At 41.2% G+C, this 131,655-nt stretch overlaps 6 protein-coding genes and 1 long non-coding RNA gene across 9 annotated transcripts; 3 read left to right on the top strand and 4 right to left on the bottom strand.

Annotated features, from left to right (window-relative positions):
- Positions 1-4,481: 4,481 nt before the first annotated feature.
- Positions 4,482-7,770, bottom strand: ccsapa (centriole, cilia and spindle-associated protein a). Its single transcript, XM_047044082.1, has 4 exons — positions 7,657-7,770; positions 6,665-7,062; positions 6,159-6,505; positions 4,482-5,831 (listed from the first exon to the last, which is right to left on the bottom strand). Exons 2-4 carry the CDS (start codon positions 7,023-7,025, stop codon positions 5,652-5,654), a joined length of 888 nt encoding a protein of 295 aa, XP_046900038.1. The 5' UTR covers positions 7,026-7,062; positions 7,657-7,770; the 3' UTR covers positions 4,482-5,651.
- Positions 7,771-8,252: 482 nt separating this feature from the next.
- LOC124483506 (actin, alpha cardiac muscle) lies at positions 8,253-12,779 on the bottom strand. The gene is made up of 7 exons (XM_047043995.1): positions 12,688-12,779; positions 11,858-11,997; positions 9,765-10,089; positions 9,521-9,682; positions 9,212-9,403; positions 8,941-9,122; positions 8,253-8,790 (listed from the first exon to the last, which is right to left on the bottom strand). The coding sequence occupies exons 2-7, from the start codon at positions 11,984-11,986 to the stop codon at positions 8,647-8,649; spliced, it is 1,134 nt and encodes a 377-aa protein (XP_046899951.1). The 5' UTR covers positions 11,987-11,997; positions 12,688-12,779; the 3' UTR covers positions 8,253-8,646.
- Positions 12,780-13,903: 1,124 nt separating this feature from the next.
- Positions 13,904-60,326, bottom strand: nup133 (nucleoporin 133). 3 transcript variants are annotated; one of them, XM_047043992.1, is made up of 27 exons: positions 60,066-60,326; positions 59,076-59,191; positions 58,874-58,977; positions 58,416-58,520; positions 57,572-57,703; positions 56,477-56,647; positions 54,633-54,788; positions 50,912-50,982; positions 50,457-50,474; positions 46,404-46,551; positions 45,923-46,073; positions 45,008-45,165; positions 44,681-44,772; positions 29,146-29,303; positions 25,660-25,754; positions 25,214-25,438; positions 20,719-20,841; positions 20,478-20,577; positions 18,589-18,831; positions 17,473-17,606; positions 17,207-17,365; positions 16,942-17,077; positions 16,701-16,819; positions 16,466-16,546; positions 16,313-16,377; positions 15,055-15,143; positions 13,904-14,888 (listed from the first exon to the last, which is right to left on the bottom strand). In XM_047043992.1, exons 1-27 carry the CDS (start codon positions 60,194-60,196, stop codon positions 14,752-14,754), a joined length of 3,417 nt encoding a protein of 1,138 aa, XP_046899948.1. In that variant the 5' UTR covers positions 60,197-60,326; the 3' UTR covers positions 13,904-14,751. The 3 variants fall into 3 exon arrangements, with proteins under 3 accessions (XP_046899948.1, XP_046899950.1, XP_046899949.1); XM_047043994.1 differs by lacking the exon at positions 60,066-60,326 and adding an exon at positions 59,281-59,427; XM_047043993.1 differs by lacking the exon at positions 50,457-50,474.
- A 34,833-nt stretch (positions 60,327-95,159) lies between these two features.
- On the bottom strand, positions 95,160-97,034 carry LOC124483568. The gene is made up of 5 exons (XM_047044061.1): positions 96,048-97,034; positions 95,871-95,949; positions 95,545-95,656; positions 95,323-95,442; positions 95,160-95,198 (listed from the first exon to the last, which is right to left on the bottom strand). Exon 1 carries the CDS (start codon positions 96,954-96,956, stop codon positions 96,048-96,050), a length of 909 nt encoding a protein of 302 aa, XP_046900017.1. The 5' UTR covers positions 96,957-97,034; the 3' UTR covers positions 95,160-95,198; positions 95,323-95,442; positions 95,545-95,656; positions 95,871-95,949.
- A 2,506-nt stretch (positions 97,035-99,540) lies between these two features.
- Positions 99,541-100,057, top strand: LOC124483569. The gene is made up of 3 exons (XR_006957871.1): positions 99,541-99,641; positions 99,750-99,830; positions 99,967-100,057. It is a non-coding gene; the product is annotated as an uncharacterized LOC124483569 (long non-coding RNA).
- A 10,819-nt stretch (positions 100,058-110,876) lies between these two features.
- On the top strand, positions 110,877-112,513 carry LOC124483360. The gene has a single exon (XM_047043779.1). The coding sequence runs from the start codon at positions 111,346-111,348 to the stop codon at positions 112,501-112,503; it is 1,158 nt and encodes a 385-aa protein (XP_046899735.1). The 5' UTR covers positions 110,877-111,345; the 3' UTR covers positions 112,504-112,513.
- Positions 112,513-113,798, top strand: LOC124483361. The gene has a single exon (XM_047043780.1). It carries the CDS (start codon positions 112,629-112,631, stop codon positions 113,781-113,783), a length of 1,155 nt encoding a protein of 384 aa, XP_046899736.1. The 5' UTR covers positions 112,513-112,628; the 3' UTR covers positions 113,784-113,798.
- The last annotated feature ends 17,857 nt before the right edge of the window (positions 113,799-131,655 follow it).

A 131,655-nucleotide genomic window follows, 5' to 3' on the forward strand; every position in this document is an offset into this window, starting at 1 on the left:
GATTCACTGCCCATCAAAGAATGCTGATGGTGCTCATATCACCTGACTCCCTATTCCTTAGTCCTATCCAGGTTTTTTCTGCATGGAGGTGGAGGGTTTATGAGCATCGGGCTCAAAACCAGAGCTCCCTGCTCCAGACAATGGATGCTGCTTGTGATGATGTCACAGCAGATCAGTGGAGGGGATTGTTGCGGCATGAACAACAATTCTTCCCCTGTTGCATCATAAGGGAGAACATCAGATGTGATGTCAATGAAATCTGTGGTCAGACAGACAGTGAGGACGACAACTAGTGAAACTCCAGCTTTGCTTTACTTTCTTACTGTGTGTGTTTCCTTCTTGCCATGAAATGCACCTTCTGCAACTCTGACTAGGAAGGGGTCAGATGCCTGAAAAGTACCGTGGTTACTCATACTAGTCCCCTCAGTGTACAATAGGAATCATTTGATGCTGGGATATACAGAACAGACAATAGAGGAGGACAGTTCAGGTGCATTTCATGCCATGCTTACTGTAATGCACCCCCTGCTAACTCTGACTAGGAAAGTGTCACTTGCCTGAAACTTACTGTGGTTACTCATACTACTAGTGGAGGTTATATATAATGTTAGTTTTGATGTGCTTATTGTATGAAAGTATATTGTGCTGTACACATTTCCTGTTACAGTAACCATGATGTATGGCAATTACAGTAACAATTTCCATGGCAGTGTAAGTGCAATATGTGATGTGAAACCTTGTAGGCTACTCTTGAATTACTGTAATCTTTTTTATGTTTGATACACATTTACATGTATTCATTTAGCAGACGCTTTTATCCAAAGCGACTTCCAAGAGACAGCTTTACAAAAGTGCATAGGTCAATGATCCTAAACAACGAGAAAGCCCCCAAAACATTGTGGTTAGCCATACATTACAGTATTGTTGCTTGCTTTTCTACAGGTACACTCTTGCACTTTTGAGGTTCATGTTGTTTAGTTGTAACTTGTTTGGCTACATGCTCTTATGGTTCTTCTCTTTGGCAATTACTGTATTTGGGTTTTTCACAATGTATGCTTCATGTTTTGGCTACCCGAAATGTTTGGGGCTATCGCGTTGTTACTGTATGATCAGTGACCTATGCACTCTTGTAAAGCTCTCTTGGAAGTCGCTTTGGATGAAAGCATCTGCTAAATGAATAAATGTAAATGTAGATTGAGACACATTGTATTCTGGAAAGAAAACATCTACTACAGTAACTGTAGCACAGTGCACATAAGGGATATTTCTAAGGTTCACTGCCATACTGACAAAACATCTAAACATTTTGACCTGCAGTGTTTACACAATGCCAAAGGGACTTTTCATTTTGGGGGCACTGACTATTTGTATGAGAAAAGGATTTAGTTTTGAATGATAAGTTGTCTGTTTTAGGAAAGAGATGACCCTTTGCAGGTGTTCCATGGTGTTTTGCTGAACCATCTGGGTTATTTTGGCAAATGTATTTAAAGGTTTGAGAATGTCCTCTTTTTTCTCGAGAGATGAGCCAAAGCAATCGAGAAGGAACTTTTCATTTTGGGGACACTGACTATTTATATGAGAAAATGATTTGGTTTTGAAGCATGAGTTAACTGTTTTGGTTGAGTTATGACCTTTTGAAGGTGATCTATGTAGTTGTGCTGAACCATATAGGCTATTTCGCTAAATGCACGTGGACCTTTGAGAATGTAATTTTTGTTTCAAAAATTGAGCCAAAGCAATGGAGAATAACTGTAAAGGCTATTTCCGTCACGCCTCTTAGCAGAGCTCTTCAACTGCATATTAGCTCTGAGATTAACTGACCAAGTTAAAGACTCCACCTTCCCATGAACGTCTATTCTGGCTTTCAGCAGCTCCATTCAAAGCCACTTCTTCACTTATGAACACCAACTGTTGACACACCAGTTGACACACCAGTCCTTATGTTTTAGTTGTCTTTTAGTTGTCTGATTCTGTCTTGACTCACTCTGACTTCCAAACCCAGACTCCCGTTGTTAAAAAAAAAAAAAACAATCATTTCTCGCCTTTCCTTCTCTTTCTCCCTCCAGCTCTCTTTCTTACCCTTACACACTCTTCTTGAGTAATTTAGCATGGGTCCTCTTTTGGCAAAGGAACACATGTGAGGGGGCTATTTTTACTCAAAAGTTCCTCCACCCTTCTATGCATACTAGTGTTCCTAAGGCACCTATTTTAGCTCACTTGCATGTCAAAATGCCAGGTAGCTTTAGAGATCTAAGATGTGTGGAGGGCAACATTATTAGCAGAAAATACATGCAATGTTGTCAGCACCTGCATATATGGCAAAAACATACTATACACAATATATTTTAAAATTATAAAACACCAACTGCGGTTCATTGGTCAATCCTGCGACACATTTTTCCATCTTGCTGTCCTTCCTCTGAGGGCAGCCAAGAGGTGTGATCAACCATATTGACCAGGTTCCAAGGCGAGGTCAAGTCCAAGTGCTTACCTCATGCCTGGCCAGGGACATTATCACACATTCCTCATGCCTCTATGAAAGGTGGTGTTCTTATGATTGATTTCAGATGAAACCTCACCCTGAGGTCTGTGAATTCATTAAAAACGTTTGAGAAAATCTCCCCAATTTCTACTGGATTTGTACAATTGGGTACATTTTTTTACAATATTGACACACTGACAACATCCTAACCATGGGAGACTTCAACAATCATGTATTGTAGAGGATCCACTTGCCACGGCTTTTTCTGCTTATTGATTCCACAGATCTTTTCACAGGTAGTCTCCAAAGCTACCCATCTTCACTTCCATGCAATAGATATAGTCCTCAAATGGGGAATTGATGCTACAGACCCTTCCCTGATCACCTTCCAAATGGAACTTTGTCAGAATCATGGACATGCTCATTCTCAAAATTAGAATGTAGCCATTTTATAAAATCACAGCCCTGGAATTGGCCAGCATCCTATCAGGAAAATGTTCAACGTCCAAAATTAATCACTGGATGCCAACATTGATAATCTGATTCTGAAAATAGTTCTTCATTCTGTGCATCCATTCTACCACAATGGTACTCACAGGACACCTGCACTGCAGTCCACTTAAACTGGAATGGAAGTTGTGGACCTCAAAGCTAGAGGTATTCCATCTGGCTTGGAAGAAAAGCCTATTGAACTATAAGCATGCCCTCACCAGGGCTAGATCAGCACACCCATCTGATTGTAGCTAACACCCATCCTGAGAATAATCCTATATTCTTATTTGCTACCATTTCTAACCTCCCAGAACATGTTTACTTGGTACTGGCACAGATTTACAGACTCCAGATTTTCTGGAATTCTTCATCCACAAAAAAAGCAATCAGTGACCAATTACAGACTAGCCCTTTATGGACCTGATGAACTAATTATTCATACCAAGATCCATACAAAATGAAGCTGTCTCTCCACTTCAACCCTTTCCCTATTGAAGCATTATTTAAGCAAGTGTGATCTAAAGCCCATCAGCTTCCTTCTTGAGCCCCTAGTGGATGAATGACTTCTGAATTCTCAACCCTGAAAAGACACTAAAGATGCTAAATATTTGGTAGTAATGGTAAATTAAGGAGATAACAGTGGGGGATTAGGCTGTCTTATATAGAGCCCCTTTCCTCTGGAACAGACTTCCTGTTTCAGTCAGGGGGGCAGACATGATTTCTATGAATAAAGCTTAATTAAAAGTATTTCTCTTTAGTCAGTCCTACAACTGAACTGCTGCACTAGATCACATGTAATCATTGGGGATCTCACCCCTATCCACTGATATTGCTTGTAAAAAGGGCTTTACAAATACAATTACATTAGATTTGATTAGATACTCTCTATTGCCCTTGATACTAATATAAGACAGTGCCATTATACACTGTAGACAACGGCTGGTCGATATGTTTAATATTCTTGACCATACTAGGACAGTAACAGGACAAAGTGTATCAAGCAACATTGCTTAATGTAAAATTTATTTTTACTACATTATAAAAAAAACAACGATGGAAATAAACCAACTGCTGATGATCTATTCAAATATAATTTATTCAGCATAATTTGAAAGTGGACAAAATATGTAGTGCTTGGTTTTAAATTCAAATATAGTGATCAAAATTTAAACTTTTTTAGCTGAATCCAAAATGTATACTTATTAAAAAATACTTTTATATATTCTGATACTTTAACTTTAAGTATAGCTTTTGTTTACATTCCAATCAATTACTATATCCCAAACTGTTGTGTTTTTACAGTCTAGGAATATATTTGAGAGGTTTAAGGGAACAAAACGGTTCTTCACTTTACTTCACTCCACTGTCTCTTTACTATCACTCACAGCATAGCCAAAACATTGTTATAATACATGCAGTGGGACTATGCCAGATAGCATAGTAGCAAACCTGATCATGACAGTGATTCAAGTTAATTACATAATTACATCACATTTTGCATGTTTAATTAAGTAGCTTGTGGGAATAGAGCTTTATACCCAAAAGACCTTGAAGATGTTTGATGGGCTGTAAACATTTTAAAATGAATATTATGCACAAAGTGTTCAGAAATACAAATAGTGTGTAAACCGAGAATCACTGACAACTCACAACACAGTACACCACTTTATTAACGTCAGCCCTCATAACTAAAAGAAACGTAGTTTCACTCACAATTCAGAAAACAACTATCAAATAGTCCAATAATGCAAACTCAACCAGGACAGTTATAATGAAGTGAAGGACTTTGGTGAGCAAACATACAGTACTTTATGATTCTGTAACTCTTTCATCAATACCAAAATACATTACATACAGCAAAGTCAAAACAATGGTGAATTTAACAGCTGTTACGATGTTAAAAACAAAATATTTTCTTTGAATGGCTGGCCATTTCATAAATTTCTCTGGTGAATGTGTATGGTTTCATTAATAACACAAAAACAATGCATGTTATACAGTAATTTGCTAAAGAGATTCATGTTAAAACCAATTTGCTGGAACACAATCAAGTATGTGTATGTATAATAAAAGTATGCTACATTTAACTATTCTACTAAAAAGTACAAAAAACTTGCGGTATTGGAATCGATGTTGATGTCGAGAGAAAGATAGATATAGATATATCGTGTAGTATTAGTAATTAATAAATACAGCTGCCTTTGTGAGAGAACCTAAACACCAATTAACTGTAATATAAAGACTCAGAGATAAGATACATTCATGGAGTAACATCTAGTGCCAGTGGAATAAAAATAGAAAAGCTAGTAATTGAATAACAATATCATACATCTTGTTTCAGACAAATTCCACAAGTCAATAAAAAGTATGTGAAGTAGAAAACACAGGAGATACAAGTTATAAATTGAACTAAAATCGGGCGTAGATGCAACTTCAATAAAGTAACAACACATTTAACCATTGTTTAATGATCAGTAGCCTATTGTTAGAAGTGTTGTTACCTCAACCGCTGTTAGCATAAAGTTAAAAGAATAAAAGGACCAAACCCCTTAAAATGTGTATCATTCAACATATGTGTCATTATCCGTCATCCCATTTTTTATAAATGGAATATGAAGAGGAATATGATGTTCAGATTCAGTGACAGACTGTGCCTGATACCTGTGTCCTGGGCACTCTACCTCAATCTGGCAGAGAAGCAACGCATGTACTCGGTCATCCAGCGATCCTCTGCGACCGTCAACTCTGAGCGCTGCATCTTCTCAAGGTCAGCTGACCGTGCCCTCCTGCGATCCAGGTTGGAGCCCTGTTTATCTGACTCCCGTTTGGTCTGGATGCTTGCGTCGGACATGCAGCCCTGGGTGGAAAAAGGTGCCCGGTGGGTCAAAGGAAATGAGATAGGTACTTGCTTTGGTAATGAATACCACTGCTCTATTATTAATAGTTTCAGGAGGGAGTGTTAAAAGGACACACTCTGCTGTAGGTTCTCTTTCAATGTCTCTGGTTCTGATACAAACCAGAGTTTGTTGTGTCTCTTCATTGATCCATAACTTCCTACATGAGGACAACTGTTGTCCTGTATAACCAGCCATCTATAGGTTCCTCTTTAAAGTTAAAAAGTCTGTGAAAGCACTGAAGCTCAATATAATCAAATTTGACATCACATCTACCTAGACACACTAACCTTGTTTGGGGTCTTTCTGACAGAGGCCGTGTGTCTACCTGTCCAGTCGGCCTGACTGAGACATTGCTTGTTCTCCTTGCTGGTGGGAGGCTGGCTTTTTGCCCTGATGGGCTTCCGGACAGGGATCTGCTTGTCATCATGGAGACTGTCTCTGTAACCTGGCTCAGACAGAGGGGTGCGAAGGCGGTGGCAGCGTTTAGGCTGCATCCTCACTGTTTCCTCATCTGAGGATCCCTTGTCTAATGGTCCGTTGTCAGTCTGTGCTTCATCTGACAGACTTTTGCTCAGTAGAATCTCCTTTCCAGGTCCCTCATCTGATTCAGTCAGTCCATTCTCAATGACAGGTTCTATAAATAGAGGATAAAATGCTGTTACATTTAGGATAACAAAGTAAACTTTAATCTGAAAGTACACAGTAGTTTGTTATGACTCCATGTTAAAATTATCTATTGGAAAATGGACACAGTGTCAAAACAGCATAGTGAAAATGTTTAATAGTTGCAAACCTGAATTAGGCAAGTTATCCAAGACATTGGCGTAAGTAGTGTTCAACTCCATCTGATCATTCTCAAAATTAAGTTCCCTTTCAGGAGCGTCCTTTGGTACTGATGACCTTTCGTTTTTCAACTCCAAGGGTGCTGAGGTAACATTTATGGTCGCAACTTTGTTCTTCATATTTGGTGTTGATCTTCCGCTGGAGTCCGAGCCACTATCCCATCCCTTCCACACCCATGGCTTGTGAGCATGCTCCATCACTCGACGAGATAACCTGTATTTTAATGAGTCCTCATAGTATTTGGAAAATATCTCCCATTTCGGATCTCTGAATTTCTTCATGTACTCAGTCCGGATTATTTTGGTCACCATATTTCTTGTTACTGCTACTGAGTTAAATTCTCTTAAACTAGAAGAGATGGAGAGGAATGAAAGATGTGTTTATATCTCTTCAATTGACTATAAGGCATTATTGCCTAAAACCCCACTGTTAAACTGAACTGGAGTATAATCTACAATGAAAAAAACAAATGATATGGTTTCCCCCTCCCCCTTCCACTACTAGACTATGTCATCTGAAAAAACGCCCACTGAGTTAACACCAGCAGCAACAAGCAATATGTCCATAGGCTTCTGTTTTTAAAACAATATCAAGCTTATTATACAGCTGCTATAGACGGAATCCTTTTGCTCAAAAACACTTTATTACAATTAAACAACGGTCATCTAATAAATAATGAATTTCCCTTTACCAAATTTTCAGGCTACGAAAAGCTGTCATATAGGACACAAAATATTTTTTCTGCTGGAGGTTACAACATATTTTCTGTGACCTCCCGAATATTTGTTTATTTTAAGCGTTTTAAACCGCTGTAGGTTTTGACTGGTTGTATACACAAGGCTACTTTGAGGGTTTGTCAATCGTGCACCTGGCTTCTGAGTTTTCGATAGAACAGTTTTTATAACTGCTTACAGCTGTGTAAATAGCCTAATCAATACTCACAAGTAGGATTGTCGAAACCATGGAGCTGCTGATTGCGTCGATGTTTCTTTCACCTGGGCGCAGTAGGCTAAAGCTCCGTATGTAAACACGGTCAGAATTGTTTTGTGCTTATAGGCTTACCCCCCCCCCCCCCCCCCCCCCCCCCCCCCCACACACACACACACACACACGCACACACTCAGACGTCTTCATTGTGGAAAAATACAAATACAGCAGATATTCATATTTTTGGTCTGCAGGAACGAACTGGCACACAACATCCTCTGGGTCCAGTTCTCAACGAATAGCACTTGAATATTGATAGTTACGAGCAGGTGCTGTGTGCATGCTCACAAGAGCTTACTCACCCCTCATTCTGGTGATGCTATTGTGGAGACAGGCTCTATAATCCCTTACTCAAAACATTTAAAAGCACAAGCATCTCATACACCTTATAACATTCAGGCTACTGGGGCTACATATTATCTGGTACTTATAAACAATATGTGTCCTATGAGGTTTCCATTGGCGCATCACAGCACACCAAATGCTCGTTTGGTGGGCAGGCCTACACGGAATTCCATATCAACTAATCCTAGAAAAAATAAGCTACAATATACTTGAAAATGTTTTTTATTTTATTTTCTCTGTTAACTTCTTTTTGGTTTATGGTCTTTTGACTCGTGTACAGGTGTACATATCCGGAGCCCACACCGGGTAACCAGAGAAAACAACGCTGTGGGCACCCTCTGTCCCTCTTGGTTATTCCCAAACAGACTGTGCTCACAAAAATACCACATGGACGTCATCAATAAATAAAATTTATGTACATTTTACATTCACATGTTGGTATTTTCCTCACACGTCGTGATGTTGACGTTATTTTCTCCGTGTACTTTCACTGTGTAACGCGTTGTCACAATGTTATAGTTTTATAAAGTTGTCCGTCGAAAGCAAGGCCATGCACCATTGCTTTGATCCCGATCGAGATGGTGACAGGTTACAGTGCAATTAGAAGCACTTGCGGTGGACAATGCTGGGACCTGCCTCGTCGTACTCCTGCTTGCTGATCCACATCTGCTGGAAGGTGGACAGGGAAGCCAGGATGGAGCCACCGATCCATACAGAGTACTTACGCTCAGGTGGGGCAATGATCTATAAGCAACATAACAATTAGATACAATGATGGTAGTTCATATAGACTACACAATTATTTGCACACCTTAACAAAATTTACAAAATGTATTTTGTATTGACTGCCTTTCTACGTAAAAGTGGGCATATCAGAAATTATATGGAATTCACCTTGATCTTCATGGTGCTGGGGGCCAGGGCTGTGATCTCCTTCTGCATACGGTCAGCAATACCAGGGTACATGGTGGTACCACCAGACAGCACATTGTTGGCGTACAGGTCCTTACGGATGTCAATGTCACACTTCATGATGCTGTTGTAGGCAGTCTCGTGAATACCAGCTGACTCCATACCTGTTTAAATTAACATTGATAAGACATCAAATTAAAAGGTTGTCGAATTGGTTTGGATACTACTGAGGCTAGTGGAATGTAATACGCACCAATGAATGAAGGCTGGAAGAGGGTCTCGGGGCAACGGAAACGCTCGTTACCGATGGTAATGACCTGACCGTCGGGAAGCTCGTAGCTCTTCTCCAGGGAAGAGGAAGAAGCAGCGGTGGCCATCTCATTCTCGAAGTCCAGAGCCACGTAGCACAGCTTCTCCTTAATGTCACGCACGATCTCACGCTCGGCTGCAAGGAGACATTGCCGTCAGTGCGTAAAGGTTATCCATGCGCGCCTTAGTTTTGAGCGACACATAAACCACATTTCGAAACGGAAAATATAGCCTATGTGAAAAGATAGCTCACCAGTTGTGACAAAAGAGTAGCCACGCTCGGTCAGAATCTTCATGAGGTAGTCAGTCAGATCGCGACCAGCCAGATCCAGACGCATGATGGCGTGGGGCAGAGCATAACCCTCATAAATGGGGACGTTGTGGGTCACACCATCACCGGAGTCCAGTACAATACCTGTAAACAAATAAAGGGTCAATCAAGTTTTTAAACTTTAAACTGGTCAAAAACTTAAACTTGTTGCTTGTAATCTATTTACCTGTGGTACGACCGGATGCGTACAGGGAGAGCACAGCCTGGATGGCCACGTACATGGCGGGAACGTTGAAGGTCTCAAACATAATCTGGGTCATCTTCTCACGGTTAGCCTTGGGGTTAAGGGGGGCTTCAGTGAGCAGGGTGGGGTGCTCCTCTGGGGCAACACGCAGCTCGTTGTAGAAGGTGTGGTGCCAGATCTTCTCCATGTCGTCCCAGTTGGTGATGATGCCATGTTCGATGGGGTACTTCAGGGTCAGGATACCCCTCTTGCTCTGAGCTTCGTCTCCAACGTAGGAGTCCTTCTGGCCCATACCCACCATCACACCCTGAAGGATACAAAACAAGAACCATTTAGACATAAGAGTATAGACCTATACGGAACGTCACCAGGGGGGCAACTACCCAGTGTCAGAGGGGTATGCAACAACAATTTTGGTGCCCCCCCCAAAAAAAAATAATAAAAAAATGTGTGCCGGACATCATCATGTATAGGCTTTAAATAATAAAGGTTTATTTGAAAGTATATCAGCCACTGAAGGCCTACCATAATTATAAATAATTATATATGTATATATAGCCTAGGTATATTCAGGGCTCGACAAATTGTGGCAACCAAATAGAGAAAAGTGGTAACCTAATCATCAGCCCTGGTTGCCCCCCTGGCAACCACATTATTGTAGCCCACTTTTTTCATGTACTTTATTTTCATTACAAATAAATCATCATTGATGGCATTCGAGCATATGCTTTGCGGATGTTAAAATTTTCGTTCTGATTTGTTTACTACGTCCCCACTGTCAGACATAGGCTAATTGTTATATTTCCCACATGCATGGTTTTGATACAGAAATGCATTTTTCATTCGCAATGGCAAGATTAGCCTATAGCCTATAAGAAAACATGTCAAATTATTTTGATTAGAACTAATCAGACTTCATCTGTAAGCAACCCCACTTTAGCTCACGTTAGCAAACACTAGCTAGTCAGAGAACAGTCTGTTAACATTAATATTTGGAAGTCTCCAAGTTTGGTAAAATCTGCGCATGATTCCAATGTAAACCAGAGTTATTGCATTACATTTACATTTAGTAATTTAGCAGACGCTCTTATCCAGAGCGACTTACAGTAAGTACAGGGACATTCCCCCCGAGGCAAGTAGGGTGAAGTGCCTTGCCCAAGGACACAACGTCATTTGGCACGGCGGGGAATCGATCCAACAACCTTCTGATTACTAGACTCCCTCACCGCTCAGCCATCTGACTCCCGCATTAGTTCTAGATGTCAAAATTATATTATCAGTGGCGGTTCTAGACACATTTTACTGGGTGGGCCAGTGTTTAATCAGAGGGGCACAAAAAAACGTGAACAAATTATATTTAAACATTAAATAGTTTAATTTTGCTTTACATTAAAATCTTACAAACTACTCTGGCTCTCCCTCTTCCAGCTCTTCAGCTCTCTCAATACCTTGATGTTTCTCTAACTTTTTTATTTACTGGGACAATAAAGGCTGCAATGTCCCTTCCTCGGTTTATGATGACTACTTGAAGAAGTTTTTTATTTTTATCAGTCAGCTCAGGGGGGCCACAGGGGGGGCCAGGGACATTTTTACAGGGGCACTGGCCCCTGAAGGCCCCCGTGTAGAACCGCCCCTGTCTATTATAGATTCTTATGAGATAGGGCTTCTACCCTATCGGTTCTAAAATGTTTTATAACATTGAGGAAATGCAGAAACAGCAGCTGTATATAGAAAATACTACTAATATTTTTTACCATCGCTTTGGCGCCCCCATGGCAGTTTCGTAGCGTCCCTTCTAAACCTTTAATTTAATTTAATTCTAAATTAAAGAAATCTTAATTCAATACGCGCTGCTATTCTGATCAACACTATTAATAATATAAATCAAATATTGAATCATAGGTACACAGAATAATAATTCACCTAATAACTGAGAATAGCCTACCGCAACTAAGTTAAACATAACAACTGAGAATAAGGTAAGCCTGTCTGTTCATGTGAAGTGACTTATTCTGGTAGTGTTGTGAGATGGTGGTTTCTCTGTGTATGTGTCAGGACTAAAGCTCTTCACATACCTGATGACGAGGGCGACCGACAATGGATGGGAAAACAGCCCTAGGGGCGTCATCGCCAGCGAAGCCAGCTTTGACCAGGCCAGAGCCATTGTCGCACACCAAAGCGGTAGTCTCATCGTCGTCACACATCTTGGTAGGTTCTGTGACAAGACAGAAACCAGATTTTTGATGATGAATTACGCAACGAGCCTCGTAACAGCCACAAGAGTATCTTAAATTATGTTAGATGCCCCAGACATAGGCTACAAACAGTAATTAAGTCAAGGGGAGGGTTAGAGTGCCAATAATACCATGCAGAAATCATAGCTCGAAGCTGTTCACGCAATTATTACGACGCTATTTTGGTTGCACGTATTTCTTTATAGTGATGAAAACATTCAACTATATGGAGAACAAAACAATTAAATACACTAACGTTATTTAGACCTACAAAACAAGACTTTATGTCAGCATTGAAGGGCCATACGCCCTAGCCTGTTAGGCTACATATTCTAAAATTTGAAATAATAATTTAACTCTGTAAATTGATCATTTAAAATGATCAAACTTTTTTTAGTTTTTGATATACCACATGCAAAATTAATAATAAATTAATAATTATTCCGCATTGACAGATCAAACTGTTACTGGTTTTGAAAGTAAACTTTAGCAATCGGATGGCTGCCAAGTCCTTCCAATAACCCAGTCAGTTGAATTCTGTTAACGTTATCCAGAGTCCATGATGTGGGCTAAGTAAGTTCCCGGGAGAGCAAGACATCCACTCCTCGTAATGATCAATGCTGCTGCTCCCTCTTAAGCAACAACATGGTCTTGTATTCCACAATTCTTACCTCTTGTTCCTGCCTTAGAAGACGCTCAGTGGAGAACTGGTTCCAGCTGGAGAATGACATCAACCACCGGGAAGCTTATATACTCTGCCACCTTCCCATTTTTTTCCTTTCCTGACAACCATTAGGAATGTCCATGTATTCCGCAGGAATTCTCCCTACCCTTCATCCTTATTTGGTTCTTGGATAGATGCGCAAAGGGCAAGCTGTGTGCGAGCGCTCAAGCGCCGCGCGCCTTTAGTGCGCAGGACTGTCCATAAATGGAGATGTAGTCCCGATTCCAAAACGAAGCTCTCAGCCCGTGTATGGAGAGCCAACGGTTGTAATCCGTCGTACTCCTGCATGGCATTGTGAACACAGGCGCGCCTTGAGGCAGGACTACACACATCCATATTCTATGCTATATCAGAGGAACGCTACCTTTGCTCGTCTGTTTGCCACTGACCAGAACGCAACTTGTCAAGGTAGCCTATTCTAATGCATTGTATTGTATTTCATTTATTATCGAAGTTATAGTTTTTCGGCCGCAAGTGTGATATTCTCTAGAAAATATTGGCGTAAGTGGTCCAATACAATAAGGTTTATATATATATTTAGTTTTTTATCACACAAGCATTTTATCAATTCTTGTGTGAAAAAAAAAACTTCACTGGCAAAAACTAATGGTAAAACCATTAAAAAAATATTTAAAATAATAGCATAATGAACAGCCAAAGCATAAGCATTAATTTACACAAGTTTGCTGAAAACAACATGGGTATTCCATGAAAGGAACTTTAATCTGCATAAAAAGGGTGGGGGGACGGAGAGGTTCTGTCAAATTTGAGGTAGGGGTGTGATTCTTTTAAGAGCTGAGATAATCGGAACTTCCGCAATAGCTGAAGTGGCCATGCTCCAGTTTCTGAAAACAGGGAGTAGGTGAAAGCAGATAGGACCCTCCTGAAACACAGCTGAACAGCTGCAGCCCTGCTACCTCACCCGACTCCCTTTTAGACTATATATTCGTTTAAATAATTGAAATTAAATGTTGGTTCCTGTTTATCCAGCTGTTAACTAATATTTAGTTTGATATATGATGCGGAAGCTATATTATACTTACAAACTGTGTTACCATATGACTCAGAACAGAATAAAATACCTCCATACCATGCACAGCAATAAATACCTCACCTCAACCCAAATATATATTCCACAAGGATGTCTAGAGATAAAAACAGGATTGGGGGTCCAGAGTAGTTTGTTTATTACCAGGATCACAGATTACACATTTAGTTGCAGTTAAGCTTCTACCCAAAGGAATGTATTTCAATATTACTTGAGTTTTATTATATAGTTGAGATCAAGTAACTTCTTGGCACAACTTAAAAACAACCTTTGCACATATTGTTTAGGTATTTCCCATATAGGGACACAGAAAACTGCTATAAAGGCAATGGTAATTTATTGTGGATGTCCCCAATTTAACCTTTCCCTATTTTTAGGTGGCTGTAGACACTGTAGAGGCCATCTGCTCCTACCATCACTGAAAGTGGATCAGCTGCACACTTCTCTCTGGAGGGAGAGACACTCAAGGAGTTTAGGTCCTGCTATTTATAATCAACATCTGCACCACCAATGAGCAGAACCCTACACACTGCCACAAAATAAATCTAATATGGAGACTACCAGCCAGTTGTAGAGTTACTTTATGTGTATGAGTTTGTCTTTCACTTAGTGATAGCCTATCACTTTTACTTTTATTAAAAACCAATGCACTCATGAGTTAACAAGCTGGTATTTTCAGGCATTAGATGGCCAAACTACCCTTTTCTTAAAGCACTTTCACAGGACAATTCAATTTTCTAAAATATTTTCTTTAGGTACCAGTATAGAACAAATAAAATCATGTAATTTTCAATTTGTCCAAGTAATATTGTTTGTAAAATGGTGCAATTGTGTATCCTGTGTTTATCATAAAAAAAGAAAGAAAAAGAATTATAGAAATGCAATTTATTTAGAAAATGCAATCTTGTCAATCAAAGGATGAAAATGTGTGCAACTGTGGAGATGGGTGTCCAGGTAAAGGTGTCAAATCTGTGCTTGCAGGTAATGTTCATAGTTGGCGCGCAGCACAAACTCAAAGTAGGGCTTCGACTTCAGACTTCCCAATTCCTCATATTCTAGCAGATCTTTAACATCAGGTAGGTAAGTCTGTAGAGGAACTCCTAGAAATGATGAAAGAATGTAAGAAGTACGTCTAGGAATGTCACGCACAAGTGTGAACCAAAAATAAACCAGAATTATTTTATATGAAAAACAAAAACATTACGACTCAGTTATTGAATTAAATAAATATTAAATTTTCTATTTAATATAATAGCCAGTACACACCTTCTTGAATGAGTTTGAGGAGGATCTTTACAAATATGCTATCCTTGGCAACCTCCAATGGATCATCATTCCCATCAGAAGATGACCAGCTTTGGTCAACAGAGACAAAAGGCCAATATCATTACAACTATTCAATACAACCACATAACACATCTCAGGCGATGATAAGTTGTTGTTCTACCCCCGATGGTATCTTCGAATGATTGCTGTAGTATATTTGACTTTCATTTGGCTAAATTAGTCTACAAACTACTGTTGGCTAAACTAGAATGGTGGCCCAAAATACTGGCACCCTCTCACTTTAATTAACTCAAACTTTCCCCAAAATAAGTTGAAAATTAACAAAGTATTTGGTCTCCACAATTCTTTACTTCACATAACCTTTGCTTTTGGATTCAGAACTGAATTAATCTGTTTAAATCTGAAAATGAAACAATGCTTCCTATAACCATCGATGAGGTTCCCACACCTGTGCTCTAGTTTACATTTACATTACATTTAGCAGGCGCTCTTATCCAGAACGACTTACAGTAAGTACAGGGACATTCTTCCCAAGGCAAGTAGGGTGAAGTGCCTTGCCCAAGGACACAATGTCATTTTTGCACGGCGGGGAATCGATCCGGCAACCTTCTGATTAGTAGCCCGACTCCGTCACCGCTCAGCCATCTGACTCGTTCTCCCAGATTAGAAGAGTGCCTTCACTTAACTGCTGTTTTCAGATCTCTCCACAAGTTTCCAATGGACTTTAGATCTGTACTCATTGCTGGCCACTTACATTTAGTCATTTAGCAGACACTTTTATTTATGTCCAGTGAGGTTGGCTAGTGGCATGGACCATATACTTCTTGATAACATTACATACAGAGGATACAAGAGGATCAAAGTATCTGGAAAAGGATTTGAGATTGTCCATGCTTCACTACACTATTGTGTCTGACCTGCTCAGATAATGCTCTGGTCTCTATGTTTTGTCCATGCTGCTTTTGTACATACAGTGACACAAAACTGTTAAAGTTGGATTCAGTATAGGCACCCATTTTTCTCAAAACTGTTGAGTAAATCATGTTTTTGAAATATGCATGCAAGGGTGCCAATATATTTTGGTCATGACTGTATATGAGCAACAACCGGAGGTTTCTGCCCAAACCCATGTCTTGCCATTTTAATAGCCTCTCCCCTCTACTCCCATTGTTTGACCATATCTTAACTTCATATAGGCAGTCAACAGACAAAACTTGTGTAGAATGGGGGTTCTTACTTGTCTTTCTTGAGGGCTTTGCAGAGGATCTCACACTTGAGTGCCTCTACGTCCACGGCATCCTCCTGCAAAGCGAGCACAGCCTTTCAGAGACCCCTGAATGTCTCCCGACTGGTTCAACTAAATGTGCTGAGAACTGGAGGAGGGCGGTACCTTGTCTATATACTCGAGCAGATCCAGAGCCTTCTTAAAGTCATACTCATTAGCTTGTCTGTTGTCATCGCAAATGTACAGCTAGTGACAGGGTAGAAAGGTAGGAATGAGGTTGGTCCAAGTAGAAACTGTAGTTTCAGTTGATTGGTTACATTTCGGTAAAGGGATGTGAAATTGCAGGTAAACAAACCAAACTGTGAGCACTAAGCAGGGGGAGAGCGTGAGTGTTTCTTACACTGATCAGGTTGTGAGCGCTGAGCAGAGGCATGGTGTCGGGGTTCTGTTGTTTGTCCTCCAGTAGCTGTTTGGGAAGAGTCTCCTGGTGTAACAGGAACCTCTCTTGCTCTACAATGTCTGGTACACAAACACCTAGACATTTTATATCACCCATGAAATTTGCCTGTTGGTAAAAGGATGCTACAAAAAAGTGAAAGAACATAGGAGTTCTCATTACAAAGTAAGATTTCAGCCTTAACCTTCGATGTGTTTCTGCATGGCTGCCTCAGGCATGTCTGAGGCCAGGGCAGTCAGCTTGCTCAAAGCCATCAAAGTCTTCTTCTTCACAAAGTAGCGGGTCTCCATGCTGGCCTGGCTGTACAGGGTTCTGTGAGCCTGCACAGGTTAAAGGGATTCCCTCAAGAATGCTGTTTGTACATGAAGCAGACTGCAGTCAGACACCAAGCTAGCCGAGTGCGCGAACAGATGTAGGACAGGCAATGAAAAGGTGAGGGTATTTCTTACACTCTGGAAGTCCTGGCCATGGATGTGATGCAGCCAGCTGAGATGTTGGTGGGCCTGCAGGAAGCTGGCTAGCTGCTGGTGCTGGGCGATGGGCTGAGACAACAACTTCCCTCGCTTCCCCTTCTCCATATACCAGCGGAAAAGGAAGTCTGCAAAGTTCTACATGAAAATGATGTGACAACGTACAGTCCACTTCTTCCTGATATACAGGCTGTCAAATGACGAGATTACAGAAAACTGTGTGGTGTGCGAGATGTTTTGAGTACCTGGTCAGCAAACTTGGTCATGTAGTGTTGTAGCCTGGTCTGGTTGTCTGTTAACTCACACATCTGGACCAAGATGTCAAAGTCACAGTACTTCTCAGCCAGTGCTGCCGCCCACTGGTACTGACCCAACTCCACTGGAACGCAACCGTTCATTAACCGTTGGAACATCAGCTGTGTAAGTCTCATAAGTGTAATATCTAAAAGTTACACTACCATGCTAAACTAGGCCTTGTAATGCAAAAGAGCAATAGGCTGATGCCGTAGCAAATGACGATGTACCGTTAAGGTAGGTCTAATCAGTCAAGGTAATAGTTGTTTGCAAAAGGCACAATGTGATTGAACAGACCAACATAAAACACACTGAAAAATGAATGGTTGCTACAAAAGCAGGGTCTTCTGTTGCAGGACAAACCCGTTAAAAGATCCCCACTGACTGGGGAGGCAAAATGGTGGATGGGTGAAAGCACAATGGGCTCCTCAGCTTTTTTGAGTAAAAAGTGTCAGTATCAGGAGATAAGGAGATGGTTGGACGTCATCAGACCAACTGGTTTGTCCCCCCACTGGACATTGTGTCCTCCCATTGGATATTCTGCCCACCCTTGGATGCCCCCTTCCCTTGGACATCATCTGCCCCCCTTCCCCTGACATCGTCTGCCCCCCTTCCCCTGACATTATCCGACCTTGGAGACTCTGTCCCCATTCTCCTGCACGTCAGCAGTTTCTTGGACTGCCCGCCCTGGGTGACAACGAGCGCCCTTGACACTTGATAGGATGACCACATTGTGTACACACATGCTGTAAGATTGCCTATAGCCTACTTGTGCATTGCTTGGTATCATTGTTCCCGTATCAAGTGCGGCATATATTTCACAAACACAAAGCTCCCATTCTGGTGGGGTGCGGATTATAGAAAATGCGGCTTGTTTTCCGAAAAATACAGTACCCCCTGTACACCACTTTGGAAGAAAGCGCTTGCTGAATTAAGATATTATCAGTTTTACAAATTACAATTAACTTTGATATACGACAAACAATGATTATTATATTTGGTATAATTTCAGTGGGAAGTGTTTGAAGAGGCATCGGTGATGTTCCCCTGACGAGGTGTTCACTCACACAGTGGCGAGAGCAGCTGGGAGCGTCGCTGGGTGTACTCCATCTCCAGGGTGTTGTAGCGTTCCTGTAACTCTGGCCGGGCCAGCGAGTTCAGCTGGGCTACAAAGCTGCCCAGGCAGATGTCCAACAGTGCACCCAGTTGCTCGCTCAGGGCACCGCGGAGAGCCGAGTCGGCCTGAGGGTACACCTGGCGCAGAATGAGCTCGTACTGACGAGAGATGACGCCTCGTACGTTGCTGGAGGCTGGGGGAGGATGAAGAAGGGGGGAGAAGAGGGCGTGAGGAAGATGAAGTGTAAAAGGAGGGAACGGAGACAAGGAAGAAACTTCTCGTTTGAACTATTCCCATATTCACTTCAAATGTTTTTAGGAGCGTTTGACAGAAGTAGGGCTGCAACAAACGATTATTTTGATAATCGACTAATCTAATGATTATTAGAACGATTAGTCGACTAATAAATGTTTTCACTGACGAATCAGTAGGCTCTGAATGATAACTCAGCTTTTGCAATTTGTTAAAACATTGAGTTATACTTATTCTAACTAATAAATAAAACCAGGAAATCATCAAATATTTTGATTGCACTTTTAGCCAACTTAGGCCGAATCCCAATACTCCCCCTTACCCCTTCCCCTTAATTTACCCCTTCCCCTTGGCCCACTAAAGTAAGGGGTAAGGGCTACATAGCCCTAGGAGATGGGACACCACTTGGTTACAGGTACGTCATCTAGCACGTATCGATATCTCCAAAGCAAGTAGCGTTATGCACTGATATTAAACGAAATTCGCTGCTAATGGAGTTTACTTAGAACTGTAGACATGCTAGTCAAAGAAATGCGGGACTGTTGTGCAATTCAGAACTGTAACATTAACGTACCAAACTAGCGATTTTTAGAAACGTTTCAATTAGGAAAATGGTTGCAAATATATATGTTCATGACTGTATATAACACAAAACAAGACTGTCATAATTTTTTTATCAATGAATTAAGCCGATAATATAACATTTATCGGACTCTCTGGATGATTTGGTCGCCATTGTTGCCGGTCGCGCAGTTTTTACTTAGCTCTAGGTTTCAAGTAAGCTCCCGATCTTACTTGGTTTTAAGGGGTGTATACCCCTTAGTCTTAACCCTTCCCCTAGCTCCAAAAGAGTATTGGGACACCACTAGCTCTCACGGGAACGCGCAAAACTAAGGGGAAGGGGTAAGGGGAAGGGGTAAGTGGGAGTATTGGGATTCGGCCTTAACAGGCCAATCTCCTTTTGTCCAATTACTCACTGTTTTTCATTGAACATAACCCTGTTGTCTTACAAATGAAGCTCTTAATGCTGCTGCCTAATTTAAGAGATTTGTTTACATTCCTAGCTTTATGTCTGTAATGCATGTCTAACTGCTGTCTGTGGACATGTTGCTACGGTGTTAGTATGCGTGCAATACTGCGTAATGCGTTTTTATCAACTGGTGTCGCTAACTGGCCATCTTGTTTAGTTCCAGCTGGAGCACACTCCCCACCGTTTCCATCTCCTCTCGTGCCGGGATGTTTCCTTTTGAAATGTTCCAGCATACACGTTGTGCTCCCATGGAAAGCACGTTCCGCCTTGCACGCATTACAGATGACAGTATTTTTTGTGACGCGGCTTGTTCTGCTCCGTTTGTTCACTGACATTTTAGCGCTGTTTTAGCATACGGGAGGGCTGCATTAGTCTAGCGCTACAGCGCTGCACTTGTCAAATCACGTTATTGCAGGCACTTAAAATAGGTCTTATGAGATCAAATCTAATTTTTTTTTTTTTATTGTCAACGTTGTCGATAATGTCGACTAATCGTTGCAGCCCTAGACAGAAGGTATCTGTGTGTGAAGATAGTGAGCAGTGCAGTGTGATCCTACCTGTCCATGGAATGTATTCAGGTTCAGCAGGGGCGTTCTCAGGCGCTCTGTAGATGGAAGCCTTGGTCTCCCTGTACTGCCCTGCAGCTTGCAGCATGTCCTTGACAGCAACACATACAGAACACAGTCATGAACACACTAATACAGCTGCACTTTAGAAAAAACTTCCCGAAAGGAGAACACACTATCACGCACGGCTAAAAATCACAGAATCCTACAACAGTTGTTTTGGGAGAGGAACCTTGATGATTGTGTTGACACTAAGCACTACATCGGCCCAGTTTGCATAATCCGTCGGATTCTCTTTCAGGCTCTTCTCCTCTTCTTCCAGGAGACACTCGAAGATTGAGGCAATCTGAGACACCTGTACACAAATGCACGCGATAGCAGTTAAATAGCATGTTTGATTTAGATTTTAGTAAAATATTGGAACAAATTATTTGTAATAAACAATGTCCAATTTGACAAGATCACGAATGCCAAATTGCCACGTGTGAATAAGTGTTTCCAAAATTATACTGCATATGAGGAACACACAACACATCTCGGCTAGTCCCCCACTCATGTAATGAAGGGTTAATGCAACAGGAATCTGGATTTCATGGACGAGGTTTGTTTCATTGTTGTTTCATCACTTCAACACAATTGTAGGTGACAGTGTGTCTGATTGTGTTTTTTAGCTGATGGGCGCTTAACCTGTAGACGGCCCGCCCGCGGGCCTGAAACGCTGCCCCCTCATCCCCCAGTTACTACGCACTAAATGTTAACAAATATATTTTTTAGACTGCTACACATGTTGTACATCACGATTCTTGTGCTTCCATTGAACTAAACCAGTTCAAGATCAAGTCGCAACAGCAAGTACAGTCAAGGTCTTTGTCTGGTGACCAATCCTTCAACAAAACCAGAGAAAAAAGTTGTACTTGCCTACCATTACTTCGGAATGTTCCAGGTATGCAAACAACCCATCAAAACCTCATCTGTTTACATTCCCAAAGGTCAAAAGTATCTAACCATGTCGAGAAGTTGTCCAAACAATGAATTATATCCACGATCTTGTTGATTCACTCTTCCTTCGCCAATATTTTTTTTATTTCAGTCTCTCACGCACTATCGCTCATAGGAGGAGATGTGGTTCGATTGGATAGTCAAATGGCCGCTACACTCTGCCCTTTTGATTGACCCAATAGGAGCTTCCATGCCCCTTTGACAGCCCTCTAAAGCCAACAAGGTCTGTGCATCCTGAAGGGCTGTGCCCACTTAGTCGACTAGTCGATTTTCTGGTCGATATGCTCTTGGTAGACTAAGATTTTTGTAGTCGAGCTGCCGTATGGCAGTGTGAGATCTGATTCCCGCTTGTGTCATCATTGCTGAATTAACGAAATTTTCTACAGAAATTGTAGATTATATTATTTAAGACAAATAAAGCAACTCCAAAAATATATAATTTAAAATAAAAGGTGTTACCGTTTTCCCTTTCGTTAATCTCCGCTTTGTTTGGTATTTTGCACACGGCACCAGCACAATTGGCTGCAGAAATACAAACTCTGCCATAGCCTACTTTGTCGGTGTCATTAGTCAAAATGGCAAAGAAATCTGTGGTATGGCAGCATTTCATTAAAGTACATTTACATACAAGTACCGGGTGACTCGAAAAACTTTGAAAGCAAACTCTGCCAATAACGGTTTATTCTTCATAGTTCGACGATGAATATGATGTAGCCTACCACCTGAAAAACTTTAGTTGGCCTAGCCCTACTTCGCTCATGCTAATGCGCTGGGTTTAAAAATGACTATGCCTATTATAGAAAACACATCCAAATCGAATGACAATATTTTCTCTGGTCAAGACAACAAAATCTTTCTCTGTTGCAACATTCCCCATTCAGCTTCTACGTAAATTCACATGCTGCAAGTTTTCAGGCAATGATAAGCGCGCGCTCTGATGATTTGCATGTTAAACAAACAATATTTTTAATTTGTAGTAGGCATGTTCCAGCGCAAACGTTCCTTGGTGTTATTTTGCAGTTTGCAAAAACCAGTTTCGCCACACACCAGGAAAAAGTTAGTCTAAAGTCAATGGCGCGTTATTCAGATGCTATTTTAAGGGTGCATGCTTGGCCCGTGCGCACTACTGGCGAAGCCAGGCTCCTTTTCCTGCAAGCTACGTTACATTTCTTCCATGTCAATGATTGAAAAGAGTTTCATGAGTCTCTGTATGTGAACTTGATTTGTAACAATTGTGGCAAATTCCGTTATAATAGCAATCCGCAAGTTAACAAGCGCGCCTGCTCTTAAAGGGAATGTGATATGTTGCTCTGATAGGTGTGGTTTGGGCGTAACATGCAACAAACCAATGAGTAATGTAGCTAATTCAAACCAAACCCATTTTAGATTTGCGCCAGGCGCAGAGTCATTTATCCCGCCGGTATAATAGCTACATCGCCGGAGTCCCGCCCAAGTCACTTGCGTTTCACTTTTTGATACTTACGTTTCAGATTGTTAAAATAAGGCCCAAAATGTCATTATCAACGCTATTTTGGTGGCCATCTTCAAAATCTCCACTGACATTTCAGATGGTTTGCTTAATGTTAAACCTAATTCACAAGTTATTTTAGATGTTGAGAAAAGCGCTGTGAAAGTTTGGTTCTTGATTTCCCAACAGATTCTGTGTGTATTTCAGACACGTCACATCCATAACAGAATAATGTCACATCCATAACGCAGGTTTTTCCTCATAAAATTCTGCATAAAAGACTACGTTTTAAAAATTGCTGATTTTATGTTCACCTAAGACTCCATGATCATGTCAATATCAAACTTTCTACATTAGACTTAATGGTTCACAGAGTTACAGAAAAAAGTATAGTCTCCAGAAAATGACTGTAATTTCTTGTCACATCCATAATGCAGGTGTTTTTGTAATAATTTTGTGTCTGAAATTTTTGTTTTGCAAAAAAATTGTTTTCCTCCTATTCTACCCATTGAATACTTTCACAATATGCATGACTAATTTAAAAAATGTAAGATTTTCTTTTTTTACAGAGACATTTTTCTTGTCATTTTGAGTACAAATGTCACATCCCTAACGCTGGAATTGCCCAGTACATTGTAAGAGATACTAAATACCATCAGCATTGGGTTACAACAAGACTGGTGATACAAGTCTTATTATTAGTAGGCTATTAGCGGCTGAATCAGCTATGTCCAGCAGCCATTGAGTCAGTGTGCGAAAATGTTTGTATGTTTTTTTGGGGGGTGAAAAAAAAAACGTTTCAAAGTTCGATTAGTTGATTTTCAGACGTTTTTGTCGAGTTTTGGTTGACCAAAAGAAAATCTTTAGTTGGGGACAGCCCTAGCATCCAATTCTTTTGAAACTTGGTGTACATGCCTCATTTTTCATGAGGAACAAAAAAAGCCTCAAGGACCCCATAAGGTCTACCATGATGGATATTCCTGTACAGTGACATTTTGCGAAAACCTTCAAAATTCTTCTTGTCTTGAACCAAAGGTCCAATTGACTTGAAATCTGATGTGTAAAATTGATGTCTTTCAAAACGTTACTTGGAAAAAATGAATCAAATACAACATGGCTGAAAGGGGTGTATTCGTGTAAATGTCCACATTGCCTCAATATGTTTGTGTCACTAAATCAAATGTCATTTTGAATTATGTTTTTTCAAACCTAATAGGTTTTAAGACAGGAGTGGGGAACCTTTTTCCTGCCATGGGCCATTTGGATATTTATAAAATCATTTTGGGGGCAGTACAGAATTATCAACTTAAAAATGTGCCTGCTATATTTGGTCAAACATTTAATTAACTCACCCCTAATGTTATGGCTGGAATAGCTTCTCTTTGGTGAGATTTGTGATGTTGGCTGGAGGGTGCAGTGAACATTTCTGAGGCGGTATCATGATTATTTATATTGATACAATTTTTTAGACTGCTTATCGATCCGAGTGTTAATCAGGCGTGGAACCAGGCGTTGTAAACATTCGGGGCTTACGACATATTCTGGGTTTGATTTGCTAGAAAGGAATTCCACACTTAATGTGAGCGTGCAGAGCGCAAATTTTTTTGTGCATTGGTACACGACGCTGCACGCCTCCACGGACCTCATCCACATATTAATAGTGCTGCTGCCAACGAATAATGCACCTAATAATATGGTACCTGCAGGGCCATGGCGGACCGGACCAAACGATTTAGCGGGGGCATACGGCCTGGACGTTCCCCACCCCTGCTTTAAGATGACAACCCCCTGAAGTACCGTGCAAAGTTTCATGTTGATATATGAAAATATGATTGAATTACAGCTGTTTGAACTTGCACCAATTCTGAGAATGCAGAATTGACATTTCTTTTTTTGGTAAATTTCCATGGATATCATTCACATAAATACTGCCCCCATTACTGTATTTCTTTGATCTGTCCCCCGACTTTCGATTTTTTTTACCTCCACAGTTTTTATCTAGGCCCATTTTATGTAGGATATATACAAATTTAAATATTATAAATACATTGAGAGATGTGAGTTAGGTGCACCTCTCAAGAACATACTCAGTAACTGTAATGGCCGTCTCCCATCTTTCTAAGCGAGCCAAGGCCTCAGAGCTACTTGTGCTTTCAGAGTTATTCCTTTTTGAGACAGGTGGTCCACCTCAAACTGGGCATGGAGTTTATATACATTTTGTGGATCCCGTTCACACAAACTCGTAGTGAGTTAGGCATACCTCTCTGAAGAACACGTCCGCGGGTGTTAGGCTGGGGGGCATGGTGTTGTGGGCCCTCTGTAGGGCGGCCAAGATGGCCCGGTTGAGCAACTGGGGCTGCTTGGCGTGGTGGTTTTTCAGCACGGCGGCAGCCTGCAGCATCTCCGCGTGCTCGCACAGCAGCAGCCGCGTGGCCATGGGCAAGGAGCGCACGTAGGACTGGCCCAGATGGTCCAGGAGCCCGACCTGAACAGAATGGGGACACAGACACAAAGGGAGGGGAGAGAGAGGAATTGTGAAACTGCCCTTAATGCCAAATATGGTCAGTTGAAAGTGAGTAGTTGTGCATGTGAAATTACTGCACATAAATTGGTCAAATACCGCCAGCGAGAGATTCAGAAATTTGTCTGTGTGAAGCTAAAGTAACAGTGGGAGTATCACTGTGAAACAACAGTGGGCGACCGTACCTGAAGCAAGAAGTCCATGAAGCAGCCATGAGCCTTCATCTTGTCCTCCAGCTGGTGAAGGATGATTAAGGAGGTCAGAGGGAAGCCAGAACTCTCTGGATGGGATGGAATAGAAACACAGACTGAGCTGTTGGGATACTCTACAACAGTGGTTCCCAATCCTGGTCCTCGGGACCTCGTTATCCAGCTCTGCAGAAGCCTGTTTATGACCATTCATTTGAATCAGGTGTGTTGGAGCAGGGAAACATCTAAAACATGCAGGACACAGGGTCCCGAGGATTGGGAACCACTGCTCTACAAAATAGTAAGTACCAGTAGGAGTCATGTCCGGTAGCTCGAGGGAGAGTAAGCTAGCAACTTTAGATACGACTGGGGCAACATTACTAACAGGGAGTTAAAGCGTGAGGGAAGATACGGTTTTGCCTTAGCAGCACAGCAGATTTGTTGCTATCCCTCGGGGGCGCGTTGCCTGCTGGTACCATTATTGGTTGAGGGTCATATTGAGGTTAGAAATCGCTTCTCTCCTCTTTACATTTAGCAGACCCTCTTATCCAGAGCGACTTACAGTAAGTAAAGGGACAGGGCAAGTAGGGTCAAGTGCCTTGCCCAAGGACACATCATTTTTCGCACGGCCGGAATCGAACCAGCAACCTACTGATTACTAGCCTAATTCCCTAACCGCTCAGCCACCCGACTCCTCCCTATGGTTCACCCGGTCGGCCAAGCACTTCGTCTCCTCGGGGGAGTGGCCTCATCAGACGTTAACGAGCGGAGACTCCATCACTTGTGCCATTAGATTAGAGCCACCGGCGATAGTTTACTGCATACCTGGGGCCAGAACTACTGACACAGAAGTTATTCTTAGGGTTCTGGCTAGCACTACGGCTAAGGCCAATGCTAAGGCACAAGGCTGACTCCTTCCACCCTGGACATTCCCTGTTTCAGTCACTCCGCTCTGGCAGAAGGCTGCGGTCCATCAGGACCAAAACCTTACGCCATACAAACAGTTTCTTTCCTTCCGCTGTTGGCCTCCTCAACAAGGCCAAAGCTCACACTGACTGAATGTCTTTAAAAACTATTTACATTTTGCACTACACTCAATTCCTGTAATATTTGTATTTTATATTGTAAATTGGCAACTTATATTTTACTTATTGTATATTTTATATTAATTGTATTCCACTTAGTATTGCTAGTTTATGTATCCTTAGTATAGTTAGACCACATATTTAAATTTAAGATTACTATATGTTTACTGTATGCACCTTCCTGCCAAAGCAAATTCCTTGTCTGTGCAAACTTTCATGGCGAATAAATCCCATTCTGATTCTGATTCTGACATGGTGCACGCAATGATGACAGGTACAGGAATATTGTCATACATGTCGACACCAATGATGTTAGGCTGAGGCAGTCAGAGGTCACAGAGGTTAATATAGCACGGGTATGTGACCTTGCTCAAAGAGTCGGCATCGAGTAATAGTCCACTACCTGTTAGGGGGGCGTGATGCCATCAACAGCAGAATTGTCTCTCTTAACCGCTGTCTGGCTCGCTTTTGCACAGAACAGGGTTTAGGATTTATAGATTACTGGTGTCATTTCAGAGCCAAACCTGGCTTGTTGAAAAGTGACACGCTCCACCTGAGCTGGAGAGGTGCTTTATTTTTTGTTGTCTAGGAACATTTAAGCTATTTTAAAGCAGGCCTGACACTCACTAGAACAAGCCAGGCCACAGTCTCTTACAGAGTCTGATAGGTATGTTGCGGGTTGTTTGGGGCCCGATAGCTTAGCTTGTAATGTAGTCAGTGTGGTTGCTGGTGTGGTTTTTCCTATTGAGGCAGTGTCGGTACTCCGCTCCAATTCCAAAAGATCTCGGCCTTCAATTGTTAGGAATTATACCAATTTAATATGTATTCAGCCTCGCTCGCCCGTTGCCCATAACACTGTTTGCACCTAACAATGTCACTATTTCCTAGGAAATATCTCCTAAGACTAAAGCTCCTAAAAACTCGTACTGGAATATTGGACTCCAAAACATCAGATCCCCATCAACAAAGGCTCTTTTGATTAATGACCTGATGTCTGAATGTAGTCTGGACCTGATTGGACTCACCGAAACCAAGCTAAAACCTGACGAATATACCGCTCTGAGTGAAGCGTCTTCTCCGGATTTGGTGTACTTACACATTCCTCATGCCTCTAAGAAATGTGGCGGTGTTGCTATCTCTCAAAAAATGCCAGGAATCTGTGTGTATGTGTGTGTCTATCTGTGTGAATGGGATTTGAGGGCAGTGAGTTTCCAACGATTATCTCGAGAAACGGGCATTCTGAAAAGTTCTTATTTTGCAGGAGTCTTTTTTTATACTCCAACGGAGTGCAGTGCCGCGATTTACGTTGTTTGGATTAGAACTATGAACCGTGCTGGCTTTGCAGCTAAACAGTATTTTGCATAGGGCGCCAAAAGTTATAATTTTTCATCTGACAATAACTTTTTTTCCACATTAGCATGCTTCCACATGCCTTTTGACTTGTATAGTTGAATTTATGTACACACATTTAATACATATTCATATATGAAATTGCTAACGTCACTGTGTCCAATCCCGACCGGTTTTTAGCTAACATTATGATAAAATGCCACTTCAAAAATGTATACAAATGATTGTATCACGTTTTCAGCCGATTTACTCATTTCACGTTAAGCTTTAACGTCTTACCTTTCGAGCTAAATATTGTAAAAAAAATTAGAGTTAGCTTATCCTTTACTAAAGCCGGTAAAAAGACGCTGGCGCCGGTAAATTAGCCGTGCGCTACCCTTGTCCAAACCCGACCGCACCTTATCCTCGTAGTAAACACTCGTCGCTGCTGTTTTTCCCGGGATATTAACTTGATCCAGGGTCACCAAACTGACCATAATGCTGTCAATATATCCGGGGACAATAAGATATCACGCTTCAACATCTCCAAACTATGTGATAAAATCTCAATTTGACTGTTTACCTGCTGGATATTTTGATGAACTCTTCTCATGTCAGAGTAGAGATCGTCGCCCGAGTGGTCTTTCGGCTTTCTCTCATCAATGTAACTTTCCTAAATTATTTAGACATGTAAACGTCCATATATGTTTATGAAATTTGACACGTTGATTGTTTGGTATGCCTAAAATAATATTACTTACACTTTGCTGGTAATTGCAAAAGAAAATGGTGGCAAAAAGACCGGAAACCCGTTCGGGTTTGGACAATAGTAGTTTACAGCGGTCGGGATTGGACACAGTGACGCTAACTTATAAGAGTAGTGCTTTATACTTAATATTCCACCCCCACTGTATATTCTTTATTCTTCAATCTATGACTCCACCACAATATTTTCCACTAATTCCAATCAATAAATGTATTCCATCTCTGTCCTCCTCAGCCCTCCTTGTTTGAGTTTGTCCCTCTTCTTTTTCCACTCCTCACCTTTTCGCCATCCCTCCGCTCTCACCTTCAGGAACAGACTCTGCCCAGCGGGGGTCCGAGGCGGGGTAGTCCTCCACCAGATCCAGGCTGATGCGGGTCACCAGGGCATCAAGATCCCCATCGCCCTCCTCTTCTGGGGGGAACAGCTTGTCTGTCATAGTCTGGGCCCCAACCACGTCATGCCTGGCAAATACAGCACAACTTAGGAGTCACACAGGTTAACCACGACCATTTGAGCATACTAGACCTACAATGCTTAACACATGTGAAGTCTAGGATTACGTTTGTTTGGAATCCTGAAAAATATATATTCATAAAGTGCTCAAATATTTTTCTTCTTGGTACTAGTGCCCCTTCAATTTTTTTAATGAATTTGTATTAGTGGAAGTATAAATGGGGGGGTATTTTCAGGTTTGATGAATGGATTCAGACTTCTACCATACATGTGTTTAATCGGCCATCTTGCTAATTATTTCACAACCTTCTATTTGGATCATGGAGAAGTTTAAGGATGTTAAGTCAGAGAGAGAATGCCATTTATGGAGGACAAAACTCTCACCTAGTGTGCCTTCAAAAGACAGAAAAAAGAACAAGCCATTAAAAGTAGGGCTGTCAAGCAATTAAATATTTAACTGCGATTAATCGCATTATTTCATATGATTAAACGCGAATAATCGCAAAATTATTCAATCTATTTAATCTGTTAAAATGTACCCCAATAAATGATTTTTGTTATGGAAATAACATTAAAAGGTTGTACTTAACTTCAAATAGGCCTAACTGGATGATAATGTCCATATAACAAGTTCAGATGGAACACAATTTAAATTGTGAGGGAGTTTTATTCATTAATTCTGCTGTATAATAAACATCCACAAAATTAGACTTGTTCTGGAATATGAAATACATTTAAGACATGTTGTCTCATAGCCTACTACGATATCCTGCTCCAATATTCAAATCTCACTCAAACATTCTTCAGATACTTAAGAAACCACAGATTGACCTTAATATTGAACAATACAGTTTCTATGTTGTTGAACCCAGTCAGCTGCTCGCTTCTTTTGCAAGTGTTGTCTGCCATATATTACTGGAGCGAACGCTGCTGCTGCTACCGCTAACGCTGCTGCTGCTGGCTGTGTGCTTTGCTTGCATATGACAGTTTAGGCTGGAAGTACTCCGGTGATAACTAAACTCAGCCTGACAATCAGTACACACAGCTTTAGTTGTCAACCGAGCCGTCACGCAACTTTTTGAAATGGAACTTCCCATCTAAAAGCGCTCTCTCCATCATTCAGCTACCGTCGGCAGTCAAAGTCATGTGACGACAGGTGATTCCCAGGGTCAAAAAGAAACTTGCGTTAACGGCACAAATTTCTTTTGTCACGTATAAGTGAGATTGCGTTAAGCGTTATTAACGCGCTAACTTTGACAGCCCTAATTAAAAGGCATTTTGACTGGACAATTTTATATTTGAGATAAAATTGTTAATTGAAGTTCATCACCTAGTCCTCTTCAGTTCAACTTGTCAACCCACAAGTTTTCTATGGAATTTCAGTCAGGGGACAGTAAGGACCATTGCCAATGATTCTATGGTCAGCAAATAATTTCTGTAAACTTTAGATCATTGTCCGGCTGGAAGACCCATAACCTACTTTCAGCATAAAGGAAACTGTGCTTTAGTAGGGGTATGGTAATGCCTGCTGCTGATAAGACTGTTCTCTTTTAGTGATGGAGGGTCACCTCTCAGCTTCACTTGTCCCAACTCACTTAGCGCCACTCTTTGGCTGTTTTCTTTTGTTTTGGGAGGGGTCTGTTCTATAATGGGGGGTCTGTTCTATATTGACAGCGTTATTGGGTGTGGTTTGCCTTCGGCAAGGGCACAACCATTGTTATCTCACATATATTATTGTGAGAATGCCGTTTAGCCGTTTCCTGTTTCTCTTTATTATTGTTGGAATGCTGCGTCAGCATTCCAGGTATTGTTCTTTGAATCTTTATTCAACTTCATATTCTTCTTCTTCTTCTTCTATTTCTTCTGCGACACCTTTCAGCGCCTTCAAATCTACAGCTATTAAAACCGTTCAGCTATCAAAAAAATTCAGCAGTTTCAAGCTATGACTGCTATGACTTTTCAGCTTTGTACCTCTTATGCTTGAATTAATATAAATCAATATTCAAATTTTTTACATGGTTTTCCAATTGAGTTTTTTTTCAAATCCTCTCAATCCTCTTAAACTTCTTCAACTTTAAAATCCTTCTTCTTCCTCAATCCTTCAGCTACAGGCACCATTTAAACTTTAAATTGTTGACAAAACCCTAAACTATAAATAAATAAAATCTGCTTTTTGATATCTATTCAACTTTTTTTATATCACTGATGTTTCATGACTTTTTCAAACCGTTTCTGAGATTTACATGGGTGTGTACAAGAAAGCCTAGAGTGCAGACTGAAACGCTTAGAGTGGAGGGAAGCTTCGAAATCAGTTTCAAAAAGTATTTCTAGTTTGCCAGCATTGCCACAATTTTCGCTCTTCATGCTTCGTTTTTGGATTAATAGATAGCTAATTTTGTGCTGGTCGTAGACAGTTGTCTGTGGAATCCAACACACTTACACATTTATTCAGAGCCCCACGAAAGCGAGACAAAGTCCAACTCTCGCCCCATGGAGTCCAATGCAAATCTGGTGTCAAATTCGTCAGAAAAGGCAAAAACAACCAGATTTAGAAAATGCCGGTAGTCGTATTTCTGACCGCACAGACATATAAAGGACACCTCTGGTTTCGGCAGAGTCTTGGGTCTCGGAAAATATCCTTATTTTTGGGATTGGACGTACAGTTTTGCGTCTAGGTTAACTAATTTGAGGTGTGGATTCTAGCTACATTTCTCATAATCGAGCTAGCGCGATGGCTCTCCATAACTAAAAACGGTTCGACTTTTTCCACAATCTACCAAATTGACCAAACCAGGTATGTACATTGAGCTTAAAGTGTACATAATCTAGCTAGATCGTTTTTATTTTAGCAAGTCTTACAGAAATCTGCCAAAATTGAGGCGCGACTGTCATAGCTGCCCGTCATAGCTGACCGTCACGAACAGCCAAACCAGGGCTGGAGTAAGTGTTTGCTGCAGCTAGCGTTAATCCTACGAACATACGCTTCGTAACTGGAACGTTTTTACTTTTAATTGACGATATTTAACACAGATGTAAAGTAACTTGTCTTTACTCTAAATATCTTCTCCTTTTTCAATTTGAAGTAGTAGATCTACTTATGTAGGAAATCTTCCATTGCATCCTCTCTCTAGCTTCACGCCTTCGGTTATTATTCAAGCCTACGGTGTTAATACAAACCACTTTGACACACTTGCAAGAAATGATCTGCTGATTAGATGTAGCATGATCTTGTTATTTACGTATAAAAAACTCACCAGGGACAAGACAACATCGGCAACCCTGCACTATTAATTTAAGATGACATCAAAATAATAATTCAGTGTCTGAACAGGACTGGGTGTGCAGGCACGCATGATTAGTTTCTCCTCCGTCTTGAACCTGATACCTAGATTCTAGGTTAGAAATGTTGCCAGTCTGTTGCCAATGATCAACGGTTGCTACGTTTTTCTAGCAAGTTCAAGTCATTCCAGTGTTGTCCTTTTACCTTCAAATTCGTTCAACCCAGACTTCAGCAACTGGTTTTCTGCTCAATTTTCACATTTTCTTTCAGCTCATCTCTCAGAATTTTTCCTTTATGTTTTGTATTTTTCTTATTTTCTTCTGTTTTCTGCCTTCATCTTGCTCCAGGTCCTTTCAAAAATACCTTTCACAGCAGTATCTTCCAACTGCCAGCACTTTGGCATTTTTCTTCTATTTTCTGTACTTTTCCGCCTTCATCTTGCTGCAGGTCCTTTCTAACATACATTTCAGGCCTTTTGAAACTCCAGCAAATAATCTTCTGCTAAATGTTCACATTTTTATGCGTCGTTTCTCTTTCAGATTTTTTTCAATTTTTTCTTCTCTTTTCTGTAGTTTTATGACTTCATCTCGCTGCAGGTCCTGTCTAAACAACATTTCAGGCCTTTTGAAACCTTAGCAAATGACTTTCTACGTCATTTAAAAAATTCTTCTTAATTATTTCTCTTTTTGCATTGTTCTTCTCATTTCTGTAGTTTATGCTTTCGTCCAGCCCCTTACAGAAATACCTTTCGGGCGCTTTGAAGCTTCAGCTTATAAATTTCTACAAAATGTTCACTATTTTCAGCTTTTTTTGCATGGTCAGCGATCCCCATTCAGGTTTTCAGCATTCTCACTGCTGTTTTGCAGGAACAGCTTTTTCTAGTTATTATTATTGTTTATTTTCGCACCCCCAAAGCTCAGTCAATATTTGGACTACATACACAACGTCAATGTCAAAAGGTTAGTCTTGGTCACGATTGCGTTGGTTCTATTGGGATTTATGTCCCGTTGCAAGGTTTAGGTTTTGATTAAGTTTTTATGGTAAAAGTGAAGCTAACAGTGGCTAACTTGCTAGCCACAGTCACTAACGTCACGAAATATCGCATGACTACCTCTAGCAGAACATTACTTTAGCAGCTCGTTAACTTCTGGGAGATAGCTAGGCTAACTGCTTTACTGCAAGGCAGCTGCAGAAAAGCCACAAGCAAAGAGGCCAGGGTGATAACCATTTACTCATTTTACTTTGTGATATGAAACACAATTGTGAAGTTTAATGTACAATTATTGATTTTAACCTAATCAAATGTTATTGTCACAATGCATTGTACCTGCAGAATGGATGTGAATAAAACTCAAAATATACAATCAATAAAAAAACGAATATTCCATAATAGAATGAAACCAAATGAGAACATTTCAGAACTATGCAGAAAATACGAGTTTACAGGTTTTTGGAAAGTTTTACTACGCGTATAAGAATTGAAAACTATCTCCGCCCACACTAGCGTTTTCAAAATGTTTGCCCTTCACACTAACACGGGTACATGACAATCGTTGTCATGGTCACGCCACTCCTACCCCTCCCTCCCGCCACGGTGCCTTGTTTACATACTCCTCTGGCAATACTATTTGGTGTTTTAAAATGTTCCCACCAGCTAGCTGTTCAGCCAGGTCTCACCCAGAATCGCCGCTCCGTTTGGTTTAAACAGTCTTCTCTGCCTTGTCCCCCTATTGTTCAGGCACACCAAGTACAACGCTCGCCTTCTGCGTAGGAGTAACGCGTATCTAGCCTATTAAGTGATAATACTTGTACCTTAAGTACACTAAACTGGTAAATAAATTATAGAGATGGAGCATCATATTTCTTTCACCTTCCATGTTCATCTTGACATTATAGCTATAGAGCAAAAGCTACCCCCAATGCCATGGCAACTGAACGTCATCGTATCTGAAAAGCTCCGGACCCCGTCCACACTACTACGCGAACCCGGCGTTTTCAAAAGTCTCTGGCTAGGGGAGCGTATTCGAAAAGCTCAGTTTTCAGAGAACATTTATATGCGTTTCTAAATTTACTCGGGCTGGTGTGGACGGGGCCTCTGTCCTCTGTAACCGTTTACATCTAGAAACTAAGCTGCGTGGTGCAGGGAACATCTCGTGATCAGACATTAGGTACGTGTATTTCGACTCCATGCAGCGCCTCAGCCGGCTGCAGATTGGAGAAAGAGTTTATCATAGCCCAATTCATAAAATGACAACATTTCCGACTTGACAGAGCCGTCTATAACTCCTCCCCGACTGCAAGTGGCAACTCTCGCTGGTCGTTTCATGCAGCCGATGTCGAACGCACCTATTGGTTTACGGAGCGCTAGATTGGTTTTGGAAAAATAACTTTGATACGGAGCGTTCTAACGGAATGACGCATTTTAAATATCGCTCGATCACGTGAATTTGATCGTGGGAAGCTGAAATCGTGATCGTGATTAAAATTAGATTTATCGTGCAGCCCTATGTACAATATAAGCTGTTATAAGGAAGTAGTTACATCTACTTTAGGAAAAAGTAGTCTACTATTTCACTGAAGCATTAGCATCATGACATTAGCCTCTGTTGCCCGGGCAACACATACTACAGCGGTCTATGATGCATCTGTTTTCAATTGTTAAAATAAACGTTCCTCACAAAAATATTTTCGTTGTAGGATTTATTATGACATTAGATTACAAGTAAACGATTTGTTGGTGAAATTATCTTTACCTGTGGTCTCAAACCAGTGTAGCTCACTGTAATGCTGTACTGTAGCCTAGTGTACTAGCTAAAAAAACATCTTTACAGTTGTTTACAGTAGGTAGGAAGTCAAACGGCGGCACATGTTTGGCACTACCCTTACTTAAATCAAAGTCTTTCAATAGGTGAAACTATCTGACTTGTGACTACTAACCTGAACTCCATTGCCACAGCCTAAACTTTGTCAATCTGTTCATGAAAATAAATCATTTCAGCCTAGAGACCGTACAACGGAAGTAACGTTAAATCGAATTCAACCAACGCAATCGCTACCAAGACATTCTAGTAGTAGTAGTAGCCTACAATTTACTTTTCAGTTAGCAGATTGTACTATTTGAATCACGATTCCATCTGAGATAGCTACTGCTGGTAACATCGTTGTTAATATAAGCTTCAAAGGTGGTTCTTTATTAATGAATGAATGCAATATGAGTAGGCTAAATGCCCGAAAATATCACGAGAAGGGAAAAACTTACAATGACGTTTAAATCATTAACATTTATTCATTTAGCAGATCATAGAGATTAGGTCAATTTTTACACCGGTCTGCCAAATGTACTCGTTTTGATTCAACTGAGGTTGCTGATCACCATTCCCTCTTGCAGGGGAAAGGAGAAGACAACTATTTCGGTCTACTCTTCACTCTTAGTATTTTGAGTTGTAAATGAGCAGAAAAAAAATATGCTTTTAAATCTATGTAATCTTAATAATAAGTAAGCTATGCAATTTGATATAACATATACAGAAATATCAGTTGTAAAATGTAATTTAAATACGGACCCATGCAACCAACGCAAGCAAGCACACCCTACAATTTCCCCAAAAATTGTACCCTCTCTAGTTTAGTGTGTTCTTTCTTTTTGTTTTTTTTTGTTTTTACTTTGCTCCAGTCCTTTTCTATAGAATGTATGAGTGTACTGTCCCACATTGATCTTCTTAATTCATCTCGCTGTCTCATTATTGCACAGCATGAAACTTGGGTATGAGTGATGTCAAAATAATCACTCTTAATGTCAACGGCATTAACCATGTCATCAAACATCAGAAAATACTCTCCTTCCTTAAGAGAAGGGTCAGATAGCCTTTCTTCAGGAAACCCACCTCTCTGATTTAGAACACATACAATTACTTAGAAGCTGGGTGGGGCAGGTGTTTTACTCTTCATATAACTCAAAAAGCAGAGGGGTTGCTGTTCTTTTACATCGCTGCTTGCCTTTCACACTGGACAAAACAATATCTGACAAAGAGGGCTGCTATGTGTTCCTATCTGGCTATTTGTACGGTGAACTTGTTTTTGGCTGTGTGTATGCACCATTCTTATGAAGCTCCCTTTATCCCACAACTACTTTCAGATTTGGCATCATTTTCCTCCCCATACATGCTAAAAGGGCGCAACTTCAACTGCGTGCTTAATCCCTGTGTGGGTATGTCTTCTCCCCGTTCAGCTTCCTCTACCAAAATTTACAAAATGCAAACTTTCCTTAGCGATTTTGTTTTGTATAATGTCTGGAGAGTACTACACCCCCTTGATACGGATTACACATTTTTCTCTAACCCCCATCAAGTTTTTTCTAGAATAGACTACTTTCTCTCTTTACGGACCCTCTTAGACAGAATAGGGGACTGTACAATTGGCATCCAGTCAATATCTGTCACCTCTCTCCTGTTGCTGTAACCATCTCCCCCCCATATAGGGATCCCTCTTGTCGACACCGGCGACTGAATCCTGCATTATTACATAATCAGCGCTTTGTTGATTTTGTTACTATGGAATGTGAGCGTTTTTTTGTTGAGAATAAAACTCCTGACATAAGTCCCTCTATTTTATGGGAATTTGCTAAGGCTTACATACATGGTGCAATTATATCCTATACTTCAGCACAGAAAAAGAAGGCTACAAAGAGGCAATTCAAATTTGAAGAGGCAGTACATGACCTTGAGGCTCAGTTCAAGCTCTCATCAAATACTTACCTGTCAAAACAATTAAAGGCCGCCCGTTCTGCTCTGAACCAGTTACTAACACAAAAGGCAGAATCTCAAATATTCTTTGCCAAGCCCAGACTATTTGAATCAGGCAAACCTGGCCGGTTGGTCGCCCGGCTTGCACATGGTAAAACCGAGTCTAGTCTGATTCCGTCTCTCTTAGACAAACATGGGATTAGACACTTCAAATCAACAGAGGTCAACAAAATAATTAGGTAATTCTATGCAAACTAGGGCTGCAAAAACGAATTGATTATAATCGATTATTAATAGCGTTGGCAACGAATTTCATTATCGATTTGTTGTGTCGTGCGATTATTACACCACTCAATAAGTTGCGGAGATGTTTGAGTATTAAAAAAAGTTTCGTTGAGCGCGGAGCAAAGTGGAGGTAGAGGAAAGACCATCGGAGAGACGTTGTTGGGTAACGTTGTTCTGAAACACATGGCGGAGAAATCAGTATGACCTAAGTCATCCAAGGTGTGGGAGCATTTCACATAAAATACGTAAAGGTGAAAAGGTGTGTTAATTGACAAGGGTGAAGTTAGATTCATATTCGACATTCATCTCACATTCGGAAGACGTTACTTTGCAGCTAGGGACCGGGTGAAAACTACCCATACCATTTAGAAAAATTTTGACTTTTATAATATTTTTATGAATATAAAACCTCAGACAGACACCAGAGTATCTTAACAATGTCTGGTATACTTCCACAGCCTTTACTTTTTCAATTAAGTTTCAAATAAAATGATAGAAAATCACTGATCTTTGAAAATAGCTTAATCCTCGCAAATCTTAAAGGTCACATGACATGAAAACTTCAATTTAGAAGGTTATTTAACATTAATATGAGTTCCCCTAGCCTGCCTTTGGTCCCCCAGTGGCTAGAATTTTTGATAGGTGTAAACTAAGCCCTGGGTGTTTTTCTCCGCCTTGGATAAAATGAAGGCTCAAACGCTCCGTTTGAAAATCTGCTCCCTTTGACTTCACAAGAAGCCTCTGCACATATTTTCGCTGGAAATGCGCCGACACAACCTTTCAAAGTTTTGCATGTCTGCGCCAAACATTTCAGCCACCACTGTTTCCTTAACTTGAGCCAATACAAAGTTGGCCTTGCTGACCGTCTGAAATTAAATTCTGGATCAGTAGCCTACTCCTTGGTCCAGCTACAAACCTCGGACAAGTAAGTCAACTAACACTATCATTTTTTTGCTTGCGATATGGTTACCTAGCTTGCTACCCTTAGAATCTGGCTGTAACATTAACTCTGCAGCCATCAGCTGAGGTACTGTCGCTACTGTAAAGGTAGTCAGCATCAAGTATGTGTGTGAATACACATTCTGTAACGCAGTGTTGTACGCTTCGTTGTTATGTGGATAACGTTCTGCTGTTGGTGTTATGGCGCGCGCGATATCCGCCTTTCCCCACATTGAAATGACTGAGTGTGCAGCTCTGCAAACCAGGGTTATCAGATGAGAATGGGCAAATTCGAGGCATCTTACAGCAACGGGTCTACGAGCCATTGCGATACATCCACTGTAAACATTAGCGCATGGTGCCGCCTCTCCTCCTCATTTAGCATTTAAAGCTACAGACACAGAAACAGCGCGTTCTGAGGAAAGCTCTTTGTGGGACTACTCGTGGTGGCTATCATTCTGCACCAAGGCTGAATTTCGGGAAAGAGACTTCAGATACTTTTTTTTTACAAAACTCAAATAAATTGCTCCTCTCTGAAAATATCATTAAATCCACGCTAATTTTAATAACTTTTTCAAAATTGTGTGCCTGTTTGTGCACATTCTGAAGATGTTTTGCACTGTGAATTTGCACAGTCAGTTCTGTTTTTGAATAAAAGGTTGGAAATTAATGCTTTTTTGTTTTTTTATCATCGATTCATCGATTTATCGAAAAAAGAATCCACAGATTAATCGATTACTAAATCAATCGTTAGTTGCAGCCCTAATGCAAACCTTCACAGCTCAGACTGCACATCCTCTGTATAGGCTCTTAAAGACCTATTAGCCTGATATCAGTTGATAGTAAACTGCTTTCTCAACTTTTAGCAAGGCGCCTGGAAAACCTGCTCCCAATCCTAATAAACCCAAACCAGACGTTTTATACAAGGGCACTTTTCTTCTAATAATGTAAGGAAGCATTTGAATATTGTACAATCTACATCTCAGAAGAAACAGAAGGCTGTAGCTATTTACCTTGATGCTGAAAAGGCCTTCCGACAGAGTCGAATGGTGCGATTTGTTTGACATTATGCAGAGATTTGGGCTGGGGGGAGAATTTTTTTTATGGACCCAAACCATGTATGCGCCCAAAGCTATGGTCATAACCAATAGCCGTCACTCTGAGCCTTTTTCTGAGGCTAGAGGTGTGCGCCAGGGATGCCCACTAATCCTCTTTGCCTTGGCATTGGAACCCTTGGCGGAGATTATCCGGCTACACGTAGAAGTGAAGGGGGTGTGGTTGGGAGACAGGGAGCATAAAATTGCCTTGTATGCTGATGACATCCTCCTTTTTGTGACGTCTCCTAGATGATCTATTCCAGCTATTATGACCATTTTCAGTGAGTTTAGTACCATATCTGGCTACAAGATCAATTTGAACAAATCTGAAGCCATGCCCCTTGGATGCTTGAACAAAACTGAGGTTTCAAATGACTTCCCTTTTACATGGTCAGCCTCTGGTTTTATATATCTGGGAGTTAAGATATCCCCTACCTTGAGGGAGTTGTGGAAATTTTATTTTTCCCCAGTCAATGATGCAGTGAAAGGGGACTTGGAACGTTGGCATAATCTTCCTCTGTCTTTATTTGGGGCGAATTAGTCTTATCAAAATGAATGTGCTTCCTCAACTTCTATACCCTTTGCAGATGCTTCCTCTGTACCTAACTAAAAAGTTCAACCGTGAACTAGAGAAGGCAGTCTCCAAGTTTATCTGGCATGGCAAAAAACCCAGGCAAAGGTTGAACTACTACAGCTACCTACAGATATGGGAGGCCGGTCTTTACCCAACTTGATTTTTTATAATTGGGCCTGCCATGCTCGCCACCTTTGGTCATGGTTACATTCTTTTGTCAAGGGAGAGGTGTGTGTTGATTATTGGGCTAGCTACCCACACTCCCCATGGAGTCTGGTTACTTGTGATGCAAATAATATTAACCCTGAAATAAAGCACAACCCTGTTATTTACAGCAGCATCAGAGTATGGCATGATATATCTAAATATCTAGGGAGGGAAAAGAGGAAATCCCTATTGTCCCCCATTATCCAAAACCCTGACTTCCCTGCAGGCGTCAGCTCATCTGTGTTTTTTGCATGGCGAGATAAGGGAGTTTATGTGCTTGATCATTTATTTAAAGACAATGGGCCTCATTCCTCGAACATTTTCTTACTTTTCTTCAGAATTGTTTCTTACGGGTTTTGGACAAACAACGTAAGAAAGACATCCGCCAAATTAATGAACGCTTGAAAATGTGTTCCTACGCAGCAGAGGTTTTCTGAGCTGTGCTCCCAGGAAGAGTTTTCTTAAGTTGAAAGCGCGTCCTTGTGCTCCTGAATTTGCATACATACACGCCCCGACAGCTCCTTATAAGGGCACGCAACAGCAGTGACGTGTGCAGTCAGAATCGACACAATTAGGAAAGCAACAGGAACGCAAGTTATGTCCAAGCGAAAAGCAACCGGTGCATCATCATACCAGTAAGAGGAGCAGTGGAATTGTTCTCCACTGGATCTAACAGTGTGCACACTAAGCAAGGTTAATTATAATAATTATTTAAATCTGAGTATGTCTGTTGTGGCCAGCCGTTTTATCATTTAACCAATGAATTGTTAATATCTAGACTTGAATTCTTGATATCCAAAATTTAAATTCTTGATATCCAAAATGCAATTCTTGATATCAAGAATTCTAATTTTCGATATCAAGAATTCATTGGTTAAATGATCAAACAGCTTGCCATAGTCTGTAGAGTTGATGTGTACGCAATCACCAACGATTTCTTATAACTTCATTAACACTTCAAACACAGAGAGTTTTCTTAAATGCAATTCCTACACATAAATCCCAGATGAGAATTTTCATGAATGCCAAATGTTTTCCTAAATCCAATTCAGAAGAAATTCCTTCTTAAATTCTTAACTGCGTTCGAGAATGAGGCCCAATGCCCTCATGTCTTTTCAACAACAGGAGTTGTTTGATATTCCCAAGTCACATTTCTTTGGGTATTTATAAATAAGACACTATATATCTTCCCTTGCTAACCTCTCTCCCACTGCCTCTCATCTTGATGATCCAGAAAAATTTCTTCTGAACCGCAGAAGTTTAAAACATTTACATTTCCGCTTTTTATTCTCACCTACTTTCCTTAGACACATATGAGCCAGCCAATATCTCCCGCAAATGGGAAAGCGACTTGGGTACTGAATTTATTGAGGATGATTGGAAGGAGGCAATAGATCTTATTAGATTGGCATCTACCTGTAACAGACTGAGGGAGACTCAGTATAAGATACTTCATAGGCTGCATATCACCCCAGTTATTTTGCATAAAATAGATTGCTCCATCTCAGTACATTTACATTACATTTATTCATTTAGCAGACGCTTTTATCCAAAGCGACTTTCAAGAGAGAGCTTTACAAAGTGCATAGGTGACTGATAATAAGAACAAGATAGCCCCAAAAATATTGTGGGTAACCAAAACATGAAGCAAAGTAAGTGCAAATCAGAAAGGGGGACATATTTTCATTGTTTCTGGGAGAGCAAATGTATAGCTACATTCTGGAAGCTAGTTGCCAAAGTAATCAGTGAAGTCCTTGAGGTTGAGATTAAGAGAGATCCAAGTGTCTTCCTTATTGGTCTCCCCTCTAAAGGTGCTACATCTCCCCTCTCTAAGATACACACTCCTTGACAAGCTCCTCTTAACTGCCCGAAAATGCATCTTACTTCACTGGATTAAAAAGTGCCCACCAAGTATTACATTATGGTACAGAGAGATCTTTAACATTCTCCCACATGAAAAGTTGGTGGCTATTATAAAATGGAAGGAGTGTGTGTTTTTGAAAATCTGGTCCCCTTTCAAAGACTACCTGCCAGACGACCTCAGGTCCTTACTTATGAGAGGTGAATTCTGTACTTTTTGGAGTCAGACCAGACCTCCTTCATAGCCCCGATACATTTCATTATGTACTCTTATTTCCTTACACATTTGTGCATGTAGTGGACTGGAGACAGTACTTTCAAGGTTTTTCCTGCATAGAGAAAATGTTGGCGCGCGCAAAAGCCGTTTTCCCTAGCACCTATGGCAAAACCTGAGCGCCTAAGGCAAAAATAAATGAAGCAATGAAGAAAAGGGTTTTCATCACGAGTGCAATGCATGTCAGCGAATATGTGGGCTACAGCCGAACACTCGTTCTGTTTTGATCAATAGTAATCAAGTTGATAAGCTTGTCTTCTTGTCTGATCAATACGCAATTGTGAGGTGCGCGAATGGACAGAGGGGCCAGTAAACTATCGTTCCGCTGCGAGGGCCAGCCCGACGTGCACGAATACACCTGTACAAATGCAAATTACATTTCCACTCAAAATGTTGACAAATTTGATTAATGATTTCCAACGCAGCCTCCATTGGTATTCTTAACCCGGATTGATAAGTATAGGCACAAAGAAAATAAAAGGAAATTGCAAAACACCTGGGAATAAATACAATGATTAGAAAATATTAGTGGTGGGCATAGTTAATTTTTTTAAATCTAGATTAATCGCACTGTAATCTTGGCGTTAATCTAGATAAAAATGGCTCATTTGAATTCCGCCGAAGACATTCAGAATATGTGTGCTACCCAAATAATGACAAAAAGTCTTTGAGAAAGGGTTTCTCAAAGACCAGCCAGGTGGCGCATTAGACCAGGGGCTCATCTCCTGTTTCCAAACTGCATCACAAACTGCTTGAGAAAGCTGTTCTACTATGATAGTTGGTGATGAAAATAAATTATGTTCAATAAGATGTACTTGTGTTTATTAACTGTTTATTAGATTAGTTAGCTTGGCTGGTAGAGCTGTGCTGACGGGCTTGCCTCGGTTGCACTCAAACATAGGAGTTTAACGACGACTCTTTCCTTAAGCTACATCAGTGCTTGGCCCGGCATCTTCCGCATTAGCTAAGGGATGCTTTGCGTTTAGGTGGTATTTGAGCCTGGAAGAACTCCTACAATAAATTAATTCCACATAGCACAAGGTGCAAACAACCTTAAGTCTTGTCGAGGTTTCCATTGGGAAGCTTCTTAAAAATACATTTTCCCTGAAGCAACCCTGGCGGCTTCATAGCTGCATCCATGTAAGCACGTCACGTTTGATGTGATAATTTCATACACAAGGCATACACACAGAATACTCGTTCTCGCCCCCCACAGTGCAATTTGGTTAGGTATACATCCGCGCAAAAATATCAAGGTGAAAGTCATCATTGCTTGCGTAGTATAGACCCAGCTCCCAACCCAACTTTGAGAATAGATTAACGGCGATTTTTTTTTTAATCGCCCAATAAGAGTCTCTCGTTAACGCGGCATGTTAACGCCGATAACGGCCCACCACTAGAAAATATATTTAAAGTTCTATGTGCTCGCTATAACTTCTATTGGAGCCGTCATCGCAATTAAATGACTCGTGCAGTGCATGTCCGCGAATATGTTTAATAGTATTTTTCAAGTACAGCCGAACTCTCATTCTGTTTTGATTCAATAGTAATTGTGTTGATAGAAAGATTGATTGTGTCTTCTTGTCTGACCATTTCTGACCACTGGTTAGTTTCAGATTCTGTTGATATACATTTAAGTAGTTTGCATATATATGTAAAGAGGTAAACCTTGATAATCTTTGAACCATACATGATAGCACCAGGGCGCTTGGACTATTGTCAATCTTTTAGCCTATCTATTTTAATCTAAAGTGGAAGCAAAAATATTTCCTCAAGCATAGCCTCCATTATTTATGAAATGGTAAAAAAAAGAAACATAGATCACTGCTAATAATTACTGCGTTTTTGTTTTTTTGAGCACCGAAGACCCCATTTTGACCCAGGAAAAACCCTGACTTTGTATACTTTCTTAAATAATCTTGTGGAATTTTGTCGTTTTGTTTTTTTTGTTTACCCTTCTATGTTGTATGTGTTGATTGCTGTCTGTTTTGTGAGTTAAATTATAAAAAAACAAACAATGATTTGTTTCCCCCCCACAGCCTGTTTTTTTTTATTATTTAGGTGCGATTTAATTACGGACGGCACAGTACATTAAAGTGGCACTATTATCTTTGTCATACCACTTACCGACAGAATTGTAGGAAAGCAGCTTTGAGGAGTTTAATTTTGTCCTCTGGAGTAACACACTCCATTCTGGAAGGAGTCTCCATGGCAGTAGTCTAAAAAATATGCAACAGGCCTTTAAATCATTTGTTTTACAAGCTAAAAAAACCTACACAAAGTGCCACATGCCTCCAAATCAGTACTTTTGGAATATTTTGATATATCTAGGCACATTTTCATCTGTGCCATATTGTTTGGTCTGTGCCATAAAGTTTTAACTTGCCTAGGCCCCTTATTTCAATAAGCCTCACACTGGCTCCTCGGGTCCAGCTATGCTTGAACCATGCCTACCTCAGGTGCAGCCCCAGCCAGTGAGGAGCATAGGGAGTCCTCCATGGTCTCTGGCAGGATGGAGGGGCTCTCCCTGGACACAACCGCCACCAGCCCGCTGTTCTGGGAGAAAAACACAGGCAGGTTGGCACAGCAGCCCCCACCTCGAAGGTGGTCTCCTAACAGAGAAAGACATACCGATTTCACAAGTCAAGTTCACAGTGTAGAAGCCAACAGCACAGAGTATACATGGCTTGTAATGAATTGCAGTGAAGCAGTAGCATTATTCATTTAGCACACACTTTTATCCAAAGCGTTGCACAAACTGCATCTAGACTGCCGAAGATCAAGGATCAGGGACCTCCTTTATGTAGTGTGTAAGCCACTTTCTAAGCAAACTTTAGGATTTATGAAAAACTTGACAGGTTGATGAAAACTTTGAGCCTGCGTACGCACATAAACTGGAAAAATGAAAAAATGCAACTCCAATGGCAAAAGGATGAAACTCGAGAAATGCTTTGAAATTGATAGCCTCACTCAGTGCACCAAATATAATACAAAAGAACACACCTTTAAAATAACATCCCAATAACAGTAGTGCATAGCATAGATCAGCACAATTGACGACATATTGTAACAGCAACATCAAACATTTGTGGCCTACATTTTTTTGCATTGTGCAATACAACATACAAACAAGGGACAAATTGGCAGGTCACACGTAGGCTCGAGTTTGTGTGTTGTGTGTTGTCAAAGAGGAAACATCCGTACGCAGGAAAATGTCTAGTGGCGTTGAGTCACTGCATCGGTTGAAGAATGCCATTCTATTTGCCCACAGGTCAAATGTGTTTTTTTTATGGATCAGGAGTACTCCCAGTTAAGACTGACAACATATATGAGCATCTAAGGTGAAAAGGGATCTTTTGTAGCTCTTACCAGGAGAGTTGAAGAGGATTTTCTCCTCAGGCAGACCTCCTCTGCCTGTGCCTGTAGAGCAGGCGAACACCAGCTCATCATTGTAGAGAAAGGCTGCAGTGCTAGAGGCTCTCGGTAACACCAACCTAGTTGTATGGAGAGCATCTTCACTCTGTGGACAGAACGTATCAGCAATCAAAAATTAAACTTTTGGTTAATTTTACAAATATCAACGCAAAAGATCTATTAGTAAATAAAAAAATATATATTTTTAAATCTAATAGTTTGTGCTAGTCTTATTTTAGTTCAGTGAATTAGTTTTTCCTGGACATTTCCAGCTGGCAATTCTTTGGGGCCTTAAAGTAAAAACATCCTCTTTCATTTGCCTGAGGGGACAAACACGGAGTTTGCATTGAGGGCAGTTCATAGTGAGTCATACTTGAAAGTGGCAAGAAACTTTTTATAAACCACACAACAGAATGAAATCTCATTAGGGTCTCACCTGGAACGGTGGGTTGAACTTGGTGACCTCCACTGACAGTTCGTCAGAGATGTTGGTGCCATTATCCAGCAAGGTGACCAGGCAAAAATATGCCTGGCAGGGCACATCAGATGGGTGCCATGCAGCTGCTAACACCACTAGACCATTCCTACCATACAAAGTATCAAGGGGAATTAAACTCCCTCAATTCAGAAGTCACATACACATATTTGGAAAAAGTTTATACATTTGGATTAACCGTCAAACTGCACAGGTTTATGAACATGAAAGTAGGTGTAGGGCTGAAACTAATAATTATTTTAGTAAATCGATTCATCTGTCGATTCTTTTTCCCGATTATTCGATTAATCGGATTTTAAAAAGCATATATTTCCAACCCTTTATTCAAAAACAGAACTGACAGTGCAAATTCACAGTGCAAAAAACAGCGAGTATTTAATGCTATTTTCAGAGATGAGCAATGTATTTGAGTTTTGTTTAAAACTTTATTGAAAATTGAAAGGTTGTGGAAGTAGGCCAGACTATTAGAATAATCTGGTGTACATTTGAGATTTTTTGACACAATTTTGAAAAAAGTTACGATTTGCAAGGATTAAGCTATTTTCAAAGATTAGTGATTTTCTATCAATTTATTTGAAACTTCGTTGAAAAAGTGAAGGCTGTGGAAGTATACCAGACATTGTTAAGATACACTGGTGTCTGTTTGAGGTTTTATAATGATAAGAATATTATAAAAGTCTACATTTTTCAAAATGGCATGGGTAGTTTTCACCCGGTCCCCTAAGTGGCGTGGCGGCCCGCTACGGCTACATTTCTGCCGCCACGGCATCAGAAATAGGGCTGTACAACATTTTTGGCCGTCTATCAGCCGTGATTGTTAGAGTGCAGGTCGGAGAATAGCACGGACACGCGCTTCACAGCGCAGTTGAGATTGCGTGTGTGCGTCCTTGAGAACTGTAAGTCGTATAACTTATGTTGTCAGTTCATTTAAGCCTGTTATTTTATTAGTCTATAGTTCTTGCAAATTTAAATTAAGTTAACTGGTGATTTTTGTTGTTTGTATTCTTTCCGTTAGCAAAATTGCACGTCTGTTGATTCGATAGCGATTGGTGCCGTTGCTCACGTTTGTATTTTAGGTGCATTATTATGCTGAAGTAGTTTTAATTAATAAATAGTGAGTATATTGTTATTATTTTCTACAGAATGCTTAGCCTATCAAGATTAAATGAAGCAGACAGGGGGTAGACCTGACCTGAAAAAAAAATATTATTTTAATTATTTGATTTTGAATTGATGAATCAGATTTTTTTTTAAGCATTCATTTCCAACCCTTTATTCAAAAACAAAACTGACACTGTAAATTCACAGTGAAAAAAATCTTCAGTGTGCACAAACAGGCACACCATATTTTTTTTGTTATTAATATTAGCGTGTATTTAATGCTATTTTCAGAGATGTATTTGATGTTTTGTTTAAAACTTTATTGAAAATTGAAAGGTTGTGGAAGTAGGCCAGACTTTACTAACAACTAAAAAAAAAAAAAAATACCATTTGCAAGGATTAAGCTAATTTCAAAGATCAGTGATTTTCTATCAATTTATTTGAAACTTCATTGAAAAAGTAAAGGCTGTGGACGTATACCAGACATTGTTAAGATTTGTGTTTGAGGTTTTATATTCCAAAAAATATTTAAAAAGTATACATTTTTCAAAATGGTATGGGTAGTTTTCACCTGGTCTCTAACGCGATGCTGCAAAGTAGCGTCTTCCGATTGTGAGACAAATGTCGAATATGAAACTAACAAATGTCAAAATGACAGCAGCGGTGTCTGCCTATCAGAGAGTTAAGGAATTTCCCTCGATTTTATTCAAAAAAGGAGTTAATAGCAAGACGGAGGTCTACGCCAGACTTAGATTGACTTCTGCAGCCTAAGGGACAACATGTTTTCGATAGTTTCAAACAGACTGGTATGAAGAAAAGATTGGCTATGTGGCTGTGCTAACATTTCAGCGGCTGTGGGCTGCTTGTACCGTTTACTGCGTTTACCGTTTTGACATATTAGCCTAACAATAAATGAGGTAATCTGGCTTTCATAGCTCAGTGCCTAGCCTCTTACTGACATCACCGCACGTCACTGCCACCATGTGTTTCAGAACAACGTCACTCAACGTCTCTCCAATGGCCTTTCCTCTACCTCCGCACCATTACTTAAAGCTAACAAACATTGTATTTTTGCTTTAGTAAAATGTAGCCTGTTTCATAATAAACCCCCCTACTAAAAATGGTATGAGTCGTTTTTTTGTTTAGCAATGTAATTTATTGATCTAAGGTTAAGCTAATAATGTCAGAGTAGGCTACATTTAGTTTCTATGCCAGGACCTGTTCGGAAATCGGGATATCGGAAAAGAAAAAAGGAGAGAGCTAGCAAGGGCAGATGACCCCCCCAATAAAAATAATAAATATTTGTTTTCCAGTGAACTCCGAAAGAAACTCCCAGCCAGGCTGCAGAGACGAGCAGCTGTAGCAACATTTTAGGCCGTCTATCAGCCGTGATTGTTAGAGCGCATGTCGGAGAATAGCACAGACGCGCTTCACAGCGCAGTTGAGATTGCGCGTGTGCATCCTTGAGAACTGAAAGTCTTATAACTTATGTTGTCAGTTCATTTAAGCCTGTTATTTTATTAGTCTATAGTTCTTGCAAATTTAAATTAAGTTAACTGGTGATTTTCGTTTGTATTCTTCCCCTGCTAGCGAAATTGCACGTCTGTTGATTCGATAGCGATTGCTGCCCTTACTCACGTTTGTATTTTAAGTGCATTATTATGCTTAAGTAGCCTAGTTTTAATAAATAAATAGTGGATATATTGTTATTTTTTGCTACAGAATGCTTAGCCTATCAAGATCAAATGAAGCAGAGGGGGTAGACCTGACCTGCCCCCACTGCTAAAAAAAATCCTAGGGGAAACACTAAGACCTTTTCAGGCCGTAGCGTACACTGCAAATATCACACGCCGCAGCAAGTTATATGAGCTTATGCTGCTGTATGTGAATATGTAACGCTATGTTTTAAGAAATGTCTTGTCTGTTGTGCCTGTGCTTTTTATGCTTCACTGTGGGAGGGTGGGAAACGTCATATCAATTCCTTTTTATGTCTTGACATGTGAAGAAATTGACAATAAAGCTACTTGAAACTTTTACTGTGCTTCAGACTCTCTGCATAGCCGAGGTTTTTTGCGTCGGGTACATTTTTATACAGTATAGGCGATGCAGAAAACATTGGCAAAGCCGCAGCATGCGTTGCTGTAAGAAAAGTGTTAACCAAATGACCAAATGAATGGTCATTAACAGGCTTCTGCAGAGCTGGATGACGACCCATTCATTTGAATCAGGTGTGTTGGAGCAGGGAACCATCTAAAACATGCAGGACAGGGAGTCCCGAGAACCCGGGTTGGGAACCACTGGCGTAGAAGATCGCTGTGCAGTTCGACCCTCGACACATTTGCGCGAACCATTTCACCAAGGACGGTTTTGAAAACCTGGGACAATGTAAAGCAGGATTTGCTATGAAGCTGTTACTGAAAAGAGGTGAGTTCCGACCTTATGTTCATCACAACCGTAAGCTGTAGTATGATTTTGTTGGTAACTGTTATTAGCAATGCTAAAATATCCTGTATCTAGCACCTGCCTTTCCCTTGCTCTTTCAAATAGATAATCTAGACAGGCATTAGCAATAGGGTAGACTGCTATTCATTTTATGGCAATTTTTTTCGGAAGCTTCCCTTCTAATGCCGACTACAGCTAGTCTAGCTAGAGTCATTTGCTAAAGGTATGTTGATGTGTTTAGAAACGTATTTAGCATTCTACATACAGATACAGGAGACGTTAGCATTGCTAATAGGCTAACTGTAACAAAATCATACTTACAGCTTGCGTTTGTGATGAGCATACGGTTGGAACAGCACCTCAGCACTGTCTTTGGTGAAATGGTTCAAGTAAATGAATAAATGAGTCGAACTTCACAGGGATCTTCTCATAGAAAAACATCATCCATGCCTGTCGAGTGTCTGGTTCCTTGGGAAGATTATGAAAAGTGTCAGCATTCCCAGTACAGCCTGGAACACTGCATTTACGATGGTCCATTTTCAAAAACGGTTTTACTTTGTTGATCGTGTGGAAGTACACAGAGAATCAGCAGCTAAACTAGTGTCTGAGATCCTAGGTCAGAACATCATTTTACAGCTGGAGTTTCAAGTTGTGAGATTTAGATAGGAAAAGAGGTGTCAATGGACTTTGAGGTTCACTGTATGTCTATTTTACCCACCGAACTGTCGTTATTCATCTATGACAAGGTAAAATCGGTTTTGTAATCAATGACCCCTTTAATAAAATAAATACTTGTAAAATTACCCAGACTTTTTGGGGTTATATGGAACTGTCTAACTGTCCTGAATGTACTTGGTTAATGGCAACAACCAGGTAATGGTTCTTAATTTAGAATTAATACTCACTGACTGAGCTGCATGTCCAGGTAAACCACTTTCACACCTTCCTTTATTTCCTCATAGCTGCTCTCAGACCCCTGATAAGCAATAAACAGAAGAATATTTTGAACAGCACACATTTATCGTTTATCGTATAATTTCAAAAGTTAATTTTTCAGAATGTAATCGAGTTACAAGACAATTTTCGAACCCACTTTCTTTGTGAATGTGAGTTTTATATTCTAACTATCGGCATAAGCATAACCACAGAATAAACAGTATCCATAATGTTACTACTCGTAATATTAACGATTCTAGGGATGCACCGATATGGAAATTTTGGCCAATACGATAACCGATAACTTTATATTTGGAAGCCGATAACTGATACATGCCAATAAATAGAAAGCCTGAGTACAAAAACAAAAGGCAAGCCTTAACTGCATAATACATCTAGATCTTTCTTTTACCAAAATGAACAGAACTCTTACATTTTACAATTAATTATACATTCCTGTGGCCTAGGGGTGGGCGATATGGCCAAAATCTTCTATCATGGTATGAGTAATTTTATATCATGGTTACGGTATATATCACAGTATTGTAATTGTTCTGTAAATATGTAAATAAGACGTTATTGGCTATTATTTAAAGGCAAAGACAGTACGAGCGTTGCGATTGGCTGATGCGCAGTCATGCCATCCGCGTGGTGACCTACTCACAGCTCAATACAGATCCGTAATGCCCTACGACGAAAATGCCAAAATGAGCGAGAGCGATCAGTCTGAGTTTTACTATCCATATATAACTTCGGTTTCGGCATATCAACCTTGTTAAAGCTCGGTCAATTCGTTAAAGCCTCAGTTTGATATTGCCCGGAATGACCTCACTCTCAGTTAGTAAGTAGTTAGCCTTCACTAGTCATCCTAGATCAAGAATGCTAGCAACGCCACCAGTGTAATTTCACAACAATAGTTTTACAGCATGAGACATCAAACTTGAACAACAAATCAACTTGGTTACCTGCAGAATGGGTCATCAAATATATAATAAAATTAGCATCGACATGAATGTGGTCCACTTAGACAAAATACACTCCACATCGAAAATTCCGTCAGACCAACGCAAATGTGCTTCAACGTCAAACGAAAATAGTAGGGATGTCCCAGACAAAGATTTTCTTTGGGCGACCAAGACTCGACTAAAACGTTTGAAAATCGACTAATCGAACTTTGAAACGCTTTTTTATATATTTTTTAAGTACTAACATTTTCGCAATCTGACTCAATGGCTGCTGGACATTGCAGATTCAGCCGTTAATAGCATTCGATTTGGATGTGATTCTAATAATGGGCATATTAATTTTTCAACCCAGCGCGTTAGCATGAGCGAAGCAGGGCTAGACCAACTTACGTTTTTCAGGTGGTAGGCTACCTCATATTCAACGTCGAACTATGAAAAATAAACCTTTGTTGGCAGAGTTTGCATTCAACGTTGCATTCGAGTCACCCGGTACTTTGTAAATGTACTTTAATGAAATGCTGCCATACCACAGATTTCTTTGCAATTTTGACTAATAACACCGACAAAGTAGGCTATGGCAAAGTTTATAGTTCTGCAGCCAATTGTGCTTGTGCCGTGTGCAAAATACCAAAACAAAGCGCAGATTAACGAAAGGGAAAACAGTAACACCTTTTCTTTTAAATTATATACTTTTAGAGTTGGTTTATTTGTCTTAAATAATATAATCTACAATTTCTGTTTAACATTTAGTTAATTCAGCAATGACGACACAAGCGGGAATCAGTTCTAACACTGCCATATGGCAGCTCGACTAAAAAAAATCTTAGTCGACCAAGAGCATATCGATCAGTCGACTAAGTGGGGACAGCCCTAGAAAATAGCAAATCAAATAAAAGTTAAACTACAATTCTAAATATCGCAAGAATGCGATTTATATGATGGCTTATATACACAATACAACAACCAGAAAAAAATATATATACTGTGGTTGAAACGGTATAGCCAAATCTCTCCCGGTAGACACATTTCTACCGTCACAAGGTATATAAATAAGTTGTTCAACGGGCGTAAATAATCCATAATTTATGGATTTATACATTTTCTTATCGGACCGATAACTAACTCTAAAAATAAACATTGGCAGCCGATATATCATGCATCCCTAAACGATTCATAGAGAGGCCAATTTCGTATTACATTTAGAACTAGAGAGGGTACAATTTCTGGGAAAATTGCAGGGTGAGCTTGCTTGCGTCAGTTGCAGATGGATCTGTTTATTAACTGTAATTTTTACAACTGATATTTCTGTATATTTTATATAAAAATGCATACTTATTATTTTGGAAGATTGCATACATTTCAAAGCATACATTTGTTGCAGCTCATTTACAATTCTAAACACAAAAAGTGTCGTGTAGAATGAAACGGTTGTCTTCTCGTTTCTCCTGCAAGAGTTCAGTTGAAAAGTCGGATCAAACAAAGATCCGACGTTTGATCCGACAAAGATTCAGTCGGATCAAACAAAGGGCAATCCGGTGTAAAAAATGGTCCTAACCTCTACCCTAAGTTTTTCCCTTATAGTGATATTTTGAAGCATTTAGCCAACTCATATTGCATTCATTCATTCATTAATAAAGAATCCCCTTTGAAACAAACTATTCTAACAATGTTGTCACTGGCAGTATTTCAGATGCAATCGCGATTCAAATCTGCTAACGGAAAATATGCCCCCAAATACGTAAATAAGCTTGACATTTATTTAGGGAAAATGGCTAATTCAAAAGAAGTTTGCTGGAAGCGATCGTTGTCAGTAACAAAGCCAAATGCGACCATTTGGTCTCAGTCTAGAGCCCTGCGTGGAGAAGCTGACCCCGGCAATTGTGCTACGAGCAAGATAGCCTAGCTGCTGTTGCAAGCCAAACTTCACTGAGGGGATTGTTTGAATGCGCCGGAAAAGAAAGAAAGATTTTCCTGACTATTCGTCCGCTAGTCCGTAATTTTACGGATACCCCTTGGCTGTGATTGGTCCGCAATTGGTTCCACACACAAAGACGTCATGTGGCAGGCTTCTCAAACGTTGCTCCACCTGCTTTTCTGGCGGTGAATTGTTTTCAGCACCCAGAGCCTTCGGAGTACTATAAATTCAACGAATCCTTTCCGACACCTTTTGTCTGTCCGTAACGGAGTCGGAGTATTATCTTTTGGCCTTTACTAGCACATCTATGCACGTCGTATCTATGCGTCGCTGTTAACGTGTGCTGACGTTGTGACGTAGGCTAGCACTGAGATCCCCCTTTGTGCATAAAAGGAACTTTTTGCTACAAAAGCGGTGTAACCTCCTAAACCGTGCAACGGAACGTAAATAAAATAAATGGTAGGCTAATTGTAGCTAGCTCAAGTCTTCTCACGGTGTGCTTCAGGTGTTGCCTAGCAACCAATTACTTTTTATAGAAAGCGGGCAACACGGTTCTGCTAAAATGGCTTTAATACCAACACAAAATAACGACAAGTGATTCAAAGAGTCTAGTCTTCGTCTAGTATCCGTATCAGACCGCAGATGACGTCAGACAATAATTATTATTCTCAGACCGCGGACCGGCAATGAGGTCAATACGTGGCTGGCATGACTACCCATTAGTCAATCAGAACGCTCGTACTGTCGTTGCCATATGGTAAATTGTAATATCGCCCAGCCCTAGAATGTTATACTTGTAGTATCACCTACCCAAACGGAATCTGTGATACTCTCTGTAAGGGCAGGATTGGTGTTCCAGCTCAGGACCTGCACCTCAGAGCTCTCCTCCATCTCCCACTTATTCAGTCTGGAGGAAGTGAGGGTGTACAGGACAGCCTTGTCCCCCACCCACAGCACACTGTGGAGCTAAGGAGGAGGAAGGTAGGGTGGGTTAGCTCGCTCTTCATTTGGTTAGGGCCCCCCCGTTTCCCAATCCGTGCAAGCAGGAAATCATTTCAAGGATTGGTGTTTTACAAAAATGTTGCAGTGCAACTTCACACTCATGCAGATGGACGTGTCCCAAACCCAACAAACTCCTCTTACCAACCTCAAATATAGATCTCACCAGATTTCAGGACAACCAGGTCTCCAACAACATTTTATATCTGATTTTAACTGTATCAAAATAAAGTTCCAAGCACAAACCAGGTGTTCAGGTATTTATATAAGGGTCCTATATTATATGTGAGGAAGTAATCTGAGTTTTTTTTGCCAATAAGAGCTAGGCGGAAATTGAACAGATTCAATAAATGTGCTGGTTTGAGAACAGAAGCATATATCTGATCAAGAGCAAATATGTATCATGCATCGTTAAAATGGCACAGGCACCTTTGATTCAACGTTACCTATAACATTTACATGTATTCATTTAGCAGACGCTTTTATCCAAAGCGACTTCCAAGAGAGAGAGCTCTACAAAGTGCATAGGTCACTGATAACAAGATAGCCCCAAAACATTGCGGGTAGCCAAAACATGAAGCACATATTGTGAACAACCAAAAATAAGTGCCAAAAGTAAGAACCACAAGAGCATGTAGTTAAGCAAGTTACAATTAAACAACATGAATCGCTATAAGATCACAATGACTCTTGCTTAGAGACAGTCTATTTTAGTTAATCTTGCTTGTTTTTCTACAAGTACACTTGCACTTACAGATTCATGTTGTTTAAATTGTAACTTGCTTAACTACATGCTCTTATGGTTTTTCCCTTTGGCACTTATTTTTTGGTTGTTCACAATGTGTGCTTGTTTTGGCTACCCGCAATGCTTTGGGGCTATCTTGTTGTTATTATCAGTGACCTATGCACTTTGTAAAGGTCTCTCTTGGAATTCGCTTTGGATAAAAGCGTCTGCTAAATGAATAAATGTAATGTAAACGTAGTAAGTGCCTGTAGAAAAGCAAGCAACAGTAAACTATGAGCAGTCTAATTCAACTGAATGGCAGTGCTGGAGAGACATCCCATATCTTAATCAGATATGGGATGTCATCCTGGTATGGCAACCTCACCGCAAAACTAAAAACTAAACTCGCTCGTCTGGTGCACACGGCCATGAAGCTCATTGGAAAAAGCAGCTACCAGACATTGCAGTCTATTTATGAAAAATCTGTTCTTGGGCAAGCCCAGAGAATAGTAAATGACCCTTCTCACATTGTCCATTCAGAGTATGACCTCCTATCCTCGGGGAGGCGATAGAGTCCCTTACTGCAAGACTTCCATTAAACTTCTTAACAATGCCGCTTGAGGCTGAAGTCTATGTAATAATTTGAATAGTGCCTCTATTACGGTGATCTTTTTGCCTGTATTATTATGAGGTTTATGTATGTATTATGTTATGGGATATGTGCAACATATGTTATGTAACAGTTGATACTGTTATGGCTGAGGATGTATTGTTTGTTGTCATTGTGACTGTCAAGGCATTCAAGACGCACCGCAAAGTCCAAGACAAAATTCCCTGAGCGGGACAATAAAGTTCATTGTATCGTATATTCCAGAAAAATACAACCTGTCAAAGAACCAAAGGTCCAAGGCATATCTGTGACGCTGCTTACTGTATCATTCGTGGGAGGGGCAAGAATGCCAAACAGGCTGGAGACTCTGCGTCCGATCCCAGACAACATCCCATGGCCGGGTTGGAATGCCCTCTGATGGAGCTTTCCTGATGAGTCTGTCCAAAGACGCATCAGCTGTCCTTGGAACGATGAAACTACAAAACTACAACCCTGAGAGAAAGGTCATGTTTTGTCAACCAACTGATACATCTCGTACTCTAGTAGAGTGTGGGGACCCTTGCACTGTGGGGACACAAGTCACGTGGTGTGACTTTGCACACCACAACATTGGCACAACAAATCTACAAGGCAGGTCCTTGATTGCTAATGTGAAAGACTTAGGACGAATCCCAATACTCCCCCTTACCCCTTCCCCTTACTTTTGCGCGTTCCCGTGAGAGCTAGTGGTGTCCCAATACTCTTTTGGAGCTAGGGGAAGGGTTAAGACTAAGGGGTATACACCCCTTAAAACCAAGTAAGATCGGGAGCTTACTTGAAACCTAGAGCTAAGTAAAAACTGCGCGACCGGCAACAATGGCGACCAAATCATCCAGAGAGTCCGATAAATGTTATATTATCGGCTTAATTCATTGATAAAAAAATTATGACAGTCTTGTTTTGTGTTATATACAGTCATGAACATATATATTTGCAACCATTTTCCTAATTGAAACGTTTCTAAAAATCGCTAGTTTGGTACGTTAATGTTACAGTTCTGAATTGCACAACAGTCCCGCATTTCTTTGACTAGCATGTCTACAGTTCTAAGTAAACTCCATTAGCAGCGAATTTCGTTTAATATCAGTGCATAACGCTACTTGCTTTGGAGATATCGATACGTGCTAGATGACGTACCTGTAACCAAGTGGTGTCCCATCTCCTAGGGCTATGTAGCCCTTACCCCTTACTTTAGTGGGCCAAGGGGAAGGGGTAAATTAAGGGGAAGGGGTAAGGGGTAAGGGGGAGTATTGGGATTCGGCCTTAACGATGCTAGGATTTATGAAGTTATGTAGATGGTGTACAGCCAACATTAGATAGTACAGGTATGCTATTTGGTAACACGAATGAAAAAATGGGTCCACAGTACAACCTTACCTTAACAGCAATGACAAAGTTGCTCAGGTTTTCTCCCATGTCCACTACAGTCTCTATGTAGTTTCCCTCATGGGCCAAGCTAGGCCAAAACCTGGCTGTTCCCTCTGGTGCTACTGCCAAGACCATAATGGACTGCAATGCCCAAAATGAAACAACAAACATTACATTAGAGGCAGGTTAGGTTATTTTTGCAAACCTAGCAATTTTGGTTGAGTTTGAAAGTACTCAACACAAAATATCCCAACCCCTCCCTTCAAAGTTCACACATGAACACGCCTCAGTTGCACAGTGCATGCAGGTAGGTAGAGAAGCAAGTATCCCATCCTATAATTGTAATCGGTCCGAATGCCGCTCAATCATTGAATTCAGTACGAAGTACGAACGCACTGATTGGTCATGTTTACAGTCCTGCGACAGCCACATTCATTTTACTGTCAGAGCATTTGATTTATTGATTGCTATCAGGATGTGATGTTTGGTAAATGACAAAAAGTGCTTCTCAAAAAAATGACCTACCCTGCCTTTAAGGTGACTGCAACTTCCATGAATGACATTCACTATTGACTCAGGTAATGTCATGGGGTGTTATTTTCTACACTCTGCCATGCCTTATCATAAGCTTGGGGCTCTGCATTATTCTAGCTACATTTGTTAGCTTCCTAATGTGCACAGCCTATTTTATATAGACAGAAATGTTTTGATGGCAACATGAGTTTGTACTATCCGGTCGGAAATAGCTACTCAATAGATTTATCTGAATTTCCCAACCTATATAAAAAGGTGACTGTCTATTTACAGACATAAGAAAATAGGCATGGGTGAAGAAGCATGGTGAACTACCCACCTGAACTGTTGCTGACTCCAATGGGCAAGGAGATACAATTGCAATAAGATTAACATTGTAGGCGAACTCACTGGTGGGCAACTGGACGTCCTTACACACGGACAACTAAAGTATAACAAAGACAGGCCCCATATTTGTCAACGATTGAACAAAATATGCAAGATTTGTCCAGTTAGTACAGTTTAACACATATGATCTATAGCTGCATTCAAAGTCAGTCAAAGGGGTAGGATTATACGGTTTAATGTTGAGTGTGGTAGTACATCCATAGACTGAAGATGGGGGGGGGGGGGGGTAGAACAGAAGGCTTTGCTATTCTGAACAACACTTCCTCGTTTACTTTGATCTTAATCTTCATCTACTTTGATTCTAATATATACTGTATAATATTTCCTAAAATCTTCATTAAACATTTAAATACAGACCACTACAAGGTGAGCCATAATCACAATGTTTACCTTGGCCACAGCTGTCTGGCAGATCTTCCATATGATCAGTCTCTCTCCACATACCATCCAAGCCCAACCACTTTCATCCACCTTCACTGAAACGTGGTCGTCGGCTAGTGGAACCAATACAACACATAACAACCAGTTACTGTAGCTCACAACTCAAACACATGGCTTCCATGTGTTGCTTCAGCAGTCAAAATGAGCCTACCTTCGGCCATGGTCAGAGCTTCCATGACTTTGACAGGCAAGGAGGAACCGAAAGTTTGGACATCGAAGTGGACCGTCTCTGCAGTTGAATAGGTCTGTACGCGAGTGGGAGTTGACCTACAATGACATAAAAAATCCGTTAAGAAATACATAAAACTGTACAATCTAATGATCTTAACTTAAGACATATTCAAAGGTTAATTTACATAAGGTAGCGTCACTGTGTCCAATTCCGACCGCTGTAAACTACTATTGTCCAAACCCGAACGGTGTTTGGACACCTAGTTTCCGGTCTTTTTGCCACCATTTTCTTTTGCAATCGCTAGCAAAGTGTAAGTAATATTATTTTAGGCATACCAAACAATCTACGTGTCAAATTTCATAAACATATATGGACGTTTACGTGTCTAAATAATTTAGGAAAGTTACATCGATGAGAGAAAGCCAAAAGACCACTCGGGCGACGCTCGGGCGACGCTTTTTACTCTGACATGAGAAGAGTTCAATAAATCATCCAGCAGGTGGTGGTAAACAGTCAAATTCAGATTTTATCACATAGTTTGGAGATGTTGAAGCGTGATACCTTATTTTCCCCGTATATATTGACAGCATTATAGTCAGTTTGGTGACCCTGGATCAAGTTAATATCCTCTAAAAACAGCAGCAGCGAGTGTTTACTACGAGTATAAGTGCGGTCGGGTTTGGACAAGGGTAGCGTACGGCTAATTTACCGGCGCCAAGGTCTTTTTACCAGCTCTAGTAAAGGATAAGCCAACTCTAATTTTGTTTACAATATTTAGCTCGAAAGGTAAGAAGTTACAGCTTAACGTGAAATCAGTAAATCAGCTGAAAACGTGATACGATTATTTTTATCAATATTTGAAGTGGCATTTTATCAGAATCTTAGCTAAAAACTGGTCGGGATTGGACACAGTGACGTTAACTCATGGTATTAAAATACGGATAGATGCGGGGAGAACGATGCACACACCTTGAAGCAAGCGAAGTCCTGCGAGGGGAAAAAAGTAAACCCGTTGGTGTAGTGCTAGCGAGACTCCTTCTGCCAGTAATCCTTGACGATTGCCTACGGGACCCACCAAGGGTGGCACGAGGCGTAAACATGGTATATTGTCTTGTTCTCAAATTTAAAACAGTTGCTAATCGGAGAAAACGCTGCCTCCAGACTACACATATACGGCTATTTCAGCGCGCGAAACAAATCTCCGTCGCATGAAGAATGCGTCATCAACAATCGCAAGCATTGTTCTTTGCGGTTTTTAGGATAGCTGGCAGAGCGGAAAGGTTAATTACCTCCACCTATGGGAGATCCAGTGAAATTAACTTGAAACAGATAACAGTTTAGATGCAGGGCCAGTAAGGCAGATGCGATGAAGAAAGGTAGCAAGGGAAACGTAAGCCCGCTAAACTTTACATTACGTTCTAATTGTGGAGCTGCCACAACAACATCGGTTTTATAACATTGTACAGATTATCATTATGCTATAATACATTAACTATTGATCAAGGGATCACAGTTACGACATTTAAAATTTGGTTAAAAACTTTCTTGTTTAGTCAATTCTACGATTGTTAAAGGTAAGCATGTGTGTATTCAATGTAAATCTGGGGTGTGTTTTTGCCTGTGTGTGTGTATCACATGTAACTTTTAAATTGTAATTATAGCTTATATGTTCACATTGCCCCATTTAGATGTTACATCTAGATGTTACAAATAAAGTAAACCCGTTACTGTATGTTGTTACTGTTATAGTTTCCGTTGCTGTATATTGTTACTGTTATAGTTTCTGCTACTAGTTGGAGACAACGGGTGACGGGTTGTTTCTCATCCTTATTCGTATAAGTATAACATATTTTAGAGTTCTTTCCCGTGGAACAGATTTCATGTTCCAACCGAGGGGGGCTGTCGCTGTCTTGGTGTGTGGGGCTGCATCAAATACCCCTTTTGCTCTGTTAAATTGCTGCACTAGTCCACACTTGTTAGTTCTTGTTTTGTCAATGCTACGATTGTTAAAGGTAAGCATGTTTGTATTTACATTCTATGTAAATCTGGGGTGTGTTTTTGCCTGTGTGTATCACATGTAACTTTTAAATTGTAATTATAACTTATATTTTCACATTACCCCATTTAGATGTTACATCTAGATGTTACAAATAAAGTAAACCTGTTACTGTATATTGTTACTGTTATAGTTTCTGTTACTAGTTGGAGACAACGGGGGACGGGTTGTTTCTCATCCTTATTCGTATAAGTATAACATATTTTAGAGTTCCAACCGAGGGGGGCTGTCGCTGTCTTGGTGTGCGGGGCTGCATCAAATACCCCTTTTTGCTCTGTTAAATTGCTGCACTAGTCCACACTTGACCTGTCAGGGCCGGTCTCAACTCGGACCTTTAGTGTGAGGGTTCCACTCACACTTCTGGAACCACGAGTGGAGGGTGAAACCAAAAGTGAGACGCACTTGGTACTGGAGAGGCTGAAGGTTTTTAATAGGCTCGGCAAAAGGAAAACAAACAAAATCAGCAAAACTTAAGCATCCAGCAAGATAGGCATGAGACAGAGGCTGTGTCTACTACCGCGCACTTTATGAAGTACACTGCAATACAGTGCCCTGCAAAACGGTGCACTTACATATTCAGTGCACTCTGTCGCTGATAAGTGCTGTCTCAAATGGAACACTGCTACGTTAAACACTGGGTGGAAGTGACGGACGCAAATCTGCTCGCCACACCAGCAAAACCTGCCAACATGGATGCGCTTCTCCACTTACGTGGAAAAAGCTGCCAAAGGGCTCCTCCTTTTCCGCTACGTGGCCAAGATGGCGCCCGTTTAGGGCGAGTAGTGTCCATCGTTGTACACTGTTTTTTTGGACCGTTTGCAGTGTGCCATCCTGGTACTTTCAGTGCACTGAATTATTCTGGTTTTGTGAGTGAAGCGCCCTAAGCACTGAAAGTCAGTGCTCGAAGTGCTCGAAGTGCGCGGTAGTAGACACAGCCAGAGTCCCCTAAATACCCCTAACAGAACGAGGCCCAGGTGAACCTGATAACAAAATCAGAGCTGAGCAAGCCGGGCATGAAGACCTCTAGTGGCCAAAACACAAAAAACAAGCAATACACTGACAGGACCCCCCCCCCTCTAGGAACGGCTCCTGACGTTCCTCCCTGGACGACCTGGCATACTGGCAAGAAAGTCCTGAATCAATTGAGGTCAAAAATGTCTCTGGCAGGAACCCAGGAGCGCCCCTCCGGGCCATAGCCTTCCCTGTCCACAGGATACTGAAGTGATCCCCGCACACAACGGGAATCCAGTATGCGGCGGACCGTGTAAACTGGTTGGCCACCAATGATGAGAGGACGAGGTTTGCCTGCTGGAGTAAAAGGGGAAGACAAAACAGGTTTTAGAAGGGAGACATGAAACAGAGGATTAATCTTGAGAGACCTGGGTAGGTGTAAACGGTAAGCAACAGGGTTGACCTTCCTTGCCACCTTGAAAGGCCCAATGAACCGCTGGGAGAGTTTGCGGGACTCCACTCGTAAGGGAAGGTTCTTTATGGAGAGCCAGACTCTCTGTCCGGGACGCAGGATGGGGGCAGGTCTGCATCTACTGTTAGCTTGTCGTTGGTACTGTTGGGAGACTCGAAGAAGCTTGTGTCAAGCTCTTTCCTCCAAGTCAGACGACTGCGTCGGATGAACTGCTGAGCAGAGGGAACCCCGACCTCCACTTCTTGGTCGGGGAACAGCGGAGGAGCATCCCCAAACTGGCATTCGAAGGGGGACATGCCCGTAGGCGAGCAGAGGGTGTTGTGGGCATACTCTGCCCACATAATAAAGGACGACCAGGAGGATGGATTATTGGCAGCCATGCACCTCAGAGTGGTTTCCAGGTCCTGGTTTAACCTCTCTGTTTGGCCATTGGACTCAGGATGGTATCCGGAAGACAGGCTCACCGTTGCCCCCAGAAGTCAGAACCGAGAGGAAAACTGAGGGCCCCGATCAGAAACAATGTCCTGTGGGATGCCAAAAACTTGAAAAACATAGGTGATGACCAATTCCGCTATCTCTTTAGCCGTGGGCAATTTGGGCAAGGGAATGAACCTGACGGCTGTCAAAAACTGTCAACGATGACCAGAATAGCGGTGTTACCCTGGGATGGTGGGAGGCCGATAATGAAGTTCATGGAGAGGTGAGACCAGGGTCTTCGAGGTATGGAGAGAGGATGGAGCAACCCCTGAGGTGAGCAGTGTGAGACCTTTCCCTGGTTGCAGGTCGGACAGGCGTTCACAAAAGCCTTGATATCTTCTTTGATATTTGGCCACCAAAACCGTCTCTGAAGGAATTCAAGGGTGCGAGCAGAGCCCGGATGGCAGGTCAGACGAGAGGAATGGCCCCATTGGAGAACTCGGGAGCGAACGGTTTTAGGACCCCCTGGGTCTGCTTCCTGGGTCTGGGCGTGTCTCACTGTATTTTCGAGTTCCCATCTCACGGGTGCCACAATCTTGGAGCTCGGGAGTATGGATGTGATGTGGTCTTCTCGGTTACTGCTTGCGTGTACTCGGGACAGAGCATCAGGTTTCAGGTTTTTGGAGCCAGGGCGATAGGTTAAGATAAACTGAAACCGGTTGAAGAATAGAGACCAGCATGCCTGATGGGGATCAAGCCGCTTGGCCTGCTGGATATACTCACTTGAAATGGGTGTTCGGCACCCTCAAGACAATGTCTCTACTCTTTGAGTGCCAGTTTAACAATCAGTAACTCACAGTCTCCTACATGGTAATTCCTCTCTGTTGGTGTAAGACACACCGTCTTAGATGAGCTAAGATGGTGTGCTTACCTTAGAAAGGAAAGCACATGGATGAAGTTCGTTGTCCTCCCCCCTCTGGGAAAGAACTGCTCCAACTGCTCTGGTTTGGGGATAGCCAGAATGGGGGCTGTAGTAAAGTGGAGTTTGAGTTTGTTGAAGGCTGACTCCGCTGCTGGACCTCAGCAAAAGGCCGTTTTGTCCCCTTTAGTGAAGCTGATAGGGGAGCCACCACAGAGCCGAAGTTCAAAACGAACTTGCGGTAAAAGTTGGCAAAGCCAAGAAATCGCTGCACCTCCTTCACAGACGAGGGAGTGGGCCAATCCGTGATGGCTTGGACCTTCTGAGGATCCATTCGAACATTGCCGGGCTTAATGATGAATCCGAGGAACTGTACTTGGGTCGCATGTAAGGATGGGTATCGTACATTTTTATCGATATCGATACCATTTTCGAGACTGCTTAACGATTCGAGTCTTTATCGATACCACTATCGATACTTTTCTATTTCTTAAGTAAAACAGATGTAAAATAGAACAAGGGGAACGTGTTGCTCTCAGGAAGAGGCTGGCTAAAAGGAGCATATATAGGCACAATGGATCTTGACTTGCTAGGGGTCTCCAAATCCCCTCGGACTCACTCGCTACCCCTCTGACAGTTACTGCTTTGGATGAAAGACCCCTGGGTCCCGGGAAGGTAACCCTTCTTACCTCTCACCTTCGCCTCTCCATTCACCAACACCAGAAGGAGTTGTGTTTCCACCTGATACAATCTCCAGAGCTCCCTGTGATCCTCGGCCATCCCTGGCTTCTTCGCCATAACCCTCACCTCGACTGGTCCACTGGCGCCGTCTTCAGAGGCCCCCTGACCCTGTTCTCGAGTCTCAAGATCCCCCAGACCTATCTCAAGTCCCCAGTCAGTACCATCAACTCGAGGCAGTCTTCAGTAAAAAGAGAGCCACCTCTTTACCCCCGCATCGCCCCTACAACTGCGCCATTGACCTGTTCCCGGGTACCTGTCCCCCCAGAGGCCATATATTCTCCTTGTCTTCTCCCGAGCGTGCAGCCATGGACACGTACATTGAAGGGGCTCTCGCAGCAGGGATCATTTGGAAGTCTACTTCTAAAGATAAAGGTGAAGCAAAGTGCAAAATGTGTTCTAAAGTAATTTCTTGTAAGGGGGGGAACACAACTGTAATAAACAAGCACCTCAACGTTGTGCATCAGATAAAGATAAAATGCAGTAGGCTACTTCGACTGTCTTCGAGTCACAAAGGTGCCAACTCCAGCTCCCTTTGCAGGACAATCCTCTGGTGAGCGCACCCCAACATCGTAGCAAGTCTCCATTGTTGACAATAATAAGCCAATTCAGGGCTCAACAGTGCAACTATTCCACTCGCATATGCCCCTAAAATTTGATGTGTGCGCAAACTGCAAAAATTACTTACGAGCACAGTGTGTGAGTAAAGTCTAGCCTCCCGCCCCTCGCTGCTGATCATTCATAACCTTGAGCATGGCACTGTGGGATACTTAAGCATCGTTTTAAACAAAAACAGAGACAGAAGAAAATAGGGATAAGATAAGGAAGGTTTGGGTTTGGTTAGCTGGTCATTTAGCTATACTAGGTGCCTTTCGTTGAAACGTGTTCAGCTTTTCATAAAGTCGATGAGCTTGACACAGTCACTTTTTGTTAACCAACCAACCACAATCTAGTTACTCATCCAGGTTGCGGATAGTAAATCTGTAGTGGAGAGATTTAGATCTAGCCAGAGATAAGTCCATAAAGTTCCCGGCTGCTCCTGAATCCACCAAGACCTTGAGTTGATTCTCCTAAGTTCCCCAAGCGAGGGTGACGGGAAGGAAAAAACTGAATCGTAGGGCAGGGCAAAGCAAGTAGTTCCAGTTACAGTCCCTCCATGCATGTAAGGGACCAAGCGTTTGCCGAGAGCCCTGGGCAGGCAGAACGGAAATGTCCAGGCTGTCCACAGTATAGACAACAACGCTCCCTCATGCGGCGGTCACGTTCTGACGAGGAGATCCGGGTGCCACCCATGGGTTCTGGGCCTCCTTGGGCTGGGGGTAACTTCTCACTGGGAACTGACTTGACAGGTGTGACACCCCACTGGCGACCCAGGTTTCTCTCCCTCAGACGATTATCCAGCTGTACCGCCAGGTCGATGAGGGACTCTAGATCATTGGTAGGCTCTCGTGTTGCAAATTCATCTTTGAGTGCCTCGGAGAGGCCGTTCTGGAAGCACACCATGAGAGACTCGTTGTTCCAGCCACTCCCTGCTGCAATGGTGTAAAAATGGATGGCATATTCTGCAGCACTGTGTCTGCCCTGCTGGAGGGACAGCAGTTGTTTGGACGCCTCTCGGCCACTGATGGAATGATCAAAGACCCGTTTGAATTCCTCTTCAAACGCAGAATATCCTGAACAGCAATGGCTCCGGGCATTCCAGACGGCTGTTGCCCAGGAGAGGGCCTTACCAGAAAGGAGAGTGATGATTTAGGCAATCTTGGCCGGGTCTGAAGGGAATGATGATGGCTGTAGCTCAAACGTGAGAGAGCACTGTTTGAGGAATCCGCCACAAGTCCTTGGGTCCCCCGAGAATCGTTGTGGTGGAGGTAGGCGAGGTTCCACAAGGGGAGCTGACTTTTGTGGGTCCGGGAGTGGTACAGCAGCAGCAGTTGCGGCCGAAGCTTGGACAGCAGACAGCCGATAGATCTGGGGGACATAGGTCATGACATCAGACAGCAATTGGGAATGCTTAGCCATCAAGACCTCCTGCTGGGCTAGCGCTACTTCATGACGCCGGACTGAGGCCTCATGCTGGGCCACGGTAGTGAGGAGCTCTTGCGTCTCTGGGTCCATGTTGGCTGGATGTTTCTGTCAGAGCCGGAACTCAACTCGGAGCTTCAGTGCGAGGGTTCCACTCACACTTGTGGAACCACGAGTGGAGGGTGAACCCGAAAGTGAGACGCACTTGGTACTGTAGAGGCTGAAGGTTTTAATAGGCTCTGCAAAAGGAAGACAAACAAAAGTAGCAAAAAACTTAGGACTGGCATAGGCAACCGGCATCAGCAAAACTTAAACTTAAACTCTCATGCCAAGATAGGCATGAGACAGAGTCCCCTAAATACCCCTAACAGAACGAGGCCCAGGTGAACCTAATAACAAAATCAGAGCTCAGCAAGCCGGGCATGAGGACCTCTAGTGGCCAAAAAACTAAAAACAAGCAATACACTGACATGACCGGTGGGGTCATCTCATTCTATTATGACTATAACTGTTAGCTGCTCCTGGCATTCTCTAACCCCTGCTCTCCCCTCTCTGTCAGTGGCGGAACCAGAGTTTTATACATGGGGTGGCCAAGGGGTGACCAAGGCTACTTCAGGGGGTCCATAGTCCAGAGTCTTGGGTCACTGTTTTTATTAACATTTACAGTATAATCTGGGTCTATAAGTGCTGGAACATCATAAATATTTTTGGGGAAAAAAGCTCAAGCACCAGGGACTTATAATAGCATTTCTGTGTTACAGAAATAACACAGTGCATAGTCTATTTACAAAACAAAGTGAATTTACACACCCAAAAAATAGCTATTTGACTTGACAGGTAGCAGAAATCAAGCAGAAATGGAAATATAAATAACTTGGTGCCCAACCAAGCCAAGTCACTCATTTAGTGGCAAAAATCCATTGTTATGTCTACAAAATTATTTTAGATATACTATAAGTTTAGCTAACTTGCAAACCCTTACAAAAAAGAAGTATACTTCAAGTTTATTTTGTAAGTATACTTAGTATAAAAAGTATACTATCATCGTGTTACTTAAAGTATACTAGCAGTGTACTTATTTATATACTATTTTTGTACTAAGTAAACTGAATTGGCCCACCTTTTAGGTCATTTAGTACACTTTAAAGTACACTTATAGTGTATTTCAAGGTTTACTTTTGAATACTGTAAAGTAGCCTGTGTAGTACACTTTCAGTTCACCAAGTATACTTCCTAAAGTACTTCAAAGTATACTTTGGAATACTCTAAAGTAACCTGTGTAGTGCACTTTCAGTTCATGAAGTATACTTCCTAAAGAGCCTCAAAGTATACTTTGCAATACTTTCAAGTGCACTTTCAAGTAATGTAAGTACCTCAAGAAGTAAACTTAATAAATGTAATTTCACTATGACTTACTAATAAATGAAAATGTGACCCTCAGACCAGATCTTGCGTCACATGGCGAGAACGGGGGCCCTCGCAAAGTCACACTGCAGATTCTGAAGGAAGCTACTTACTGCATAGGCATAAATATTTTATGAATCCAGCTATTCTCATGAAACGTAACAGTCATTTAACTCATGGTTACAATGGTAAACCAGCACAACAAAGACAATTACCACGCAACAAAACACTACATTCTAAGCAGAAACATTTAAAAAACGAAATTCATGAAGTTGCATTTGTATTTCGAACGGCAAACTTGTCAGCAATTTTTTACACTATTTACCGCCTTGCATCATGGGAATTGACTAGCCAATGAGCCACACTATCTTCATTATTTGACGTTGTTATTTCGTTCTTCAGTCAGTTTGACAGTATAACCTTCAAATTCTCAAGTAGCTTTTTCTTTTTTTTTTCATTAATACTCCAATTGATAATTATTAGTATAAGAGTATAGGGCTTCAGAATGTTTTGGCAGTAATTAAGGTTAAGATTCAATGTGCAATGCATAATAGATTTTCATAGACATGAATAATTAGAATGAGATGGATCTAAAAAATGTAACCTGTAATGTACTTAAAAATTATTTTGACTGCTTTTGCTGTATAATAATAGAAAACGTACATCTTACTCCAGAAGAAATGTATACCATTTTCTGTTTCTAAGCATACTTAAAAGTATATCAAAAGTGAACTATTTTCTAAGTATACTTCTTAAAAGTATAATAAAAGTGACTTATTTTCAAAGCATACTTAAAAGTACATCAAAAGTGAACAATTTTCTAAGTATACTTCTTAAAAGTATATTAAAAGTGACCTATTTTCTGAGCATACTTCTTAAAAGTATATCAAAAGTGAACTAAAAGTGTACTATCCATATTTTAGTATACTTATAGTATACTTTAATATACTTCTTTTATGTAAGGGAATCCTGAGGATAGCCTACTGGAGCAGACCTTTCTATGTGACAACAGACAAGGGTGTTTTGTCCCTCGGGAGTTGCCGTAGGCTTGATGGTGAATGCATTTGGGAAATCAGTGAGGGCTGTTCAAACAGCGATGTCAAGAAGAGCAGTGGTAAAATACAAGTTATGAAAAGAGACCACGTCCGTGTCTTTTTGTCCACAGGATCATCTACAATTAGATCTGAAACAAACTTACAAAGAGCTCGGTTACACTACCAAAGTTGAATTAGTAATGTTGTTAGCGATGCTAGCATTATTTTGCTAGAGATAGTTAGCCTATAACATTTCACTGGGTCTTGCAGCTGTTCAATTAACTGAAATTATTGTGAAATGTTATGTTCTACTAGCCATTTGCCTACTTTAGCAAGTCACTGTATTACCAAGCCCTGATAGTGTAACTGAGACAACACAGTAGCCTAAATAATTCCTCTTTCAAGCAGTGGCGGCTGGTGCATTTATTACCAGGAGGGGCTACAAGTATATTTAGGGCGAATCCCAATACACCCCCTTACCCCTTCCCCCTTGCCTCGTATCTCGCCTTGCTGGGGGGATCCGGGTGGCATGCCCCCCCGGGGGAAAAAATGCTATCTCAACACCAGAAAGCAGTATTTTGGTGCATTTCTAAATGTATTTACTAATTTGTCAATTGAAGTGATGAAAACGACCTGGTGTATTGCCTTCCCCTGGCATTCGACTGTTGCTGAATTAAAAGACCAATTTTTTGTTTGTAAACATTCGGGATGCGCGCGCAATGTGGCTGCAGAGAACTGGGAAAGGATAGCATTTAAAACGGCAAAAGTACCACATGGATCATACAAATAGTTAGATTTAAAAAGACCAAAAAAGTCGAGGACAGCCTTTGAGAGGAAGCAATTCACCATTGATTTGTCGCATACAAATTTTGATTTGGGTCACGAAAGTCTTGAAATTTGAGACCCGGTGTCACCCGGTACAGACCGCATAGTCGAGCTGCAGCCATGTCTTCACGTCATGTCACAGTTCATAATTTTACAGTTTTACAGTCAATTCTACATCTAAAAAGTCGAGCAGGGCAGCTTTCAAGAGATATTGGAATTCTGCTTTTAGCCAGCTGGTCCGATTATTTTTGTGATTTGTTTAAACTGGCAATCTGAGTGAGACTGTGTTCCCGTTACACTGTTTTTGACTTTAGCCTCAGTCAGACTAGTCGCTCTCTGGCAGTGTACACAATGTTGTACTCCACTCCATTATACACCAGAAACGTCAGGGAGGACTGCCTATCGTAGATCCGAGCCTGCTGAAGATAGCCAGCATCTTGGATTTCTTTAAGCAAGCCTGTTTCATTCATCATTTGCCTGAGGAAGCGACCTCCGTCAGCCAGGCTAGTTTTGCCCGATCACTTGGTCAGGCTATATAAAGGTATCGGGGTCAAGTGACTTTTGTGCATACTTGTCCAAATGACAAGTGCCTTAAAAAGTTAATGTCAAGCCCTGTAATCCAGTGAACAGAGATATATGATGACCTGATCGACACTCCAAGTGTATTATACCCGGTAGAAGTTCGTCTTTTGCAACCGACATGCGAGGTTGAGCCAGCTTGACAGTCGTGTGACGTAAGGTGAAAATTGGTCAGGCCGATCAGGTACAAGCTCCTTCACTTTGAGCTTTCTTGAACATTTCTTTTTTCAAAGGGCGTATTTTTAAGCGACTTGACTGAATTGCAAGTTTCTATCATGACGTTAGCTAACTAGCTAGCTTTATAGCGTTAGAGCTATGGTAGCTACAAGTTCTGTTATGAGAGAACACCATGACAACGTAAATAAACAACTTCTTAAATGTGTTGAGTGATGTGATTGGATGTGACAGACATAACGGGCCCTATCATAATGTATTTGATAAGCCCTCTAGTAAATATTATGCCTTTTTTAATCGCGAAGAGAGCTTGTGGAGCTGTGGAAATATTCTCTATTTTGCTGTCTGTTCTTATTCTTCTGTAACTCACAACAAACGTGTCTCTTCGATTTGAATAATGCACCGCAACGCAGCAAAATAAATGCTTCTTTCAACAAGAGGTCAAATTAGATGTCAATCAGCATCAAATTTCCAGTAGCGAATTACATTTTGGGGTGGCACCTGGGGTGGCCAATCAGATATCAGGGGTGTCCACCCCGGACACCCCTCTGGCTCCGCTACTGCTCTCTGTCTCTGTCAGAAAGTGATGGCATTTCCACCCCATTGCTCCAATTCTTCTGAAACTTGGTGTTCATGCCTCATTTTTCATGAGGAACAAAAAACCTTTAGGACCCATAAGGTCTGCCATGATGGATTTTCCTGTACAGTGATCATTTTGGAAAACCCCAAAATTCCTCTTCTCTTGAACCAATGGTCTAATTGACTTGAAATTGTGTATGGATATGTATCATTGATGTATTTAAAAACTTTACTTGAGACAATTGAATCAAATACAAAATGGCTGAAAGGGGTGTATTTATGTAAATGTCCACATTGCCTGTGTTTTTGAAGGATGGTTCAAACCTAATAGCCTTTAAGGTGACACCCCCCGAATTGCCATGCAAAGTTTCACCCTGATATGTCAAAATATGACTGAATTACAGCTGTTTGAAATTGGACCAAATCTGACAATGCTCGCCATTGAAGAAACTGCTTTTTTAATTATCCAGTTACTGAACTTTATGTAATCCATGTCTGAGAATGGCTCAATTGGCTGAGATGTTGTGCTGGTAGGTAAAGGGTTGTAGGTTCAAAACCAGTCAGAGCCATAGTTTAATTTTTTTTATTCTGACAAAACAGTTACTAGTCTTCCGATCAATCCTCCATAGCAATGCGTGTATATTTGAGCCCATCACAACACTCCGATCATCTGTTTAACGAGACTGTGTAAACCACAGTAGCTAGCTACTTGTAGTTCAGCATGGTAGAGATAACTCTAATGGTTATCTCTAATGAAGTAAATTGATTGTTCAGGTGGATCCCTTGCCTGTTGCACAACATTCATTTTAGTAACCTAAGCCAGGACACATCCCCACTGATGCTAAGCATGATTTGTAATTCCCTTCCATGTCAAGTTATGGCTGTCCAAACATTATTTTTTTTTACTATGAGTAAGTTATTCTTTACAGCAGCAACCCAGTCATCCCGTTGTCCCATTTTTATAGGAAATGTACAAGCAGTTTCAAATTTGGCTGAATCTTACAATGCTTACCACAGGAGGAACAGCTTACTTTTTTACACAGTAACTGAACATGACAATATTCAACACTGAGAGTAGCTCAATGGGCTGGGCTGGTGAATTGTTAAGTATAAGGTCGTATGTTCAAACCCAGTCATAATATTTTGGCCTGTCATAATTTTGATTATCTGTTTAGTTAAACAGGATGACATCATTATGAAATACCATGCACAATTTCATGCAATTTAACAATGAAATGTAAACCGTTTCTTAACCTTTGTCCCAAAGCCGACCAAAGGTAATACTGTGCCCTTTCTATTCACACTCAACAGTTAGTGTGTAGCAGAGAGGATAGAGAGACTGATTTGTAACCTTATGCTCATGAGTTCAAATCCACATTCAGCCTGTTGTTGGCCAAACGTGAAGTAGTTTTGCTCTCTTGTTGTCCAACTCTTGACCTTCTACAATGTACATTTTTATAATATTTTGCGGAGGAACCCGCATCGCTGCTTGCAGCTATATTTCATGTTTTGGTTTTATATTGGCTGGCTTCCCAGAATAGCTGAATTTGCAGAGCTAGCGAGCCCCAATTCCGTTTGGGTGGTATTTGCCATCATCTTTGCTATCGCCAGTTTACTCCAGATCGGCACACAGGTGCTTCAAAGTCCCTAGAGACGATTTAGCTTTTGCAACGAGACCATTTAAGATAATTATGACAATTGGTAGAATATAGTATAGTTCTGTTCAGTATCGCTAACCATGGCAAATGGATAGCAAAGTTTCCATCACAGTTTCCATCACATCATCAGTGTCCCTACCAAAGCTGAGACCAAACCTCATGTTATACTGTAACTTTTCTAGTTGGCGCCGAAAATGGCTGCCTAGGTAAGCTCTCCTGCCAAATGTAATTCCTTGTCTGTGCAAACTTTCATAGCGAATAAACACAAATTCTGATTCTGAAACCTATGCCCTTGGTTTAAAGTTACTAGTGTGAAGTGAATCAATGTCCATTCGAAGCCTTGGTGTTACGTGCGCCTCTTGTTAGAGGGAACGCAACGCCCCGCTGCTAGTGAGCCCACCCGGTAGCCAGAGAACAGGCGTGATGGAGTCGCAGGTGTAAGAACAGACAAGGCCGAGGTACCGTTTAAAAGGGGCTTTATTTTGCCAAACACGGTAGTGGGGGGGAAAGGGCTGGACGGAACCAAAACAATGAAAGTAAAAGAAGTCACACTCCTAACTCAAACGCCAGCCGGCGCGCTAACCAGAAACACAGGGGGTGGTCCGCCCAGGTCTTACCTAGTGTGTTTAACAAGGTTTCGGCTACGGGTGATGTGTGCCCATGGGCCTCTTGCCTAACACTCCCAAGGCGCTTTCCCCTTCCCCCTGGGAACAGAAGAACAATAATTATTATATACACAGAGCAGAATAATCCAATACAACCAAATAGCGCAACCCAACCAAACAGACCACAGTCAACGGGCAGCTCTACCAAGACAAAAAGAGAGACCCCAGAAGCGTTGTGCGGCGGTCTTTATACGCGTGGCTCCAGCTGCAGTCACTGATGAGGGGGGGAGGAGCCAGCGCTTCAATTAGCGAGGGAACCTTGGGGAAACACAAACACACAACCACAAACACAACACTGGGGAACGTAACACTTGGGTAGAGACGGTTGTCTAGTCTGGGTGTGCGCAACCAAATGCTGCGGTAAAGCCTGCCAGAAGGCAACGGGGTAAAGAAGAGACTGAGGGATGGGTGGTAACAGTCTCTTAGGATCCTGCCAGCTTTCCTGAGGCAACTGAGGCGAGCGAGGAAGATTGGACAGTGTTTCCTCTAGGATTTTGTTTTGTAGTGGGGGCAGGTCTGTCCCGCGCACTGCTCCACAGTGCGCGCGCTCCAAATTCTCACAGACTCATCCTGTCCCTTGACACTAGGGTGACCACCTGTCCCGCTTTGCGTTGTGTTGCACATCATTTTTAACCCTTGTTCCGCAGGTCGCATATTAAAAATACTGTGCTATACAGCGAAAAGAGGAACAGGTGGTCAACCTACTGACACACACGCAAGCTTGGCGAGACGCACACACGCCCTTTCTGGAAATAGTGTGCTGACCAAGCCCCACCCTTACCCTCATTTCGCTTCCAATCGCAGCTCGCCGTTATTTTTGGCGCCATTGTTGTTTTCAACTGGAATCACCTGAAAGCCGTGTTGGAGGCAGCCACGTTCGGTAAATCCTATTTTTACACATTTTAAGCTACAATCAATGATTGGGTTTGTGAAAGTACACTACTCTTGAATTATGGTGAAGGTTTGAGCACTTTGAGACCTTTAGATCGTGAGTTTGAAGTGACGGAAAATCGAACTCGAAAAGTAGCTAGCTTTTTCCCTCTGTGTAATTACTGAATCATGTAGCATCTCGGCGAATTCATCAAAAAGGAAGAGGAGGGCAGCTTTTAGGAGAACAAGCAATTCCCCACAGACCTGTCGGCTCAGAATTTTGATTTGGGTCTAGAAAGTCTTTGTAATAAGCCTATGCGCCAGGGAGACCGCATAGGCTTAGGCGGCAGCCATGTTGTGGTCGCGTCATGTTCATAAGTTCACCATTTCACAGTTCGGTCGACACCAAAAATGTCGAGGAGGGCAGCCTTTAGGAGATGTGGGAATTGTGCTTTTAGCCAGATGCTCCGATTATTTTTGTGATTTGTGGAAAACTTGCAAGTGGAGTGAGTCTGCGTCCCGGGGGTTCATTGTTTTGCCTCAGTGACAGGCTCGCTCACTCACTGGCAGTGTGTAAACAATATTGTAGTTCACTCAATTTTACTCGTAAAACGTCAGGGAGGGCTGCTTTTTGTAGACAAGAGTCTGCTGAAGATAGCCAGTATATATGATCTTTCAAAACAAGCCTATTTCATTTGTCATTTTCCTGAGAAGGCGACCTATGTTAGCCAGGCTAGTTTCACTCGGTCAGCGTATTTAAAGGTCTCTGACAGTCAGAATCACTGTTTACAGGCAAAGGTCGAGTTGGTCTTTGGTCAGATGTGTATATTGACCAGTTTATAGCTAAATACTCTTGCCAGAGCCTGGAATCGAGCCAAATGTTTTGAGTGACTTTGCATCGCCGGGTCCCCATCAGTTCAACACATTTGGATTCAAGTTCAAGTAATGCCACTGCATTTCACAGTCAAAACTGTAGTTTATGTCAAGTGTAGATGTAAAAAGCTTCATTTTTCACAACTGACATGGATCGTTTCTTCACTTTTACAGGTCTGGAGGGTCATGCAGAGGCCTGCTCAACAGAGTTCAACAGAGGATGCTGAGAGAAAAACTGATCCCTTGCTGGACTACCCCCCTCTAGCTGGACAGAATCTGAATCAGGACAGCTTCATCCAGCTGGCCTGCCCTGACTGCCCGCCTGCTTGCCCCTGCCTGCAGGCCCTGCTTGCCCCTGCCTGCAGGCCCTGCTTGCCCCTCCAGAGACAGACAGTCACCCCACAGACACAGTAGCTCTGCAGACTGCTTTTTTGAGGACATTGATGAAAAAAGACAAACCAGCTTTTTTTACTTTGATGAAAGTCTAAATGTTTAATCCTTTCCATGTCCCAGCATGCCAAGCTGCTGACTTTTAGTGTCTTAAGTAATTAAACCAGTTCAAGTTATAGACTTTTGACCTGAATCCAATGATTAGTCATCTGAATAAAAACCACTCAAGAGAAGTACTCCTTCTTGGATGATTTGTGCTCCACATCAGTACATCTCACACATTTGCCTTTGTTTCCATGGGATTCATGGAATTGCTAGTTTCTGCTCCACCATTGTGTAATAAAAAATATAATTTAGGACAGCAATTCAATTTTTGTGTTATCCTTTCGCATTACACACATTTAGTCAATGTTCTGAAACTCAACCGATTGTTGTCATTTTACCATACTGTTCATATTGAACAGATATCAGTGCTTGGGAAGATTACTGTATATTTCCACTTTTGATTTGTAATTCCATCGTAAATTTGGTCTTTAATTTCAATTGGAAGTGGTATTAAAAGGTATTAAAAAGTCTTACATTTAACTTGTTTACACCTGTAGACACCCTGTGAAGCCCCCCACCCCCACTCCAGAGACAGTTGGTTACAGAGAGGTGCAGGCATTAAGTTAAACATAGTTATGCCTTAAGAGTAGAGTAAAAAATAGACTAAATGTGTAAATGGATGTTGAGACTCAGTTCTCTGAGTTGGTGCATGTCAGTTTAGGCAAAGGTTGTCTTTTAAACCTCTAGGTTTAAAAAGAATTCAGATTTGATTGGAACTCTCTCTTTTATACATTTATAGTTGGATTTGACATTTAACAGCCATTGAATTCATTAAGCAAGTTGTTTAACTCAAACAACCATAACAGTACATATGGTATACAAAGCTGCAGTCAGATTTGGAGAAATTGTTAGCTTGGATGTTATCTTGCCATATACATGGGGTATTCATGATGATGCGCACGCAGCTTCAAGGCAGAAAGACGCGTTCCATTTCAGGAGACTCCAAGACCTTAGCGCGTCACTAGCATCTCGTCATATCACGCAGTCGGAGCACAGCTAGATCATCAGCGTCAGCGCTCTTGGGTACCCAGCATGCAGCGTAGCATGTCAAAAAACGCCAAGACTTGTGGCAAATAGTTTGGTTACAACAGCTATGCAAGGGTTTCAGTTGTTGCGTTCGTTCAGTTAGATGTTTGTAATATTATTGTTTGTTAGTTAAAATAATCTTGTTGGTCACCCTGAGAGTGCATGTTGTGTGGTTTAATGGGAAGTGAGAGTCGGCTATTGTATGTCAATGTCCGTAAGGAGTTGATCGTGGGCTGTGCCGTAAACCTTTTGCCAATGAGGCTATTCTTGATAGTAACTTACTGGGGTTCTGGAAAGCGGTCTTCAAGCCATCTTTGAGAAATTCTGGAAACAGTGTTGTGACCAATGTTTTTTGACTGTAAGAGGCCATTTTTGGTCGTCATCTAAACCTCATGCATCCGCTACAGCATTTCTGCTTTGGCGTGACTTGTGCTGGGAGGGAGGTAAATGGCATGTATTGGGACAGTGTGCGGGCAGGTGTATTTTTATATAGGGTGAAATGGAATGAGAAATGTAATGCAAAATTTCTGAAATGTGTGTATTTATGTAAATGTACACATTGCCTCAATATATTTGTGTCAATAAATCAAATATCATTTTGACTGATGGTTTTCAAACCTTACTGGGTTCAAGATGACATCACTCTGAAGTACCATCAACCATTTAACCTTGGTATGTCAAAATATGATTGAATTTGAGTAGTTTAAACTTTGGCTGAATCAAACAACTCTTACCACAGAAACAGTCACAACATGACAATATTCAACACTGAGAATAACTCAATGGACAGGGACCTGCAAAGTATAAGATTGTAGGTTTGAATCCAGCCACAGTCTTTTAGCCTGTCTTAAATTGGAATATCTGTTTAGTTAAACAGGATGACATCATTATAAAATACCATGCGCAATTTCACGCAATTCCACTAAAAAGTAGTTTTGCTCTCTTGTTGTCCAACTCTTGACCTTCTACAATGTACATTTTTATAATATTTTGCCATTTTGCGGAGGAACCCGCATCGCTGCTTGCAGCTATATTTTATTTATTATTATTTAACCAGATAAAAAGCCCATTGAGATCAAGACCTCTTTCACAAGGGTGACCTGGCCAAGGAAGGGCAGCGCACGTCATAGTGGTCAAAACAGACAAACAACAATAACACACAGGCAGTCAAAAACAAATAACAAAAAACATAACATTTAAAATCTTAAAAGCGAGAAAATAAGAAAAATAAAGTGCAGAAGTTATCGATACAGTAAGAATTCAAGAGCATAGGCACTGTTCAAAAGATTTCCAGTGTCTTTTTTTTTTTTATAGAGCGGAATGCTTCCAGAGGAGGAAGGTTTGCAATTTTAAGTTCTGATTGAAAGACATTCCAAGCAGACGGGGCAGAGAAACTGAATGCTTTTTTTCCCGTTTCAGTTCGGACTCGAGGAGCAGAAAGATACAGAATGTCATTTGAGCCTAATGCATAACGGCTTTTGGTTCTCTGAAGGAAAATGCATAAAAAAGTGGGAATTAGGCCAAAAAGAGCCTTATACACCATAGTGATCCAGTGTTTGTAGCGTCTCATTTCCAAGGAAGGCATGCCAGCTTTTACATATAGTTCACAGTGATGGGTGAGGCGGTTACAACCAGTAATAAACCTCAGAGCACAGTGATACACAGGAGTTAGGGAAAGAAGGCAGCTGGTTGATGCTGACATATATACAACATTGCCATAATCAAGAACAGGCTAGAAAGTGGCCGATATTAGAAGCCTCCAAGCTCTCAGAGAAAAACATGATTTATGTCTGTAATAAAAACCAAGCTTCACCCTTAATTTTGATATCAAGTTTTTAACATGTAGTTTAAATGAGAGCTCCTCATCAATAATGAAACCCAGGTACTTATAGCTGGTAACTAGTAAGGCTGTCCCCACTTAGTCGATTAGTCGATTTTCTGGCCTCCCCAGGTCTCCTGTCAGGCCCTCGCCAGCTCTCCACTGGTGTCCCACAGGGCTCCGTCCTTGGCCCCCTCCTCTTCTCTCTGTACACCACCTCACTTGGACCAATCATCACCTCCCATGGCTTCTCCTACCACTGCTACGCTGACGACAGGCAGCTGTACCTGTCGTTCCCCCCGACTGATCCGGGGATCTCAGCTAGGATTGAGGCCTGCCTCCCAGACATCTCTGCCTGGATGACCGAGCACCACCTCCAGCTGAACTTCGCCAAAACAGAACTTCTCATCATCCCGGCTAAACCCTCCATCTCCCATGATCTGTCAATCACCCAGGGATCTGCGACGGTGACCCCTTCATCCTCTGCCAGGAACCTTGGGGTTACCATGGATGACGATCTCTCCCTCACGGCCCACATTGCCGCAGTCTCCCGGTCTTGTACATTCACCCTCTACAACATCCGGAAGATCAGGAGATACCTGTCTGAGCACTCCACCCCGCTGCTAGTCCAAGCAATGGTCCTCTCCAAGTTGGACTACTGCAACTCGCTGCTCGCTGGTCTCCCAGCATGTGCAACCCGCCCTCTTTAGAGGATTCAGAACGCAGCGGCCCGCCTGGTCTACAATCTACCCAGACGCTCCCATGTTACCCCGCTCCTCATCTCTCTCCACTGGCTACCCATCAACGCCCGTATCAGATTCAACACCCTGGTACTGACCTTCCGAGCAGTGAACGGGACTGCACCCGACTACATCAAGTCTCTCCTGCAACCTTACACCCCCACCCGTCACCTACGGTCTTCCTCAGACAACCGCCTGGTGGTCCCACTGCTCAAGACTGCCAGGTCCCAACACAAGCTCTTCTCCTGCCTGGCCCCCCAATGGTGGAACCAGCTCCCCACCTCCATCAGGGACACCGACTGTCTCCCCACCTTCAAGAAAAGGCTCAAGACGCACTTGTTCCGGGAGTACAACGGCACTTAGGAATGCTTGGCTAGACCTGTTGTTAGTTTCCTCCAGGATCACAATGACTTGTTGCTCTTGTAGGTTAGTTATAACGAAGTAAATTTTTGTACTCGCTGTGAAATATTTTACTATTGATTGTTCTTCCACAGGTACAGTCCTGCACTTTTTTGTGGTTCATGTTGTTTTAATTTGTAAACTTGTATGACTGCATGCTTTTATGGGTCTTCCCTTTTGGCACTTGTTTGTTTTTTTCACAATGTATGCTTCATGTTTTGGCTGCTTGCAATGTTTGGGACTACCTCGTTGTTATGATCAGTGACCTATGCTCTTTTGTAAAGCTCTCTCTTGGAAGTCGCTTTGGATAAAAGCGTCTGCTAAATGCATAAATGTAAATGCTGTAAATGTAATTGGTTGGGGTCAAGCAAGTTGTTCTGAGAGAGAAAGTAAGACAGTTGGTTAGATACAGCACGTTCAATTGTTTTTTTTAAATTCGGGTAGCTGTGATACCGGTCTGTAGTTCTGGAGGATGGCAGGGTTAAGGGAGGGTTTTTTGAGTAGAGGGGTAACTCTGGCCTGTTTGAAGGCAGAGGGAAAGGTGCCCGAGGTAAGAGAGGAGTTTAGGACATGGAGAAGAAAAGTTATGAAGGAGGGGGAGATGGTTTGAAAGAGAGGGGAGGGGATATGATTAAGGGGACAGGAGGTGGGGCGATGAGAGAGAATGAGGTCAGAGATCTCTGCCTCGGACAGGGGAGAGAAAGAGTTTAGACATTTAATTGGGTCAGTCGTGGAGGTTGAGAGGGTAGGAAAGGTGGGTTTAGGGAACCGACTGCTAATGTCTGCAACTTTTTTCTCAAAGAAGGAGGAGAAGTCGTCTGCTGTCAGGGTGGAGGGAGGGGTTGGGGGAGGTGGGTTAAGAAGGGTGGAGAAGGTAGAAAAAAGCTTGTGGGGGTTTGAAGCAGAGTTAATTTTGCTCAGAAAGTAGAGGGGTTTTAGCACCAGTTATGTGAGAAGAGAAAGATTTAAGCGGGAGTGATACTTATCAAGGTCCAGACCGTCTTTGGCCATCTCCTCTCAGCTGTCCGAAGGGTGGACCGTTCTTCACGAATAACATCCGTAAGCCACGGGCAGGAGGGAGAATATCGCGCAGGCCTGGTTGACAGGGGACAGAGAGAGTCAAGTGATGCAGTTAAAGTGGTTAACAAGGAGTCGGTGGCAGTGTTAGTGGGGTGGGACGAGAACTCGTCAATGGGAGGGAGTTAGGATGTTACAATAGAGGAGAAATGGGTGGGAGAAAGGGAGCAGAGGTTGCGGCGGAAAGTTACAAGGGGAGGGGAGGTAGGAGGGGTTGGAGGGAGAGAGACAGAGAATTGGACAAAGTAGTGATCAGAAGTGTGCAGTGGGGTTACAGAGGTTAAGTCAGTGATACAGTTACGTGTCAGGTTGAGGTCTAGCTGTTTGCCTGCCTTGTGGGTCGCCGGTGTGCTCAGCAGCGTCAGGTCAAAGGAAGTCAGGAGAGACAAGAAGTCGACGGCCTGCGTTCCTTGGAGGTGGATGTTGAAGTCCCCAAGGACTATCAGGGGGGTTCCATCATCCGGGAGGACGCTGAGGAGCATGTCCAGCTCCTCCACAAAGTCGGCTAGCGGTCCTGGTGGGTGATAAAGAACAATTAAGCATGCTTTGATAGGATCAGTTAGCATAACATAATGATGTTCAAATGATTTGGCAGTAACAGGGAGTGGTGTGGATGTGTATTTCATATGTGGGGAAAGAAGCAACCCTGTCCCACCAACCCGCCCGGTTGAGCGGGGTGAGTGAGTGAAGGAGTGGTTTACGGAGAGAGCAGCTGGAGTTGCAGTGTTCTCTGGGAGGATCCATGTCTCTGTCAGCGCAAGGGCATGTTAATGAATTAATAATTAATGTTAACATCACGAAAAACAGCTGCCCTGCCCTGCTAATGCATGCACATTCTGAGTTAGATGTGATGCTAGTTCGGAAGATCAATAGTTAATGCGAGCACGCGTAGTGCGCGATCCCAATTTTTTTGCCTTTGAGTGCAAAATATTTTTTGAGCTTTGTGTAAAATAAACAAAGCCGTTTTTCAATTGGTAAAAACTTTGTGCGTAGCAACCCACCTTTTGACTTACAGTTTCAATGACTTTCCGTTACGTTAAATGACCGGACTACTTGCGGAATGATATGAAAGATGTGAATTAGAAGCACAAAACCCGTTGCCAATGACAGCGGTCATAAACTTCTCGCAGCGATGAATATTAAGAAATTACAGACCTGCGAACGCAGACATTTAACCTACATATGGCCCATACAAATCAACAGAACTTTTTGGAACATTCTGAAGAGCCGTATATTAACACATTTCAAAGGATTTTTGAATGGATGCTAATTTGGATGGATGCGTATCTTAAAAAATCTCACGCACCCCCTGGACTGCTTCACGTACCCCCAGGGGTACACGTACCCCCGGTTGAGAACCACTGGCCTACAGGACTCAACACTGCTGTAGCTAGTTGTGCTGGGGTGCTAGCTAGCTACGTTGGCTGAGGAATAAATTCAATTTTCTGCGCTCTATAAGCTTTGTAAATTACTATTGGCTAAGTAGTCCGACTAACCATACAGCATGCAGAGTGTTGAAAACCAGTGTACATTTAGTTCAGTATATATTTGTTAAAGTTTCATGAGCAGTAAGCACTTACCTCATTGGGCTCCATCCTCCAACCCCTACCTCCAACGAGCAACTCGTATATTTTCTAAGGGAAAGTTTGGTCGTTCTGAAATCATCTACTTTCCCCTTTCCAAATTCGGCATACAAATAATTCAGATATTATATTTTCAACAGCAAAATATTTCAGTTTTATGAAATTCGACAAACAATTATTTTAGATGTTTTATATTCAAATTCAGATACTTTTGTCAGCTGTCTAGCTCAATAAAGGAGGAAATGTGGAAATTAGGTTAAACTGAAACAAGGGAGGTGGTGTATAATTGCATGAAATCCTATGATGAAAATTGGTTAGCAATTTCGCAAAGCAAATACCAAGAAATAGGTTGCTGTTGTTTGTCTTTCAACTACAGTTGCAAAATCCCTGATGGGACTGAGCTTGAATAGCTTTGGTGACTTTTTGTAGTACAAAATTACTGTCAATCAAAAGGAGATGCAGTCTTTTGACAGACCCTCCAATCATCACGCGGAAGCCCAGCGTCCAGGCCAGCCCACTCCTCCATTCACCTCCAGAGACGCAGTTTCGAAGCACTGAAAAAAACAGTTCAAAGCAGCCTCATTGAAGTCCATGGAAGCTGAGTCAACAGGGAAATGCACTGTGACGCTACGGGAATGTATGAGAAGGAAATCAGTCAGTCGACCTGCTAATATATGTAGCTGATTCTGAAAGAACTCGTCTTGGAAATGAACGTGTTCTTACTAGAGCTGTCAAACGATTAAAATATTTAATCGCGATTAATCGCATTAATGTCATAGTTAACTCGCGATTAATCTAAATTATTTGCACATTTTTATATATACTAAATGTCCCTTGATTTCTTTTCCATTCATTCTTTTTTCAAATTTGAATGCTCTTATCGACATGGAAAAGTAGTTCGGATTGCTTCGTGCAAATGTTTTTTTTTTATGGAAAACAACATTGCAATCGCCTGGCTTTGACGAGCGGGTGGAGAATTCGCATCAGCTGTGTGCTTGGCCATCAAAATTGTATTTTAGACTCCACGATGTGCTGCGATGATAGCTCAGTTCACAACGACAGAACACACTGATCACTTTGGTCTTGTCAATGGAACCATTTGGCAACCTTTTAAAAGTACATTTTCCATTCAGAATCTTATTGGCATCCATTTCGACGTCTGGCGCTGGCAATCAACTCAAAACGTAACGTTAGCCTACTACTAGAGAATGTCTAATATCCGTAAACGGGCTCTGCTACGACTCTTTAGCTGGCTCGCAAGCCCAAACAAGTGTGTGTGGCGTGCCTGTTGTTTTGTTTCCGGTCTAGCTAGATCCGGTGTGGTATTGTAGTTTTTCTAACTTCAGTGGTTGTTGCAACAGAATGTGAAAAAAACTACAAAGTTTGCTTGGTCAAAAAGAGCGTTAATCGCGCGAAAAAAAAGTGACACCGTTAATTTGGGTTAATAACGCGTTTAACTGACAGCACTAGTTCTAACGCATTTAAAATGTTAACACAATAGTAAATATTTGACCACACATTTTTTTAATTGCAGGGGTAGCTGAGCTTCCCTTGCAGTATTAAAGAAATCGCCACTGATTGTAATACATTGTAACACGCAACCCTCGCCAGCCACGTGAACATTCCGTCTAGCGTGCACACACAGCCCTGCGAACACATATTTTCAAAACAACTGGATTGAACAATTTAATTATCAGGCTGTGGCCGCCTACTGAAAAGAACATAGGCTAGATAATCAGTGTGGGACTAGTTTAAGTCCACTCGTCTACTTTTTTTGAAGGCAAAGTCACAAATCAAATCGTTGAGGTCAATTTGGCGAAGCAGGTCATACTTGTTTGACATCACCTTCATACGAAGCCATTGTTGTCTTGCATACTTTGATACCGGCAACGACACGTGATGCTAAGAGAACGTGGACTTCACTACGGGTGGGTAAATGCATTATATTTTTTATCACAGACCCCCCTAGTGGCCGGGGTAGCAGCCCCTCCTGCCCATTGCACAAACATGGCCCTGGACATTGGCCGAAGCGAAGCTAGAGAGAGGACGCAATGGGAGAGCTACACACTGCTTCAAATTGAAAACCGAGATGATCTTTTGATTTAAAGACAAGTTACTTAACATCTGTGTTCAATATCGTGATTAAAAGTACAAAACTTTCCAGCCCTGGTTTGGCTGTTCGTGACGGTCAGCTATGACAAGTCTTGAGGCTCGATTTTTGCAGATTTCTGTGAAACTTGCAAAAATAAAAACGATCTAGCTTGATTGTGTACACTTTAAACTCAATGTACATATGTTGTTTGGCCAATTTGGTCGATTGTGGAAAAAAGTTTAAAAAATTTTAGTTATGGAGAGCCATCGCGCTAGCTCGATTATAAGAGAGAATAATAAATGTAGCTAGAATCCACACCTCAAACAAGTTAACCTAGATGCAAAACTATATGTCCAATGCAAAAATATAAGATTATAATATAAGAGAGACCCAAGACTCTGCCGAATTTGGAAGCAAATCGTTACCAAAATTTCCAGAAATGCATTTGCATTTTCAGAATGTGGCTGCATTATTTGACTCATAAATGAAATTAGTAATCAATCATCCTATTTGCATTTTAATTTGCTTCTTCAAGAATGCTCAATCTTTCACTTAATTAAAATGAAAAAGAAATAAACATTTGAGATTTAATTTTCAAAATCTGCCCCAGCAAATTGATACCAAAATTCAATTTGAAATGTAAAATTTGAAAATTTAAATGCATTTCCAGAAATGTATTTTCATTTTAAGAACGTGGCTGCAAAATCGTGACCACAATTCAAATTCAAATGCATTTCCAGAAATGCATTTGAATTTTAAGAACGGGGCTGCAAAATCGTTACCACAATTCAAATTCAAATGCATTTCCAGAAATGCATTTTCATTTTCAAGAATGTGGCTGCAAAATCGTGACCACAATTCAAATTCAAATGCATTTCCAGAAATGCATTTTCACTTTAAGAACGTGGCTGCAAAATCGTGACCACAATTCAAATTCAAATGCATTTCCAGAAATGCAAAATGAACGAAAAAGCATTCTGAGCGGCGCAGCAGAGTGACGTCAGTAGCCGCTCTTCTTCAGCTCCCTGCTGACCGAGCTACCTGTCTTGTTCGGTAGGAGGCGGTGTGCACATCTGCATTGCATTACATTGTACAACACTCCACAGTGTTGACTGGGGAGTCACACAGGGTGATGGGGGTGAGTGGGGCTGTGTTCTTCCTGAAGTCCACAACCATCTCCACTGTCTTGAGAGCATTGAGCTCTAGGTTGTTCTGGCTGCACCAGGTAACCAGGTTGTCCGCTTCCCACCTATAATCAGACTCATCTCCACCAGAGATGAGCCCAATGAGGGAGGTGCCGTCCGCAAACTTCAGGAGTTTGACGGACGGATGACTGGAGATTCAGCTGTTGGTGTACAGGGAGAAGAGCAGAGGAGAAAGGACGCAGCCCTGGGGAGATCCAGTGCTGATGGACCGGGAATCAGAGACTTGTGTTCCCAGCTTAAATACTGAGGATAGCCTACCGAAGTTGAGTTAGCCAATGTCGTTAGCGATGCTATATATAACATTTCACTGGGTCTTGCAGCTGTTTGATTGACTGCAATTATTATCAAATGTTATGTTCTACTACTAACCATTTGCCTACTTTGGCAAGTCACAGTATTTCCAAGCCCTGAAAATGTAACTGAGAAGACTCAGTACATGATTCCTCTTTCAAGTACTAAGCCCCCATTCAAGTCAAATTAGCTGCACGGTCTGTAGAGATATTGGGACGAAGCTGCAATACAGTACATAACAGAAAGTGTTTCATTCTACAGAAATTGTGTAAATGTTTAATGTAACAAATACCGTTTTTTATAACACCTCAATTGTTATCATTTGTATAATATTACAGCTCATCTTCATTGGTCAAAGGCACAATGTTTACCCGGACATGACTTTTGTGCATGGAAAAGTGAAACGTAAATGTAGGCTAGTGTAGTGCCTCAAAAAATTATGTCAGACACTGAATGATCACTAGATATAAAGAAAACGTTGACTTCCACTCGGTGCTATTCACTGACAGTAAAAATAAATTGTATATTGGCACTGCTGTTCGTAGACGAGCTCCAGAGGTTGTTGCTGCATTGCTAAATGATAGCAACTCACCAGGAGTTCATCAACTCTACCCTCATTCTCCTCGGTACAATGAACCGTTTAATACATTAATCATTTAATAAATGATATATGAATCATTTAATAAATGATATATGAATCATTTATTTGGCTTTGACGGCCGGCTGCGGGCCATCATATACATTAGTTATTCTTGCCACCTCTTCTTTATCCCAGTCAGTCGCCATAGTTTTAGTACTAGACTGAGGCTACTCTGCTCCACGACTCCCCAACGTGACGTCATTGTCGAATTGCGCTAATATGCTAATGCTAACACAAAAAAATTGCAAAAACTGGTCTTAAGCACCATTTTGAGACACCATTTGGAGATTTCTTGTATAATATACATATCTTGATTGCTTTATGTACCCATTAATCGACAGTGGTGGTTAACCTGCCATATGGCCTTTAAAGGCTCATGGCTGAAAATATGTAAATGTGAGCTCTTTACTAGTTACATGAAAGAGGACAAGTTTTCCTACATTTTAAGGTATAACTCTGTAGGTTAACTATATGAAAGGTAGAGGAATTTGTTTGACAATTTAGTTGAATATCAGAAAAAGAGCAGCCAGCTTGCTGCTCAATCATAAAAATCAAGAAGGAGCTACATTTTTCATGTATTTGAAACTGTCACAATTCCGAATTGGCTGAATATTTGAAAAAGCTGAATCATTTGGGGATAGCTGAATGTCTTGTGAACATTTTAAAGGTTGAATGGTGTTTCTAGCTGAAAGTATGCTGAAGTAGTCAAGTTTGAAAGAGGAGGAATCTTTTAAATGGTTTGAAAGGAATTACCATTACTTTTAATGGGAGAATAATTTGCACAAAAACCTCAATTCTTTAAAAAGTATAAAAGTGAGAAAGGAGAAAAGTCATAGCACACATCTCCTGAAGGAGCTGGGGTCTCATTTATAAAACTATGTGTAGGATTCTTACTAAAAGTGTACGTACGCCCAAAAGCCTAAAATGGCGTACGCACACAACAATTCAGATTTATAAAACCATGTGTAGGCACACCTGTACGCAATGTTCCCTTTATAAATCACAGATTACCCACAAGTGTGCGTACGTGAATCAGCATTGTACCCCGCCCTGAACACGCCCATTTTTTACCATAAATGGTCAATGCAAAGCACCTCATGAATGCTAATCTATCTCATCATAACCCTGAAATGCGATTAGGTGCGTTCGACATGACCCGACTTCATGCGGCGCCGCACCCGGCTGCAGGCTCCGGACCAAACAGTTTAATTGAATAAAAAATGTATGAAACAAAGGGTTTTACTCCGCCTCTTCACTAACGGAAAGACTACGTTTAATTATAAATAGAGTAAAGTAAGCAAACAGCGCTTAATCGGCCGTGACTGACGTCAACGCAGCAAACCACGAGAAACTGAAATGTCTGACTTCACAGAGCCGTTTTCAACTCCTCCCCGACTGCAGGCGGCCACTCTCACCGGTCGTTTCATGCAGCCGCAGCCCATGTCGAACGCACCTATTTTTCTTTGCGGGGAATCATGGCGCATGACAACTTCTCAGACACTGTTAGCCTATTGGTGGGGAGCCCGAAAATTTGGTGGCCTTTAGATCACCAATTAAAAATATAGCTGCAAGCAGCAATGTTGGTGGCCAAGCAGGTCAGATGACCCAGAAGAAACTTTCGACATCTAGTGACTGCGGTGTACCCGGCTTCCTTTGCAGTGGCTTACAATCTCGCTAAACAGAGAATCAGAGACATGACAAGCTTGTCAGCTTTGGCTGGATTCGAACTTCTGACGTTGACATTGCCAGGACACCAACTTATCCTAGTGAGCTATTCTCAGTGCTGGAAATCACAGATTTCAGTTACTGGGTAAAAATACAAGCAGTTTTTCCTGTGGCAAGCGGTCGGTTGTCAGATTTGTCCAAAGTTTAAACAGCTGTAATTCAGTTTTATTTTGACATATCAAGGTGGTTGTGGTTTGAAGATAATGTGCCAAATTAGGTGAATATTTGATATTCACAAAAAACGTTTCAATCGTTCATTCAAAATGGCGGCCACATCAATTCAGCTGGTATCTCAATTTAACATGTGTCAGACACACGATCGCCCCCTAGCGGTTAGATTACACAACCTTTTGTGGACTTCTTTGGAACAGGGTCCCGAATAATTCCTGAGATATGATCTCACTTTCTGTTTTGGCGGCTTCATCGCCGACTTTGGCTGTAACAAACTATTTGATATGACTGACAACTAGAATACTTTAGGACTTGTGGTCTGAATATCATACAAGTAGGGGAATGGGGACAAAGTAGTAGGCACATGTTACTACTGTTAGTTGCTGCTGGTGTTGTAATTTGTGTATTGTAATGTAATAGTATGGAACAGCAGAGTTGTAGAAAATGTGTTTTAATATCATTGTCCACATTGTACAATACAATAAAATAAATTTCTACTCATTTTTTAATTTCCAATGATTAACATTCAAAACAACTTCAAAAGTAAAAGATTTTTTTAAACACTAGTACAAAGCTACAATCAAGCTTAACAGTTGTGTTAATTTAATTTCAAATAAGTTTGTGATTAACTTTCAGGTTGTCGACTCATTTTGTGACTAATGTCAATGTCAGTGCAGTACAGTATCTCGTAAAAAGGAAAGTACAAACAAAAGTACAAACACTTACAAAGTGTTTTTCAACATTAATGTTGAACTTAATTTATTTCAAAAAGTATATTGAAAGTAAAGTCTTAATAAATTAAACATTATTTTGTCAAGTTATCTTAGTTTTTTGTCCATAAAGTCGACAATGCTTTCATTTGTGTTTGAAGGTTCAGTGTCTACTTTAGTTTTTTGGTCAAGATCTTGAACAAACGCTGCCGAGAGAACATGTTGTCCGGTAAATGTCAATTGCATGTCTTCTTTCTCCAGAAGTATGGCAATTATTTCATTAGGGTCTACTTTGGTCTCAGCGTCAATGTTTAGGAGTGTACGTATCAGAGTCTTCAAGTACAACTTTGTTAATGGTACTGTCAGGCCAAATAGTGTCCTAGGGCCAAATAGTGTCCTACCTGACGTCACAATGCCGTTCCGAAGCAAGGACGCGTCCGTCGCTATGCCGACCTTGTATTCCTGAGATATTTACGCGTGCTAGCAGGAAACTGTCATGGTTGCTATACTGGTTACTAGGTAGGAAGTTTTGTATTTAGGCTTATTTAAACCAGTTTATTCTACTCTACTATTTAAATGACTTGCAGCCCCTGCAGAATCATCACTGTGTGTTGATCTGAGAGCACAGTGGATTGCTGCCATTCTTCCTTTCATAAGCAACTACACTTTAGGGCAGTGGTTCCTAACCCTGGTCCTCGGGACCCCCTGTCCTGCAAGAACTGTCCTGATTCAAATCAATGGTCGTTAACAGGCTTCTGCAGACGTAGACAACGACCCATTCATTTGAATCAGGTGTGTTGGAGCAGGGAAAACATCTAAAACATGCAGGACAGGGGGTTCCGAGGACCAGGGTTGGAAACCGGTGCTCTAGGGGTTATCCAGTCATGTGGCTTATCGACAGCCAAGTCCTGGACCATTTTGGATACCAAAGTCCATTTGTGATTTAAACAGACCATATGAATCCAGGAGTGGTAATTTTAACAAGTTCGAACATTTATTTGCCATTGGGAATGGGGAGTCATCCAGGAACTCTATTTGTGGTAATAGTTGCAAGCCAGATGGGGGAAGTGATGTCAGTCCAGTTGCAAACATCAGAAGGCCCTCCACAGACACAGCAGCCTCGCCTTCTGCAAATAAATACATTTTCATTTTTTGACTTTCTTTCGTCTTCTATTACTCCCTGAAGGGCTGAGGTCAGGTTTGAAGAGTCTCTCTCAAGTTCCAAGCCAGTGAGTCGCTTTTCAAAGTGGCACAGGACAGGGGTCAGCAAAGTAGGGTGTTGCTGTAGTGTGGGCAGAAACTGGAGGGCTGAAAGACCATCTTTGAATCTATAAAGTGAACACAAACACTGTTTTACTGCTGTGTAGATCCAACTGCACTAAAATCTAAAGAAAACTATTAGAGGTTCTCTCGTCGTCGTTATCTGCCGCTTGTCTCCGGGGGTTGGGTCGCGGGGGCAGCAACCTAAGCAGGCAGGCCCAGACATCCCTCTCCCCGGCCACTTCCACTAGCTCTTCCTAAGGGACCCCGAGGCGTTCCAAGGCCAGCCGAGAGACATAGTCCCTCCAGCGTGTCCTGGGTCTTCCCAGTGGGACGTGCCCAGAACACCTCACCAGGGAGGCGTCCAGGAGGTATCCTTATCAGATCCCCAAGCCACCTCAGCTGGCTCCTCTCGATGCGGAGGAGCAGCGGTTCTACTATGAGCCCCTCCCGGATGATCAAGCTTCTCACCCTATCTGTAAGGGAGAGCCCGGACACCCTGCGGAGAAAGCTCATTTCGGCCGCTTGTATTCGCTATCTTGTTTTTTCGGTCACTACCCACAGTTCGTGACCATAGGTGAGGGTAGGAACGTAGATCCACTGGTAAATAGAGAGCTTCGAGCTCCGAGCCGGAGATTGCACTCCACCCTTTTCTGGTCGATAACCATGGCCTCAGATTTGGAGGTGCTGATTCACATCCCAGCCGCTTCGCATTCGGTTGCGAACCGCTCCAGTGAGAGCTGAAGGTCGCGGCCCGATGAAGCCAACAGGACCACATCATCTGCAAAATAGTTTTAGAAGCCATGCTTTGTCTGGTCTTTCACCTGGAACCTGTTTGCCATGGGTGAACCTACCAGGGGCATAAAGCCCCCGACAACATAGCTTCCAGGATCATTAGGACATGCATACCCCTCCACCGCGATAAGGTGGTGACTCAGGGAGGGGTATTGGAGATTCTCTTCACGACAATTACTATCCACCTAAAAAGAAATATTGGGGGAAAATGGTTGTGTGATAACATTCTTTTGAATTGCTCATGGAAAGGTGTTACAAACTGTAAGAATTTCACAAGGAGGAATGACACAGAGGGCAGGTTGGCACAAGGCAGGGACTGGACTGGAGAGACAGACATCACTTAGTGTATTACAACTGAAAGCCTAAGGCAAAACATTTGTCACAGTGACTAATAACAGATACACATGCCATGACGCGTTATAAACAAAAATGTCATACATAAACATAAAAAAGAATAAAATCACATATTTCAAAATATTATCTAACCTGTCAATTACAGATGAGTTGCGGTTGATAATATACCACTGGAGGTAGTCTGCCACGATTTCTTTATTTTCTTCAACAGCATCAGTCAGCCTGCTGTCTGTAACATTGTGCTGTGTCCCATGATACACTCTTGCAGAGCATCCAATGAAACAGCATTCTCAATCTGAAAGACATAAAGAGGCATAAACACCCCAGTAAATAACTGTATGTACAATCCTTGCCCATTTTTATTCTGTGACTTACATAGCAGCTTACATAGCAAACCTTACCCTATCAAAAACCAATACATTCAGCAAATTCTGTGTATGCGATATAGGAAGTAAACATGGTCTTAAAACAGTGCAGGAACTATGTCAACCTCTGTCCTACCACATTGTAAATGTATACTATTCTCACCTCTCGCAAAGCTTTCCCTATTTCTTCATCAGTTATTAAATTGACTGTTGGTTTGAATGAAGGCTGGCCGGCAAGATAATGTACAAGATCTTCTGACAGGAAATGGGGTCCTGGACCTCCATGTACAACTGACACTGCGATCATCTTTCCTGCCTGGAAGTATTCATCCTCCCTAACAGCTATGAATGAATTCATATTGCAAAATGAAAACATACAATACATGATATACTTTAAGATATTGAAGAAAAAGGCATATGCTGTGTCATGTTTATGTTTAATGATAATTAACCTACCATTAGTGTAGCACACATCTAACCCCATACATACCATTTGCATTGTAGACCAAGAACCGATGTCCTTCTGGTCCATCAAAAATGTGCCGGTCTTTCAGGTGTTTCATTAGCAGAGTAAAAAATTCTCATCTTGGACCACCTGAGTCAATTCCCTCCTCAAAAACACCAGCATCATCAGTAAATCTGACCAGCATATCCCAGCTAACACAGTTATGTCGCCCTTACGTAACTAGGACGTAATTTGATGACCAAACTTTCGTCGCCACAACGTAATTACATTACGTCGTGGCAACCAGAAAAGTGAAAGTCGTGGATTCGTAACGACAACGTAATTTGGTTACGTTGTCAGATGGTCGTGACAACGTCGTGACAACGTCATGTCTTCATAGTTGTCAGTTGGTCATCAACAGGTAATTGAAAACCGCAGCCTATTCTAGGTCGGACTTGCATTAGCTGCTAGTAGTCCTCATATGCCCAAAACTATTCCGGCAGATAGCCCCTAGCCGTTTTTAAGCAAAGCCGATATTTTGCATGGCAGATAGACATAAAGTATGAATGTAGTGTTGCTGTAGCAGTCGGCCTAGAAGTTAGTTACAACTAACTGTGTTACAGAGAGTCATTAATTATTTCGAGCTCCCAGCCATACCAACACACAACGTTATCCTATGTTGTAATTGTAAATGAGACAGGGACTTACTGGACCAAGTTATATGCAAGAACTTTATTTAAAAAGAAAACATGTCGAAAAGAAGGCCGTGGTTCCAGCAGCTATACTCCTCCAACTGAAGAGATCAGTTGCGCCTATCAACGAAACAATACACAAACAAAAAAGGTGAGTGTCAAGTCCACCCTATTTTACCTGTCTAGCTTTGAATCTGTCATTTTAAACATGATACAATATAACTGCCCATTGCTATTTACCTAGTTACCTTAATGGTCTGTGCTGGAGCATGTTTCAAAGTCTCTCCTATCAGGATCTCAACCTCCTTCTCTCCCAGCCCTGCCTTCCATTTCATAACTGCTTCTGCAATTGGACAGACAACACAAACATATACATTCAGTGTTAAGTGAGATCATCAACATTTTAAGACATGTGATTCTTTCACAGAAAGAAGTGCTCAGACTCAACGTTTAATTGTTGTGCATACAGTTGTGCCAATGAAAGGCAACTTCTCCCTTTTCCCCTTGAAGCTGTAGCAGCTCCAGACAGCATTTGTTGCCACCGACCGCATCACTCTCCTGACGGACTCTCCAGGAGTGGCCCCACCAGTGAGGCTGAGATGGTGAATCTGTTGAAAATAACCAGGCCTTGAAGGTAACCACATTCAACTGGCAATTTCAACAGTACATAATTCTTATTTTAAACTGTTTAATTTATGTTGGCAGTTAATATACCAAATTAGGTAGGTTATAAATTACAGGACAGTTCAACTTGAATTAAGCATTATACTAGCGACCTAGCACTCTCTTTCTGAACTCGTTCATCTTGAGGCGCTCCTCAAGATCCTGAAGGTCTTTTACGCATTGTGCCGCAACAAAGTTGAGTGCTGGCTCCTCACTTTGTCTTCCCTGGCTTCTGCACAACAGAAGAAGTATCTCCCTCTGGCTTGCTTCAATTGTCTCCACCTTTCGAAGGAGAACTTGTAGTGTATCTGTAATTATGAATCACCTTCCATTACCACCGCGGTCACAGTGTCTGCAAACATGCTAGCGATTATTAGGCTACTTTAGGCTATATGGTAGATTAAGTTTAAATATGATGTTTAAAAAGGCATACCTTGGAGTTTTCTTGGCTCCCAAGCTGTCGCTGGCCAAGAGGGTCTCTTGTCTAATTTGGCAACATAGCAATATCGTGATTATATGAAAGTCTGTGTTTTCTTAGGAAATGTTCAAAAATCAATTCATGTAAAATGGTCAGTTTACCTTCGACAAAATGCTGGGTCAGAGTCATGGAGTGCTGGGATTCTGGTAGTTCATCTGCAAGCAAAATACAGATACAAAATACAAGAAAATTATGTTGCAATGGTAGTGACATTATTAATTTAGATTATTTACCATCAGTTCCATCTGTTGCCAGGGTCGGAGGTGGAGGGTTTGGGAATGGATCTGAGACTGTGGACATAGATGGGAATACATTTGAGAATGTGTAGAATTATCAAATCAACAGTATTTTCTATGTTGTAGATTTGTAATTGATTACTGTGAAATATTTCTGTCAAATACTGTGTATCTTGAGTGACTTGGTTGTTTTTTGCCGTACTTTTTGCTTTCTTTGGCTGGGGAGGGGTTGGAAGTTTAGCTGGAATCAGATTTGAAAGTTTGTCACAATGTAAAGTTTAAGGATATGCAGTTTTCTATTAAACTGATGGACTATCATAATGGCTAGTAAATAATAATAATATCTTTTTTATAGACAACAAATAATAAACAAAGACAGAAAAGACAAAAAGTGAGGACTTTACCTATATCTATCTTCTTTTTTAAAGAGTCTGTAGTTGCTTTGGTTCGTGGAAATGGTCCATCTTAAGAGCATGCACATTATTAAGTTATTGCATTTAGCCATATTTCAATGGTCTATTACTCCATTGAATGAGTATACATTGTATACCTACCTCGACGTTTTGTCTTTTTCATCGGCTCAACTTCCCATGATGAACCCTCATCTAAATAGGTCACATAACACACAGTCTTTGTTTTCCATGATCTCACTCTAAATCCTTTTTTCTGTTTTGTTTCAGCAGCAGACAAATGAGTACCACACCAAATATGTTTTTGGTAAGTTCTTACCTTCACTGCTGTCTCCAAATTTGTTAGGTCTTTTCTTTTTTCTCGGTTGGTCCTCCTCCGTTTCGACGGCAGACTTGTCCTCAGCTGTCTTGCTCCATCTGAGTGCTCTCTCAAAATCACCTTAAGTATCAAATAGTAACAGTTAAGTAAAATCAAATAGCTACAGTTAGAGTTAAACAATGAATACATTTTTGTACAAAGCTTATGTCGATTTCAACTGACCAGTTGCCGCAAAGATCCGGACTCTTCTGCTGATCCACAGCTCCTCATCCGGGATCTCCTGTTTTTTTGCCCTTTTGGTCGGGTTGGATGGTGGCCAGTAGCTGTATTGTTGCTGAAATGCATAAAACACCATTGTAATTACTGTATAATATAAATATAAAATGTTACGTGCATACATTTTACAATTAATTATCCAAGATCTCCTTGTCAACAATTATCAAGAAGTAATGTATGCCCTTGAAAAGTTTAGCAACCAATCAGAATCGAGTATTCAACAACGCCACGGTATAAATAGTTAACAAGGGTTGTTAGAATATGAAATTTACCTCATTTTCTTCATAGGTCCATCACTGGGCCACTATTCCCACCAGGTTTTCCTCAAGGAATTCTACAATGTAGTACATTCTGTTGAAAATAGTAAGACAAACAGTTACTTAAAACATTACCCTTTCCATAGTAAATAATATACTATGCGAGTATACTTTCACAACATTTATACATACTCATAGTTTGTGTAAGATTTTCATGAAGATCGTTTTATCCCCCATTTGTGTCTTCATGGCGATACTCTTTATTGTTTCGCAGGGAATCCATCTCATTGTTGTGGTTGTGTTCTTGTATTGAAACACTCCAATGATGGATGAGTTACAAGGCTCCAAAAACAGTGGTTGCGGATTACCATATACACGGCACAGGTGGCACCCATTTTTTTCTGTCTCATCAATGACATCGCAGCCTTCCTCACTATCCAGCACGAACGCTCTGTCCTTTGGGCTATTTGTAATTTTCTGTTTTTGCACTTGCAGGGGTTCTTCTTTTCTCTCCTCAATCCTCTTCACCACCTGGGAAAGGGGGCATCTTCCATTCCTCACCATCCTCTTCATGGTGTGCAAGAAACTTTCAAATTTAAAGGCACTGCAGTTGTCCAACCCATCGAACAAAACGGCATCTGCAGTTATGTGGAGCATTGTGTGCGTATTGTACACAAGAAACGTCTTGCCATAAAGCTCCCGTCCACTCACAACAAAGTACTGCAGTAGTTGTTGAGCGTATTGTGAATACTGCTTGAGAGTCGTAGAGCTCACTAAAATGCACATCGCCACACTGAAGGACAAGAAGTGGAGGTACAGGTCATCCCTCAGGATTCCCCTCAGCACCACCTTACCAGTGTACAGCATAAACTGCCGGAATTCCGTGGCTTTCCAACTTTCCAGCTCTTCAAGACCTCGTGGTTTGCGGGAGAAGATGGAGGGAATTTTAGGTTTAAGGTGAAGAAGCCTGCTGCTCACCTCCTGTATTTGTGTCACAGACATTCTACAACCTTTCTCTCCTCTGCTCCAGATGAGGAGAAGCTTTTTCATGACACCCAAGCATGCCTGATGCATGTAGTCAATGGGGAAGGCTTTTACCATGTCGATAGGCAAGTTGAGCAGGGGAGTGTTGCCATGATGGTGCTCTTCTTGGGTTTGATGTCTGAATGCTTCGTCTGTTCGCAGGTTGAGTTCTTCTGTTTCCTGATATGTAACTCTGTTAAACCACTATCCTTTCTGAGTGCATTTATCACAGCCGTAATAACCTGAGCACAGCTTTGTGTTACGGACCAAGGCTTTTGCTGGAGCATCGCACACAATGCAAAGAACATTAACTTTAAATGTTTTCTCTCTGTGTTGCAGGCCACTAGATTGTAGATCATTGAGGTCTGCCACCATGTCATCTAAAAAATGCAGGTCGGTTGGCCGCTTGTTTCCGCACGTCAGTGTGATTGGGAAAACAGTGATGGGCTTGAGGTGGACAGCACATAGGACAGGCCACATTGCTTTCCCTGAGCTCTTGAACAGCGGCAATCCATCAAAGTTGAAGGACAGATTAACTGTTTCGCAGTCAGACAGCTGTTCAAATGGGTATTTCTTCAGGGTGTTTAGCAATGTATCACGCAATGGATAATTCAGATACTCCATTCCAGACTTCTGTGTTGTATTTACCTGCCTTGGTGTTTTTAGCAGGGTACGAGCGGAGGATGGGAGATCCGAGTGGCCATGATTCTGAAGAATCTTCAACAACTGATCAACGGCATTGTTCTTCACCTGACAGTGAGTGGCCCAGGTTGCCAGATCTGATGCAAGTGATGTACTTTCTATGTTGTTTTGTTGGTCGGACTCCTCATCATTACTTTCCTCAAGGTCAGTGGGTACCTCCCCATCATCCTCAAACGCTACCTCCCTGTCGTCTTCATAGGCTTCTCCCCTATCATCGTCCAATGCTACCTCCATGTCATCCTGCAAGTATTCCTCCAACTCTAATGATGCTGTAATGGACTGTGGGGATGACATGTTTTCAGTGTCGTCCACGTGGTTGCCCATGTGGCTGTCATCAATCAGATGCTCTGTGTCTATCTTTTTGAGCACACGTTTAGCTGATCTCCAGGATCGGAGGTATTGCCTTGATCTTTCTTGCTTCTCATCACTCATTCTGTTGAGAAATTTGTAGACTATTTACTATTTAACAACAATTGTTGTGTTTTAGATTGTATCACACTTTGGGCAGCAAAGATTACCTTATTTCACTGATTGCGCAATAAATGGAAACATAAATGTACATGAAACAAAATAGCTGGCTTGCAGTGTCATGAGACCTAAAGTAGCAAGCAAGTTTGTTCAGGGAAATGTAATTGTTGCTTGGCAACAGTACAGTTGGGAAACTGTATGTGTTGGCAGAGACAAATAATTTATTAAATATGCAGTAAATAATTTACAATTATTTACGGCACTCTTTAAAGATGTTCCGGCCACTTGGCGTCAAACCTAGGAAGTTCCGGCCACTTGGCGTCAAACCTAGTTGAAGAATGCACTTGAACGAGGGGAATCATCCACAACACTAGGGAGAGGTAAGTTGTTTCATACAGAAGGATATGCTTGGTGTAGATTAATGGTGCCATTGTCTCATAAATATTCGTTTATCAGGTATCATGATGTCGCGTATTTGAAGGTTACCGCGAGTAACGTAAGGCTGATCAGTACGTTAGCTCTAACGTTGACACCCAGCTCGCTAGCTCTAGCTTGTTCATTCGCTCGTGCAATTGCGTTTAGCCGTTAGCTCCGAGGTTATAACTGTCAGATTAGCATAGGGAACCTGACCTTACCAAATGGTTATAGTAAGAAAAATCTGATTAATAACTAAATCTTTCACATCCCCATCAACGATTAAATACTTTACATTTAGCTACATGTACAACTACATACTAGTACACCAGTGTAGTCTCACCTGATTGTTGGTCTTGGTCAGCTACAGTACTGTACCGTACCGTACAAACCTAGCTCTAGCTAGCTCTAGCTAGCTCTATATCTAACGCTAAAACTAATTTAACTACAATATACAGCAAAATATCTACAATAAATTACACAAAAAACACTAATCGAAAACGAAGGATTAAACTACATATATTATTAAACTATTCTTACGCTAAAAAATACAAAAAGCTAATCTATACACTATCTAACGCTAATAACTATCAAAAACGATTAGGCTATGCTACTCTATATAAAAGATTAAATAACGACTGTAATAAAACTTATATAAATACTAGCTAAACTCCAACTTTTATCTCTAGGTCAATACTGTACGTCTTGTTTCTCTGTAATCCACCAACAACTGCGAAGAATAACGTTAGCAGAATTTGAATGTTGTTGAACTATCCACGAGACGTTCCGACCATAGGCAGGTGCCGACCCGCAAGCTCAGTCTCTGGCTCTATTCAGACAGCTTGGTGTATTGCGTTTCTGTAACCAATATACAGACTTTTGTCCCATACGTGTTGTATAATCCAGTACTGTGTTAGTAGTACTGGGAACATGTTACAAACTTGTACAAGTATGTTTTTCACTCATGGACTGTTGATGTAACTGACATGCATTCTGTCAAAGTAACTTTGTGACCAATCATATTTAACATATAGATGTTGATCTACTTGATACTACTGTAAAACGAATATTACCCTCATAGAACATATCTTTGTCTCCAGTTTCAATTTCCCCGGTGTCCACATTTCTGAAAACGTCTCCTGGTCCCTTAAACCTCAGTGCAAGAAAGGTGAAACATTGGTAATGAAATGTGGTACACTTCAGTAGTTGTCTTAACTAAGACATTTATATTATAACATTACCCAAGAGATATATATTATAACATTACTTCCCATAATATGGCAATAGGATCACGAAGGAAGAGCTGCATCTCCTGAAATGTAACTCCAAGAACACTCACCTCGTGAGGCCATTTACCACTTTCAAAAAGTATACATTTGTATCTTATTCTACATTGAAAGTTTTGGTTTGCAATACAAAATTATGTTTTCGGACTCAAACCATCTCTGGCATGTGCGTGTCTGTCAATGATCACCTATGCCAGTCATTTTTCCCTCTGCCTCAGGAACGTCACACCAGACTGCCTACCGCTCCTCTGTTGTCCAACCACGCCACAGCCTCGACAGTTCCACGTCTGCCATCTTCGCCTTTCCCTCATCAGCTGTCAGCAGTGCTTCCACAACCTTTAATACATTTACTTTTGCCAATCCACTGATTGTAGCCAGAATATTGATTGTAGCCGAACATAGTGTAGTTGGGTTTGGTATGAACAAAAATACTGCTTCATCATTACTATAATGTTCCTCCAGGTTTATTGACACACAAGGACTCAGACATATTGATAATTGAGCTTCCAGCTTGAAGTTACTGTCTGAATATAAATAGACTAATCATACTCAAATTTAATTCTCAGAATAATAACACCATAATGCGCCATAGTAAAACAATGAAACTGATGACAGTTTTTAATCTGTGACTTGATAGGTAATATGGTTATGTTCTCTTACCCTTGATGCCACCAATGTTTTAGATGGTAGGCTATTCCACAGTTATTTAAAGGTAACAATGCAGGCTATTATTCATTTAAGCTATAATGTGCTTGTATATAGCTAGGCCTACTTATTAAAATCATACAACTGTTTTAAACATTGATCATTTTATTAATCTTCATTCTCCATACAAAATATCTCAGAGGAATTGCAATTCTTATATGTGTGTAATGTTGGTGACAAAGGTTTGGTCATCAAATTACGTCCTAGTTACGTATGGGCAACGTAACTGTATTAGCTATAGTTGCCAGCTGGTGACTTGTGACCAACGGATAATTGGTCACAAAGTTACCATTGGGAGACGTAACCACAACGTCATGGATTGGTAAGATCTGGTTTAAAGGGGCAATTGACTGCAAAACCGATTTTACCTTGTCATTGTTGAAAAACGACAGTTCGGAGGGTAAACTGAACATACCGTGAATATCAAAGTCTATTGACACCTCTTTCCTATTCAAATCTCAAAAAGAAAAAATTTGGCTGTAAAACGCTAGCTTTTCAACAAAGCCACCGGTCCTACGTAGGACCGGTGATCGCCCTCTTATTGGCTCTGGTCTGTATCTTTGTCACGCCCCAGAATTTACATCCAGACCAGCCAGGGCGATACTAGTTTAGCTGCGCGCTGCTCTGTGTAGGCTACTTATAAGGAATTACAAAGAAGAACGTTTTGAATTATAACAAGGATATTGATTATGGACCACGGTCGTAAATGCTGTGTTCCAGGCTGTACAGGGAAGGCTAACACTTACAGTCTTCCCAAGGAGCCAAACATTCAACAGGCATGGCTGCTGTTGTCTATGAGAAGATCCAGGCGAAGTTCGACACTCAATCATTCATTTGCTCTGAACATTTCACCCAAGACAGTTTTGACAACCTTGGACAATTTCAAGCAGGATATGCTAGGAAGCTGAACCTGGAAAGAGGTGCTGTTCCAACCGTATGCTCATTGCAACCGCAAGCTATAAGGACAGTAAGATGTTGTGCTAACAGTTATTAGCAATGCTAACGTTTCCTGTATATAGCATACCAGGTAGAATGCTAAATACGTTTCTACACACATCAAATGACTCTAGCTAGACTAGCTGTAGTCGGCATTAGAAGGGAAGCTTCCGAAAAATAGCCAGAAAACGAACTGCAGTCTGGCTTATTGCTAACGCCTGTCTAGATAATCTATTTGAAAGAACTGGAGAAAGGCAGGTTTTAGATACAGGATACATTAGCATTGCTAGTAACTGTTACTAGTAACACCTAGACTGTAGGCATGTAAACAAGTTTAGCTTGCTAGTTAACGCAAGAGCATGTGATAATTTAGCCTAGTTTATTGGCAATGGGGCTAACGTTGATTCATGTTCCTGACTGTGTTTCATTCAAATAAATAACCTGTGTAATGAAAATCTACAATTCACGATGCATGTTTGTCCAGATCTTTGTCATGTTATTTTACAGCAAGATATCTAGAGCTAGCCTAGCTAGCTAACTGAAGCCGAGTAGAATCACGATTGCAACAACGTTTGGTTGCTAAGCTGTAGCCTAATGTTCTACCCACCTAAGTCAATCCAGTTTGCTTCAACAACAGAAGTGGAAACAAGTAATGTTATCATTTCAAATGTTATATAGTCAATCTGTTGAAAACAGTGTTGTGTAGACACAATAGATTTATTTGCGCGTTTTTATTTCAAGTCTCCAACTTCAGTGTTTCAGCGAGTGCTGCTGTTGGCCGTGTTGCGTTTTTGCTCCCAGCTTCACTCGTTGATAACCAACCAATCAGCGCGCAGCTTATCTAAATATTAATGAGCATACCATAAAAGGAGAAAAGCTAGTGTTTTTTCCCGGGAACATTTCAGACGATCTGTAAGAGGCCATAGAACAGCACCCGGGCCATTTTCAACCCAACCAATGTTACATACCCTATTCGGAGACCTTAAGGAACAGTGTGAAATACCCCAAAAAAACAGTCAATTGCCCCTTTAAAACTCCTGGTAATGAAATGACCGTCAAATGACGTAACCACAACGTCTCTAGCTGGTAAGTCAGGAACCGACCAAAAAGTACGAACATACAACGTTGCCGTTACGTCGTGTGTTAGCTGGTACGGACACAAAAATCATAATTCAGAGAAAAGTTTATAACGAAAATGCTATGGGATTGCATTTTCATTTGAATTAAGTTAATTATATGTTTAATACAGAATACAGCAAGTTTGGTTTCAATGCATCAAAGAGTTGTAGTCAGGCCGTGCCAGGTGTCTATAAGTTGGATGCGACCCGCAACCAAATCCAAAGAAGAAGAATCTAAACGAAAGTAGTTGGAGAAGGAGAATTGACATATATTGAAGATTGACTACGATAAGGTAGGATGTGCTGCTTGGATGGTCCATGTACCTTGTGGCCATTGGTTTTTCTATTTTGCAACCCGTGTTGACAAACGCAAAATAGGGCCGTAATATCGTTTTGTCATTTTAGTAACTCAAACACACATTTAAGTATTACGGCTTGTTTTTGGTTGTTTTGTTTTTTTGGATATAATGAAATAACAATATAACACAAATGGTATAACGAGCCATTAATCGTTGTTTTGATTATTCCATATCCTTTATGCTAATATCTGCAAAAAATGAAAAATAGCCTCGTAATATCGTTTTGTCCATTTTGGATGTCAGAACCAGATTATGGGTAAAGGCTTGGTTTCCGTTGTTTTGTTTCATTTTGGAATTACGGAATATCCATATAACACAAACGGTATAACGAGCCATTTACTCATTTGTTTGACCGGCCGTATTATGCACACTGGCACAAGTGAAAGAGAGAGAGAGGGGGAGAGACGTGCAATGATTGGGGGTGTTATTACTATCGAACACCAGAGGGCAGCAACGACTAGCTAAAAAAAAAAATGTCCTGTGATCTGTAGGCCTACAATCTTGAAGAATTACCAGCAGGTTCTTTAGTAAAAGACACACACCAAACTGGAGGCACATGTTGACCGAGTTTTCTAGTTGCTACTTAATTAATAAATCTTTGATGAACCCAAGTTTCTTTAAAATATATTAGAAACATTACAAGACGGGGCTCCAGTGTGTGTTCAAACAAGGCCAAAAGTGTCAGACGGCATCGGTTGAAAAAGATAATCATACCCTTGCAAGAAACACTCCACGCAATCATAGTGAGCAAGTTGAGGTCATGAGGGCTACCTTTGCATTTTACATAGACACACAACTGACAGAGGCACTGTTGTGGATACTGTTTTCAAAGTTCTGATCATATTCAATGTCCAAATTCAACTTCTTCAAAGTCCATAAACAACACGGAGCAGCAACGAGAGGGTTCCCAGGAAAATCAGATTTCATTTGTCTGTGCTACACCTTTTATATCCAACAAATTACACCCCTGAACTTTTAAAACAAATCTTTTGGCCTACTACAATTGTAAATAACCTATGAATTATGCTCCAATTGGGCCTTGATGCAATGCTATGTCATATTTTCAGCTGTTTCTGCAACATTTTTGGGGACTAACCAGGGACCAAACCAGTTCCTCTATTCTGCCCTACTACATGTGTTTTCCAACACCAGCTGCAATCAACCCTGGGTTATAGCCCTTCACCATTGAATGGTGCCATTCATTCTTCACAGGTCACAGGCATCAAGTCAAAGTGAATAGTAACTGGTCCAACTCCATATCCAAGCCCATGGTATCTGTGGAGGAATACAGTCATCACACTTGTTAAATCCTCCCCACACAAGTCCAATGACTTTAATAACGTGTGTGTAGGCCCATGCTATAGCAGGTTGCAGACATACAACACAGATGAGAGTGAATTAGAGATAATGGTAATGGGAGGGTGTTGCACTTTTCTGCTTCTCTTTTTCTCCACTCACTTTACCTTCTCACGCTTTCCAATTGTTTAAGTCTCTATACTCTATTCTCTCTGTATCCTGCATAAAAGATGACTGTGTACTGTATATCAAAACAATCCGGCATATCAATCCATATATCTCTCCACACTGAGATCCCATCACCCTTTCCCAGCCCACTGCTGTTTTCAACTAACTTATATACTACAACAGCATAATACAATCCCTGAAATTCAGATATGGCTTTTGATTTTGGAGTGCCACCCCAAGATTTCAGTGGCCCCATCTGGCCACTCCTATAAAACATTTCTGGGGGTGCCACTGCTTCTGCCTGTTTATGCTTGCACTGCAATGAAGAAAACGATAGGACAACAATAATGTTTAATGTAACTGGCCCCTCTAACAGCACCACTGGCCCCAATGTAACTGCCCCCCCCCTCATGGTCTAGAACCTTGCCTAGCTACATTGCAAATCAAGACAAGAGCCTTTTCATAAGGCCCAGTGGCAGACATACTGTCTGAGGCTGTCAAATATCAGCACTCATGGAATGCCTCCTGTACAATTAAAGTAGGCCTACTTGGTTGGAACTAACTTAATATTTAAATTACGAACAAACAACAAGAAAAATGGTATGTAGACACAGCCGCCCCTCTAATTGCATTCATTCTCATTCCTGTGGCTACGGTGGTCTCAAGCTAGTATACTAACTTTAAGCACAGAAGTATAGGCTACTATACCAATCGTCACAAGCAGAACAGTAATTTCTTTTCTCAGGACATTTTAAAATGGTGTGTAACAGCGTGAATGCATTGATGTTGGCTAAACAAGTGTAGTGTTGTACATTGATGGAAAATATTATGTTTTTTATTAATAAAAAGGGAAGATTTCCTCACTGATTGCCTCAATGCACTTCATTAAAACGTACAACAGAGCTGAAAGGTAATTTAGGTGGGGGGAGGCATGGTTGGGGAGGGTTTCTTGCACAGGTGTGATTGTCTTTTTCAACTGATACCATCGGGCCCTTTTGGCCTTGTTTGAACACACACTGGAGCCCCGTCTTGTAATGTTTCTAAAATATATTAAAGAAACTTGGGTTCATCAAAGATTTATTAACTAAGTAGCAAGTAGCAAACTCGGTCAACATGTGCTTCCAGTTTGGTGTGGGTCTTCTACTTAAGAACCTGCTGCTATGTCGTCAAGAGTGTAGGCCTACAGATCACAGGTCGTTGCTGTCCTCTGGTGTTCGGAAGTAATAACACTCCCAATCGTTTAGCATCTCTCCCTCTCTTTTTCACTTGTGCCAGTATGCACAATACGGCCGATCAAACAAACGAGTAGGCTAAATGGCTCGTTATACCGTTTGTGTTATATGGATATTCCGTAATTCCAAAATGAAACAAAACAACGGAAACCAAGCCTTTCCCCATAATCTGGTTCTGACATCCAAAATGAACAAATCGATATTACAAGGCTATTTTTTTGTTGTTGCAGATATTAGCATAAAGGATATGGAATAATCAAAACAACGATTAATGGCTCGTTATACCATTTGTGTTATATGGTTATTTCATTATAAAAAAAACCCCGAAACAACCAAAAACAAGCCGTAATACTTAAATGTGTGTTTGAGTTACTAAAATGACAAAACGATATTACGGCCCTATATTGTGTTTGTCAACACGGGTTGCAAAATAGAAAAACCAATGGCCACAAGGTACACGGACCTTGGATACACGTCTCAAGAAAATTGAATCTATATGGCTATGTATTTAATCGTTTTAATGTAATATACTGATCAACTCTCAGTGAATTGTTAATTAAAATGTTACGCCCATGAAAGTTAGCTTGTGTAACACCATCATTCACCTAGCTCTTGATGCTCGTTAGAAATTTGACGAAAATGTTGATATAATACAAATTAAAAACTTTGTCACAGCATTGTACTTTAATACATAGATACACACCTATAAAACATTCTGGTTTTAAAATCCAATAAGGATATGCCTAGAAATTTTATTTTCCTCATGTTAGCAGTTAGCCAGGGGGGTCCCATTATCATCCACCCACCACTTTCAATTAAGAAATGGCAAGTTTGACGCTGCGGAAGGCAGATGCTAGAGCGTATTTACATAGGCTACACAAATCTCAAAGTAAGATTCTCTAATTTGGCGTGCAGCAATATAAGTTGTCTACATATAGGTGAGATAGCCTTCTTTCGTTACTGCTGCATATCTTCTGTAAGAAATTTACGGAAGAATCGGTCGTGGACGATAATGGAGGTCTGGAAAGTTGGCGAGTTTGAATGGACGATGGGGCCGATTACTCCAACATTGGTTTATATCAGTTTGCCAACTCTGTACTACTAGGCTAGCCTACATTTATGGCTAGCTGAAGTTGGGATATTTCTTATAACCTGTGTAGGGCTGTTTTGGCAGCCCCTTTGTCACTGGTCACCCAGACAGTTGTTGATTTGCATGAATGCTAAAATGACAATCACACCTTAATGACCACCTCTGGAACCCTATAACTTGGCTTGGCCTGTCGAATATTTTGGACTAGTAAATACTTTTTTATATATGGCCTTACCTTTAAGCCAGATGGAGGCTCAACAGCGCCACCTTGAAGTGTTAATTTGTAAAATTTAAAATGTGTCTTGTATTCCAATCAGTCCAATGTATGCTGCTACCGGGTTGAAAATGTGTATGTTGCTCCATTGTGAGACATTTCATGCAGAGTGTGACAATGACATTCGAAACTTGAATATAATTCTTTTTACAGTGCATTACGCAAACGTATGAAGAAAAAAAATGCCAAAGTTTACTTTTGTAGTGCTGATTATATATAACTTTTATTGATCTATAATAAATGCACATTTTACATTTCTGGTCAATCTGATGTAAAATTGGGGATGATATTGGTGTAAAACACTGAAGGACTGAAAATCTTTGTGTCTAATCCAATATGTAATGATGGTAATCAATGACACAAATATGTGTTCTAGAAAGAGTGGTCTGGAGTCGCAGAGGTCCGATAATATCAGCTTTAATGCAGCAGTTGGAAATCAACAAGTACAGAGCTCTGGGGTTGTCTACGTTTCCCTACCCGCAACAGAGTTTGGGCTGGTTCACGAAGTCCAACTGGCTATCTGTCCCTGCCCCAGCACATATTATACAGTGCAATTGAAACAGAAATATCAAAAAAGGGTTGAGCTTGTTCTCTCGTGTATCAGGGAGTTTGTTCTTCCCCACGCATCCCTTCTGCTCGGGTGCTGTCTCAGCCTGGATTCAAGGTTGCTTCTGAAATGGAGAGATAACAACACAAAATACAGCCTGTTTCCCACACCCTGTGTGAGACACAATGTTTTAAGCATGAGCACACTTCTAAGTTCATAAGATATACATTTAATAAGCACAAAACATAACTTTAATACATGTATCCTGTATAAAGTCTTACGAGCATTGTTCCCGTTGCTATATAGTGCACAGTGCCCGTGATGCATTTGGTGATTAAGTTGCCACAAATATTAATAACTGGAATTATAGATAGTGCCATGCCCATGATACAGCTAATGATTATAGCACTAGAATTATACTGTAATGTATTATAAATTCTTTAACACAAATGACTAAAATAACCGCAAATGTATTCCATTAAACAATAGATCGAGACGTTGAATGACGCCATATTTGCAGTTCAATTAAATATTTCAAGTTTACATGGTTAGAGTTAGAAAAAAGAACATCTTAACAATTTATATATCACATTAAGGTATTTATGAATAGATTATTATATAATGGAGGTGTTGAAGAGGTAATTTAATATCAATAATAGTATTAAATGCTGTGACGGCCGCACCCTAGGCCACACAAACCCTAACCCCTATGTTATTGTAACATTCCGCTGTCACTTGTTATTTTATCCCTGGGCGATGATATACGCAATGCCCACACACACATATCAACCAGTAAATACATTATACATAGACTCACATCTGGGGCCTGTACTACGAATCAAGATTTGGCGTTAGCGAGGTAACTTCAGGTTTAACCCAGGGTTTTCTGTACTACGACGGTGGATCACTTGTTACCGGGGTAGATCGCCATGGTAACACATGCTGAACGGCTAACCTGGTCGGGAGCAGGATAAGTTGAAGATCAGATATCAACCGGTATAAAAACCCCGCCCATTAACTCATTCTTGACGATAATGTCGTCACCGTTCATAGTAGATCCTGTGCAGCTTGGTGCGCGGATAGTGAGAGGTGCGCTCAGACGAGCCAGAACATTTAGAGACCAACAAAACCCTTTCGCATTCCCTCATGAGTATCTTTCTGAAAGATATAGATTCTTAACAGAGGGAATTACGTATATTGCCAGCTTCTTGAGCCGTATGTTGCTAATGCAACGCATTGAAACTGTGCACTCAGTCCCACAGACTAGCGTTTCGTTATCTCGTCATGGGTAGTTTTATAGTGTGGGTGATGCGGAGTGATGAAAAATAGATCAGCTATCCAAAGTGCCCTTTGTGAAAACTTTGGACTCTAATATGTTGACAAAATGAAACAAGGTTTTTCTGACTTTCTGATTTCCGTTCTGGAAATGTATGCAAAGAATATCATATTTTACAACTTAATCATTTGCTCATTTAAACATAGGCCTACATTTACAGGAAACTAGTAATGAAAACATTATTTGACCTACTATTGGTTTTATGTTGATATTTTATGCCTATTCACTGGGGTGTCTCCCCTTAACCCCTTTGTCCTTGGGTTGCTTTGACCCATTTTCTAATCATTTCCATGTCAGAAAATTGGGGTTTCTTTCAACCAAAACCTTTCAAACCAAAAAGAACAATGGGTATCTGTACAAAGCTCTTCACAAGTGATACATAAATGACCATTTCACTACTTTCATTGAATTTTGATGTTTCATTCACTTTTATAGCATTTTTCAAAAATAATAAATAGGACATTGAAAGAGAGAAGTGGTGAAAACCCCCACAAAAGATTCAAAAGGCACAACAAAAAAGCCACAAAAAGATCAAAACGTAGACAAAAGTTTAACAAATACATCGTCATGTGTTCTTCCTCCCCTAGGAACTGGAAAAATATGTCAGTGTAATTAAGTTTAGTGTCATTCATTCAGTCATGTACTATCTCTTCTCATATTCCAGTTTCTCTGTCTCCAGCCTTGTTTTTTTTTATTAAAAGCCTCTTATAATCGAGCTCCAGGGTTCTTTTACTCAGGGCCCTCACATTGTCTGGTCCGACCTGAAACAAATGAAGAACATTGTCCCTTTGCAAGGCACACTTGGAGAAAGTTGAAGGTGTCCATTTGACTACTGTGGTTCATTGCTTATACCTTGTGTCTTTGTCTTGGCCTTAAAGTGGGGGCCCTAGGCTCAGGGGGACGACGAAGTTCCTCTTCCTGCTGAGTTTAACACCATAGAAATTTAATCAATTGAGTCATATTTGAAATGAGCACTTTAAGGACTTGTGTCTTATGTTGAAACCACCACCATTAGCAAGTCATTACAGACACTTCCATCAGAGCCACACGTTCACACACTCTCACCATCTGTGTTACAAGTGGTAAATAAAACTCAAAAGTTTACCCCCAAAATGAGCAGCCAGACACAGTTTCCTGATCATCTAGGACCTCCACTTGAGAAAGTAAATAGTATATTTGATCAATATTCAGCAACCACATACGGCATACATACTAGCATATGACTATTAGTTTCACTGTTACCTCTGTATGGCACAGTGGGTGGTGGCAGCAACACCACTGTATTTCCTGGCACTGCAGAGAACAGTAATACATTTCACTCCTACAATATTCATAAATAATTGTTGAATGAACATGGTCACATAGATTACTTGAAACATACATATGCCTGGGCTTCCAACCTGCTGCCACCAGTTGCCTAATTTTTCTTCATGTTGGCTGCAGGCAATTTCATTGTTCTATAGGTCTTTTGTAGCTATACAATGTCCTACAAAAGGGACTTATTCAGGCAATTCAGCCTTGTACTTGTTGGCCTTAAAATATGTGCAAGTATTGCCTACTGCTACTTACCGTTTTGAATTATGGTTTTATATTTATTTAGCATTTGCTCCAACGATCGTTTGCCACTGCAGGGTTGCAACTAAAATAATACAGCAACACAAGTTTAACGTTGTGGAATGCACCCGTGTAATTATGGTCACATCTTCAATAAGTCATGTAGGCCTAGCTTACGCATTTACAGCGTATGCTATTTCCTGCCAGCTTGGCAGCAGCGACTTTGTTGAATTGTGCCTGTATTATATGTCTGTATTCCTGATAGGCTTGTATTACAATATTTCACACAGGAGGAGTAGACAAAGTTTGTAAGATTATTGTCTGCTCCTCCTGCGTGAAATATGCGGCTCTTGTTTTGTCCATGTTTGCGATTGGACATACAATGCAAACACCGCCCCTTTATGTGAACGCGCACGTCTCTAGATTGGAAAGATCTGTGTTGAGTTAGAGAGTTGATAACTGCCGTCGTAGTACCGCTTATCGTGACTGCGATTGTTAGGCTTCGTGTAGCCGGGTAACTGAAAGTAATCCAGAGCATGTTGATCTTGATTCGTAGTACAGACCCCTGTTCTTTGTTTTCTTTGTTTTATGTGGTTGTGTGATTTAGAGCATGGCACACTTCAAATTGTGGTTAATTGGGTGTAATTGGAAGGTACCAGGTCCCTAAGGAGAGCAGGGAGGATGTGTTAAAGCAATTGTTTACTTAGGTGTTGATATGGCTTTTTCCACCCCCCACATGTCTGTATTGGTTTGACCCGTTGGGATATATACTCCATGTCTGTTGGGAGAAAGGGGGGGGCCTGGCTTGGTGTGCTCAGACATGTGTCGGTGTCTCTGTTGGGAACAATAAAGAAATATGAAAACTGCCCACGATTCCTCGTGCTTTGCTGGGCGGTCCCTCACATATGGTGGCAGCGGTGGGATACACCAGTAGAGGGCGTGGCTGGATTCTATTTTTTTTTTCGTTTTTTTTCCTGGAGCCATGATACGTGGAGGCAAGACTGGGAGAGGGAGCCGGGCTGCTGGAGGCCGGGAACCAAGGCCAGAGCCAAACAAGCCTACTGAAGCTGATTTAGTGGTGGAGGATGAAGCCACTGGAATGGTCACCAGTGCTGAGGATGAAGAGGGGAGGGAGCCAACAATTGCAGACTTGGCTAGTATCCTTCGAGCCCACATGGGGCAACAGCATGGCCGGGAAGTCCGACTGAAACAGGAAGCGGAACGCCAAGAGCAGCGGTTCAAGGCATTACAACATCAGTTTGGACTTCTCCAACTGGAAGTGGAGGCTCGAACTTCTCCAGACCCCGAGCCATGTGGGACCTCGGCGAAGGAATGCTCAGAACAGGATTCCTCTCATCCCGGTGCGCATGGGGTTCACCTATCGCAGGGGGAACACACCAGGTCAGGTCAGTCTCGGTTCCTACCGGAGCCTAGGTTGGAGAAATTGACAGAGTTGGATGATGTGGAACATTTTCTCACTACCTTTGAACGTATTGCAGTAGCATGTCGGTGGCCTAGGCTGGATTGGGCTTTTCGTCTCATTCCCCTACTGACTGGCAAAGCCAGAAGTGCCTATGTACATATGGACATGGATGATGCACTTGACTATGAAATGGTTAAAAGTGCGATCCTTAAAAAATATGATATAAACCCTGAGACCTACAGGCAAGGATTCCGCTCGCTGGAGGTGGAGTCAGAGGAAAACCCTAAGGAGCTGTATGTGCGGTTAAAAGGGCTCTATGGGAAGTGGGTCCAGCCTAAGGGTAAAAGTGGTGAAGAGATTGGGGAAATTCTGATCCTCGAACAATTCTTGAACACGTTATCTCCTGAGCTTCAGGTCTGGGTCAGGGAGCATGACCCTCGAACGGCAGCTGAGGCTGCAGCACTGGCTGATGTGTTTGTGGCGGCCCGAGGGAAGGACCAGCCATGGAGTTTTGTTTCCTGGAAGACGGGCAGGGACCACCGACGACCCTGGTCTTCCCAGCCTGACCTAAAGTCAACTACGGATATGAGTACGCCATTTGCGAAAGAGAACCGGCCAGTACAACCACCCTTTAGAGCAGACGGGGAAACCGCTAATCTGCTATTTGTGTGGACAAGAGGGCCACACCAAACTACGATGCCCCCAGAGCGTAGTTAAGCTCACAAAAATGTTTCGCACCAGGTCGTAAACGGAGGCCTAGGGGTAAAGTTGAGAAGGTCTTGAGGGAGACCCTTATTGAAATTAATGGCCAGGAGCTTAGGGCTCTCATAGACACGGGCAGCATGCAGACTTTAGTGCGTAGGCAATATGTACCATCTAACATGATATGCTCTGAGGAGACTGTCCCTATTTGTTGTGTGCATGGGAATGAGAGGCCTTACCCCACAGACGATCTTTACATAAAGGTACAAGGGCAGCTCTATCTTTTGAAGGTGGGGGTTGCTGATAACCTGCCATATCCGGCTGTGCTTGGCCATGACTTACCGGTGCTCGTTGACTTACTGATTCCGAGCCAAAGTTGTAATGTGGCCATCACAAGAGCACGAGTGAGACAGCAAGAGGATTCCTCTCAAACTCTTAGCACCCTGCCCTTTTACGAGGCCGACTTGGATGTAGGGCCAGGGAAGCCCCACAAGACACGTCGCCAGAGAAGACAGGATAAGTTTCTGCGCACAGCGGTAGATCCATCAGGTGAGCTGACCCCAGAGCTGCCTTTAGGTTTTAATCTCCCTACGGATGTGGTTCAGATGCAGCAAGGGGACGCGAGCCTGGTTCCCTGTTTTCAAAAAGCTCTAGAGGCAAGGAATGCTCAGATTCGGCAAGACGGTGGCAGTGAAGGCAGATTTTTCGAGCAAAACGGTGTCCTGTATCAGCAGATTGGGCAAGTCAAGCAGTTGGTGGTTCCCCAAACAGCCAGAGAGACAGTACTCGTTTTAGGTCATTCAGTTCCCTGGGCCGGCCACCTAGGGAAACATAAAACCATAGCCCGGATTCAACGCAATTTTTATTGGCCCGGTTTACGGGCAGAGGTCGGTCCTCAGTTTTGTAGGAGTTGCCCTCAATGCCAAAGGACTGCACCCAGAGGACTGGCTCGAGTCCCCCTCCAACCTCTGCCCATTATTGGAACTCTGTTTGATTGTCTTGGAATGGACATTGTGGGCCCTGTAGAAAGGAGCAAATCTGGGTATCGTTTCATGTTGGTAATTACTGACTATGCCACAAGATACCCGGAGGTCTTTCCTTTAAAATCAATCATAGCCAAGTCTGTTGCATTCTGTCTGGTGCAGTTTTTTTTCCAGGGTGGGGTTTCCCCGGGAGATACTCACGGATCAAGGAACCAACTTTATGTCCAAACTGCTAAAGGAGGTGTACCAACTGCTAGGCATCAGAAGCCTGCGGATTACGCCCTATCATCCACAAACGGATGGGTTAACTGAGAGGTTCAATCAGACCCTCAAACAGATGCTTCGCAAGTTTGTTGACGACACAGGCTCTGACTGGGACCAGTGGCTTCCCTACCTCCTTTTTGCCTACCGAGAAGTAACTCAAGCCTCTTCTGGGTTTTCACCTTTTGAACTACTCTATGGTCATGAGGTAAGGGGGCCTCTGACCCTGCTTAAAGAGATATGGGAGGGTGACCAGGGAAGGGGGGGGGTCTGTTAATGTTGTCTCCCATGTTGTCCAGATGAGGGAAAGACTGGAGAAGATGAGCTCGCTGGCTCAACACCACATGATGGAGGCACAACGATACCAGAAAACGTGGTATGACAAATCTGCCCGGGAGAGGAGTTTTGACATTGGCCAGAAGGTGTTGGTGATGCTTCCCACTACAGAAAGCAAGCTGTTGGCCAAGTGGCAAGGGCCCTTTGACGTGAAGGAAAGGCTAGGACCTACAACCTACAAGATTTCTACCCCAGGGCAGGGGCGTTCTACTAGGGTTCTACATGTGAATCTCCTTAAGGAGTGGACATCCAGACCTGGGACAGAGGTATTGCTGATCAGAAGGGTGGAGGAGGAAGATGATGTGGAGGACCAGTACCTGCCGGTTCCAACCTTGCCCGTCCTTGACTTGGATCATTTTGGGGAGGCTCAAGAATCTCAGGTGAGAGCCCTGTGTGATCCAGAAATGTTTCAGGAGAATCCTGGCCTCACCAATGTAGTAGAACATGACATTGTGCTGAAGGAAGATGCACCTGTGAGGCGTATGAGTTACAGGATTCCCGAACGGCTCCTGGTCTCCCTGAAGGAGGAAGTGGACCTGATGTTGTCGCTGGGGGTCATTGAGGCTTCAAAGAGTGAGTGGTGCAATCCCATTGTCCTAGTGCCGAAGAAGGATGGCACCACAAGGTTTTGTATGGACTTTCGGTACTTGAATTCAGTTTCAAAGTTCGATTCTTATCCAACTCCCCGGATTGATGACCTAATTGACCGCTTGGGCAAGGCAAAGTACCTGACAACCATTGATCTGTGCAAGGGGTATTGGCAAGTCCCTTTGACCCTAAGGTCGCGGGAGTTGACGGCCTTTCGGACGCCACGGGGTCTTTATCAGTTTACGGTCCTGCCATTTGGATTACATGGAGCCCCGGCTACATTCCAGAGGCTCATGGATCAGGTTTTGTCACGGGTGTCTGATTTTTCTTCTGCTTATCTCAATGACATTGTTATTCACAGTGCCTCCTGGGAAACACACTTGGAACACCTGGCAGGGGTTTTCACGCGTCTGCGTGCCGCTGGTTTGACCATCAACCCCTCCAAATGTGCGTTCGCCAAAACTGAGACTGAGTATCTGGGCTATATCATTGGGAACGGCATGGTTAAGCCCCAGGTCCAGAAAGTGCAAGCCTTGGAGTCCTGTCCACGGCCTCAAACTAGGAAGCAGCTCAAGTCTTTCCTGTGAATGTCAGGTTGGTACCACCGATTCATTCCTAACTATTCTGATAGAGCTGCAGATACAGATGGCCACAGATATGACCAGCCTGAAAGGCCCAAACCAGCTGCAGTCGACAACGGAAGTAGAGACGGCTTTCGAGGACATCCAGCAGGCTCTGAGTAAGAACCCAGTGTTATACAATCCAGATTTTAATGAACAGTTTATCTTACAAACTGATGCTTCGGATCGTGGACTGGGCGCTGTTTTACTCCAAGGGGTGCCTCGTGACTGCCATCATCAAGGTGGCCTTCATCAGTCGCAAGTTGTTCCCCCGGGAGGTCCGTTATTCTACGATCGAGAAGGAGTGCCTGGCGGTTAAGTGGGCCCTCGATTCTCTTAAGTACTACCTCTTGGGGAGGGAGTTCACCTTGGAAACGGTAAAAAACGGACCCATCTGCAAATGACGCAACCACACTTCACAATTTCCCCAGAAATTGTACCCTGTCTAGTTGTTTGTCAATTCGTTTATGTATATATTTATTTGTTGAAATTAAATGAAATGTTATGAAAATGTCAGAGCGCGAAATAGTTTGTCAGTAGTGTGATTTGTCAGACCTATGGAGTTAGATTAGTTTCATAATTCAAACAAACAAACGCAACACGATTCAAACAAATTTAACACGATCCAAACAAACGTAACACGATTCATACAAACATAACACGATTCAAACAAACAAACATAACACGATTCAAACAAACGTAACACGATTTTCAAATGTATTTCGTGATTCACAATTGTAACGCGATTCACAAATAAATGACCCTATTACATTCGTTTGCAACCTGACAAACACAAGTTACAAATCCCTGCATTCGTTGGTGTGAATCCTTGCATTCGTTCGTGTGGATTTTTGGAACTTTCCTGACGCGCTTTGATCCACAAATGCATTTTTTCTAAAAGATATCCTCAGCAGCCTATCAGATCGTCTCTTCCAATTTTAGCCAATCACATTAACGTGTCTATGTGGACTTCAACAACCTGCCATAATGACGGACATCGTCTCCTTCAGATCATGAGCAATGTCGTCTGGTAGCATGTAGGTGAAATATTGCTTGTTAATCTTATTAAACCGATGATCATACCTGATTAAATATTGTTGAGAATGGCAGGATTCATGTTTAGTCATTTTCCGTGTTTCCTAGGCTAACGCAGAGCCCGGTGATTGGCTAAAATTGGAAGAGACGATCTGATAGGCTGCTGAGAATATCTTTTAGAAAAAATGCATTTGTGGATCAAAGCGCGTCAGGAAAGTTCCAAAAATCCACACGAACGAATGCAAGGATTCACACCAACGAATGCAGGGATTTGTAACTTGTGTTTGTCAGGTTGCAAACGAATGTAATAGGGTCATTTATTTGTGAATCGCGTTACAATTGTGAATCACGAAATACATTTGAAAATCGTGTTACGTTTGTTTGAATCGTGTTATGTTTGTTTGTTTGTTTGAATCGTGTAAGGTTTGTATGATTCGTGTTACGTTTGTTTGGATCGTGTTAAATTTGTTTGAATCGTGTTGCGTTTGTTTGTTTGAATTATGAAACTAATCTAACTCCATACAGACCTGACAGTTTCTGATGTGCTCTCTGTCTATATTGTGGATCCCACATCCCAGATGGTCAAAGGCAGCCAAACAAAGGCAATTTGTCTATCATTGAGAAAACTATTAATTATGTTACTTCATTCTTAATATTTTCCAGATACTGAAGCTGTGAATGCGGTAGTGAAGGTAAGCATAAATTATTGATGAAAGTGGTGTGGCTTACTGTAGCCTACTGTTGTTTTACTGCTGTTATGTAATAATTCCTGCCCCAAAGTCTTGATTACTTAATTTTTCTCCAAGAACATTGGTTTTATGTGAATCAGGGTTTTGGCAGTAAAGATTTCTTGTTTGTGACCCAATTGTCATGATTGTGTGTGTTATTGTTGTGAAACTTTTGTTGAAAACAATTTAAAGATGTATTTTTCTAAGTGTGGTATGTCATACTTGACAGTTTCTGATGTGTTTTCTGTCTATTATAGATGCTACGTCCCAGCAGACAGTCAAAGGCAGCCAAGCAAAGGGTGGCTGCTCCAGAGGCCAAACGGATACCAAATTCTGACAACCAACCAACTTTGCCAAACTTTGAAAGCTTACCAAACCTTCCAAATTCTTTCAAAACTTGTGAAAACTCTCCAACAAACTCACTGTCAACTACTGTGAAAAAACAACCTGTTACAAGTGATGATTGTTTGTCTTTGACTAAACCTGTTGATTTTCCAGAGAGATCTGTGCTAATGGGATCCTTTCATCAAGGTCATCCACAGTTTGGAGATGCACAAAACAAGCAGTGTGGTGCCATCAGTCTGACTGCAGTTTTGAAGAGCAAGACTAATAGTGTGTTGACTTGGAATACTCAAGATTTAGATGATGTTTTGGTGAAAGAGACTTGCCTGTATAGATCACTGAGAGCTCAGGGTAAGATAAAAGACCATGTCAGAGGAAGAGGTTACATTGCTGTGTCTGAACTGCCAACAAGACATACTGTAGATTGTGGAATTCTGATTTCATAATCCTTTCACTGGATTTGTTCATGTTGATTACGACCATGCTATACGTGATGTTGCCATGCCATTTGATGTATTATTACAACGAACGCTTTTGAGTAATGATGCATGTCTCTTAACCATTTGTGCTAATACATGTGCTATTGTAAAAGAGGGAACGTGGTTTGCACTTATTGATTCACATGCTAATAGATGTTAATAAGAAACGACACAATTCAAGTATTGTTGCTTATTTTAGCTCTGCTGAATCTCCACAAATATGTTTTTGACTTTTCAAGCTCAGTTGGGGAAATAACATCACGCTTTGAGATAACTGGAGTTAAAGCAGTCATGATTGATGTCGGTGCAGAGCTGCATGGAATTCGTAATGATGCAGGTAAGTCTTCCAGTTGCATGGAAGACGGCAACACGGCAAGCTCTCCAAGCAGCAGCCCACTGTACAGTGATGTTGTGAAAGGAAATGGTAAGGTGCACAGACAACAGGTAAAGTCAAATACTGTATTGTCAACTACTGGTAACGGCTCAAAAGATCCTGCGCAGACGAAAGCTGCTGCCACTTCTGATGTTTCTCAAGCACAGCATCCTACAGTGAAGTTTTGGAACAAAAGCGTAAACCCATCAAGGTTTGTGATGATGAGATTTATATTGGTGTTGCAAAACAAAGTGATGACGTGTCTGAAGTATATGCTGCTAGTTCTGACATAAACGCAAACCAAAACGGTCCACAAAGTAAGACATACAGCCAGGGCCACAATGTCATTCAACCTACAACATGTATTCTTGAAAAGCCTCTTAACCATTCTGTACCAGAGAGTAAACCTCAGCGTCAACCGAATAAGAAACGAGCCAGAGAAATCATTGCTAGAGAGACGGTGTCCTCAACAACAAAGACAGACATACCAACATTAACAACAATCCCCATTCAAACAAGTCAGGAAACAGATGAAGTCATTATTAGCGATGTAAGAGTTCAGGTACAACCTTTTAAACCTTTAACACATCAGGATCAGGATGTTTTGTGCGCACGTTTAAAACTTGCTAATTAAAACGTTCAGACTACTGTAGCGACAAACGTTGATGTCATGGGTTGTCCTTGTAAAATAAAGTGTATAAAGCCAGATGGAAACTGTTTCTATCGTAGCCTAACCTTTAGCATATGTCAAAATGAAGAGAAGCATCTGAAAATTAGACGGGCCGTCGTGCAACACCTTAAACAGAACAGTTCCAAATTTGAATTGTATTTGAGAGATGAGTACACATCTGTACAGGACTACGTGGCCAAGTCAAGAATGTATTACAGTGGTTCGTGGGCAACCGAGATGGACATTTTTGCTGCAGCTGACTTTTTGGAAACGACTATAATGACTTTAAATGGTGGAAGATGGAATCCGCACCGACCAACAGATCCACAGTCATGCACAGAAAATTGTATCTTCTTGAACCACACAGGCAACCATTATGAAGTTGTACAATGTGTTAAACAAAGAGGTGCACAAAATGTTTGTGCAGGAATGTGTCAGCCTGGAGAGATTGATCATTTGAAGACACGTTTACGGAAAAGGAAATTTAATGATGGACGAGAAAACGTCGAAGCTGAGAAAGAACTTCAACGGTACTATAACAGTGATTACAGAGAGAGAAAAAATGAAATATCTTAAAGATAAATATAACAAAGAAGACTCTGTCAAACAGGCCAAGTGTGAAAATGAGAAGAGTAAATATTGGAGAAACACAACCTTTTAAAAAATATAAGATGGTTAATTATTTGACCAAATATAGGACAAATCGTGAATTTCAGAAACTAAGACGTGAATACTGGAAAAGTAAATATCGGAAGAATCTTGACTTTAAAGAAGATGTACGAGCATACTCTAAAAGTAAATACAGGACAAATCTTAGCTTTCAAGCAACTGTGCAAGCATTTGTTAAAACCAAATACCGGACGAACAGGGAATTTCAGTATTTTGTCTGTGATTATGGTCGTAATAAATACAGAAGAAATATAATATTTCAAAATAAAATCAAACAGCATAACACAAAGAAGTACCAAGAAAATGAAAATATCTGTTTAAATAAAACTCAAAGAAACTGTGAGGACTATGCAAGGTGGAAAAATAGACAAGAAAACCTTGATTATGCCATTAGTCATTTCCGACAACAAGTCAGCAGAGGTCCAGAGTATGTATGCTGTGTGTGTCATCGTTTACTCTTCAGAAAACGGGTTGTTGAGTGTAAAAGACCTTCCTATGAAAACAAAGGAGAGAAAATTGCTGCACTGGCTAATAGGTTTATAACATTAACATATTTACATGTGTGTGATGTTGAATGTGAGCATGGAAACTATTTGTGTGACAATCCATCAAGTAAGTTATGGATTTGCTATACATGCCATCGAAAAATACTTAGTGGAAAACTTCCAGACCAGAGCGTTGCCAACAACATGCATTTGGAGGAAATCCCAGCGGAACTTAAGTGTCTCAAGTCTTTAGAGCAACATTTGATCGCACGTCATATTCCTTTTATGAAATTGCTGTGTTTGCCCCGTGGTCGCCAGAGAGCTTGTCATGGCCCATGTGTCTCAGTTCCTATCAATAACGCAGATGTAACAAACATACTTCCGAGACATGAATGTGACGACAAAATGATAAGAGTAAAACTGAAACGAAAATTGACATAAAGGGCATTATGAGTATATGTATGTCCATACTGACCATGTCAGAAATGCTCTGAGATATTTAATGACGCACAATAAATGGTATGATGATGTGAAGTTCAAAGAAGACTGGGTTAATACTTTGAATGAAACTGATGATGCTGAGAAAGAGGCGTATAACAAAGATGAAACCGTAGAAGAGAGTGGTGAAGAGAATACTCCTGAAGAGCAACCAGAGGAGGATTTGACATATATTAAAGGACAGAATGGACTTTTGTCAGATACGTCATTACAGCCAGTTGATCTTGGTTCAGAGATCATTGATCAGCATTTCCAGGACATACTAAATGTGGCACCAGGTGAAGGCAACAGTCCTGTTAGGTTGCTAACAGATCAAACCAATGAAGCAAAATGTTCCCTGTCCTCTATCCTACTGGTGGGCCTCCTTTTCATGCTGAAAGAGAAGAAAAAATAACTGTTACATTACCTGAATACACGCATACTCAATGAGGATGGTCGCTTTGCACAGAAACGGACTTCATTTTTTATGCACAGTACATATCAGAAGTTAATCAAGTTGTGTCTAGTGTTTCAGTCGCATTACGCAAAGGGAAGGCAATTCTCTGAAAAAAGTCACACCAGACATGCTAACAAACTCAGAATCACTGCGTCAAATATTTCATAATAACGAAGGATACAAGTTCTTAAGAGGAATTCGTGACACACCTCCATTCTGGATGTCAGTACTGAAAGATCTTTTTGCCATGATTAGACAACTTTCCATACCCACTTTTTTTAAATTCTTTAGCTCTGCTGATTTGAGATGGCCTGAAATGCTGAACTCTATCCTAAAGATAGAAGGAAAACAGTTAAATGTTGATGAACTTGACTGGTCTGCAAAATGGACTTATACAACACAATCCTGTCACAACAGCAAGAATGTTTGATCACAGATGGCAGATTCTGCGTGATGTAATCATGTCTCCAGCTGAACCCATTGGGAAAATCAAAGATTACTTTTACCGTGTTGAATTTTAACAACGTGGCTCACCACATGTCCACTGTCTTTTTTGGGTTGAGAATGCTCCAAAGATTGACAAAGAAAGTGATGCCGAAGTAGCACATTTCATAGATACATACATCACTTGCCAACTTCACCTGAAACTGAAACGGAGCTTAATGAGACTGTGAATTGTGTGCAGAAACACAGCACAAGACATTCCAAGACATGCCGTAAGAAAAACACAGTGTGCAGATTTAATTTCCCACGACCACCATCCAACCATACTTTTGTCACAAGAGGAGGTAACCCAGAGTACTTGAATGGCAAGGATGAAAATACAAGTGCAACTGGAATTATAAGGAAAGTCAAAACTGCTTTGACAAAGCCTGATATGAATTGCAATTCAACAGATGTATTTTTTGAGTCTATTGGAATTGATCAAGGTTTGTTTTGAAAGAGCATACAATATATGTTCCAAAAAGAAGAGCATTGTGCTAAAGCGAAGTCTAAAAGACATTTGGGTGAATCAGTACAACAAAGACTTATTGCGTGCATGGCAAGGCAATATGGATATCCAGTATGTCACAGATGCTTTTTCAGTAGTGGTCTATATACTGACGTATATCACAAAAGCAGAACAACAAATGGGATTGCTATTACAATGTGCACAAAATGAGGGAATGAAAGGGAATCTTGATGCAAAAGCAGCATTCAAACAGCTGGGAAGCATATATCTGCACAACAGAGAAGTCTCAGCCCAAGAGGCAGTATATCAATTAACACATATGCACTTGAAAAAATGCTCTCGTCAAGTACAGTATATACCCATTGGGGAGAACCCTGTTAGGATGAGTTTGCCTTTGCACATACTCCAAAATGAATCTCAACATCAAGTGAGTGATGATGAAAACGGTCTTTGGATGACCAATGCAGTTGAGAGGTATAAGAACAGACCCAGGACAGCACAGTTAGAAAGTCTATGCCTGGCCAGTTTTCGTTCTGAATATAGAGTACTCTCAAAGTCACACGTTTCACAGAAAAAGATTCAGATGACATAATCAAGCTAAACAACGACTGTGGATTTTTTAAGCAAAGGACCCGAACTGAACCTGCTGTTGTGAGGTATCCCCGATTTTCTCCCACAAAAAACCCAGAGAAGTAATTTCATTCGCTATTGCAACTTTTTTTGCCATATTATAATGACTGTCACCTTAAGCCGGCACAGTTTGATACCTACGAGGATTTCTACAAGAATGGTGCAGTGAAAAGTGGCAGTGATATCCAAAGAGTGCAGTTAATTGTTGATTCTAACAAAACTTTATTTGAAAAAGAAAGCAATGAAATCGATAAAGCCAAACAGTTGATGGAAGACAACATTGACTTGGAAGATGCCTGGGCTCAAATATGTCCTGAAACTGAAAATGAGCGTCTTCATTGTTTAGAACTGATGAAAGATAAGGTCAAGCCTGATGAAGACGATGATGATAAGGAACTCATTCCAGATCTGGCAGGACGCCCACAAACCACATGTACTCTTGAAACAAATCATGTGACAATGCCCAGAGAGGATGCACTGCATTTACTATGGTCATTAAACGAGGAGCAGTCTGCAACATTCTATCATATTCATCAGTGGTGTTTGGATAAATTGCTTGGACAAAATCCTGAACCATTTCGATTATTTATTACAGGTGGAGCAGGAACAGGGAAAAGCCATTTAGTCAAAGCAATACATTATGAATCCTCTAGAATATTATCTCAACTTGCTGAAAGTCCTGATGATGCCACTGTCATTTTAACAGCATCAACCGGTGTGGCTGCATATAACATTGGAGCAACAACCATTCACAATACATTCTCCATTGGTGCCAATATCAGATTGCCATATCAACCTCGAAGTGATGATAAAGTCAATTCTTTACTAACAAAAATGGGCAACTTGCAAATTCTGATCATTGATGAAGTGTCCATGGTTGACCACCGCCTTCTGGCCTATGTTCATGGTAGACTGCGTCAAATCAAGCAGCCTGGTGATTACTCTGTTTTTGGAAAAGTGTCAGTGTTGCTGTGGGTGATTTCTATCAGTTGACACCTGTAAAAGGCACTCCTCTCTTTGCTGATAATAACGGAGCCAACTTGTGGGAAAACAACTTTGAAGTGGCTGAACTAACTAAAGTAGTCAGACAACAAAATGCAAACTTTGCGGAAATGTTCGTAAAAAGAAAGAACCTCTAAGCAACCATGATGTTTTCACATTAAAGCAGTGCGAAACTGGTGGAGAATGTTGTGACATTCACATATTTGCTACAAACGCAGAGGTTGATGAATATAACAGCCAGAGACTGCAACAGACCTGTCCTGACGCAATCAGTATAAATGCTCAAGATTTTGACAGAAATCCTAAAACTGGAAGAATGGAACAGAAAGTAGGCTTTCACACAAGCATTTTTAATTCCTGTTTATCAGATTGTGTTTCATTAGGTATTGGAGCAAAAGTGATGTTGAAGAAGAACATTGATGTGTCTGATGGTCTTGTCAATGGAGCATTTGGAACAGTTGTCCACATCAGTAAACGTCAAGATGATGATTTACCTACAGCTATTTATGTAGAGTTTGATGACCCAAATGTTGGCAAGATTCAGAGATCAAAATCAAATGTGAGGTTTTCTGAACGTTCAACGCTAATTGAAGTACAAGAGGATAAAGTCGCGAATGCTGGTGGAGTACGCCGTCAATTTCCACTCAGACTGGCATTGGCATGCACCGTTCAAAGTCCAAGGACTCACTGTTGAAAAAGCTGTTGTAGCACTCAAAAAGATTTTTACTGCAGGGCAAGCATATGTTGCTTTGAGTCGAGTGAAAACTCTCAGTGGACTGATAATTGAGGACTTCAAAGAGTCAACCATATATTGCACTAACAAAATAGACAAGGCAACGAAAAGCTTACCTCAGTTTACATTTGAAAAGTCTGTTTTCTCTAATGTTAACCGTACATGTACACTCGCACTTCACAATATACAGAGTTTGAAAGCTCACTTTCAAGATATGTATTCCCACAAAACTCTAATGAAAGCTGATTGAGCCATGTTTCAGTTAGGCAAATACAATGTAGGTACTGAAGAATTACCAGAACTTCCAGGTTTTCGCTTCAACCACAATCCAAGAGCAAACTGTTACGATGACACAGAGCCACTCTTTACAGAACTAAAACAACAACAAAGAGGTGGAGTTGGTATGTATTATTCAGACAACATTGACATGAACGTTTTGATTCCAGAACAATGCAATTTAGAATGTTTGTATTATGCAATACCTCTTGTAGATTTGACAGGTGCCGTGTTGTATAGGCCTAGCTCTTATAAAATTGACGTGTTTCGACAACATTTGTTAACGGTTATCTGTGAACTTGAGAAGCATCCAGGGAAAAAAGTTATCATGGGAGACTTTAATGAGGATGTCTTTGAATCATATACAATTCTAAAGTTGATGGAACGACATGGATACACTCAACATGTGCGAGCAGCCACAACTGAAAAAGGTACGCTAATAGACCATGTACACATTAAAGGCACAGAAGATGTTATTGTTGAAGATGTGCATACTACAGTTTTCATGAAGCAATACTAATTTCCTTCATGTAAATGTTGTTAATTGATATTTAAGATATTGACCATTTAAGATAGTCTGTATGTGTTCTATATAAGACAATTTATATGTATGATTTATGTCAAATACCGTCCACGTACTCTGGTTTTGGGGTGGGGGTGGTTGCAATGAGAGCATAACATTGGACGGCTCCTTGAAGGGGATGGGATGGGTATATATAACAGACACCGGGAATTAAATTATTCATTCATTGAGGCAGTGCAAATATACTTTTTTTTTTATACAACACATTGTTAAATTGTAGATAGATATTTGTTTAATTAAGAATGTTAAACTTAAGAGTTGTAAGTGTACTTAATTAATTTGATATATTTTTCTAAAAGTTATACTATTTGGTTTACATGTATATTTTTATGTTCTTGTATTATTGAATTTGCTTGGTTAACATGTTGCTAAATATTACTGTTGAATTTGTGAAATTAACCACATAACTATGTATTGGAAATGATTTCATGCTTGCGTTTGGGCTGCAAGATATTATAAATAGGAAAAAAAAGCAATACAGGAAACCTTTGACCTTCTGAACCACGAGGGCAGAAAGAATAACACCAGTCATGACATCTCCAGAAAGACAGAGTGAGTATATTTGGTTTAACAGACAATGTTCTCCCAATATGGGCATGCTAAATCTGATCAGCTAAATCATGTGCAAATCCGTTAAAGTATACACAGTTTTGTACATCCTTAGTTATTGGGTATATTGATGTCTTTCACCCGAATTCTCACACATGTAGGGAAGCAATTTAGCTAAGTTTAAGTCTTTCTTCTAATTCACAGGTTTGGGTGACCGTACAATTTTCTCAACCGTACAATGGCGCTTCTGGACATAACAAAACGTCAACGTCATCTCTGTCAGCAGAAAGCATTGTGTCAAAGCGTTGTGCCAAGTAAACCACATTCTGAACATTTAGCCTCTACAATACATCTGGCAAGCTAAAACTCTTCAAAGACTACTTTCATCTAAGAGAAGGAGTAGAAAACTAAATACACTGAAATCAAAGAGTTTGCAATTGTTGTTTTTACTATCAATCCCATCTCCAAAAAGAAGCAATCACGTGAAGTATTATTTCTCAAAAATGTCAGTGAATGGCAAAAGACTGATATGAAGGATAGTTTTGTGTAAGAAACCACTACACTTGTAAAAATGCATTGTATTTTGCATGGTCTTACACTAGGCAATGTTGTTGTGTCTAAAAGGTGATCATGCTTTCCCATGCGTCAGTGATGGTAAGAATGTTCATGTAGGGCGGCTGTGTCTCAAAGGGTAAAGAGGATCAACCACTAACCACAAGGTTGGCGGTTTATTCCTGACTCCTCCTCTTTTAAGTCTCCTTGAGCAAGATGCTGACGCAAGTTGCTCCTGAAGAGCTGGCATGCGCTTTGCATTTCAGCTCCACCTGTGTGTGTGGTTTTTATGCCGCTATGGTATAAAATTGCCATATAAATGCAGTCCATTTACCATGTACATTTATAACTTGGCTCAAGTAAGATGTCGAAGATATATTTTTGTTCTATACCACTAATTGTGAATCCAACCTAGCTTATTCAACCCATGACTAAATTATTTGCACTGTCTCAATTATATAATATTGATAGGCTACTATATATAACACAACAATTGTATTGCATAATGGGATATTTTACATATTCCATGTATACTGTTATATTTATTATTTGTTGCATAATTTTTTGTGTGTTATTTTCCTTTTTGCACCTGCAATAAATACATTTCTCGAGTTTCTCTTCCCTGCAACAGATTTCATGATCCAACCGAGGGGGGCTGGTGTCTAGGGCTGCATCAAATACCCTTTTTTGCTCTGCTAAATTGCTGCACTAGTCGACACTCGACTGATGGGGACCTCATTCTAATATTACTGTTAGTTTCTCCTTGCATTCTCTAATTCCTGCTCTCCTCTCTCTGTCCCCCCTCCACATCCCCTTTGGTGTGGGGGGTTTGAGCTGTCAGCACCTGCCTGGTCGTCGGTGGACATCGATCTGTGACAGTCTGCCAAATATGGATCTTGTCGTCAAGTGGACACCAGTCTCCCTGACGGACAACAGCAAGACCCTAGTCCCTTTCCTCCTCCCCTCGCCCGCCTGTGATGCTGGGCCAATCACAGTCCCAAGTCCTGTTGCTACCTTTGCTTAAATTGACATTTACCAACTCTGAACCAAGTTGAACAGTGGATGTGGGTGTTTCAACACCCATTGACACTTCCCTGCTGTAGGACTATGTTTAGACTGTGTTCTGCACCTCTTTCACTAACTGTCTCTAGGGAGTGGGCACTGAATTGCTCCTCCCAAGGTTTCTTCAATTCTTTCTTTAGTGAGTTTTTCTGGTAGTTTTTCATTGTCTTCCTTGAGGGTTTGTGAAGCTCTCTGTGACATTGATTGTAAAAAGGGCTATACAAATAAATTTGGATTTGATTTATACTGCTATCTGATTTTCTTGAAAAATAAATCAGACTACAAAAAGGGAAAACTTAAGTTGTGAGAAGTATAAGTCAAACATGATATTAAGTACTTTCACTTAATGGTTTTGTGCAACGGGTTTTTGTGACATCCCATGTTATGTCAACATCACCCATGTGTAAATGTTTCATTTGAACTATTGTTTTTCAACAGAACACAATTGATGTCAAGCATTACCTAATATACTGAGTACTAACAGTAAAAAGAATATAAAGATGCAGTAAGCAAAAGCGTTACCACAAATGTATTGCACATGAACAGTAAGGGCTTCCGAGGCCATGCTGAAATATGACGTCACTTCCTGTTTTGGCGGTTTCGTCGACAATGTTTATTTGCTGTACTGGACGGTTTCGAAATGTGATAATGTTTGTGAGCATTGGTTTTAAAATAATCTGTGCCACATTTTTGATTATTGTAGCACCCCCTAGAGGTCAGATGACACAACGTTTTGTGGACCTCTTTAGGGTCCCTAGTCCCAATACCAAATGTGTTGTCAATGCAGTAAAGAGGTGCTGAGATATGACCTCACTTCTTTTATGGTGGCTTGGTTGACGACTTAGGCTGTTCCAAACAAGAGGTTTAGAAAATAAAAAAACGTGATGTCTTTTGTGAGGCTTGGTCTGAAGATGATCTGTGCCAGATTTGGTGAAAATTGGACAACTTTATAGGAGAGGTAGCGAAAAAACGTTATATTCATTCAAAATGGCGGCCACATCAATTCGGCTAGTATCACAAGTTAACATGTATCAGACACAGGATCGCCCCCTAGCAGTTAGATGACACAACCTTTTGTGGGCCTCTTTGGAACAGGGTCCCGAGCACCTGTACCAAGTTTGATGTCGATTCAGCAAATGTTTCCTGAGATATGATCGCACTTCCTGTTTTGGCCAGCCTGACGTTGTCATACTCATAATTCTAGTCAGAATATGAGTCTGAAAACTCTCCGTTGGGCTGTGACTACGGGGTGTGTTTCAACCGAACTCGTAAAACAAATGCCTCTTCGCTCATTTGGATAGACCTACAACCAATCAGAGCAACGTAATATGTTGTTTGTTGAAAACGAATTCAACCCAAGCGCTCTTTGGTGACGTTGTTGATTACGTTACTGTTGATCACCTGTCCATTATCGTATAAAGCCCGACCTGGCAATTTCATTGGTCCGTCCCGATTCTGGTTTTCTGTAGTTGTCCCCAATACGAGACCCTCCAGACCCAACTTCCCGACTGTGACGGCCGCACCCCAGGCCGCACAAACCCTAACCCCTACGTTATTGTAACATTTCTCTGTCACCTTTTGTTATCATTTTATCCCTGGGAATTGGGATACGCTTTGACCACATACACACATCAACCAGTAGATACATTACACATAGGCTCACATCTGTTCTTTATTTTCTTTGTGTTATGTGTCTGTGTGATTAGAGCATGGCACACTTCCAATTGTGGTTAATTGGAAGATACCAGGTCCCTAAGAAGAGCAGGGGGGATGTGTTAAAGGAAGTGTTTAGTTAGTAGTTGATATGGCTTTTTCCACCCCCCACATGTCTGTATTGGTTTGACCCATTGGGATATATACTCCATGTCTGTTGGGAGATGAGGGGGCTTGCTTGGTGTGCTCAGACATGTGTTGTTGTCTCTGCTGGGAACAATAAAAGAAAGATGAAATCTACCCACGATTCCTCGTGCTCTGCTGGGCGGTCCCTCACGCCGACCAAATTTTATTGTAGGCGGGGAGAAGTTGGGCTGTCAGCCAGGCTATGTTTTGGTGGCTTCATCCCCGAATTTGATCAGCTTTACCGAAATGTGAAAAGGTTTGCGAGGCTTGATCTGAAGATGAATGGTGCAAGTTTTTGCTTGTTGCAGCGCCACTTATTTTGGACTTCTTTAGAACAGGGTCCCTATACCAAATTTGTTTTCAATGTAGTAAAGAGGTGCTGAGATGACCGCACTTCTTTTATGGTGGCTTGGTTGACGACTTTGATTGGCTGTTGCAGTCAAAAAGTGTAGAAAATCAAAAAAACGTGATGTCTTTTGTGAGGCTTTACCTGAAGATAATTGGTGCAAAATGTTTGCTGATTGCAGCGCCACCTAGAAGTGAAATGGCATGACCTATTTTGGACCTCTTTTGAAAAGTGTCCCTAGTCCCTATACCAAATTTGGTGTCGATGCAGTAAAACGGTGCTGAGAGGTGCCTCACTTCTTTTATGGTGGCTTGGTTGACGACTTTGTTTGGCTGTTCCAGTCAAAAGGTTTAGATAATCAAAAAAACGTGATGTCTTTTGTATGGCTTGGTCTGAAGATGATCTGTGCCAAATTTGGTGAAGATTGGACAAAACTTATAGGAGAGGTAGCAAAAAACGTTATATTCAAAATGGCGGCCACATCAATTCAGCCACATCAATTTGATGTAACTAACAAACGGTTGCGAAAATCAAAGCTCCAGGGGATGATTTTTTATGAAGCTTGGTCTGACGATCATCTGTGGCAATTTTGAAGGAGATTCAACAAGAATTGTAGGAGAAGTAGTGAAAAAACGCTTTTCCTTTACATTCAAAATGGCGGAGAATCTATAGGACTGGGTATGACGTCATAGTGTGTTGAACTCGTCTTGATCCAGGGAATCCAAGGACACCTCATTTTGGACAATGGGGCATATGGTTCAAAAGTAACATGTGTAAACACACCTTCAACTTTGACCCATTGGTGGCGCTAGATGGTTGGAATGGGACACATGAAACTTGGTGAAATTTGAGGGGACTGGTCCCAAAGAGTGTGCCAAATTTCACAACTTCTGACAATGTGGTTCTAGGGGCTGCCATAGACTCCCATGGCAGAAGATGTGTAATAATAATAATAATAAATATAGCTGCAAGCAGCAATCAAAGGGGCCAAGCATCATTTGATATGGAAATTAAGTAGCTAAAGCAATTCTTTTTTTTAACGTTTTTTACTTTTAAAAATCGCATTATAATTTGATGACCACTTGTCTCTTAGCATTTAAAATACTTCCAAGGCCTTGTGATAATGCTGTTTTTTAAGTATATACAAATGTGTTGGTTTTTGTAGCTTAAATTTGGTGTAGCTGAAAAGTCTAAATGGTGGAAAATTTTGATTAGTTCAAAAATATATTGAGTAACAGAAATTGTCTGTGTTACCAAATAACTCAAGAACATTGACTAGTTGCTGGTAGCTATGTCAGTTAATATCCATAACTGTCACTCACCGACGACTGGTAAATAAAGTAGCACTAAGTAACAGATCCAATTGTTACTGTCTCCATTCACAGTACATTTTTATTTTAAAGAAATGATGCATCTCATAACAGCAGTTTTGCATATCACAAAACACATTTGCAACCTTTTTTTTAATACTCAGACGTTTAAGATTTCTCTTCACACTTTTACAGAATATTTCTCATCACAATAATATTTCTCTTAACACATTTAAAGAATATTTCTTGTCACATTTTTTAAAGATCTCTTCACACATTTTAAAGAAAATTTGACTACTATTTAAAGTAGGAATATCTTTTGAACCATTTGTTCCGATTCTCAAAGAATCTGAGCACATCTACAAAAAAAAGAAATATATTTCTCTCCACACATTTAAACAACATTTTTAAAGTTTCCCTTCACACATTTAAACAACATTTTTAAAGATTTCTCTTCACACTTTCAAATAATATTTCTCATCACAAATATTTCTCTTTTTTAAAGAATTTTAAAGAATATTTCTTGTCGCTTTTTTTTAAAGATCTCTTCTATTAATAGATATGACTATTTAAAGTATCAATCTTTTGAACCATTTGTTCCAATACTCAAAGAATTTGAGAGCATTTACAAAAAAATAGATCTCTTCACATTTAAAGACAACTTTTCTCTTTACACATTTTAAAGACTTCTCTTCACACATTGAAACTATATTTCTTGTCACATTTTTAAAGAGTTCTCTTCACACTTTCAAAAAAAATATTTCATACATTTTAAAGAATTTGTGACACTTTAAAGTAGCAATATCTTTTGAACCATTTGTTCCAATACT

Source organism: Hypomesus transpacificus, chromosome 21 (genome assembly GCF_021917145.1).
Source record: "Hypomesus transpacificus isolate Combined female chromosome 21, fHypTra1, whole genome shotgun sequence".
Classification (NCBI taxonomy): domain Eukaryota; kingdom Metazoa; phylum Chordata; class Actinopteri; order Osmeriformes; family Osmeridae; genus Hypomesus; species Hypomesus transpacificus.

What these genes read in the sequence shown, in the direction of transcription:
- ccsapa (XM_047044082.1), bottom strand. Translation starts at nt 7,025, where the DNA reads ATGGTGACCAAAATAATCCGGACTGAGTACATGAAGAAATTCAGAGAT. An exon ending in GGATAACTTGCCTAATTCAG is followed by an intron (nt 6,506 to 6,664) that starts GTTTGCAACTAT and finishes CTCTATTTATAG; the next exon opens with AACCTGTCATTGAGAATGGA. An exon ending in TCAGAAAGACCCCAAACAAG is followed by an intron (nt 5,832 to 6,158) that starts GTTAGTGTGTCT and finishes TTTTCCACCCAG; the next exon opens with GGCTGCATGTCCGACGCAAG.
- LOC124483506 (XM_047043995.1), bottom strand. Translation starts at nt 11,986, where the DNA reads ATGTGTGACGACGATGAGACTACCGCTTTGGTGTGCGACAATGGCTCT. An exon ending in TCGGTCGCCCTCGTCATCAG is followed by an intron (nt 10,090 to 11,857) that starts GTATGTGAAGAG and finishes TGTATCCTTCAG; the next exon opens with GGTGTGATGGTGGGTATGGG. An exon ending in CTACTCTTTTGTCACAACTG is followed by an intron (nt 9,404 to 9,520) that starts GTGAGCTATCTT and finishes GTCTCCTTGCAG; the next exon opens with CCGAGCGTGAGATCGTGCGT.
- nup133 (XM_047043992.1), bottom strand. Translation starts at nt 60,196, where the DNA reads ATGTTTACGCCTCGTGCCACCCTTGGTGGGTCCCGTAGGCAATCGTCA. An exon ending in AGCTCTGACCATGGCCGAAG is followed by an intron (nt 58,978 to 59,075) that starts GTAGGCTCATTT and finishes TGGTTCCACTAG; the next exon opens with CCGACGACCACGTTTCAGTG. An exon ending in GCCAGACAGCTGTGGCCAAG is followed by an intron (nt 58,521 to 58,873) that starts GTAAACATTGTG and finishes GTTATACTTTAG; the next exon opens with TTGTCCGTGTGTAAGGACGT.
- LOC124483568 (XM_047044061.1), bottom strand. Translation starts at nt 96,956, where the DNA reads ATGGTAAAAGCCTTCCCCATTGACTACATGCATCAGGCATGCTTGGGT.
- LOC124483360 (XM_047043779.1), top strand. Translation starts at nt 111,346, where the DNA reads ATGATACGTGGAGGCAAGACTGGGAGAGGGAGCCGGGCTGCTGGAGGC.
- LOC124483361 (XM_047043780.1), top strand. Translation starts at nt 112,629, where the DNA reads ATGCAGACTTTAGTGCGTAGGCAATATGTACCATCTAACATGATATGC.